The following is a 144,179-nucleotide window of genomic DNA, read 5'->3' as shown; positions in this document are numbered from 1 at the left end:
CAGTTTAAAGGGGATTCACTAATGCCTTCATTACTACCAATGAGATCGTAAGCTGATTTCGTGGTGAAAGAGACTTAGAGTTAAACCCCATATTAACCTTTATTGTTCACCACCCATAGGAATGAAAATGGCTTTAATTTTGTTCCACAAGTTAAAGAGGGACTAAACTTTGAATTTTTTCCTCAATCCAAACCCCTCTCTCTTTATCAATGTATTCACTTACTAATTCATCTTCGTTGATAGTTGTAGAGTTAGGGAAATATCCCAAAAGGGGACCACCATCAACCCAATTATCTATCCAGAGTTTAATTAAGTTACCATTGCCAATCTCCCATCTAAGACCTCTTCTTGGGAGATCTCTAGCAATTAAAACTCCTCTCCAAGCCCACAAGATCCCCTTCCTTCCTTTTCTTACTCTTCCAGAAGTTTTCTTTCCTTAAATATTTATCTTTCACCACCTTTACCGAGATGTTATCTTCTTCACAGAGGATTTTCCACCCAAGCTTAGCCAAGCTAGGTTCATTCATCCACTTGAGATTCTTCACCCCCTAATCCACCCCTACTTGTTTGAGTACACACCCTTTCCAATTAAGGAGATGTACAAGATTTTTAACATTGTCTTTGTCCCAGAGAAAATTCCTTTGCATTCTATCAACTTCCTCAATAGTATTTTGAGGAATTCTGAAAGACCTCATAATGAATAAAGACATCATGGAAGTCACAGAATTCAACAAAGTCAATCTCCCAGCCAGCAATAATGTTTTTTGAGGGGAAGGGCACTTGGGAAGCTATGCAAAACATGAATATGAATAAAGGAATTTGCTTTCCATCTTTGAGCAAAAGAGAAAGAGATCTTCCATCCACTCCGCTCTTTGGTATGGGTAATACTAATTTTACGGATAATAACAAGTAAGGTATACTTTGTGACTCTTGAGTTGATAACAGAGGCTCCCAAATAATTCTTAGATTCATAATGAACAGGAATCTTTAAAATTTGAGCAATAATTCTTTGGAACCTATTAGGGGTGTTGTTGGAGAATTGAACCAGGATTTACTAAAATTTGGACTCTGACCAAAAGCCACGGCATACTCCAATAGAAAACGACATCGATACCCAATGTCACCTGTTAAATACATTTCTCCGATATACAATTTGATGCATGACTTTTTTTAAGCCTCATAAGGCAAATTCCATTCAAACAAATGCTTATAATACAATCATGAAGTAACAAACAACAAATAAGTCATCAGTACAAAGTGATTAGTAAACAATAACTGGAGAACGCCAAATAAAAGGAGGGCATCTGCCTCCAATAAAGAAAGTTGAAATGAGAAAGTCTCCCACAAGAACGGAAAATTGCCAAAACCATCCCAACCTTGGCAATATAAAGATAATAACAGAAATGACATAGTTTTAAGAGAGGCCAAGGGTTTCTCCATGAGACAGCGTATGAAACATACAAATAAAAACCTGTACTTTTGCTATAAAACATCCATAACAAAACACCCCAACCAATCATCAAGTCATCCCATTACAAAGCTTCTACACCCAAACATAAGGCATGGTATAGGGGAGCACAAAACAAGCCAAAGTAACGATAATCCACTATAAAGAGCTTTCCTTAAAAGGCGTCCATATGCCACTTCCACAATTTGAGTCCGGATCATTTGTCTATGCCTATTCGTGAATGGGAAACATCTCCCTCTGCATAATACTATGTAGAAGATGAGATATTCTTCATGTATGACTCCGCTAAATGTGGGCAGAATTCTCATGGACAGGAGATCCGGACTCCCACAATTTGTATTGTGAGTCGCATAATGTCCATTTTGGATCAGAAAAATTCGCCCTCAACCACACTACCAACAAATGAGACAACTGAAAGCATTGGTTCGTTGGAAAAACCATGAATTCCAGCAGTAACACCCACACCATACACCATGAAGACCCACAAACATATGAATTATTAGGCGAGTACCAAGGTAAAATGAGATGACCGGAGGGCATTAAAAATCTAGCGGCACTGCCAAACCCTATGGGTATTTGGAACACATGCAACACAAAAATCAATTCAGACGAGAAAGGTATTGACACTAAGCCCTTTAATGCCCAATCTGAGTTGAAATCTCCACACTATACTCATAGCCTTCTTCATTACTATCCCCTATTGAATCCAATCTGCAAAGTAGTAGGGTCTTGGATAATAATAGCACCAACAGTCAAGCAACAATCCTATTTCACCCTCTGAACCAAAGGAAAGATACAAAGGCTCAAATAATAGTCCTACGCCATCATCTCAACCAAAGGAGAGATGCCAAAGAAGAGTCAGAATAGGAAAAACAAACAAAAAAAAAAAAACTAGGAAGGGGAGAAGATAAAACTCACACAATGGCGAGAGAGAAACACGTCCATTATAGGCAAGAGGGAGAACTCACCATTAGAGGCAAGAGGGAGAACTCACCATTAGAGGCAAGAGGGAGAGTTGTTGCATACTCATTGTATGTACTTAGTGCATGTGCTTGGGGGTGAGTTTAACATGGATGATTTTGGAAATGTTGTCAAACACCCCCTGAATGTGCCTCTTGGATCCACGTATACAGAAGATCCTACACACTCTCTACCACAAGGCATTATAAAAGCACATTAGGAACATTTTTTCATAGGGAGATATTTCCAATGTATGTCTGTATTGCCTTGGATAGGATGTGGACAGCATATCTACATATAGTTGCTTGATGAAGCATGCATGAAAATTGATCTAAATCTATATTTATATATTAAAGTGGAATATGTCAAGTAGGTTTTTTTTTGCCTTTTTTTGGTAAATCAAAATATTGCTACACAACATTGGGGCGTAGCACGGCCGCAAGAGTCAAAAAGGAAAAAAAAAAAAACAAAGAGACCCTTAGGCAAAACTAAAGAAGAAAAGCCACTTCCCTCATCAGAAATGTGCATTAAAAATCAGTAGCTTGGTTAGCCTTACGAAAGACATGACAATAGCAGATCTCGCAATCCAAAAGGCCCCCAATGCAATGGAAATCCTCAATCACACTCCTTAGGCAGTCAATGACTAGCTTCGAGTCTCTTCAATGATGATAAGATGGTTGAGAGCAAGGCATGGCTTCCCTGGCAGCCCACGCTTCAGCAAAGGAGGGGGAGTAATTTTATCATTAAAAACTTTATCAATTCTATTTTTCCAAATGAACCATAGAATGACAACACTTTTTTTCAGTTAAAAGCATGTTCTCGTCGACCCCATTCTAACATTGCAGTTTCCAAGCCTACACCACGAATCCCAAATTGAATTGTCCTTTGACCTCGGGCACACCAAATTATAATCAATAATATTCCAAACTTTCTTAGCATAGGAACAATCCTTAAACTTATGATCAACATCTTCCTCTTCACCACAAATTCCACAAGTTCTATCAATGTTTAATCCCCTATTACTAAGATTAACTTTAAAGGGGGAGCTTATTAATAAAGCATGTACATGAAATGGATAGCTTCAATTTTGGGATGCATTACATATAGACAGGGCTAAAGAGTTCTTGTTGTGGAACAAATAGAAACATCTAATCAGCTTGAGCTTGGTCGCAAAGAGAAAGGATGTAAAGATAAGGTTGTGAAATGTGAAATATGTGTTGTGGTCACAAAAGGAACACTAATTAAGGGTGAAATGATGTCAGTCAATTCCAATGCTTCTTACTTGATTGTCACGATCTAACACACTCTTAACCTTATTTATGCTTGGTGGGCTTATGTTGAGTGGTAATATTATAAATATGCCAGTATAATTTTTGGAAAAGTAGTGTATCTTACTATAGATCTCCGATAGCTTAACGTACTCTTTGAGGAGGGGTGCTCAACCTCCTTGTGTGCCTAACCTTGGCACTCCTAAACCAACATCCCTTGCAGGGTGGCCCTAGTTAATGGCTAGCATGGCTATCAATGTTCCTCATGGGCACACACATGCTCATGGGGACAATGCATGAATCGGCACTATGCAACGCATATTGAAGGAAGGCTTTCCATGCAGGTCTAGCCCAAGTATGCCCTACACCTCACTAGCCCCATGTTTAAGCTAATTGAGCTATCCCATTGCCCATAGTGCACGGGTGTGCTCAGGCCCAGTGGTTGCCTTACATCATTGGCACAACATGTGCCTCACATCATCGGCACCACAATCACCTCACATCATGGCCTTCCCCCTTTGGCATGTAAGCAGTACCTCCCTTGGACCGGCAAGAGCCACAAATAGCCCCAATCATGAGCAATGAGGTCATGATCCACTGCCACTAACCTTAGTGGAGCCATTCATTGAGCCACACATGGCCCTTATGCACACATTAGGCTTGTCTTGGGCACCCATGGCCCGGACGTCGCACGGGTTTCTTCCACTGCAAATCTACCCCCATGACATGATGGTAGCGAGCGAAAGTTGCCAGATATAAGGGAAACAAAAAGAGTATGTGATTATTGGTTTGTGTGGTTGACATTTCTATAGATAGGTAGATATGCTACTCAGGAAATCAAAAAAAGAAAAAAAAAAGAAAAAACTAAAATGTTGTGTTTGGTATGAAGGAAAAGGTAGGGAAATTTATACAAACCTTGTATAGGATTCCCTACCTTTCCCTATTTTTTTCCTTCAAATCAAACATATCTTAATGTTCCCAAATAAATGTTTATAACTGACAGAATGATCCTAAACCATAATGTAATGGCCTTTTCTTCCTAGGATGTTACTGCAAGGACCAACCTTTCAGGTTGTTTGGAACTAGTTGTTATGTATCCAGGGTTCTTGCATGTATACCATGTTAGAAGATTTGATGTTTATGATCTGTACTAATTCCTTATTCGTTCTACCTTCTCAAATGCCATTTAATCCGATACTGCACTGTTTGAGACTATAGTTGTCTAGTGCTCACTTTATTTATATAAGATTCCAATTGGAAGGAGCACAAATATTGAAATACAAATATGTAGAGTGTAAAACTTGTAATTTGTATTATTTTGTATGTATTTGTACTCCTTCCAAATTGAGCCTTAGGAAATTGTTTTTTTTTTTTTTTTGAAGCAGCCCTTAGGCTAAATTTATTGCACCAAATCTTCTTCTAGTATAGGAATAAGAAAGTCAGGAGGTAAGGACCAAGTAGTGATCCTACACACATGACAAGCAAATTTTGCAATTACATGGGCAGCCCTAGACCTGTTCATGGGCCGGGTAGCCCGACGGCCCGACCCGCACCCCGGCCGGGCTTGGTCATATAATTAGGCCCGCGGGCCTGACCTCGAGCTTAACACAATAAGCCCAATTGTGTTTCGGGCCGGGCTCGGGATTTGTCAAAAAAGCCCAGCCCAGTCTGACTCAGTATTATATATTTTATAAAATATAAAATATGTATTTTATATATTATATAAAATATATAAATAATATAATATTTATTAAAATATATATTTATAATTTAATATATATATATATATATATATTATTCTTTTCTTTATAATTCCAATCTCTCTCTCTATTCAGTTGCTTCAACATTAATAATAATAATAGTATAGGCTAAATTTCGGGCCCAGGCCCAGGCTCGGGCTTCGGGCTTTTTATGAGGGTCGGGCTCGGGCCCAAGTTGTAGGCCCGATGGTCGGGCCGGGCTCGGGTTCGGGCCTTAAAAAAATTTGTTAATACATAGTAAAAGCCCGGCCAAAGCCCAGCTCGACCCGACCCATGAACAGGTCTAGGCAGCCCTATTACTTGTATGAGGGATAAAGGAGATTAAAACATAATGAAATTCTTGCAAAAGATTCCTGCAATCAGCAATAACTGTGTGAAGTTGCCAAGGGACATCTTGAGAGGCATCCAATAGGAATATCTGTTATCTTTTGCTCATTTCCTTCAATGTGAATATGAGAGAAGTGGAGATCCTTCGCCATTTGGAGACAAGCTCTGCAAGCTCGCGCCTTAGTAATGTCAAGACCCGCCCTTTCCATACAAATGGCTCTACTAAATACAAAACTTCTTGTGTGATCTCTTAAGATAATGCCAATCCCAGAAAAATAATTTGTACTTGCACAATCACATTAATCTTTACGAATGGGTGAGAGGGAGGAGACCATCTACTAGTTCTCTCTCTTCTCTATTACTCTTACTCTATTAAACTACCTAAAATTCATTAACTTTGTCTATATCTATATCCATTTCAAATTAACTATAATTTTATATACGCCAAATATATTTGCAATGAAATTGTAATTATTAATAAAGATTAATTATATGAAAATGAAGGTATTCAATGATATATCATTAGGCTAAATAACCTACTTCCATTTAATTTTTATTTCAAAATAAAAATGAAGTAATCAAGTAGTTTACATTTCAAAATAAATATTATTTATTTCACCCAACAAATAAAGTCGATGTTTTTAAAAATTGACTTGGAGGTTGAATAAATTTTGGCTCTAGTCACAAGTCAATGGTTCACTTGTCCAGGTTGGATGCGTTAAATTGTGACACGTCATCCATCTATACATGTAGAATATAAAGTCTATTTGTTTTAAAGTTTTTATAAATATAAGAACCAAACAAATTTAAAATTTGAAGCCAACAATTGAGTTTTTTTTTTTTTTTTTTTTTTTTTTTTTGTATGGTGCGGCTCAAGATTGCAAAGATCACACAAACCTATCCAAAATAAAAGAAAAATGGTCGTCCCCAATTAGTTGAGTCAACCACACAGGTTGAGTCATTGGTTGAGTCAAAAGAGTTAATGGTTCAACCACACAGGTTGAACATGGCAGGTTTTAGAAAACCCATAAATAGAAATAGGGTTGAGTGATGTGTTGAATTATTCAACTATTGGAGTCAATGACAGGCTGAAAACATTAAATAAAGCATCATAAAAAATATAATCCATTTATCTTTCATTTGAAAATAATATAAAATTAATTAACCATAGTAGAAATAATTTAATTAATAAAAAGGAATAAGATAAATTAAAAACCCATATCAATTTAAAATTAAGAAATAACTAATACAAAACTATCTATCAATTTTTAGTTTTATAATTAATTTGTATTAATTAAAACCAAATTAAGTTCCACTAAAAAATAAAAACTTAAAGAAACAAAAAATAATAAAAAATTATTAATTTTAAATGTAGATTAATTAATTTAGAATCAATCTAATTTCCATTTAAAAACAAGGAGAATTCTAAAAACCTCGGTTTTTTATCAATCCTATGAAACACCCCAATGTTTTACTCTTAACAAAAACCTCCCCCATTGGCTATTATTTTGAAAAAAAGGTGTAAATACCTTCCTTTCATTGGCATTCCGAATAAAAAATTCTAATGTAATGCATTGATTTTTAAAATATCAAATTTACCCTTAACCAACTTCATTTACATGTAAATTTACTAAAATACCTTGAAGAAAAGATTTGTTTCCTTTTACTTCACTTTGGCCTTTTTACCTTACTTCATCCAAGAAAAGTAGGGAGAATTACTCTTTGAAAGTTGCATGAAAAAATAAATTAGTGGAAGGCAAAGTTAAAATTTTAAATTGTGCACAATAATGCCTCAATAATGATAAGGGTATTTTGGTAACTTCAATATCTTAGTTAATGAAAAGCCAAGGGAAAGGAGGTATTTGCACTTTTTTTTCAAAACTATAGGGGCAACCTTTGTTAGGGTCTAAATACAAAGGTGGTTTATAGATAGGGGTATAAACGGAATGAATTCAAATTGAATAATGAAATACCCAAATTCAAATCTAATTAGAAAAATCCAATATCTGAATTCAATTCGATATCCGATGGATATAGAAAATTAATATTCAATTTTGGATTCGATTAAATATTTGAATATTCGATTCGATTCGAATTCGACCAATTAATTATTTTAGGTAATTAATAAATATATAAAATAGGTATTTTATTTATATAAAGCATATAAATTATTTATATGATTTAATCATTTTATATTTAAATTATAACAAACATTTAAATATTTTAAATATTATATATAATAATTAAATAATTGGTCAAATTCGGATATTTATTGAATCGAATTAGATCATATCCGAATTCGAATCTGGTTAGCTATTCGATATGAATAGGATATTTGAATTCGATGGATTAGATATTCGAATGATTTGAATTTGATTCAATTATGTCGAATATCGAATTCGAAATCAAATTTTCAAATACCATTTACACCCCTATTTATAGATATAAGAGGATGTTTTTTTATAATTTTAACTAAAAAGATTAAGAAACCAATAAAATTTAATATAAAAATCGACATTAAGATACAAAAAATAATACAAATTTATCTAGAAAATAGGAAATTAATCACTCTTACTAAAACACAACTTAGATTGTAAGCGGTTGAATTATACATAATCCAAAAAATAATACTTGAATTGCACTTAGATGGACACTACTTAATTAGAAATGTCATAGAGCTTTGTCCTCGAATCTTCTTATAAATAAAGCCCGTGCATCACACAGGTCCTGACTAGTATACAAGTAAAACAAGATGACATCTCAATTCAAGCTGTGATTGGGCATGGTTAGTTCTCACTTCTCAGTTATACAGCTTGGATTGTTAATAGGGCTCTCCCCGCATGAAATGTTAGTTCAAACTCGAAGGCCAGTGTTTTATGGGTTGGGGTAGCTATCTACATCTTTTATCTTCTGGTTATAAATACCAGTGTAAGAAAACATGTGCAAATATTAATAATAATCATATATATGATAGTTCTTTTAGATTCTCCCACCTCATAGACGTTTATTTGCATGTACTAGTAAGTGCACGTGTTTTCCATGTGACAATTCTAGGTGATGATAATGATAGGAATAATATATCTAAAATTTTATATAAAATTCATGTATTTTTATTTTTCACTATTAATCGGATGCATATTGCAAAATCTGAATCTAATTACATAAGCACTTCATATTGGGCTGAAAGTTTTGGTTATCATTGATAGGCCTACTCACTTGGTTGGACTCTTCTTTTTGTAATGTTTTATCTTCTTAATATATATTTTTTTGTTCATTTATCAAAAAATGTAAGATTTAAAGAGGGAATTGAATGAGGTGAAAATTGTAGTTCAAACACATTTTAAACCTCACAATTAAATAGGAATTAAATTTAAAAAAAATGGGTAGTTTAGTCAAAAGAAAATTCCACAATCTTATTCATATTTTTAATAGTAGTGTAAATATGGGGTTATAGATGTGTTTAATTTTTTTTATAATTTTAATATTTCTATATGTGTAAAAATAATATTGTTATTTACACTTTTTTGTTTAATATGATAAATATAGGATATTATACATGTGCCCAAATATATTTTTTGTAACATTTATGTATTTCTTTTATTTTTGTGATTTTTATATTTTATTAATTTTTATTATTTAATTATGACATTAAAGGTTGATAGACTTGACCAAAAAGTTGAACTATTGGTCTCCGCTAAACAAGAAAATAATTTCATTTTGGTTAGTTTTAGTTATGTATTTTATTTTCATCATCAATAAAAATAATGGTTTTGTTTAAAAATTTTATTATGTAACTATGACTTCATGTGTTGACCAATTTGATTCAGATAGTTAAATTGTTTAGTCATCACTTGGATAAAGAATGGTTTTGTTTTGTAGTAAGTTTTAAAATATATGGGTTTATATTATTAAAAGTATTGGATATAAATTTGATTAGTAGCATTTATTCATGAAAAAAACCTTAAATATGGGATTTAATAAGAGAGAATGAGAGTTAATACCTTAAACACAAGAGTTAATGAAAGGGGATTAAATAAGGTAAAAAGCATTAATTGAATTTATATTTTCAACCTTCATAATTAAAGATGGACTAAATAACAAATGTGGGCATTTATTCAAGAAAAGTTCAACACCCTCATTTGTACTTTTTATAATATTATAGATAGTTGAAAATATTAACAAGTGGGAAAATTTGATACAATACAAGTAGGGGTATACTGTATAATAGGTGGGGGATTTGGAAAATTAAATTAAAAATTAAAAATTAAAAATTTGTGAGGTGGGTAGCAAGGGTGTCAATTGATTGGATTTGGTCTAATCTGATCCAGTCCAATCCAATGTGAGTTCATTATAAATGGACCAGGTCCAATCCAATTCAATGAATATTTTGGATCATTCCAATTCAATGTCTGGACTGTTCAATCTGTTCAAATTCATTTTGATTTAGATTGATTTCAACCAAAACCCAGTCCATCAACACCTATATTCGTATCTTATATCAATGGATCAAATATTGACTTAATCCAATATAAATTTATTACAGATGGACCAGGTCCAATCTAATCTAATAAATATTTTGGGCCGGATTAATCCATCCAATCCATCTAAATTGATTTTAGACTGGATGGGGTCCAATCCAAAACTGGTCCATTGACACCCTTAGCGGGTAAAGTGAAGATTTCTCTATATGATATCAAACCACTTTTACTACTACACTATAATAGTGTTGCGATGAAACAACAAAATCAAGGCCTTTGATTTGATGTAACCCCACCTTGAATTAGATGAAATGACGTCTTGGAGGGGCCACGACAATAAACCAAACTCCTTGATTTTTATCTTGCACTAGGACAATTTTGTAGCAACAGTAAAATCTATCATATGATATAGTAGATAAGATCGCTGCCCTTTGTTTGAGCTAAATGAGAAGTAGAATGGCGTGATCACATGAATGCAATGTTTGGTTTGGTTTGATAAAAAGTAAGAGAGGAACAGAAAATTGAGGGAGAATTCCTTAAGAACATTCCCTCAATTTTCAGCTTTCTCCTTTCTTTCTTATTTTCTGTCAAAAAACCAAACACAGCCTAAAAGTTAAGACTTCACGAGTTCCTTACTGTAATTTGTAGCTTTCCTTGATAACAATAATATAAATGGAAATGCTTGACTTCAGCTGCTTCTTTTCTTCAATTTGGATAAGTGTTAGTTCTTTTTTTCCAAATTAATGTTCAACAAAGTTGCTTTCCTTCGATTAATGGTAATACAATCAATTGCCTTAAAGTCAGTCCCAAAAATAAAAATAAAAATGTCAATTTAAGTGATAAGCTCTCAATAATTGGTAGTCCATAAAAATGATAATTAAAAAAATAAAATATGATAATTACAAATAATAAAATAAAATTGTTCTATAGTGCATTAGTGATACATATTACTGTCACATCCAAGACTACATTTGATTTGAAGGAAAATGTAGGATAAGATGGAAAAAGTTATACAAAATTTGTAAAGGTTTCCTACATTTCCCTTTTTTTCCCTACTTTATCTTTAAACCAAATGCTGCATAATGTTAGACTATCGCCTCCGTGGAGAATGGAAAGTATCATCATCCAATGTTGAAATCTAATTGACTTCTTCAATTTAAATATCAAATTCAAGCATGCATATTGAGAAGTAAATCAAACAGCTGACTGGATAACTCGTAAACCTCTGAACAGCCGAAAGTGTAATATAGAAAATGTAAGGTAATTCACCTTTTGCCATAAAAAAAAAAAAATGCAGCATAATGTTTTAAAATTCATCCTCCCTAACTTTACACGACATACATTAATGTGTGGTTTGCTTTTAAATATATATTTCTTCCATGAAAAAATGTTGTAAAGAAGGCTATCAAGAATTTCAGTTTGGCAGGAGTGACGCTTTTTCTCATCTTTTTCTTCCTGGGATTACGTCGGAAAGGAGTTTGGATGTGCTGTAGTTCACTTCACCTCCATTGAGAAAAAACAAAACAAATTAAAGACAGAAAATATATTTGCCATGTCGGTGTTGTTAGGTCGGCCATCACCTTTGACTTAAAAATAATTGAATTTTGAAAAATCAATGAAACTAAAAGCGGAAATTCCAGTAAATTTAACTTGTTGGTTCAATATTTTTGAAAAAAAAAAATTAAAGGTATGTGATCAGTTTCGATTAATCATTATGAAAGACTGGTGGTTACTTGAATTGATCGATATATATTTATATTATATATTTTAAATGTATTTTATGTTATTTATATATTATAAATAAATTTATATTTATAATATATAATATATTATATGTATTTCTAGTATTTATATTATATATTTATTTATAATATATATTATAAATGTCAAAAAAAAAAAACGAAAAAATCAAACTGATTGAAGACTGAATCAATCAGTCGGTTAATCACTTCATGACTTTCCAAAAATCGATAGTACTTTTCAAGGTGGGCGTTACATGGAGTTGTTTTTGTTGAAAAATTTAGAGAACCCAAACCATCTGCGCGTCAATTATTTAAATAACTGTCCCTTCCGCACATTCAAACGAGTTTACTAAATCTTCGGCTCAACTTAGTTGAACCAATTTAATTTGTTCAACCCTTTCAAATATAGGGATAGCTACGAGTCGAGAGTTTCACGAACTATTTGAGCTTGATTCTTGAAAAGTTTGATTTGGCTTAGTTTAAATTGAGTTTCGAGTTGAATTTAAGCCTAATATATAGGCTTATTTGTTAATTGAGTCGAGCTCAAACTTAGTGAAGCATGGTTTGTGAGGCTCGTAAGCGTAGTATTAAATAAATAATTATTATACATATATACATACATACATAATTTTATTATATATAATAATATTTTTTATTTTTATGTATAATAGTAAATAATTTTTATAATTTTTTATTTTTTGTCTGAAAAATAAAAAATAATTTTATACATATAATATTTATTTTTCAAAAAAATTGGCTTATAATCAAGCTTGAGCTGAGTTAAGCTCGAACTTATGAGCTATAAACCGAGCTGAGCTCAAGCTCAAGTCTCTAGCTCAAATCGAGCTCGAGCCTTATGCTATTCCTGCGAGCCAAGCTCGAATAACCAAGTATTCGGCTTGGCTCGACTCGAATCCACCCCTATTCAAATGGCATATTGCATAATTCAAAGAGACCATGCACTTATAAATTGAAAAAAAAAAAAAAGAAAATTGAGGTAGGACATCTTTAGGAATGGCATTACATCAAATGGCCTAAATCACAATTTTTAGGGTATGGGTGACCCTTAAATCAAATAGGATATACCCAATGCACCCTATATCATATCATTAAGTAGGTGTTTGGCATTGGTGTTGGGAATACCACACTATTTTCTCATAAAAACGTTGATGGGCATGTGTGAATTGTAAGCACCGTTTTGTTTGGAAGCGGTGCTGCCACATAGGTTGTTTTTTGGGAAAACAATACTGGTTTTGTTTGGTATCAATATCGTAAAATGTTTTCAGCATTCATCATATTATTCAATATTCAAGATGATGCCACATCATTACACCATTGGCAGCAACAACTTATTTTTGATAAAACATCTAATTTGGTGTTTCTTCAAACTATACTTTTCCGCTTTCTAAGACATAGTCTGAAGCAATATTTTTTATGAAAAAATGGTATCTGATGTAGCGCGATTCGGTCACTCCTAGCTGGCGCTCACGTGGCTCCTAGAAGATACCTAAGAAAAAGGAAATTCCCGAAGGGGGTTACTCAGCGGGAACACTCCGATGATTAAGTTAGTACTTTGTAGGAGAAGCAAGGAGGAAGATGAAGACTAAGAGTGAGATAGCGCGCGTACCATAGATCAATCCCCCCCCCCCTTGATGTTGAACTCCTTATAGCAGAAATCTGTTACCTCTCCCCGTCAGCTTCTGACATGGCAGGTATAACCGTCGCTGTCAACCTACCGCAGCCGTTATTGGCAGAGCTGAGGTGGCATGCGCGGGGCCGTCACCGCTGGGTACGTGTCTGTCAGGTGTAGGACACCTTCTAAAGGTGGCAAGCACGACGCTGCCTGACGAGGAACATGACTGCTGTCACCAGATTTGTCTGGTACGGTGGTCGGTCAGGAGATTTTCCTGCCTTCCCTCATGCGGCTCGTCGAGCTGCCACAAATTGGGGTGCTTCGAGGCAGATGGGTCCCTGCCTTGAAGCACCGAGGTGCTCCTTCCCAGGTGGGTAAAAGCATGGCGTCCCTTAGGGGAGAGCCCGGGCTCTCCGAGCTAGGCGGAGGACTGACTTGCCGAGGTATTAGCCCTTGGCGAGTTGGCTGTCTTTGACTTGGCGCTTCCTCCATGCCGAGTCTGGATCATGCTACTAGGCTGGACTGTTCATCAAGCCAGGTCATGCACACGTGTCCTGGGTTCATGGGGTTGAATCAAATCATCCTCCATCAGTATCAAATAAGAGGTTGTTTTCTAAAGTACTATTTTTTTTTCTAATATGATGCCTACATAGCACCATTTCCTTAGAAAATGACATCAATGCCAAACATCCACTAAATCTTACATAGAGGCTCTAGTAGGCCCATCTTCGTAGCACCAAGAATATAAGGTTAAGTACATGTGAATAATATAGATAAAAATTACAAGCAGATTAAGGGTAGGGACAGAGCAAGATACAAGTGAGATCTACTTAGGAATAATGCATGAAGGGATGTGGAGTGACTGTCTCAACTACTGAATCATTCACAAAGAAAAGACCAACCGGACAAAATCTGATGAAAAGTATAGTAAATGCTTGTTTTATTGTGGACCAATTGAAATTGAACAGCTATGTAGTGTTGTAGCCATGTCCGCCTATCGCTTTCCTTCTTTTACGACGACACCTGAAGAAAGTATGAAAAACAAGATCCAAACCGATCAACCCGGTCCGATCCAATCTGAATTGGTCGGTTTTTCTTCAGTATCGGTCAGTTTCGGGATATAAAAAAATATAAACCGATAGTTTGGTTCGGTTTCGGTTTTCATGAATCGACCCGAACTGACTTAGATATATATTATATATAATATATTTCAGATATATATATATATATATATATATATATATATATATATATATATATATATATATATATATATCAGTTTTACTATATGTATTTCAGTTTTAATATATATTTCAGATATATATTTGTGAAAATATATATATTTCAGCTTTATTTCAGAAATAAACATATTATATATAAAATATTAGTTTTAATCCATCAAATCATTTTTAATTTTCAGGTATCCAGCCTTTGTTTTGTTAGACTTGAATCTTTTACCGTTCACATCGAGAGAATCATTCACAAAACCGACCCAAACCGATTCAAACCGACCAAGTCGGTTTTATTTAGTATTGGGTCGGTTTCGATTTCATTTATAGGTAAACCGACCAAGTCGGGTCGGTTGGAAAAACGCCAATAAATCGACCCAACCTGACTCGTGAACAACCCTAATGAAACATTACAACAAAAGCGATGGAAATTGGAAGTAACACAAAGCAGTTATCACTTTCGCTCCTTTACCACTTATACTATTGTGCCTCCTACTGATTAAGTTTGTAGTTGCTATTTGATTTTACTTTTAAAAAGTGCTTTTTTTAATAAGTACTTTTTTTAAGAATTGGGGCCACATATTAAGTGGTTATTAAGTGTTTTATGTGTTTGGTAAAAAAGTGGGAAAGAATGATTTTTTGTTAAAAGAAATACTTTTTATAAAAGTGACCTAAAGTTGGTTTTTTTCCAGCATTTCTTGGAGAAATACTTCTTCCAATAAAATAGGACGAACTAGTACCTGGTATTTTTTTAATGCCCAAAATACCCCCACATGAGGGTTTTACCTTCCTCTCTTCTCATTCGAACTTAGCGAACCAGAAAATGACCAAAGACAATGAAGATGGATTGATCTAGAATTGAGAATACTGCTTGGTATCACCGGAGGAACTGGAACTCAAATGCCGCTACCATCTCCTCTGTCACGCCAGTGAAGAACAGAGGATTTGGCCTTGTCCTCGTCTCTGCTAATGGGGACAAGGTTATCCCCATCCCCATCCCCGTAGGGATCCCCATTCCCCGTAATTTTTTATAATGTTAATCATTTTGTTTTTATTTTTTATGTTATTTAAAAATTAAAAATGAAATAATTAAAATTTACAATCCTGTTAGAAAATATTCAAATATGTTCAACCATATTTTTAAAAATATTAATATGTAGATGTATGTGTACATATATACATATATAACATATGCATACATATATACATATATACATATGTATTAGTGGGGATCCCATGGGGCGGGGATCGAGGTCCCGCAAGGCGGGGAGTGCTCTCCTCGTCCCCACCCCGTCCTCGCTAACAGGGATGAAAATTTCCCTATCCCCATCCCCACGAGAGGAACCCATCCCCACCCCATTTAGGGCGGATCCCCACAGAGGTCGGGGATATGGGGAAAATTGCCATCCCTGTAGAGGATGAATGATGCATTCAAGGAGCCAAAAACAACAAAGGAAGTTGATGAAGCATTTCAGATCAGGATGTATTCCAGAAAACAGTAATAAACCACTGATATATGACTAATAGGGAAGAGAAGAGAGTAGGAATGAAAGGGAAGATGGACAAAAGAAAATGGGGAAGGAATTGGAAACGAGGTGGGGAACCGACATTGTGTTCTCACCTTCAAGATGAAGACGATGGACGATTCTTTAGTTTTGCAAGTTTAAATCTATATGTAAGGGAAGGGGCTGTTCCATAATTTTGTTAAAAACCATGCAAAAAAATTTATGGAAATACTATTCAATATTTGTTAAATTATTATTATTGTTATTTATCAATATTATTCATTATATGTTATTATTAGTTGTTATTATTACTATTATTATTTATATTTATTATTTGTTGACTTATCATCATCATCATCATCATTATTATTATTATTATTTGGGTCTGCATGGCGCTTTCGTGTGAGTCCACGTGGGTTCTCAGTTGTCATGATGTGGCGTTTTTCATTGAAATGTATAGTATAATATGTAAAAAGCATTGTATATATGTATGAATGAAGTAAAAGCTAAAATTGTTATTTATATCAATATAGGCATTTATGGGGAAAATAGCTTACCAAACATCCCCACCCCATTAAGTGCTTAAAAATATAATAAGTGATTTGGCAAGTGATCATCATGACCATAATTTGTTATAAGTTGATTGTGTATAATGATGTATTACCTTTGAAGTAGGCGAACCCAAATTAGCATTTTGCACGGTTTTGGATTTGGGCTTTGGGCCGGTCCATTCAAAATTTTGAATCCACCCACATTGCAACTCTATCATTGAAAGATATATATTAAAGTTTAATTTAGATGCATTGACTTCAAAAGTTTTTTCACTAGATATTGCCTCAACGTTGGTGAACTTTTTAAAATTTATTTTCCTACTTGGTTTAATAGATACATATTTGACCATCTTTGAATTAAGAAAAAATGAATGTTATTAATTAAATTAATCACTTCTAAAAAGCATAATAAGTTTCTTATCTATCTATATTTCCATCACTACTGTTGTATTCGTGTTTCATACTTTGATAAGGTGCTAGGCTTGTTCATGGGTCAGGTAGCTCAATGGGCCAGCCTAGCCTGACTTGATCTACGTTGAGCTTGGATAGGATTTTATGCCTACGGATTCGAGCTCGGGTCTAAAACATCGGGCTCGACCTTTTTTTGACCAAAAAAAGCTTGGTCCGAGCTTGACTTAATAATGTATTATACAATAAAAAAAAAATATATATATATATATATATAAATAATATTCTTTCTTTATTATTCTTCTCTTTTTAAGTAATAATGAGATCTTTCATTATTTTTTTAGGTTTTGAGGTCTTTTAATATAAATAAAATAGTTTTTAATTGAATAATAAAGAAAAAAAAATATTTTTGTTTCAAATTTCTGACCAGGCTTGGACTCAGGCCCAGGTTTTAAGCTTTATATGAGGACCGAGTTCAGGCTCAAAACATAGGCCCGATGGTCAGGCCAGGCTTAGGCTCAGGCCTAAACATATTCTGTTAATAACTTAATATAAAGGCAAAGCCCGGTCATGAACAAATCATCGTAAAGGACTCCGGATCTCCTGCCCACAAGAACTTTATCCATGCCTACCCACAATACGCTATCCCCGTGAATTGGAAACATCTCCCCTTACATAATAATATGCAGAACATGAAATATATGTGGCTCTGAAAAACTTAGGCAGGAGATCTGGACTCATCGTAAAGATGTACTATCCCCCTCAATTTACATCAGAGAAGGGAAAGAAGTAAAGCAATAGGTGGACATCGTGTAAAACTTACATTAGAGAAGGGAAAGAAGTAAAGCGATAGGCGGACATCGCTATTACACAAGTCTTGGTCTCCGCATGGCTGTTCCATTCCAATTGGTCCACAATAAAACAAGTATTTATTATACCTATTACCTTTCATCAGATTTAGTCCAGTTGGTCTTATTTTTGTGAATGATTCAGTAGTCAGTAGTTGAGAGGGTCATTCCACATCCCTTTGCCCACGTAAATCTCATGTGCATCTTGCCCCGTCCCCACCCTTAATTTGCTTGTAATTTGTATTTATATAATTCATGGCAATGTTTCAAAAACCGATCAATCATTTTGGCCACTAGTTTCTACGTTTGACCATTCGATAGGAATGGTTCGCCTGTTCTGATTTAAAAGAAATTTTAAATAAATAAAATAAAAAAAATCAAAAACTATTATATGAATTAATAGGTTAAAGGTTTGACCACTTGGGTTAACAAGTCATTGAAATAGAACTGATTGCCTAAACAATACTCAGATCAACCGGTCTGAATTTCAAAACCTTGATTCATATTAAAGCCACACTATTAGACTATCCTTATCGTCATGGTGCTACGAATGTGGGGATTACTAATTATTTAAGGCCTGTTTGTAAGATTTTAAGTATCAATAATTCAATATGATAATGAGGTGTATTGGGCATATCTCAGTCGATGTTAGGGTCACATCGACATTTGATGTAATACCCTTATTAGAGATGTCATAACTCAATTTTCATTTTGTTTTCTTCCGTAAAATGCAAAAGCCTTCTCTAAAGTTTCTGGCAATCATAAAACTTTGACAAAAACCAATTTTACAGAATTTGACAAAAAACCTTCCTCCAGTTATTGACCCAAACGAAAAACAAATGAACTTACAAAATTGCCCCTGATTAATTGTGAGGGCTTATTAAAACATTTTAAAATATCAGAATTGCCCTTACTCGGTTAATCTCTCTTTTACATTTTGTTATAGGGAATTTTCAAATAAAAAAAAAACCTTAATACCACTTGCAGCGGTGCCGGTGCTCGGAATATTCCATTCACCGGAGAATAGTTTCCACTTTCCAGCAATTGTTCTTCATCGGCAACTGTTATTGTCTGGTGAAATTTCTTTTGTTTCCGTTTTGAAGCCCATTTGTTGATCGGCGAGTGTTCTTCACTGAGATAAAGCTTCATTGGCTGAAAGGTTAGTGTTTCATAAGATTTCATTCAGTTTTAAGTGGATTTTTATTGGATCCAAATATTTTATTGTGTTGAATATGATTTATGCTCTTCATTTTCTTTCATGGTCGTTCTTCTAATATTGTATTCGACTAAATCATTCTTCTAATACGATTTATGCTCTTCGTTTCATAGGATTTTTTTGGATTCATTATTCTATTGGAGTTCATTCTTTTGTTTTAATTCACTGTCGCTTTTTAACTTTCTATTGTTTGTGTATTACAGTATTAGCTCTCACAGCCAGCATCTATATTACTCAGCATTCCAGAGTAACCCTGCTTCATAAGCTACTAACTAGCATACCTCAAGAAATGCTTTGACAAGAAAGTGAAGTCAGAAGAACTCCATCAACTGCAAAGCAAACCTGCATGTGCCCAACACCCCCAAAGAAAGAGAGAAGGGTGAGCAACAATTTAGATACAAGCTGCTTATATCCATTATGAACAATGTAAAATGTATAATGATTAATTGAAAGGATGATTTGTATTGACAAGACAAGTAACAGCTTAAATAGATAACAGCAGAAGCTTGAACCAAACGTATTCTGAATAAAAAATGCATGCCCATTGCAGAGCTGTAAGGATAAAGCTTTTAGAATCATTATGACTAACAGTTTACATGATAGAGCCGATATTTCCAGCAATATTGAGTCAAAATTATTAGTGTAATTTATTTATGAAAATGATTATTAGTGCAATTTGAACTAGAGTAAATATAATGGTTTTCCTTCACTAAAATAAGCAAAGTTTCACTTACAAATCTAGAGATCACAATTCACAACAGTTGTTTAAACATTGGGCCTGAACAACATAGGGAGTAAAGGAGTTTTTTGTATAAAATACTTTGTACAGAGGGCCATACTTGTATATTTTTCTTCTCAGTTAATATATTTCATACTTTACTTCTCTTAAAAAAAAAAAAAACAGAGGGAATGATGGCATTCTTGATGCTGTCCTAAACAATTCTAAAGGTAGCAAGGCAAGCCAGGATGGTTATCTCTGTTGCTGTTAATTTGACATTTAATACAACCATGTTTAAAAGTTTCCTGGCAGCCATCCTTTTTAATCAGAATAGGACAATGATATCCCCATCCAGCATTCCAGAGTTTCTATTGTTTGGGTATTTAACTCTCACTTCTTCTATTTAGTAGAAATGTTTCCGGTGTACAAATACTTTACCCAACAATACTGAGACGAGTTCCTATGTACACACACTTTACCGAAACACTTTACCCAACAATATTGGTCTCCCACTTGCTTGATCATGTACCTTTATTGGGGATAGCCTTATGTCAATGTTGCACCCATCCAAGACCAGAGATATGCTAGTCCACAAGTCAAACAATATATGTAAAAGACCCCAATAAGTTAAGTAGATCAACCTTTACTTGAATAAGTTGCAGAGGGTAAGGCGCCCTCGGTTGGATCAAGGGTCAATCAATAAGTTGCAGATTCCTTAGCTAGAGAAGGTGGAAACCAAGAAGAGCTATATCCAAGCCAGCCTTGAGGGGCTAACTGTAGAGGATTTTTTTTCCTTTTTTACACTTTTACAAACTCAACTATTGCAGCTCTGTCCTCAAGCAATAGAACATAGGAAGGTATAGGGGTGTCAATTGGACTGGATTTGGTCTAATCTGATCCAGTCAAATGTGATTCCATTACAAATTGACCAGGTCCAATCCAATCCAATGAATATTTTTGACCATTTTGGACAGGTCCAATTCAATGTCTGGACCATCTAATCTGTTCAAATTCATTTTAATTTAGATTAGTTTCAACACAAACCTGGTCCAGTGACACCTATATTATTATCTTATATCAATGGACTAGATATTGGCTTAATCCAACCCAATCCAATATAAATTTATTCCGGACAGACCATGTCCAATCCAATCCAATAAATATTTTGGTGTTTAGTTGCTTAAGTTTACTTGTTTTCACTTTTTTGTCATTGTCTCGCATACTCCTTTCTAAGTAAATGGAGTCACATATTGAACACCATGTTGATAATGAAGAGCTTGAAGTTATTCAAGATGTTGACTTAAATATGCCTAATGAACATGAAGATTATAATGAACACAGGGAAGCAATGTTTGATTATGAGTTTAGTGAAGATGAAGATAATGATGGGGGTGATGGTGTTATTGAGGTTGATATTAATGAATATGATACTAGGATTCAAATAGAGGATGATAATGGCCTATCAGATTATGAACCTGTATTAGAATATGAGAGACTGGTAGATTCAGATGATGATGATGATGCAAGACATGCTCTTGAGGTATCATTCAACATTGAAGTGCCTAATTTGCAGGTGGGTATGTGTTTTCCCAATATAAAAGAATTTAGGGCTGCCCTCAAAGAGCACATTATTGTAAATGGGTTTCAAATCAAGTATATAAAAAAATGAAAAGTCTCATGTCACAGCTCAATGTGCATGGGAAGACTACCCATGGCATATACATGCTTCACCACTACAAGATTGTCTCACCTATTGTATTAAGTCACTTAATCCTGAGCACAATTGCTTGCATATATATCATAATAAACAAGCAACTGACACCTGGATTGCTGAAAAGATTGGAGAAAAGTTGTGCCACTTAGAAGATAGAGTCCATAATTGTGGAATTAAGACAAAAGTATGATATAGAAGTTCCAATGAGCAAGGTATATAGAGCAATGTCAAAGGCAATGAAACAAGTTGAAGGGTGCCACAAAGCATGGATGGTTAGGTTACCTAACTACTATGAAGCAATATTGAAAGAAAACCCAGGAAGTACTGCCAGAATATGTGTGGATAGGCCTACTCCCAACTCACCTCCCATTTTTCAAAGAGTGTTTGTTTGCTATGATGCAATGAAAAGATGAGCATTGGTTGGATGTAGGAGATTGGTGGATTTGGATGGTTGTCACTTGAAGGGGCTATATGGGGGAACTTTGCTTGTTGTTGTTTGCTTGGATGGCAATAATGACATTTTTTCGGTTGAAATTGCCATTGTTGAGGTTGAAGCTAGGCTTAGCTGGACTTGGTTTTTGAAACAACTAGAAGATGCTATTGATATTACAAATGGTGACCATGGATGGTGCTTCATGTCAAACCGACAAAAGGTAAGTGGTTTAATTTGTTTTTTTTTTTTTTTTTGAGGTTGAAGATATGTTTGTGTTTATTAAAAATTACTTTTTTTATTGAATAGGGTCTTATTGATGTTGTACATGATGTAATGCCCAATGCAAATCATAGGTTCTATGTTCGACACATGTATTCTAATTTTAAAACAATACACAAAGGTATTGCACTAGAAATGTATTCTGGGAGGCTGCAAGGGCATACACAGTGCAAGATTTCACTAGTGCATTGTTAAAGATAAAGGCCCTAAGCCAATCTGCATGGGAGTGGGTAAAGGACATTCCTCCAAAAACATGGAGTCAGCAATCTTTCAACCCCAGTACAAAAAAGTGATGATTTGACAAATAATATGTCAGTCATTTAATAAATGGGTTATGGATGTCAGGTTCAAAGCTATTGTTCCTCTCCTAGAATACATTAGGCGTAAATGGATGAGTAAAATTAAATCTAGACATGATAAAGCATTAAAGGACACAAATGTTCTTTTACTAAAAGTTGTTAGGTTGGTTGAGAAGCAAAGACAACTTGCTAGGTATTTATTTAATTAGTTGCTAATTGTTATGCTCATTACATGGAAAGGACAGATCTGCCCTTAGTCTTTACATAACAAATAGAGCAAAAAATAAGACTGAAATAAATAACAACTGATACAACTAAATGACCAATAGCTAACCCTAGGCAGACTAGAACATCTTCTACCCTACGAACACAATGGGACCGTAGCTGTGGGGCCCACACCAGTGTTCTCTACACTCCCCCTCAAGTTGGGAATAAATGTTTATCATTTCCAACTTGGATAGATCTGCCTCTAACTTCTTCCGTGGTACAACTTTGGTGAGGATATCTGCTAGTTGCATATTGGAGGTGATGTATGGGAGACACACTTCTTGTGATGAGACCCTCTCTCGTACAAAGTGCCGATCAACTTCAATATGTTTAGTCCTATCATGCTGCACTGGGTTGTGTGCTATATTAATAGCCGCTTGATTATCACAATACAGCATCAGGGGCTTCTCATACTCAATACCCAACTCCTCAAGTAGTGATCTCAGCCAAAGAATTTCAGACACTCCATTAGCCATTGACCTATACTCAGCTTCAGTACTGGATCGGGAGACAACACTCTGTTTCTTACTCCTCCAAGAAACCAGGTTACCTCCCGCAAGAGCACAATATCCAGAGGTAGACCTTCTGTCATCAACACTCCCAGCCCAATCAGCATCCGTATAGACTTCCACCTTCATGTGGTCATTGTTCTTGAACAATATACCTCTACCCGGGCATCTCTTCAAGTATGCTAGTATTCTTTCTACTGCTAGAGGGTGCGTGGTTCTAGGAGAATGCATGTACTGACTGATAACACTAACGGCATAACTGATGTCTGGTCGGGTAAGACATAGATATAAGAGCTTTCCCACTAACCGCTGGAACATAACTTTGTCTTCAAGCAGCTCCCCACTCTCTGCACTAATCCCGTGGTTCTGTTCAATGGGTGTATCTGCAGGTTTGACACCTAACTTTCTAGTTTCAGCCAAGAGATCTAAAACATATTTCCTCTGAGAGACAAAGATCCCCTATTTAGATCTAACAACCTCAATCCGTAGTGTACCCAGATCTTTCACCTCAAACTCTTGATGAAGGAGTTGTTTGAGGGACTCAATCTCATGGTTGTCATTTCCTGTCACCACAATATCATCAACATAAACTGCAAGTAGTGTCAGTGACGACTCCACCCTCTTGATGAACAGTGTATGATCTAACTGGGCCTATACATAACCAAACTTCCCAAGGGCTAGTCTAAATCTGTCGAACCAAGCTCTAGGTGACTGCTTCAAACCATACAATGCCTTATTGAGCCGGTAGACCTTCTTACCTGCCTCTATATCATAGAATCCAGGAGGCAATTGCATGTAAACCTCTTCCTGCAAGTCCCCATTCAGGAAGGCATTCTTAACATCCATTTGGTACAAAGGCCAAGTGTAGCTTGCTGCAAGAGATAATAGAACCCGAATGGTGGTCATCTTGGCTACCGGGGCAAATGTCTCCAAGTAATCTATACCATAAGTCTGAGTGAACCCTTTTGCAACTAGCCGAGCTTTATACCTCTCAATGGAACCATTCGTATTGTGCTTCACAGTAAATACCCACCTGCATCCAACTGGTTTCTTTCCTTTGGGCAAGTCAACTAGCTCCCAGGCATTATTTTTCAACAGGGCATCCATTTCAACTTGCATTGCACCTCTCCACTCCGAGACTGATAGGGCTTCTTGCACTGTTCTCAAAATAGGGACATCAGCAACAGAGGTGAGATAGGACCTGTAGGAGGGAGATAGGTGATCATAGGACAAAAACTGGGAGATGCGGTGGGCTGTAGATGTGGTGCAATGCCGTTTTCCTTTACAGAGGGCAATGGGAAGGTCAAGGCCATCTGTAGAGGGTGAGGTAGCAACAATGGAAGGAGTCTCTGTGGGCCCTGGGACTGTAATATCTGGACTTGGAGCCGTAGAAGAGATTGGAGCTGGCTGGGACTACTGATGATCAGGATCAACCTGCCTGCATCGCCTGTGATAGACTCATCACCAACTGAAATAGGTAAGGGAACAGCCCCAAAGGTATTAACCCTGTCCTCACTGCACTCCCCTTGAAGAAAATGACCCAAATCTCCACGCTCACTACTCTCCCCCTGAGGAGAGACCCGAGAATAGTAGGGTGTCTCCTCAAAGAAAGTGACATCCATGGATACAAACTTCTTCCCTGAGACGGGATCATAACAACAATAACCCTTTTGAGTTTTTGCATAACCAAGAAAGATGCATTTGGAGGCCTTGGGTTCAAACTTGGAGTGATGGGGACCGAGAAGTTGAACAAAACAGGTACAACCAAATGTCTTGAGGGGAATAGTGAACAACTCCTCATTGGGGTATAGAAGGGAAAAAGGAGGTTTCATATCAAGAACCCGAGAAGGAATCCAATTAATAAGATATACCGCCGTAAGGATAGCCTCACCCCAGAAGCGAATAGGGACATTGGAGGTAAACATAATACTTCAGTCCCGACCTAGGATCCGATGAATCGATCAATTCATTTCTCCATTTTCTGTGAAGAGGGGGGACAAAGAGCAGGATCTAATTCCCAGCAGGAGGATCCTTCTTTCGTTTCGCATTTATCATCGGACAAATCAAGTCAAGGAATCCAAATGACAATAACTAGTACTGATTGATGGGGGAGAGACATATGTAGGTTGGTACAATCGGAGGTATCACCATATTCAGGATTCAAAGAGATACCGTACAGGGTTCAAAGAGACATATCTAGCCACCTCCAAGATGTGCCTATTCTTCCTCTCTACAACCCCATTCTGCTGAGGTGTATGAGGGCAAGTGCTCTGGTGGATAACCCCATGATTAAGGAGGTACGGTGCCAATGGCTTAGCAAAGTATTCCTTTGCATTATCAGATCTAAGCACTTTTATCCTGGCATCAAACTGGGTTATGATCATTTGGTGGAAGTTTTGGGTCAGGGCAGGCACTTCATCTCGTGATCACATAAGATAAACCGAAGAAAACCGGGTGTGGTCATCAACAAATAACAAAAAATACCTGTACCCACCCATAGAAGGAATGTGATATGGCCCCCAAACATCAGTATGCACAATATCAAAAGAACTATTACTCCTTTTATTACTCAATGAATAAGAGTTTCTACAATGTTTAGCAAACTCGCAACTTTCACACTTCAACTGAGATGACTCAACAGACTCAAACAAAGTAGGAAACAAACTCTTCAAGGACCGAAAGGATAAATGACCCAATCGGTTATGCCAAAGCATAACCGGACTCACAACCTGAGAAACAAGTAACTTCTTATCCACTGACTCTTTCCGACGAGAACTCTCCCTGAGCAGATAGATCCCATTCGTTTCACAGCCAGTCCCAATCACCTTCTTCGTCTCCAGGTTCTGAAAAACACATCGGTCAGGAAAGAAAGTTATTGAGCAGTTCAAATGTTTGGTAATACTACTAACGGAAAGGAGGTTAGTATCCAGTTTAGGAACATGCAAGACAGAGGACAAGGATATAGTATCCGATAGTTTGATGTCACCCTTGCCAGAAATAGGGACAAGAGAGCCATCAACTATAGATACTTTATCCCTACCAGAAGATAAGTCATAAGTAGTAAACAAAGAGGGCAAGCTAGTCATATGGTCGGATGCACCTGAATCTATTACCCAACACGGTTCAGTAGTACCTAGAGCGGAGGCATTGTAGGCTGAGGCTCGAGTACCTGAATGTGCAAAGGCCGATGTGGTCGGAGCTGATGATGACTGCGGTAACTGAGCTGAACTGCCAACTTCCTTCTCCAATTGTATTAGAGCAGCCCGAACTGCAGCTAAGGTCTCTATTGGTGTGCCTCTCGTGCCAGATGAAGATGCTGAATTAGTAGTCATAGCCACATGAGCATTACCCCTTTTATTTCTCAACTTTGTCGGGACCAAATGTGGATGAAGCTTCCAACATGTTTCTTTTGTGTGTTTAGGTTTCTTGCAATGCTCACACACCACATCCCTTTTATCTTCCTTCTTTCTGTCCCTCTCTGAATCACCCTCTGTTTTGGGTTTGACAGCTACCAAGGCAGGTGTAAGCGGCTGAGGTTGCATCATGACTTTCCTCCTGGTCTCTTCACTGTGCACTAAGGAGTATGCCTGAGAGAGGGTCACACTATCTCTGGTCAAAATCTGCTGCCTCACAATATCATATTCTGCATTCAGTCCTGCCAGGAACTCAAACACTCTGTTTGTCTCAATGTGCTTTCTATGTATCTGAGCATCTTTGGGACTCTCCCACTCAAGAGTCTCTAAGTGATCAATCCCATGCCATAGGGACTTCAAGGTAGAGAAGTAGACCGACACCGGTTTCTCTCCTTGTTTAAGGGAATTCACCTCACATTTCAACTCATATGCTCTGGCAACATTAAGGGGTTGGGAGTAAGTCTCTTTCATCACATTCCATATCTCCTTGGCTGTCTTTGCCCATAAGTAATTTCGGCTGATATGGGGCTGCATAGAATTACAGAGCCATGTCATAACCAAGTAGTTTTCTTGGACCCACTTGGTATACATAGGGTCTCTCTTAGAAGGTTCTGCCACATCTCCCAAGAGATACCCTACTTTGCCCCTTCCCCCAATAGCCATCATGGCTGATTGGGCCCATTCCAAATAGTTTGATCCATCAAACTTTACGATTGTAATCTGAAAACCTGTCTCAGAACCACCACCATAACTGCTGTTCCCAAAGTTTCCTTCTGCCTGATTCTTAAACTCCATTTCGGTCAAGAACCAGAAGTCTCAAAATTATGGTTACTACAGTCAAAACCAGCACTAGGACTCCAACCACAGTCACAAAATCAGTATAGAACCAATCTGTACTCACGGTAGATGTGCATGAAACATGTATAAGACTGATCTGAAATCAATAACCACACACAACAGCAACCGTCCGAACTGTTTTCACCCCTTTAGAAGTGTTCGAAACCCCAAAAGAAAACTGAAAAACAGTTTGAGGAGCACTCTGATATGCTGAAGCCAATTTGAGGTTTTAATCAATCCTAAGAGTCGTACACTCCAGACAGTACCGTACGGATAAGGTTTGTATTAAGGTTAATATGAAACCCTAAAATTGATCAATGTTGAGGAGAACTATTAGGGTTTGCCGCAGGGATAAGATCACAAGGTTCGGCCTAATACTAGGATTTGCCGCAGGGATAAGATCACAAGGTTTGGCCTAATACTATGATTTGCCACAGGGATAAGACAAAACCCTAGAGAATAGAGACATAAAACCCTAGAGTGGTTTGGCCACCCTTGTTGGATAGGTCCAACCTATCTTCTCTGATGTTACTTCTCTCAAAAAATAAAAGACTTACAATAGGATGCAGTTCGCTGCCTACCAAGGTTAATCGAACCCTAGCCTTCTCTGATTCTTCCTGATCACCAACTCGCTGCAACTGTGGCATTTCTTCAAACAGCTGCTAATCCTCTGGAGATCTCCAAGAACCAGTCAACAAACTCTACTTTCTCAGCTTCCAGCCTTAGATGGTTCTCATGTGGTCGGCTGGACTAGACTCACATGAGAAGCCCTAGCTCTGATACCAAGTAGAAGTTCAGGACTGTTATCAGTCTTGTACCCTAATGGATTTTAGGATTGAAGATAAGAAGAAAGGTAAGAGGAAAGAAGAGGAAGAGGGAGGAGAAGCAGTAGAACACAAGGGTTGAAAGGAGGAGCAGAAGCTTAATGTCCTGCCGCCGCCACTTTAATTAATATTTATAGGTTATGCTCGTTACATGGAAAGGACAGATCTGCCCTTAGTCTTTACATAACAAATAGAGCAAAAAATAAGACTGAAATAAATAACAACTGAAACAACTAAATGACCAATAGCTAACCCTAGGCAGACTAGAACATCTTCTACCCTACGAACACAGTGGGACCGTAGCTGTGGGGCCCACATCAGTGTTCTCTACAGTATAATCTTTTTTTTTTCTTTGTTTACCCACCTTATATTAATTGTTGAATTGAAGGGACTACCAAGTCTGAGAAGTCACCAAAGAAGTCCATCCATCTATAAACAATACCTTGGTTATAGGAACATGCACAACAAAAACAGTGTAGTTATTGGAGGTATTTCAAATGATGTCAGTATGGCTATCAGTAAATGTTCACTTAACTCTGTTGATTTCCTACAAAAACAGAATTGTTACTGGATATATTTCAAATGATATTAATAACAAAAATATTGTTTACTTTAACTCTTTTGCTTATTGCTATAGAAATAAGTTCTCTTGGTCACTCAATAACAATATTACAGTCCTGATGTCACATGGAAACAAAAGAAAATTTTATGGAGCAAACAGTTTTCTCCCAGTTATGAACAAAGTTTTCTCAAGCATTTCCAGTTTTGGTCAATTTGATGGTTATTTTACAGTTAAAGTCCTTGTTTCAGCTTCACTATGGATACCTATAGGTTTGTCTTACTTTTGAAGCAATTGGAATTTGCTTTGGGTTAATTTTTAACTCTTAATTTGAAGTAGAGTCAATTCTCCATAGGTTGGGTCTATAAATGGTCATTGCTCTGGGGTACTCAGAATTCACTTATTGATAGCCATACTTCAGCAAAAGGGTAGCACTTACTGTAATTTTCATGTTTAAGTTCCCATAAAAAATGGCTTAGTCTAACTCTTCAATCACTGATGATAGGAACATGTACAATCTCAAGCTGCACCATTGTATTTCGGATCTGTGGGGGTCCAGAATCATCAAGTTGAAAGACTTATTAGTTTACAAGGACAGGAGCAGCTGAGCAATCAAGACCTACACTTTTCCCAACCATGAATTGGGATTTTACAATATTTTCAAGTATATAAGTTTCTACAGGAAAGCATCTTGATTACTTTTTTTTTTTTAGGCTACTTGTTTTTGTTTGGACTGAAAGAAACAAAACATTGACAGCAGGTGATGGAGATATCCATTTGAGTTTATAATATGGTTTTTTATGTGATAAAAAAAGTGAAAAAGAAAAATCCTTTCGGATGTATTAGTTGTTAGTTGGTTGCTTGCTGGCCATGGCCTTAGTTTGTATTTGAATTTGGTACTTCTTATGTCTTTAATGCAACCAAATATGCACTAATTTGAATGCATGTAAGTGCAAATAATTATGGATGAATTGGACTTGATCCAAGCAAGAAGGGCAATAGGCTTTATAAAGCCCTTGCTTGAAAAGCACTCATTTTTATGTTGCACAGTTATATCCCCAACTCGCAATGTTATTTTAATGAAAAGCACCCATTGTTGTATAATAATTGTAATGCATGGCTATGGATATTCAACATAAAAACCAATTTGGATTACTTTTGACGTAATGCATAGCTATGGATTTTTAATCATAAAGCAACTGAACAATATTTTTCTACGGAATTTTTGATGCAATGATTAAAGCACCTCATATTCGAACAAGCAGTCCAAAATTCTAGAATTTTTAAATTTCCCCTCTTAAGTGCTGTGGTCCATGTTGCTAATGTCCTATCAAATGTATTAGACCAAGATTCAAATAAGATGAGATGGTGTCTTCTAATCTGTTTTGACCTGATCACAAACTATTCTGAAGAGAAACCTTCCTAAAAGAAACTTCCAATTTAAGTCAATTTTTTCTTAAACATGAATAAGTAACTATTGTTTGAACTAGAAATGGAAAATAAATCCCATGTGTAGATGATAAACCCTTTCCGCTATTTGACCAAAATCAAAAGGAAACTGAACCAGAAGATAAATAGCATTCCATTAGCACACATAGCTGCTGGTTTAATGTGTTTTGATAAGAAAAAACCCACTTATGTTTATCTATCTATACACATTCCCTTGGAACTAGAATCTGGATTGGATTGTCAAAGCCCTTAACCTGACTATACAGCCTAGGTTTAGCTCATATTAAGTTTGCTTGTTTTTCAATGGAAGATCAGATTGAGTTGTTTAGAAGCCATGTAAAAAGAAACATATTTCATAAGTCTTTCACATCAATTTGACCATAATTTCATTTGTCAAAATGAAGCAACTATTGAATATTGATAAGTTTTATGAGATCTGATTTCACCTTTTTAAACAATTTCTTCCGTGACTCCATTTTGGATGGTGAACTTGTGAACTGAGTTATAATATTACCAACCTGAAATGATTTAATTCCATGCAATGTTATAAATCATAATGCCTCTTATTATGTTCCTGAAAATTTCCCTATATAATTGTAATACTCTGTTTTCTTTTCCTTGATTTGAATTTTTTGAGCAGGTCCTCCTCTTCCATGTTTCCTACTTTCCCTTACATGTTTGGTCCATAAATAAGCTCGTTGGGGTTTTGGGGACTAAGGATTGGGAATAGGCTTGAGAAGGTAATATATATACCAAAGTATTTTCTTATTACACCTGTTCATTTGGACTACCGAGTGACAAATTTATAGCTGATTGAGAAATCACATGTTGATTCATTCAGAAATTCACCCTTAAATCAGAGAGATGAGCATGGATAAGTAAAGTATCTTGAAGATAATAAATAAGATCTATTAGACTATGAAAAATATCTTTTCCAAAGAGGATGTGTGCAGGTGCTTGTCTAACCATGTCAGATTGGGTGGATCTCTTTATTCTGATCTTAATTAATGATGAAGGGGAAAACCTTTAATCCTTATAATTTCCTTCCCAGAAGTGAAATTTATATACCAGTGACTAACAATGATGCATTTAAACAGTAGAATGTTTTGGAAACCTGTGTATAGAAAATTCTAGGACTGTTTTGGCACTAGAAATATACAACACTTTGTGCTTTATGATATTTTATCATTTATATTCTCTTTCTCATCTCTCCTAGAACTTTTATTATTGGAAAACCAAGATTTTTTTCTTGGTATGAGACAAAAATCTGACTCAGTTGAGTGGAGTGGCAAATCAACCCAAGTCTTGGTTTTCCATATATAACATATTACAAGTGTAAAAAATCAATAAAAAGAAGAAAAATCTGTATAAGTGGTAAAGTGGTAAAAGGGTTAGGTGCCCTGAAAGGCTGAAACTATTCTTATTTCTACTTGATAAAAAAAGAGAGCAAAAGATACAAGTTCAAAAATTGTTTGATCATCCTCAAGGGAAGGTGATCCCAAGAATCTCTTGAGAAAACTCTTGTTTTTCTTGTTAGAATGATTGATATGCACGGGTAATCATCCTGTGCAAGAAGTAAATTCACTGTAATAGTCAGAGAAAGGAGAATCCACTATAGATGATGAACCCTCATTCCCATTAGGCACAAACTCCTTGACTATAGATGGTGAGGATTGATCAGCATAGCTTCCTTGACTGTTTGGTTGAGACTGAGTGGCATGTTCTGGATGACCCCATCATTGTGCTGGAAACACACTTTCTCGAAAGAAAGGAGTTGATGAGCTGAAAGCACCCAGATGAGCGAAAACTGTTTACAGTAGCAAGGAATTGCTTTCCCTGAGTATTTGGTTCCCAGGTCGGATAGGTGCTTTAGAAACTGCATGGAAATAATAGAAAGAAAATGAGAAACAGGGTGAGGTAGATCAAAAATAAGTACCCTCAAAGCATTTCTTGAGGTATGCTAGTTAGTAACCTATGAAGCAGGGTAACTCTGGAATGCTGAGTAATATAGATGCTAGCTGTGAGAGTTAATACACAAACAATAGAAACTTAAAAAACGACAGTGAATTAAAACAAAAGAATAAACTCCAATAGAATATCGAATCCAATAAAATCCCATGAAACACTAACCTATGAAACAAAGAGAATAAATCGTATTAGAAGAACGATTTATTCAAATCCAATATTAGAAGAATGACCATGGAAGAAAGCGAAGAGCCAATCTAATTCGACTAGTTCAAATCCAATAAGAGGCAGCTTCCGCCGATCTAATCCGACTTTAGTTAGTGACCTGCCTAACGTGTCGGGTGACTTCCCCCTTAAGCAGACTATCATCTTCGACTTCCCTGGGATCACAATGCCATGTTGGAAGAGCCGGTTATCACCCCGCCCTCTTCAGGCATGATTGGATAAACATTACCCTCTTATGTGGAGTTCACCTCCAAGCGTGAAACCACCTCCTAACCAGAAGGGCCGGAGATCCCAGACACAGTTCGCGAGGCTCACAGCAGCTCATCTATATAAAGGCCTCACCTTCAACCACACAAGGTATGTGTGATTTAACTCTCAAGCAGACTAATTCTCTTGCATTCATGCAATCACATTCTAAGTTCGCTGACTTAAGCATCAGAGTGTCCACCCTGAGTAAAGCAACCCGAACACTTTGATCTCTCTCTTATAGCTCAACTAGGTGATTTACTCAGCACAGCATTGGAGCTGTCCACCAACAAGGAGAACCAAATCGCGTACTATCAATTGTAGCCATTTTAAACCCACATGATTGTCATAGATTAATCATTTAAGGGAATCCAATTAATAGTAATTTTAACATGTGATAACAAGAGACAAGTATATTGGGATGGTTTGATGACTTGATCATGTGCATGGAAGATCATTGTAATGTGAGAAGTGATTTGTTATAAGTTGAAGGTGTTAGAAAGGAATCCCTGTAGATTTCCTACCAACAATATATGTTCAACATTCAACATGATCCAACACCACATATCTTATAAATGGTGGCTTCTAGTTTTTGGGTGGGTCCTAATTTCATGGTGCGATGTGGCATGTGCTTTGTTCCATGGGCATCCATTATGTTATTGCCAAATCATCATTTTTCCCATCATGTTCATTTGTACATATTGATATTCACAAAAGTGGATTTTGATTTATGTACACACTAATCGTTGGGGGAAGCTTTATTTTAATACTTCTCCCCAGCGTCAGAGCTAAGGAGTGGCAGAGGGGAGCTATGGTTCCCCCCCACCCCCACCTATGCCTTCAAAATTTCCATAAAACCCATTTAAATTTCACTTATGTTTTGACCCCCTTCAAGAAAAAATTCTAACTCCATCCTTGCTTCCCCCAATAGTTGAGTGTTTATTCATTGTTCTAATGATATGGTGGGGTGCCTAGTTGTCAATAAATGGTTTATCAAATACTTTTCTCGGCTTTGAAGACAAATCAAGTAGAAAGGTTTATTTAATAAATGGAAGCTATACCAAACACATACGTGGTGTTAAATCATGTTGGGATTTGAGAAGGTGTTGAGTTGTGTTTTTTGTTGGAAGGAGATCCAATTGGTTTGAAAGGATAGAGATAGACAAAAAAGGACATGTGTGATAGTGAGAAATTATTTAAGCACCAATGATTTATCAATGGATGTCGCATTAAATAGAACTGATTGGTGATCTAAAGGTTTTTCTTGGTTGTATTTCGTTGCTTGACATTTCCTTTTTAATTTACAATATAACTAGTGGAGGGGCCCTGCTTCCCTGGGGATGGAATGGAATTATCAACCCGTTGACCTGGTTCTTGGCCAAAAACCATTGAATCGGTCAACGACCCATTAACCCGAACAGTCGAACCGTTAACCCGCTGACCCGTTCAATGGTTTTTGGCCATTTTTTTATTTTTTTTAATTGAGAACCATCTAGGAAACTGGTTCCGTTTTATCCTAATCTCAGTCCTTGGCAAAAAATCATTGAATCAATCAACGACCCATTGACTGAGGTGGTCGAACTGTTGATCCATCAATGGTTTTTTGTCCTTTTTTTTTTGTTGTTAGAACGGGCCATCCGTTCGAACCAAACAGTCGAACTATCGACCCAAAAACCGATGGTCAGAATAGTTCCATTTTCAGGTCGTATGAGTCACACGCTCAAATGACATAACACGTATAGTACTGCTTAATAGACCTCGCACACTCAGTTTTTTGCTTGTAGTTTTTTTTTGTTAGGATGGGTTGTCCATTTTTTTTTATTTTTTTAATTGGGAACCGTACAGGTAACCAGTTCCATTTTACCCCAATCCTAGTCCCTAGCCAAAAACCGTTGAATCGATCAACGACCCATTGACCCGAGTGGTCAAATCGTTAACTCGTTGACCCGTTCAATGGTTTTTGGCCATTTTTTTATTTTTTTATTTTTGTTGTTAGAATGGGTTGTCTGTTCGAATCAAACGGTCGAACCGTCAACCCAAAAACCAGTGGCCAAAACAGTTCCATTTTCGGGTTGTATGAGTACACGCTTGAATGACATAACACGTATGGTGTTGCTTAATGAACCACACATACTCAATTTTTTGCTTGTAATTTTTGTTGTCATAATGGGTTGTCCATTTGAACCGAATGATCAAATTGTCAACCCAAAAATCGATGCCAGAACGGTTCCGTAATTTTTTGCTTATAATTTTTTGTTGTTAGAACGGGCCGTCTGTTCGAACCGAACGATTGAACCATCAACCCAAAAACCAATGGCCATAATGGTTCCATAATTTTTTGTTGTTAGAATGGGTCATCCGCTCAAACTGAACAGTCAAACCAATGACCCAAAAATCAGTGTCCAGAACGGTTCTGTTTTTGGGTCATATGAGTCACATGCTTGAATGACAAAACACGTATGATACTCTTTAATGAACCTCACGAACTCAATATTTTGCCTATAATTTTTGTTGTCAGAATAGACCGTTCGTTTGAACCAGATGATCGAACCATCAACCTAAAACCCGATGGCCAGAACAATTCTGTAATTTTTTGCTTGTAATTTTTGTTGTCAAAATGGATCATCCATTCGAACCAGATGGTCGAACAGTTAGTTGTCAGAACGTTATTAATAACATTTACCAATAATAGTAAGTAATTATACTATTTAATTAAATAATCATTAATGATAGTTTTAATAATATTATTTAGTTATTTTTAATATAACAATAAATATTAAATTTATGAATAGGATTTATTAACAATATTCATTAAATTAATAAATACCAAAATTAAATTAAATTAATAGTATTTATCAGTAATAGTTAGTAATTATAATATTTTATTAAATAATCAATAACAATTCTTTTAATAACATTTTTTATTATTTTTAATATAACAATAATGACTAAATTTATTAACAATATTTATAATTTTAATTTAAAGTAAATATCTATTTATTAACAATATTTATAATAACAGTAATTATTAATTATAATCACTAATTATATATTTATTAAATTACTGTAATAATCAGTAATGTATTAACAGTATTTTTTAATAACAGTATTTACAATTTTAAAGTAAATATCTAGTTATTAACAATATTTATAATAATAGTAATTATTAATTATAATCACTAATTATATATTTATTAAATTACTGTAATAATCAGTAATTATTAAATTACAATAATTAATTACTATAATAATCAGTATATTCCATTAATTATTGTAATTACTTGGTTGCTCTCACGTGGGGATCTACTCGCACAAGTAGATTCCATTTCCTGGACGGAAATAGCACCCGTATCAAGGTTTTTAAAACCGAAGGTCTGGTTCCCGGGTCAAAAGGTTAGCCCATTCTAACAAAAAGAAATACAAATATGTAGAGAATACAAAACCTTGTATTTTGTATTATTTTGCATGTATTTATACTGTACATATTTATATTAATACTCCTAAACTGAGCTTGCGAGTATAAAAGATATAAAGTGCAAAACTTTGTATTTGCATTTGCACTTTTTTCAAACTTAACCTAAGGTTTGTGTGTGTAAGTCATGTGTTAGTTTTATGGTGGATCCTAGACTTCCAGTCTCATGATGAGATGGTAATGTCAAATCATGTTGGAACGTCATTTATTGGTAGGAATCCCAACTCGTGTCCTAATAGGTATGAAGTCTTTTGACCTTACCAAGGATAAGAGAGCTTGTAGACCTGTAGTTATGTGAGTTGGATCATGCACCTCCACATTTGAAGGGATGCCAAGCCACATCTTAGCTATTGGAACACCAATACAAACACCAGTGGGTCAATATTGACTTTTTAACCATAGCTCAATTCGAACTTCAAAATGACTAAGACACAACTCGTGCAAAAGCACCCATTCAGCCAAGCCAAGCAAAGCTTGGGTTATGCCTGTCTGACTGATATCGGTAACAATGGAGCTCCCTCGACCTCTCTATTTCTCTCTTATTTTCAGCAAATGAGATATAACCCAGTGGCTTAAGGCAGTGTTTGATGTAAATCTAAGTTAAATGTAAATTTTGCATCTGTTTGTTTGTAAGTTTGCAACTATGATTTGCATTATATCTTGTTTCATTTGCTAGCAATGCAAATTTTGCATATAGGCTCAATTTGGAAGGAGTACAAATACAAATATGTAGAGTGTAAAACCTCATATTTTATATCTGTTGTGTTATACATGTTTATAGTTGTACTCTTTCCAAACTTAGTTTAAAAAATTGATGTAAAATTTGTATCACCTTCCTCCTACTTTGATTCTCTCTCATATAAAATGGGACCATATAATCTTGTTTTCTGTCTCACACTATTTACTTCTTATTTTATTTCAAAAATAAATAAGACAAGGTCAATTTTGAAGCAAAAGTTAACAAAAACTTTTAGGGTCTGTTTGGTTCTCAGTTGGAATCAGAATCAAAATCGGAATTAAAATTGAAATCTTCCAAAATCGGAATCGGAATGATCCATTCTCATAATCTATTTGGTTCGGACAAGAATGAGAATGGGAGTTAAAATCAGCAGGAATGGATTTCATTCCTAAAGAAGGGGTAAAGAATCGGAATCGAAATGGTCAATTCTCATAATTTGTTCATGGTGTTATAAGAGCATTTTTAGTTGCCTTGACCCAGCCTAACTTTCACCTGAGCCTATCTATGCCCAGTTCAATGGGATGGACATTTAGACTTAATTACATATGCTAATGAAATTCATCTTATTGTAAATGTATATTCAAAATCACTAAAAAAAAATTGTATATAAGTACACGTATGGGAAGCTTGGATGAAAAACTTATGACCAAACCCGAAATTTCCTTTTTCTTTTTCTTTTTTTTTTCTTTTTTTTTTGACTGGATAGACAGGAGAATACAGGTCTAGACAGATTTGATGACCTCTACAAATTAGTTTTTGTGCAGAAAATAGTGGAAAATACATTTGGTAGGAGTTGAACATCATAATATTGCTCTAATAATGAAATTATGTTTGACGCTTCTGTACTGAAAATCATGCGTTTAAGGTGATCTCAGTTCTGCGGGAAAATGTCTCGAACAAAAATCTATTTGGGGCCAAATCAAGTCTAGAGACTCATCTCGACTTTGGAATAAGGGTATGATAAAATATTGGGACCTGTTTCGAAGGGGATGGCTGTAGGGATCAGTATGGGTGGATTCAGTTCGGTTTCACAGAAAAACCTGAAACCTATTCTGTGGGACCTATCTCGAAGGTCGGTTCTAGTCTTGACAGTTTCGGAGTCAGTTCTAGGGTCTATCCATGAAACTTGTTCTTTCTTTGTTCTTCATTAAAAAGAAAAAAGAAGTATGTTCTTTAAAAAATTGATTTTTAATAAATATAATATATAGTTTAAAATTTGTATTATCTTTATTGATTAAATTGAATAATTTAATATGTAGATTATCATTATATGGTTCAAAGCTTATAATTTAAATTTAAATTTTGCAAATATCACCTTTTACATTACTTATTGTACATATTTAAATATTAAATTAAAAATAAATGATCAAATAATTTAAGTAATTGATTGGTTAAGTGAGACCATGGCCTTTATAATCATGAGTGCTTGGGTTCAAATCTTCACATCCCTAAAAGTATTATTACAGGCCCATTACATTACTTATTATACGCAACTTTGTCAAGACATTCCAGGCCCATCCACAAAGAATATTTATTGCAGAAAACTTTACATGGAAGAGTTTGTGGAATTATAAACTCCTCCCACCCAGAATTATATTACTCTCTTCCTCTAAAAATTCCTAACAAACTCTCTTCCAACTAGGCTGAACCAAACAGGTTTGGTGACTGGATGCCATTGATGATAGTGCATGCCATCTCTCTCTCATCTTATGGCATTTCTCACATTCACCTTGAAGGCAATGCATAAATCATCGGAATCTGACACAAGTTGGTCAGCCGGAAAACTTGTGGCAACTCTGGAATACGGTGTCAACCTTGGGTCAGGCGAGTACTTCATGGACGTTTTTGTGGGTACTCCTCCCAAGCATTTCTCTCTGATTCTTGATACTGGTAGCGATCTCAACTGGATACAAAGTCTTCCCTGCCATGACTACTTCGAGCATAATGGCCCCCCACCGCAGGAACCATCGCCCTTCCAGAATGTCACTTGCCGTGGTCCTTGCTGTCAACTGGTCTCCTCCGCTGATCCCCCACAACCTTGCAAGGTTGATAGCCAGTCTTGCCCCTACTTTTACTGGTACAGTGATTGGTCGAACACGACCAGAGATATTGCCCTGGTGACCTTCACAGTGAACCTGACATCACCAACCGAAAAATCAGAATTCTAGAAAGTTGAGAATGTCATGTTTGGATGTGGACACTGGAACAGAGGCCTCTTCCATGGGACTGCCAGATTGTTTCTCCAACATTTCTTCTCTTCGTCGACTTCTCTATTGTTTCTCCAACCTTTCTTTGCAGGCCTCTCTATCGTTTCTCCAACCGATTTTGAAGAGAAGGGCGGAATTGAAGTGCTAGGAATGAAGAGGAAGGTTGGCTATCTTCTCCTCTTTCATTGTTCAACCCAAAACAAAGACAACAGGGGATTAGGGAAAGGGAATAAGAAGGTTTTTCGTAAAAGGGTATTTTTGGTATTTTTTAACTTGCATGTGAATTTCTAACTAACGAGAATCTAACGTTGGGTACCAATTTGTTGCAAATTGAAAGTTCGGGTACTAGATTGTCACGATTTTAAGTACGGGTACTAAATTGGCACTCAGCCTGAAGTACAAGGTACCTAACGGGAATTTTCCCTAAAATTTATTTGTCCGTTGCGTTCTTGATTACGGAGACGTTTAGGGATTCTGGTTTTGGTTCAGTTTGGAGAAAAATTAAGATAAAACCAATAAATTATGATTTGAAAAATTTTTAGATTAAGCCAAACAAGTTTATTATAGAAATCGATAACAGTTTGGTCCGGTTTTAATACATTTTGGTCCATTCTATTGGGTTCGACTCAATTAAAAAGCCTAAATAACATGCATACTTACATAAATAACAAAAATAATTTAAATATTAAATTAAAATGTTAACAAGTGTCACCTATTAGTATTGTATAAATTACATTCACACTTTCTCAAACATAAACAACTCCTTGAGCATCAAATTACAAGTTAAAATTTGAAACGAATAACAATAATATATGAAATGTTAAATGAATATATATATATAGATACACATGTTTAAACATATTATATATACATATATATACGTTACATTAATAAATATATTATTAAAAATTCGGTTTAATACAATTTGCGGTTTGATCCGGTTTCTAACATTTAGTAGACCAGACCAGACAAAAAAAAGTTAAAAAAGTTCTTAGATCGAACCAAACCGCTTTAAGACCAAATCAGACCAAATTGCTAATTTCGATTTGGTTTGATGCATTTTAACAGTCTAGACCATATAATGAACACCCATAGGGACAGCATCTAGAATGGGGTTGTCAACAGGTCAGGTCTTATTTAGGGCAAGATGTACCAGTTCCGAATTGATTATTAATCATAGACCCAGAATCATTCCGACTATTAATCAGGATAAATGGGTTTGACCCAATTAAACCCAATCATACTGATATCTATAATTATTTATTAATAATAATTATAATGCAACCTCAATAAAAATGACAGTAAAATAGTAAATTGCTTATATGTTAATAAATCAAACATTTTATCAAAAAAAAATCTTATATATTCTCTATCAAACTTAATTTTTTAACATAAAAAATTACAAGTATCAATTGTTAACTGAATAATTGATTCGGGTAATCGGTTCGGAACAAGGAAGAAGCAGAATCTATCCAAACTATTTAGCCCAAATGCCCAATGACATCCCTAAATTTATGATCTAACTCATCGAACAACGGGGACGAAACGAAGCTCGTCGAAGTCTCGAAGACTCAAAGCTCCACGGGTCGGGTGTGCTGGATCCAAAATCAAAGTCGAGCAAGATTCAAGAGAATCAAGACATAGTGAAGTAGTGAACCCAGTCAACTCGTCGAGGTTCTCGAGAAATCGTTCCCCAATCCAAACGCTTCTTCAATCTTCTGTTAGGAGAAGGCCAATCGAGGGTTCCAACTACCAAGTTTCGATTTTCGAAAACGGTTGTTCTCTCACATTAGACTCGAAGTCAGGACCTTTTGATCGATAGCCGAAAGGAACAGTCTATCTTCGGTGTGGAGATCTTTAATCGGTAGAACTCTATATTCAGGAAATAATATCCTTCTCTGTTAATCGGTAGAACTCTCACTGTTCGGATTCGTTTCTTCATTCTCCTTTCGTTCTCTTCAAATTTCAATTTAAAGTGTTTTTTGTTAATGTTGTAAATAATGCTTATATATGAATCAGGTATTAGGCAGTTGCAACCACTATGTTCATATCTAAACTCTCACAACTTGGATGGATGGCCAGGGAGCTCACAAGAGGTATGATTTTTTCTTCTTCACAAGAGGTATGAATCAGGTATGATTTCTTCTTCTTCTTCTTTTTTACATTTTCGTGAAAAAAAGGTAATTGTAAACGTATGATATTTCGTGCTCTCCAAATCCATCAGAATACTTGGCTGATTAGAACGGGCCCCATGAGCTCCTGACTTGGAGATGGAGGAGCCTTTTATTGGATTGGAACCATTTCAACAAGCATTGCAAAGACTTGATTATTGTGGATTAACATCTCCATATTTTTTGGGAGGACAGGCAGTGGTGTTATTTTTTTCAGAAAAGGATCTCTTACTTATTGAGAGGTGTAGTATACTCTCTTTACAGTCCAGTCCATTGGGTAGGGATAAGGCTTTCATCACAAAAAGGAAAAAAATGTAAAAACGAAAAAACACTCATTGTACTAAAATTTAATATGAACAAAACAGAACACATGCCTTACTGCAGTGGTGGCTAATAGATCATAACTTGGGTTAAAGTTGGTGGGTTACGTTGGATAGCAACCCACATACGTGATATGCAAATGGGGTCATTGGTGGATATGGGTTGTTAGTGGGTGGGTGGATTGATCTTAAACCCACATCCAACCTATCCCAATCTACCTAGTTTCCAGTTGCCACTGTTATTGGGTGCTAAGCTCCAAATAGCCTGTCAGTTTCTCAGGTCCAATTAGAATCTCTGTCAGGGATGAACTGTTGGTGATTATTCAAGGGTTAAAATTTCTAAGATTAAAAGGGAGGAAAGAGTGGACGTTGAAGGAGATTGACAAGCAGTTATCTCTTGGCTGAAGAATAGAGAAGAAATTCCATGGAAGATCAAGGATGAAGCCTTTGGTAAGACAGGTACTTTCCCTAGGGGGTCCCTTGAACACCTCATTCATTTGGATACCTAGAAGTGCCAATTTGATGGCTGACACATTGGCTAGAGTGGGAGTGTCAAAGGTTCATATAGAGCGGGGTTGTCCAGGGCTGGGCTGTAATTTGTTACTTGTTAGTATTTATTTCTGTTCAGCTTCAGCTTTGTACTTGGCCTCTTATTCCTTTGGGGCCTTTCTGATGTATTCTGGGATTTTTTTTTAGTTCCTTAATGAATGAATTTTACTTGTTACTTTTTTTATTCTCTGAGATTTTTGTCCATAGAAGTTCTTGCTTTTATCTCTTGTGCAGTGAGGTAATCGCTATAGTACTTTGTTAAGCGTGCAGAATGCCCTATATAAGAACTCCTTGCTTAGTATGTCCATGGAGTTATTTAGGGATAAAAAAGAATTTGTTTTATCTGAACCTTCATTTCAACTCATCCGTGTAGCATGAATGTTTTAGAAAGAAACTTCTCAATGGAATTGCTCCCTTTGTGTGTGTAATATAGGTGTTTTGATTTCTCTGCATTGCCCTTTGACACCAATACTTTTCTTTTTGTCAGGTCAATTTGCATCTGTAACTAGAAAAGCACATTTGCAAGGGCCTTACAGTCGTCATTTTCAGCCTCTGGTTAGCTATTCTTTTTCTGATTGCAAGGTCTAGTCACCTAATTGTTATGTTAGCATTGATTGAGCTCATAGTCTTTTCTAGAACATGGCCTTCTCAGGCTGTAGTTAAAGTTATTTTGTGAATGTGCTTTAGCAGCTAATAGTTAACAATGTCTCTGATTGGTCCTTCAAATTTATTTATCTATTTATTCTTGGAGTTAATATTTCCCTTGCAGATGTATGGACTGCTTTTTGGATTATCCAATGTCTGACAGATATTTTCCCATTCACTGGGTGCTTTTTTCTTATGCATGGTTCAAAAATGGCATCTTGGTATGCATGACCATTGTCATTATTATATGATGTGAAATTTAGATATACTAGCATCTTTCAAGAAGATTTAGATATACCAATATATTGAATAAGTGCTTAGGAAGTTTAAAGGAAAGTTTTGTTAGATATAATGTTACTTCTGTTAGAAAGGGATGCATTTCAGTTTTTCTATGGGCTACATTTGGAGGTGGAACTATGTGATGATTGAGTTGATGCGTCATGAATAGGTTCATTGATGTATTGTTGCTTTATCAGGGAGACCAGATCTCTGGCCTTGAGAGCTATGGCACCAGGATACTAGGGGTGTTCACGGGTTGGTTCGGTTCGATTGCAGGCTGTTTGGTCAACTCAACCGACCTAGTTGGGTTGGGGGGTCTTGGGGAGTTTGTCACCAAAACCGGCCGACCATTAATGAAAACCGGTCAGCTTGGGTTGGTTTTTGGTTTGGTCAGTCGGTTCAAAAGATTTAAACTTAAAAGTCAAATTAAAAAAAAAATGCAATGGTATTATTAAAAATTTAAAATTTACAATATAAAATATTTTAGACTAGGAAATATGGGAATTTTCCTACTTTCTCATATTAACAAAATTAAACTTAAAATATAAAATACTAATATATATAACTATGATCGGCTTGGGTCAATTTACATACAACCAAACCAAAACCGACCCGACCTGGTTGGGTTGGGGAAATTGTAAACCGAAGTCGACTGAAAATACTAGAAAACCAACCAACTTGGGTCGAGTTGGGTCGGATTGGGTTAGTTGGTTTCATTGGTGTGATGATAGGAATGGCAATGGGGTAGGGATTACATTCCCCATCCTTGACCCTGACCCCCAAATCACCCCATATATCCATCCCCGATCCCCTGCGGGGAAAGGTTTCCCCCCTCCATCCCCGACCCCAACGGGGATGAATTCCCTGTCGGAGACCCAAATCCCCGATAGGATGAGAGTGATTACCCAATTCCAAAGAGATTGAGAGAAAGACTGAGAGTGAGATCGGCGATAGAGAGAGAAAGAGAGAGAGATTGAGAGTGAGATCAGCGACAGAGAGAGAAAGAGAGAGAGATTGAGAGAAAGACTGGGAGTGAGGTCGATGACAGAGAGATAGATTGAGAGAAAGACTAAGAGTTTGAGACAGAGAGTGAGAGGACCATTGCGAGAGTTGAGGTTGGCGATGAGAGAGAGAGAGTCTGATGGGCGACGGCGACGATAGACGAAGGTTGAAGGAAGATTAAAGAACTGAAACTCTTCTTTGATTATCTCTTCTCTGTCACTCGAGTATCTCTGTCCTCTGTCCGATGTTTGACGGGTGGGTGGCGACAGCAACGGAGGTCGGCGAAACGGTGACGAAGATGAAGGCATGAAGCTAGGGTTCAGAGTGACAGAGTTCTCTCTTCTCTCTGTCAAAGACTTGAAGTCAAACATCACACCTTGTTTAGACTATAGATGCATTTGCGGATCAGCTAATTTACTACAAGTTTCTTTGACAGGAGAAACTCTGTATGTGATAATGTTCCAGAAGCATTGATACTATAAATTAAGTAATGAACGTGTATGTATTACATAATATAAAGTGTGCTTCTCTCAGCCATAGTTCTTTACTTATAAAATTTAATTGACTACATAAATCATTTACTTCAAAGCAATAGTCAAGTGTGATTGATGAAAAAAAAAAAAAGAATCAAGTGTGAATAAATTTATCAATGTTACTACTAAATGAAAAACATTTTCCATGAATCCTATGGATCTCTTGTTAATGTGTCTGTCAACATTGAGAGTCTTCACTCTTGGTAGTAGAAGAGGGAGTGAGTGCTACACAGCTGATGGATAGTGTGTGCTGCAAAGTAGGTAAGCTGCCCACAAGATACCTGGGTATGCCTTTAGGGGAGAAATGCAATGCAAAGAAGATTTGGGAGCTGATTGTGGAAAGGGTGGAGAGAAGGTTGGCATCTTGGAAAGGGAGATATTTGTCAATAGGCGGGAAGCTGGTTTTGATTAAGAGTGTTTTTTCCTCCCTTTCCACTTACTATCATTATGGAAAAGAAAGGAACTCATGAATTAAGAAAATTGGAAAATCAAAGATGGAGTTATATTGATGGGTGCAATCTATGGAACCTGGGTCCATCTGGAATTGGAGGCATATTCAGAAACTGGGAAGGCCATATTAACCATCATTCTTAGGTCCAGTTGGAGTTGATGGTTCTAATGGAGCAGAATTGTGGGCACTGCTGCGTGGATTACTTCTGGCTAAATCACTCAATCTCAATAATTTCCAAATTGAAGGAGACTTAAGACAATTAATTGTACCTTGGGTCAAAAACAGAAGGGAGTAAGACGGTTTAGCCCAGGGTCAGAATTTATAGGGTCAAAGTACTGTTGAGGTAGGTGCCAACTCGGAATTGATGTCAATTCACGGGCGGGCGTTGGTGCATAGTGTGGGTTGTTGCCATTTTGAATGTTTATAGCTCTGCAGTGGAAATCAGGAATCTGCATTGGGCCTGTCCGTACCCCAAAAACAGAATGGGGTTGTAGAAATATAGACACATGATGAGAGAGATAGCCGACCTGTCTTTGGAGATTGGGGCCTAGTTTAGGTGGATCCCTAGATCAGCCAACTACGTTGCTGATAGGCTATCAAAATATGGGTAAGTCAGAGGCAAATGTTTTGGGGAACTATATTTTTGTAAGAAGTAGGGCTGAGTTGGCCAATGCTAACTTGGAAGGGGTGCAGGGCACTAGACATTATAATCAAACATTTTTTTGAAGCAATAAAATTCTGATGTATTGATCAAAAAATAAGTTGAGTCTTTTCATTCTATTGTATACTAGTATTTGACAATATTGACGGAGAATGCTAATTATTCACTTTATAGGGACACCCAAATAAGGACTTTCAACTCTTTAAATAACTTTAACAATACTAAATCCTAATACAACTAAAAAAAACCAAAAATAGTTCCAAGAGTGATCCAAAGAAATGGAAAGACCCAGATCCCATTACTGATTAATACACTATCACTAAAAACTCTCTAATATTCCTCTATTAACGTAATTGACCATTTAAAGTGATTTACCCTATAATCTGAGATACTAACAAACAATAAAGTAACTTAAAAAAAAAATCAAAATACTTAAATCCAAAACACCCAGAAATTATGAAATTGGAATTGGACGAGAAATTAGGAGAAAAATTATTTCTTTATCAATGGGTTCTTTTCCTGCTTCCATGCCTGCATTACTTTTACACATTTGCATCAATTTCAGTGTTCGATTATTACCTTTGGGGACTCAATTTGACTTTAGTCAACTTTTTAAATGAACTATAGTATTTGCTTATGCTTTTCACCTCCCGGTTCTTTAGAATGGTCAGAACATCATGTTTGAACCAAAATGGGGAAAAACTAACATGATGTCAACATGCTTTTTTTCAGAAGCATTGTACTTTTTCAGCCACAGCTGCTGACAACACTCAAGAGGAAAAGAATGAGCAGAAAGAGAAGTAAGTTTCTGATATTTACATGACCCCGAAGACAGTTGTAAGAACCTGGCATATGTGATGTCTGTCAAGTGTTTAAATGCCATTTATCATTACTTGTATGTGTATGCTAAACTTTCTTCAAAAATTCATGTTGGATAATTCATTCTCTAAGCAAACCAACAGGTGCTGGACTGATGATGTATTTTTACACATCCTTGGTGACATTTGGTGCATCTCCATATGTCCTCTTAACATGAATATGCAGTTTTCTGTTCCTGTCAATTTCTTCATACTACCCTGTTTTATATAACTATGCAGGATATCGGTGACATTTGTTGACAATGATGGAGAGGAGAAGCATATCAAAGTCCCTATTGGAATGTCTATGTTAGAAGCTGCCCATGAAAATGACATAGAACTTGAAGGTAAGTATTGTGAGCAATTTCCAAGTGTTTTAGACCAAACTACAATCCATTTCTTCTTTTTCTTTGTTTCTTTCTCTTCCAATCTTTTATGGTATGAGATTTTGGTTTGACAAGTTCTCTGCAAAACATTGGAACATAATGGATCTTTACAGGTCTAGAATTACTACTAAATTGGTCTTCATCCTGTCAAAGTGAAACTCAATTAAACACAAGAAGCAATCTCCAACAAGTAATGGAGGGGAAGCCACATGGAATCACTAAAATAACTTCCCTAAATAAGTCTTATGTTCTAACATGTTTCTTCTCTTTGAACAATTATGTATTTTTTAAATTGTCTGGACAGTTGTTTGATTTCAGCATTATCAACTTTATGAATATTGAACATGTTGGCCTCTGCTAAAATTGAAGGGTGATTTATATGTGATTGTATTCATACCTTAATGTTGATTTAAAACTCAAAAGGGATTACCAGTATTGCTTTTAATGTGATTTCAGGAGCTTGTGAGGGCTCACTTGCATGTTCCACATGCCATGTGATTGTGATGGTAAGATATTGGTACTTGGTAGCCCCCATCCCCCATCCTATCCCTCTTTTCTCCTTGGGACGATCATTTCTGGTTATTCCAAGACATTAATAGGCTAAAGATTGATTGTGTTCTTGTGTTTAGGATATGGAGTACTATAACAAACTAGAGGATCCCACAGATGAGGAGAACGACATGTTGGATCTTGCTTTTGGTCTCACAGAAACGTATGCCCCTTATCATGGACCGGTAAGAAAGTTTTTAGGTCACCATCAAGGAGGGTTTTGAATATGCTTATCTGGATTTTGCAGGTCTCGTCTGGGTTGCCAAGTTATTGCAAAGCCCGAACTTGATGGAATTCGCTTAGCACTGCCTGCTGCAACTCGAAATTTTGCTGTTGATGGGTATGTAGCAAAACCACATTAGACAATCTCCATGGAAGGCAAGTGGATAATATTCAATCTTGTAAATCATTCAATTATCTCATTTTTGAAGTTTTCCCATTTTAGTAAAAGGTGTATGCCCTTTATTTGGTAAGTTATTTGTATAATGCTCAGCCCTCGTTGCATCCTTGGATTATTTACAATTTCCTCATAAAAAAATTACAATATGTTATTGCAAGTGGATCTTGATTGTACTCAATCTCCTTTAGCATCTAACGGTTTGATCAGAAGAACACGAATGAACATGACCATTCTGAATTTACGCCATTGCAAAAAGAATGCCTAGATAGATTTTTCAACTATCTGCTGCTCAAAGCAGATAAGTTAATTGATCATTTGGTAAAATCAATCATCTCATCAGTTTCATGGTTTTGGTCCATTCTTCTCTATGGCAATATATCTATTAAAGAATGTGTCAAATCTCATTATACAAAAAATTCCCTTAACTACGTAAGACAGTTGCTTCTTGACCTCTGTCCTTTAAAGCTGTAAGTGTATTGAAGTGCTTTTCACTTGTCTACTCATTGATCAATTTTGCATGGACCCATCTTATTCAACTTTAATTATCTTCTGTCAGTTGGGCCTTTTTTTATCAATAACAGTAACTTTCCATTAATAATTAACAGAATTAATTACAAAGAAGGGGAGATAAACTTTCTTAACTCCCCGGGTTGGGCAGGAGCCCCCATAAAAGCAAAAAGAAGAAATTACAACGTTGCCCAAAATAAAGAATCCCAAGCCACCCCTTGCTTAGCTAACCCATCTCCAAGAGAGTTAGCAGATCTCTTCACCCAGCTGTACTTCACTTCCATATCCTTTGTTAGCCACTTAATAGTTTTTCTTTTCATTGCTGAAGTTCCACAACCCTGCCTTATCCTCTTATAGCCATCCTACTACCACCTGCGAGTCACCTTCAACCACAAGTTTCCTTATATTCAACTTCTTTGCCTTTGAGCCTTTCTTATTCCCTCCAGAACCGCAAAAATCTCATCCCTGAGGGAGTCACCTATCCCTATAGGGCCTGAAAACGTAGCTGAAACAATCCCTTTCTCATCCCTGAAGACTCCCCCAATACAAGATTGTCCTGGGTTCCCCTTCCTCTACTGTTGCCATCAAAGTTCAATTTTACAGAACCATTAGGGGGGAGGGGTCCAAGAAGAACTAGTCCCTGTTCTAATCTGAGAAGCATTAGCAATCTCCTTCCATTTTCTCATCAAGTCATCCAGAGTAAAGTCAGTAAAAAGGTCTGAAGTCTTTAACCACTGTGCTGCCCTTAAGACTATGTTTGGTTTGAAGGGAAAGGTGGGGAAAGGAAGGGAAAGTTGGGAAAACCTATATAAGGTTTATAAAGGTTTCCTCATCTTTCACTTCCTTTCCCTATTTTTTCTTTCAAACCAAACACGGCCTAAGTGAATCATCTCTATTACAGTTTCAATACTCCTTATCTAAGAAAATTCTTGAATTCCTTTCTTCCCACAATGTCCAACACACAGCAGCCCTTGTGCACCTCCACATGGCCCTTCCTCTTCTCAAATGCCACCTTAAAAAGGACAAAAAAAATAGAGTTTGCACAGACATAAGGTGGTTCCATCTCCTCCCAAAAAGAGAGAAAACCCATACCCATATTGTTTAATTTATCTCTACAGTTATCACTGGTCCATCTTAACAACCATCTTTGTTACTGTCAATTGATTTATTTCTTGATTTCCCCAAGATTCTTTTCTATAATAATGGACAGCCAGTTTTACAACCTCCTATAAAATTTCCTATTGGCAATCCTTGGAGTTTGGCCGCAATATCAAAGTACAATACATCCTCCAAAACTTATCTTGGAGGCAAGCATGTCCCCAGATACATGAAGCTTGACGAGACTACAAAAATGACAACATAGAATAATCTGTTCGTAAGTATGAGCTATTTTTTAATGTTTTTTTTTTACCAAATTCATGTGATATACTTGTTTTAGTAGGCTTGAATTGAAAATTGTCTGAAAGCGTCCCTGAAAAGCAGTGTCCATTCTTGTCAGTTATGTCATCTAACAACAGTATGAATAACATCTTCCTGTTTATTTTTGGGCATCCATTATCAGTTGAAAAGGTATAGGCTTGTGGACCTAAACAAGATTGTAATTGGAAATACTATTTTTTAATGTTTTTTTTAACCAAATTCATGTGATATACTTGTTTTAGTAGGCTTGAATTGAAAATTGTCTGAAAGCGTCCCTGAAAAGCAGTGTCCATTCTTGTCAGTTATGTCATCTAACAACAGTATGAATAACATCTTCCTGTTTATTTTTGGGCATCCATTATCTGTTGAAAAGGTATAGGCTTGTGGACCTAAACAATATTGTAATTGGAAATACTTGTGTTCCTGCTAATTGTTTTCATGCTTCCTTTTCATGGTTTTGGTATTATGGTATACCAAGCAAGAAATCCACTCGAATCTATTAGCCATATTTTTGGCTGTTGGAAATGCGTTGGGCATTCCAAGTTACCATGGGTGTGGGGCAAAATAGTGATTACACAGTATTCATTTGATCCAAAAGACAAATAGGGGATTAAGTGGGTTGACGTGTCAATGGATTGGTTCTGCCAGACTACCCAAACCGAAATGGACCAGGTATGTCAGTTCTGGTTTCATGTTTTTGCCCCTATTAATAATTAAGTGTTCTTGCTTGTCTCGAACGGATTAGGATCCAAAGTTCCAAACCAATTATTTAGTATTTTACTATCAATTTTATGAAGATTATATTATAAAACTTAAGCTATTATTTAAATAAATAAATAAATATAGTTTTCAGAATAATTGAGTCCTATTTATGGTTCTGGGTTCGTTCTTTTGTCCCGATTAATAATCAGTTTGGGACTCAGTTCTACCTGAAACCAACCCAGACCTAATCCGTTGACAGGCTGTGGTGAAAACAATTTTACGTGAAACCAACTCAGTTCTACATTACAGTGTGAAAACAATTTTACTTAACGAAGTCTGTGGTGACGTCAGAAAAATGCAATGAGCCGTTTTAACTTTTTTTAATGGAATATTATGAGGTAGAGGTAGTGTTGTGATTTATATTTTGTGGCTAAAAGCAAGGTTGTAAAAATCGACTGGAACCTGGACCGTTATGGGTTGATGGTTTGACCGTCTGGTTTAAATGGATGGTCTGTTTCATAAAAATTAGAATAATTAAAATAAAAAATGGCCAAAAATTGATGAATGGGTTGATGGTTCGATCGACTGGGTCAGTGGATTGTTGACTAAATCAATGATTTTTGGCTAAGGATCGGGTTAAAGGGTGAAATGGGAGCGATTGCCTCAATTGTTCTTGAACCACTAAAACTTTTGTGGTGTTCTGTGAACTGAACAAATTTCATTGCAGAGATCTATGTACTCTGCAGTGCAAATCTGAACTGGATATAAATTTTGCATCTGTTTATTTTATAACTATAATTTGAACTAAAAAATTTGTACTTTTTATCTCATTTGATCTACTGATGGTGCAAATTTTACATCACGAAAGCAGATGTTAAATTTGCGCTATCTTTCTACTTCCCACTTCAATTCCTTTTTATATAGACTAGGGACCATTGCTTTGTAGTTTGTACCTTATTTTTAAAGAAATCAACTTCTTTCATTCTCTTTAATTTAAGGTGGGGGTTATATCATAATACTTATTTTACTTTTCACAAACAAATTAAGAAATAAAAAAGTAAGCCAGAATTTGCATTCAGCACATCGGTTCATCGGCTCATGTTTACACCGGCCTCAAATAAACTGAGCTGTAATTACAAACTTGATCGGGTCAAGAAGTTAAGATATTATGTGTCCCTTGGGTTAGAATTACTTGGAGTGAATGATGTGATCATATGGATGGTAAGCCATCAAGCTGGAGGTCACGGGTCACTGGATCCTACTCTAAAACACAAACATTAGCATATTGAATATTGGCCATGGGCCCATGGCTGATAATCAGAACATTTCTGTGAACGAATGTGATCAAGCGGTGGGTCCTGAACCATGGGATCATGGGATTATGATGGCAGAAAATGTATCGTGTAATTGCGACTGTGAAACCCCTTGTGGAAGCTCATGATTCATTGAATTGGCTAAGATCGTTGGTAGGGGTGCAACTTGGGTCGACTTGAATTGGCATTTTACACTACATAGTGGGATGAGGCTATGAGGTGCATTTCTATAGGAGGGCGCAACATTTCCTCTTTTCAAGGGACTGGTAGTGATAAACTTGTCATTTGTACAGTTATTTAGGTCTGCAAAGGAATCAAATTGCATCCCATATAAGGTAGATCCAAATTTGGTTTGAATGGAATTTGAATTGCAACAATATATTGAATCATCATCATCATCCATAACTTAAACCCACAACTATATGTGGCTGGCTACATGAATAATGTTTTGTCAGCCCGTCCTATTTAAAGCCATATCTATCATTAAATTATAAGTGATTAAGTCATTATTATTAATAAAATAAATTAAAAATAACTCATGAACAAAATATATTAAAAATAAATTTATGAAATTTACACAAATGATTTCTTAATTAAAATGCAATATTAAAACCAAAGTTACTAATGGATAATATATAAATTATAAACGCACATTTAAATTGAATCAAATTGTATTATGAAAGTATGGGTGTCAATGGACTGGTTTTGGATTAGACCCTATCCAGTCCAAAATCAATTTGGACGGACCAACAAAATATATTGGATTAGACCAATCTGGTCCAATATATTTATTAGATTGATTGGACATGGTCTGTTCGTAACAAATTTATATTGGATTGGGTTGGATTGAGCCAATATCTGGTCCATCCATTGATATAAGATAAGAATATATGTATCAATAGACCGGGTTTGGATTGAAACCAATCTAAATCAAAATGAATTTGACCAGATTGGATGGTCCAGACATTAAATTGGACTGGTCCAAATTGGTCCAAAACATTCATTGGATTGGATTGGACATGGTCCATTTATAATGTACTCACATTTGACTGGATCGGGTTGGACCAAATCCAGTCCAATTGGCACCCCTATATGTAGACCTATTCATGGGCCGGGTAGCCCAACAAGCTGGCCCGGCCCGGTCCATTATTAAGTTGGGCTTGGTCATAATTTTACGCCCGTAGGCTCAAGCACAGGCTTAAAGCACTAGGGCTGACTTTTTTCGGGCCAAGCTCGGGCTTTCTCAAAAAAGCCCGGCTCAAGCCCGAGCCTGACTTGATATAATATATTAAATAATAAAAATATATTTTATTTAATAAGAATATATGTACAATATTTTTTCTTTGTTTTTTTTCTAAGTAATAGTGAGATGTTTATTATTTTTGAATTTTGGAGGTTTTTAATATAAATAGAATTCTTTTTTATTGAATAAAAAAAGTTTCTATTTTCAAATTTCTGGTCGGCGAGCTTCGGATTTTGTATGAAGACTAGACTCAGGCTCAAGACTTAGGCCCGATAGTCGGGCCAGGCTCGGGCTTGGGCTTAGGCCTGAATGTATTCTATTGATACATATACAAAACCCAGCCCAAACCCAACCAGCCTGAACCATGAACAGGTCTACCTATATGAAAGTATCAAATTCGGATGCCATTTGCAGCCCTACAGTTTTTACTGTGGGAGTTGCAAAGTGCAAAGCATCATTTCTTAATCAATTGATCTTGTTGATGGTTTTTCATTAGAAAAACTTTGGCTGCTTAAATAAAAGAGCTTGGGCTGTTTTAGACCTTCCTATGCATGACACGTTGACATAGGTGTGGGGTAAAAGTGTATTTAAAATCAATATTTTTCTATTTAAGAAGACAAACAAAGACTTGAATGAGGAGGTAACATGTCATGCGAAAGAAAAAGGAAGCTACCAAACAGCCAAAGTTTCTCCATTTCTCACTTGTTTCGTTTCACTAAATCTCATACATTCATAGTGTTGCCAAGAAATTAGACATATGCGTCTAACACGAGGGAAGGAAAATCTTCAAGATCGATGCATAAGTCTTCCTTTAGGTTATATTTGGTTTGAAGGAAAATATAGGGAAAGGAAGGGAATGGTAGGGAAATCTATTTAAGTTTTGTAAAAGTTTCCTTACCTTTTCTTCTTTTCTCTACTTTTTCCTTCAAACCAAACACAGTCTCAATTAATTTGCATTTTAATTGTGTATACGGGATTTAATTTCCATGTCATGTGAACTTATACCATTGCTTCAACTCCCTTTCTATGAAATTGTGCTATAAAATACAATGGAAATTTACAAGAAAAAAATTCATTTTAATTTGTATTCAAACAAGCTTTAGTGCAAGGTTCAAAGTGTCGATATAGGGTGATACACCGCTATGGCGTATCGACCTATACCATCCCTTTTTTTAAGTTTTATTTATTTTTTTTCGATACTGGTTCAGAGGGGTCGGTTTAAGTGCTGGTTACCCTCTGAACCAGGCCCTGACCCGATACAACCCTTATAGGGGCGTATTGGGAAGGGGCCGATATGTAACGATTTTTTGAACCTTGCTTTAGTGCAAGGGGATAACTTTGGTTGTTGGGGGCCAACAACATAGACTGTTTAGAGCATTTTTAGGCTGGACACGTTCACCTAGTCATGCCCATGCCTTTCTTTTTTATCAAAATAAAAATAGGTGGCAATTACTAATTTAACCCTGCACTAAAGCATGCTTGAATGCAATTAAAGACAACTAGTTATCTTTTTGTTAATCAATTATTTATAATTAGTGAATGTTTTGCAAAAATATAGGAAAATAAATTTAAAAAGTATTATGAGAAAATTTCTCCTCTTTATTGCTTAGTTGTAATATTAAATCCTAGAATTAGGAAATATTGTTTAGAAATTTTACTTGAATCATATTGTGAAAACATAAATATTGAAGTTGGAAATTGATGGTGCGCAATCCACTCGGTCCTATCTGTCAACGACCTTGCCTCTGGCTGGAGCAACGGGTGCCTGAAATGGGGAAGAAGGCGAGGAGTCTCTGGGGAGGAACCCGATGAGAGTGCTCCGAAGCTCAAGTTAGTATTTCCTCCAAGATAAAAAAACCAGATGGCGCAAAGTTATCACATACCTCTCGTCTTCAGGGAAGGGGGCCATTTATGACCACTTCGCGCACTCACTCCCAAGCTCCTGTCAGGTCGGGTATCATTACCTCTGCACCTCTGCTAGTTCGGGTGTCATCACCTCTGCTGGGGCAGAACCGTCATTGCTCTCCTTGTCGGAGCCGTCTCTGTAACTGGAGGTAGTGGTGGCAGGTGGCCGTTGAAGTGCAGCTGTCAAGCATCAGATCCTAAGTCAGCCAGGTGCGCCGTGTCAGGATACAGACTCCTTTGGTGTCAGGTACGGTACGGTTGTTTAGTTCGGCGTCCTGGAGACGAAGTGCTGGAGTGGTGTGCGAGGCGAAGTCTTGAGTTCGGATAGAGGTGTGGCCTGAATTGCCCTGGGACGGGCCAGTTCGGGTCATTGCCCTTTGCGCTCCTCGTAAGGCTTGGGGTCGACGGGAGAGTTCGGGCTCCTTTTGAGGAGCTTAGGCCGCTGGTTCCTCCTTTTGGAGCTCGCGCCTTGGGCGTACTGTCGTGCCGAGCTGTTGGCTCCACATGTTGAGTGGTTACGAGGTCGGGCCAAATCTTCCTTCATCAATTGCCCCCCACTCCTCGCGCTAAGGGGCTTGCCCTGTCGCGGGGAGTTCGCGAGGTGGAGGGTGGATTTGACCCGTACTTTGAACTGGTTTGACTGATAGCACGAAGTGCACGTTCGTCAGGAGTTTTTTCGGGTTTCTCAAGCGCCAAAAAGTCAGGAAACGCGCCAATCCGTCTATAAATGCTGAAAGACGTGACAATGTGCGTTTATTTCAAAATTTAAAAAATGCGCCGCTGTCGCCTTTAACGCGAGGAGACGTGCGCCGACGCTCCTTTGGTTTCAAAAGACGTGCAGCCAGTCACGTCTCGGTCTCAGGAGACATGTGATCAGCGCGAATGTGGGCCGCTGGATTTTCCTTGATCAGAACCGTTGATTTTCGGTTACTGTGGGTATAAATAGTGGGGGACCCCAGTCGCTTTTCATTGTCATTCTCATGCATTTTGCTTCTTGAGCTCACGTCCAAGTTTTTAGCTCGCATCCAAGTTCCCGTAGTCTGTTTGCTTTTTCCGGGTGAGTCTACTTTTTTCCTGGAATCCTTTTCCTCCCGATGTCTAACTCGGACAGCTCAGATAGTTCTTCGAGGGGGTCAGATGCAGGTTCTACGAACCAAGTTGCATCCCCCGACAGCCCTAGTAAACCCGAGGTAGAGCTCGAGGAAGAGTTCGAACCCGTAGGCCGAGTCGCCTCGGGTAGTTTGGTGTCCTCCTCCCGTAGAGGTCGGACATTAGACAAGTTTGGGCCCTCGACCATGACGCCTGAGGGGCTTTACTCTCTTATTACCCAGTTCAACTTGTCGCTGGGTTGCGCTTGCCTTTCCACCCCATCATTGTCAAGGTTATGAACCACTTCGGCGTTACTGCCGGCCAGCTTCACCCGAATTCTATTCGTAACTTGGTGGGGACTATCTCCCTATTTTGTGAACAGATCTTGCCTTTAAACCTGGAGATCTTTTCTTCCATTCTAATGCTTAAGAAGCAAGTAGGTCCCCTTCCCGGGCGTAGGCGGGCGTATTACTTGTCTCCTCGCCCAGGGTTTAAACTTTTACACGATCTTCCCAACAAGGTCCTGACGTGGAAACGAGACTACTTCGGGGTGCGAAGTGCAATGGGGTGGCCGTTCCAAACCGGGTGGGGGATGGCTACCTCCGATGCCGGTGTTACGCTTGATAGGGAGACGGCAAAGGGCCTTCGGAAATGGGCACGGCTTGGGCTAAAATGCCACCATTATCTGACGGAGGCCAAATTCATCGAGGCCGGTCTGAGTTCGGGTAGGTTCCTTACTCAGAGGCTTGCCTTTTGTTTTGCATTCCGTTCTTCGTTTTTCTGATGTCGAGCTCTTTTTGCAGGTGCGATGGACACAGAGAAGACTCGTGGTGGGAACCCGTTTCATGTCATGAAGAGGAGGAAGCGAGTCACCAAACGAACTCGTGCCGAGCTGCCCTGAGATGCAGAGCCCGAGGTACCAGACTACCCGTTAGTGGATCCGCCCAGGGAGCCCGAGATGGCCCCTCCAGTACAGGAAGCGGCAGGGGCCCCTTACGCCGAGGCTGCTTATACGGGGGCTCCCGCTTAGTGAGTCTACTTATACGCGAGCTGGGCCTTCAAGCTCGGGAGGCCAAGGCGAGTTCAGGAGCGTGTTGTCGCCGAGCCACGCTCTTCAAAAAAGTAGGGAGACTATTTACCCTGAGGAGGTCACGACGTGGACCGAGCTTTCTTTGAACCATGTAGTCTGTCGTGCTGCCACTCATGCCATGGTGGTAAGTCAACAACATCTTGTCAGGCTCTTTGTCATTATCTTTCTTGCTATTGCTCTTTGAACACTTGTTATTTTTCATTTTGGTAGGTGAACTCCTCCATCCATGCCTTGGCGGCCCAAGCGGAAAAGAGCTCGAGGTGGGCACGAGCTACCGAAGAAGCTTCCCGTGCTACCGAGGTGGCTTTTCGGGCTGCTGAAGCGGCTTCTCGTGCTGCACAGGCCAAGTTGGCGACGTCTCAGAGGGACACCGAGGCCATGGGAGTGGTGGTGAAGCATATGGCGGACCTGAGGCTGGACTTGCAGCATCAGGTTGAATGCCTTCGAGAGGATATTAGGGAGAGGACAAAGATCTTTTCTCAGGGCATCGAGGATGCCAAGAAGAAGGCCGTCGATGACTATATCGCCTCATCGCGTTTTGACGACCTGATGATGGGCTCGTACAAAAGGGGCTTTAAACTGAGCTGGTGGATGATCCAGAATACGTACCCCGAGCTCGATATTAGCGCTATAACCACTTCACGCATTACTCAGGAGATGGCCAACGCTGCTAACGGTGTACCGGATTCTAAGGATGAGGTAGGACCTTCGAGTATCGTTGAAGTGCCTTCTGATGATGAAGAAGTACCTTTCGGCCTGTGAGCTTGCTTCTGTTGTTTTGTGTTTTTTTTTTTGGAAATGTAAACAAAGTATTTTGCAATGGAATGATTTTCTTTTGGCTAAATGTTGGTCTTTCTTCCGAACTGACCGTATTGCCGAACTAACCATATGCCCAATCCGTTTTTTGCCCGGGTTAATGCACTCTTTCGGCCTATTTTGCCCGGGTTACTGTACCCATGCCGAGGTCCTTGTTAGCTCAGCATTTTAGCCCTTAGGCTCTGGTAGCGACTTAGTCCACTTCGCTTGGTGATCTATAGGTATTATCGTCTCAAGTTAACGACGTTCCATGCTCGGGATACTTGTATGCCCTCTAAAGTTTCGAGCTCGTATGCCCCCCGAGTGCTCTCTTTACTCGGTAGGGCCCTTCCCAATTTGGTCCAAGTTTGCCCATGTCGGGCTCGGGTGCCATGATCTTACGGAGAACCAGGTCGCCGACGCGGAAACTTTGCTTTTTTACTCTGGCATTGTAGTACCGAGCTACTCTTTGCTGGTAAGATGCGGTTCGGATGTATACGAGGTCTCTTACCTTGTCCAGTAGGTTGAGGTTGGTATGTAACTTGTCTCTGTTTGTCTAGTCGTCATATGCTTCCAGTCGTAGTGTAGGAATTTCAATCTCCGCTAGGATTACCGCTTCAGTGTTGTAGGTGAGGTTAAAGGGGGTCTCTCTCGTGGCGGTTTTTTCCGTAGTTCGGTGAGCCCATAGAATACTTGGTAGCTCGTCCGCCCACAGCCCTTTAGCTCGGTCTAGTCGTGCTTTCAGTCCATAGAGGATAACTCGGTTCATTACTTCTGTTTTACCGTTTGCCTATGGGTGCATGACCGATGTGAAGTTCTGCTGAATCCCCATATCTTAGCACTATTCTTAAAACTTGATGTCCTCAAACTGCTTGCCATTGTCGGAGATCAGTACCCGAGGTAACCCGAAGTGACATACTATGTTCTTCCAAAAAAAGCTCTGTATGTTTCAAGCTGTAACTGTTGCAAGAGGTTCAGCTTCTATCCGCTTTGTGAAGTAATCTATCACCACCACTAGGAACTTCCTTCCACCTATTGCTGGTGAGAATGGTCCCAGGAGGTCGATGCCCCATTGCGCAAAAGGCCATGGGCTGGTGAGATACTTGAGGTCGGCAGCAGGCTGATTGTGGATATTGGCATGCTTCTGACATTTGTCACATTTTCTAACGAGCTCAACAGCTTTTGCCTTCATTATTGGCCAAAAGTACCCTTGTCGAAGTGCCTTTTGGGCTAAGGCTCTGCCCCCCAAGTGTCTGCTGCACTGACCTTCATGAGTGTTGCGGAGTACGAGCTTGGCTTCGGCAGGTCGCAAGCAACGTAGGTAGGGGAGTGTGTAGGACCGTCGGTACAGTCGTTCGTCTATTATGACATATTTGGTTGCCTGGCACTGCACCCTTCTGGCTACATTGCGGTTTGCAGGGAGGATCCCATCTAGCAAGAAGCTTGCGAGTGGGTCGATCCAGCTCGGCTCTGCTTCAAGGACGAGAGTGACCTCCTCTGCCCCACCGAGAATGCTAAGCCGAGGTAAGTCCTCTATGTACACAGTTCTCATGGCGTTGTGACTAATGCTGGCTAACCGGGACAGGGCATCAGCCTCTGTGTTCTCTGACCTCGGGATTTGCTTAATGAAGTGTGACTAGAAGTTGAGTAAAGCCTCCTTTACTTTTGCCAAGTAGGCAATCATAGTTAACTCGCGTGCTTCGTATTCGCCCGTAACCTGGTTGACCACGAGCTGGGAATCGCTACAGATAACTATGTGTTTTGCTCTTACCTTTTTCTCTAGGGCCAGCCCGACTATCAATGCCTCATACTCCGCCTCATTATTGGATGCCGTGAACTCAAAGCGTAGCGCATATTCCAATTTCATGTCACCCGAGCTGTGTAGGACTATTCCAGCCCCGTTGCCCTGTTGGTTCAAGGAGCCATCTATGTGAAGAATCCAGGGCTCCTCATCCCAGTTTGCGCTTGGCCTTACTAGGAGAGATGCCACCCTAGCTACTACTTCACGGGATTCGGACTCTATTGGCTTGGGAGCTCCAAGCTCACCCGAACTGAGGATCTTGGGCTCAACCGGCCTAGGGACTTCGAGGCTGAACGTGCACTCGGCGATAAAATCTGCCAAGGCTTGGGCCTTAATAATAGTTCGTGGTTTATACTGAAGGTCGTACTCGCTGAGATCGATGGCCCACTTTGTCAGCCAACCGGAAACCTCGGGCTTGAGTAAGACTTGCCTCAGAGGTTTGCCAGTCAAGACGATGACAGTGTGAGCCTGGAAATATGGACAGAGTTTCCGAGCTACAATTATCAGTGCGTATGCCAGCTTTTCTATTTGTGGGTATCTCATCTCTACTCCCTGCTGAATTTTACTAACATAATAGATGGGTCGTTGGACCCAATCTACTTCTTTTATTAGTACTGAACTGACCACCTCATCACTTGCCGAGAGGTACAGTTCTAAGACCTCGCCCTCCTCGGGCTTGGTTAAGATCGGCACACTAGCGAGGTAGTTTTTTAGCTCGTCAAATGCGAGTTGGCAGTCCCAGGTCCATTCAAACCCTTTGCCTTTGATTGCTTTGAAGAAAGGCAGGCAGCGGTCTGCCGACTTGGACATGAAGCAGCTCAGAGCGGCTATGCGACCATTTATCCTCTGAACCTCTTTTACTTTTCAGGGTGGTCTCATATCTAGAATGGCCTTTATCTTGTCCGGGTTGACCTCAATACCGTGCCGGTTGATGATGTACCCTAGGAACTTACCCGAGGTGACACCGAAGACACACTTGTTTGGGTTCAGTTTCATGCTAAATTGACGTAAAATTTGGAAGACAAAATCTAAGTCTTGTATTAACTCATGCGAAAATTGTGTTTTGACGACAATGTCATCTACATAACATTCTATCTTTGCACCAATTAAGGCTTGAAACAGCTTATTCACAAGTCTTTGGATGGTCGCCCCAGCATTCTTCAATCCGAAGGGCATGACCTTGTAGTAGTACAGGCCAAACTCGGTTATGAATGTGGTTTTTTCTTCATCGGACTTATCCATCCTGATTTGGTTGTAGCCCGAGTAGGCGTCCAAGAAGCTTAGCAACTCATGTCCCGAGGTCACGTCCACTAGGCGGTCAATTGTGGGGAGGGGGAAGCAATCTTTCGGGCAAGCTCGGTTCAGGTCGGTGTAGTCAACGCACATGTGCCACTTGTCGTTTGCCTTTTTTACCAGCACTGGGTTGGATACCCAGCTCGGGTAATGAACTTCCCTTATGAAATCTGTTGCGAGGAGCTTTTCGACCTCCTCGTCCACCACCCTCCAGCGTTCTAGGGCTAAGTTGTGTTTCTTCTGTCTAATGGGTCTGACTACAAGGTTAATATTAAGTTTGTGAGTTATAAGGATGGGGTCAATACTGGGCATATCGGCTGCGGACCATGCAAAAATATCTAAATTTTGAAGTAAGAAACTCACCAGTTCAGTTCACAGAGGTTCCTGGATGGAAGCACCGATCTATAGCGTCCAAGCTGGGTCCGCAGCTAAAGTTGGGATTGCGATCATTTTTTCTATGGGCGCAGCTCGTTCTTTGCCTTGCTCCGTGGGCTGTTCCACTTCGAGGTCGTCGGCCACCTTGGTTTTTCCTTTTAGGGTGGCAACATAGCACTTGCGGGACTCAAGTTGGTCGCCCCGCACTACCCCCACACCGAAGTCTGTAGGAAACTTCATTGTCAAGTAGTAGGTATAGACCACCACCCGTAGGATATGAGTGATTGGCTGTCCTATTATGGTATTGTATGGGGAGGGTGTCGTGACCACCAATAAATCGTGGTTGAGTCTGACCGCAGAGGTCCACGTGCCGACTTCCACAGGTACCGTTATTTTCCCATGGGGCCTAACTTCTTCTCCACTGAAGCCTACCAGAGGAGTGTTTGCGGGCTTCAACTCGCTTTTTTGCAACTGAAGCTGGTCAAACGCCGACTTGAAGAGAATGTTCGTCGAGCTGCCTGAATCAACAAGTATGTGCTTGACTTCGAAGTCACTGATCCTTAGTTTTATGACAAGCACATCATCGTGTGGGTGGTGGACCCCTCGCGCATCGTCTTCCGTGAAGAAAATCGGTTCCTCCATCTTCGGCCTCTTTGGAGGGTTCTGTCCTTCTTGGACAGCTTCGCGAACTGACGTCCGGGCTGCTGCCGAAGTACAACCCACTACCACCGAACCTCCCCCTATCATGTGGATGGTTCCCGAACTGGCCTACTGCTGGACTCAGAGGCATCCTTACCGTGCTCCCCTTGCCGACCTGTCTTATTATTATTATTATTATTATTATTATTATTATTATTATTATTATTATTATTATTATGCTGTACAAAATTTCTCAAGTACCCGCGATGGATGAGTCCCTCTATCTCGTCCTAGAGATTATTACAATGTTTGGTACTATGACGTGATCTCTATGGAAACTGCAGTACAAGTTTTTGTTCCTCTCGTTTGGGTTCCCTTTTAGGCGAGGTGGTTATTTTACGTACGGGGTGTCTTTGATCGTCATTAAGATCTCGGCCCACCTCATGTTTAAGGGTGTATAGTCCGTCCGAGCTGCTAAGGAAGCTCGGAATGGCTGTTTCGACTTCATCTCCCGGGCTGGATCTTTCCTTCTTCTGTCATCTGGGTTGGAGGGCTCGCCTTCCCTCTTCCTTTTCTCGATCCCGCTTTCGGCCCTTTGGTTGATCTCCTCCTCTGTTCTCATGAATTTATCCACGAGCTTGAGGAATTCAGCTACGATCGCGGGCTGGCTAGCTACCATGTGCCATTTGAACTCTTTGTGTGTCACTCCTCTCTTGGTTGTCGAGAGTTGTACTACGGGGTCCAGTTGTGGTATCTGCAAGCACGCATCATTGAACCATTTGATGTAGCCCCGGATGGACTCTCCTTCCCTCTGGACTACTCCAAAGATGCTTTCCTCGGTTCTGGGGCACCATTTGCTGTTAACGAAGTGTGCGGTGAAGACCTGCACGAACTGGGTCCAACTTCTTATTAACCTGGGGGCCAGGTTCCTGTACCAGGTGTGGGCTACCCCCTTGAAAGTGGTAGTGAAGGCCACGCACATGCATGATTCGCCCTTGCGAGGTGCATTTGGGACTGGAAGGCATCAATGTGGTCGTTGGGGTCGAAGGACCCGTCATACTTGTCTAAAGGGGGGAGTTTGAAAATTCTGGACATGGGGACTGCAAGGAGTTCTGATGAGAGGGGGGAAGGGACTGAGAGGATAGGGGCAGTTTTTACCTCGTCCGAGCTTGCCTCTTCCTTACCTCGGAGCTCAGGTAGAACATGGGTGGCAATTTGGCGACTTCGTCGGCATCTTCATTGCTGGGTGGGCCTGGTACTGGTGCTGTTGGTCTTTGTGTTGCTGAGCTTGATGGGCCCAAACTGTTGGTAGTCCGCCGCTAGGACGTTGAATCGGTTCTTTGTGGGTGGGAGCTCAGGCTTGGAGCGCCGAGGTGCTGACTTGGCGGGCGAGGTTCCCGACCCGCCGGCGAGTTGCAAGGCGGGGGTGATTTTTCTTTCCCCCCAGCCCGGGGACGAGGCATGGCTGTTAGGGGGGTTCTGAAGTTAGGAGGCTTCTCCTCGGTGATGGCGTCCGCCCTAAGGGGAGAGCTTAACCGGCTTTGGAGCAGGGTGCCGAGGTGGAAGCTGTGGTTGGTTCAGAGGCAGTTGGGGGAATTGCTACTGATAGTGATACTTGGAGATGTGGTGCAGTACTTGGTGCTACTGGAGCTGATGCTGCTGGAACTGTTGCATTTGGGCTTGCATTGCCCGCATGCATTGCATCAAGTCATCAAACTGGTTCTGGTTGGTCGCCAGGGGAACAGCAGTTGGTTTAGTAAAGGTTGTTTCGACAGGGAGAGGAAGGGGGACGTTCATGGCGGGAAGGTTCACGGGCGCCACTGTTCGTGGCGCATTTAGGCCGAGGATCCCTTCCATGGGAAGGGGGATGGTGAACTGTCCGATGCACACCATGGGGACTTGAAGTTGTTCCCTAGTGGCATTCATCTCCGTGCTACGTCCGGCATTGCTGGAAGAAGCCATGAGTGTTGGGGTTTCTTGGAAAAAAGTGGTTATGAGAGTTTTAGAGGGAGGCTTTTAGAGGCATTTCCCGTAAATGATGCCAATTAATGATGCGCAATCCAGTCGGTCCTAGCTGTCAATGACGTTGCCTCTGACTGGAGCAACGGGTGCCTAAAACGAGGAAGAAGGCGAGGAGTCTCCGGGGAGGAACCCGGTGAGAGTGTTCCAAAGCTCGAGTTAGTATTTTCTCAAAGGCAAGATAAAAAACCAGATGGCACAAAGTTATCACTTACCTCTCGTCTTGGGGGAAGGGGGCTTTTTATAACCACTTCGCGCACTCACTCCCAAGCTCATGTCAGGTCGGGTATCATTACCTCTGCACCTCTGCCAGTTCGGGTGTCATCACCTCTGTTGGGGCAGAACCACCACTGCTCTCCTTGTCGGAGCCGTCTCTGTAACTGGAGGTGGCGGTGGCAGGTGGCCGTTGAAGTGCGGTTGTCAAGCATCAGATCATAAGTCAGTCAGGTGCGCCGCCTCAGGATATGGACTCCTTTGGTGTCAGGTACGGTACGGTTGTTTAGTTCGGCATCCTGGAGACGAAGTGCTGGAGTGGTGTGCGAGGTGAAGTCTTGAGTTCGGATAGAGGTGTGGCCCAAATTGCCCTGGGACGGGCAAGTTCGGGTCGTTGCCCTTTGCGATCCTTGTAAGGCTTGGGGTTGATGGGAGAGTTCGGGCTCTTTTTGGGGAGCTCGGGCCGCTGGTTTCTCCTTTCGGAGCTCGCGCCTTGGGCATACTGTCGTGCCGAGCTGTTGGCTTTGCCACGTGTTGAGTGGTTACAAGGTTGGGCCAAATCTTCCTTCATCAAAAATGAAATAGAAGAAGTTAATAATTTATTATTTGAAATGTATAGTTTAATATGAATCTAAAGTGGGTGGGTATAAGAAATCTTATATAGGTGCAAGTTCCACTTCTAAAACAACTAGTTTCATTTCCAGTAGTGGAAACAAAATTCTATCTCTACCACATAAAAGGCAAAAATCTACTACTAGTTCATCAACAAGTTCATTTACAAAACTTAATTTTTATTTACAAGCAAGTGCTTTTATTTTAATTGGTTTTTGTGACAACAATTCAATAAGGGGTGAGATAATTTTGATATTTTAGTTTCGTGGAAAGGACATGAAAAAAACTATATAGTCCTTGCCGCCATGACACGTGATATACTGATCCCTTTTGTGTTTACAATTCCATTGGAGTCTTATTTTAGTGGAGGTATTAGGGTGCTAGATGACAAGAGAAGCTATATAAGTGATAAAAGTCCGAAGATGTGCGTTTGCCTTAAAAATTGGTTGGATGTTGAAGATAGACTACAAGATAAAGGAAGACATGACATTACACTTGATGTTTCACCTGAAGCATCTGATGACAATCAATGAGGTGATTAGATGAAGATGTAGGTGGAGGTGGAAATTGAAGACAAATGATGAAGTCAATAATTTTTATTCGTTTGTGTACTCAACGTTTTATTATTTTAGTTATTGTATTTCTTTTTCAATTTTTAAATTTATTATACTTTTTTTTCAATTTTATTTATATTAGTTCTTATTTTTTTAATAATGTAATATTTTATTTTCAAATTATAATTGTATTATATTTTATTTAATTTTCTATATTTCATTCATATATTGTCCATTGACCATTGTATTATTCAAATTCAATAAGTAAAATTCCTATTTTTTTCCAATTTGTTGTCCATTTTATATTTTGTTAAGTATTTAAGTATTTTTTTAATTTCTTTGTTAAATTTTTTAATTTTTCCTATTTGTTCCAAGCTCAAAGAAATTGTTGAATTAAGTGAATTATATTATCAAAAAATAAAAAATATCAAAATATCAGAAAACAAAAAAAAAATAATTTGGCATCTTTCAGCTTAGGCCCAAGACATAGCCCATAGTCCAGCCTGACACGGGCCAGGCCCATTACATGGCCCACAACCCACCAAGCCTGGCCCGAGTCTGCACAAGCTCAAGCCGTAGGCCATACCAGACTGACCCTTAAAATATCCCATCGGAGTAAAGCACAAATCGACCTGCATTTTGCATGCACTGCACGTATGGCATGGCCCGATTTATACCTCTATGTATTGTATGTGATAGAGGATTTGCCACGTCATGTATTTTCATAGGAGGGGGAAGCGAGCGGTAGAGAAGTGCCAAAATATGCTTAGAAGACCAGAAGGATCCCGTTACTTCCTAAATTACGATTTCATTTTTTGCAAAATATAAATGTTTAAGGAACCAGCCAAATGTATTAGGTGGGACCAGCATCACTGTGATCTCCCTACCTGATGGGCTCTAATACCCAAGCTCTGCTGCCATTGTCATGTGGTTTTGAAAAGCAGCTGCGAGAGCGAGACCCTTCCCACAGATTCATTCTACATTGGCAATCGGTATTCGGTAATCCCCGACCGGTCGGCCTTACACATAAAGACAAACATTTTTTTGGTGAAGCAGTGCAGGTGGCAACTGGAGAGGGGTGACTACTGAGTACTGACTGATCAACCTCAGAACCTGAACCTGGTACGTCAAATATCGTAGGTCTCTCTCAGTTCTCTGACTGAGAGATGCCCAAACTAAAAATCCTATAAACAACGATAAATGCCGTGATGTAATCGTCCTCCTTGGAAGGATTCGAAGTGTCCTTACTCCTTACAAGATGACAACAATGACTAGCCCCAGCCGGTTGATAGGGTTTCCTAGATGTAGATGGCCTATTTTATATCCTGCATTCTGTGCCCGCAGTTTGCAAAAGCAGCAATAGTACCATAAGAACTAACGGGGTCCCAACTCCCAAGGCACAAGGCCCACCCATCTGCCATGAATTAGCCATGTGAAGTGAGGAGGATGTGACGTGTGCTACATTTGGTGGCGACCAAAACCAAAAGAGAGTCAAGTCACGAATAGGACTAGACTAGTATTGCCAGCGTAGATCATCGGCTCACCATCATCAGCTATTACTGTTCGAGTGTTTGTACACAGTACACACCGAGTGGGGCCCACAGCTTTCATGGCCAGGACGCATTACACCTAAGCGAATATACGGACATCTTTCTTTTCGGTATCTAACATCCATCAATTAACAATAGCATAGCATAGGGATATTACCGAAGTAGGAATATCAACGGGTCGGGTTCGGCACGGGTTCGTTGATATTCCTAAATGGAATAATTAAGTTGCGTTTGTAAAGCTTTAAATAAAGATTTTTTTATCTTTTTGCTTAATAAATAAGGAAAATTCTGTCACTTTTGTCTCTAAACATTAAAATGTGACAATTTATTATTCAAACTTTCAAAATGTGTTAATCTACTGTCTATAGTTAATCAACTTGTTAATCATTTATTTAGTGGCATTTGAAAAGACACCAATATCTTTTTTGTGTCATTTAACTCTCTTTATCAACCATCCAAATGTTGCCAAAAAATACACAGTCCCATATTCTTGGATTTATTATTTTAAAAAGTTAGGGTTATGTCTTAGTGGGCATTTTGATAACCTCAATTTTCTTGAATAAAAGAGGTAAGAATTTGGGATTATTATTTTTTGTCAATGTTTAGATGGTTGATAAAGAGAATTAGATGACACTCAAAGGATATTTTGTGTTTTTTTCAAGTGCTAATTAACGACTGATTAACATACAGGTCAAGAGGAGGTAATAAATTGGCACGTTTTAAAAGTTTGGGGACATTCAAAGGATATTTTGTGTTTTTTTCAAGTGCTAATTAACGACCGATTAACATACAGGTCAAGAGGAGGTAATAAATTGGCACGTTTTAAAAGTTTGGGGAGAGAATTGTTGCATTTTAAAGTTCGAATACCCAAATAGCACTAGACACAAAGTGCAATGTACTATTGGAAAATTTCCTTATAAATAATCTATAAACATATTTTTGAAAGCCTGAAAAAACTGAATCACTTATTATATGGTCTTTTGTCTTTAATAATAAGACTCAGAAAGCTCGATATGTCTTTATATGAATTCAAATTTCTTCACAAAATGATCCTCACACCGTATTCACAACCCTTGCAAGTGTGTATTAAGAATATCTTCCTATGAAAAAACCCTACAAATATAGAGATATTCCAAATACACAATTACAAAAAAGCTTTAATGTGTGTGAGGATAAAATATATATTTGGGCAAAAATATTTGTAAAAAAAAACCTTGCCAAAATGCAAACTAATCTACAAACAACCACAATCGATAATATATATATAGAAAAATCTATGATGCAGAAAAGATATAATATAAAAAGTATTTTGACCAATCAAAATCCATCCATGAATTTTGATAAATAATACCTGATTGGCTACCACATTTATGATTCCAATTCATTGAAAAAAAGTTTTTTAGATATCATATCTTTTCCATATCATAGTTATATATATATATATATATATATATATATATATATATATATATATATTATATTTCCCATTTTGCACAAAAACCCGGGCTTTCAAAAAAAATAATAATACCTAAAACACTAAATGTTTGGCGACAATACGTAATTTGATTGTATTATTTATTATCTATTATTTGGCCGCACATAGATCTGACAGGGCATACAGTCTTATCTGAACGAGGGGGGTTTAATGGCTTATCACTGATGTCACTCTAGACGTAAGCTCCGACGTCAAGGCCTTACAATGGATTGCACATGCCACATGGCATGGTTTCACCCATTTTTCCCCACTCGAGTAATGTGAATTTGGATTTCTACTTTTACCAATTAATTTTTAATACCGAAATTACCCTTAAAAGTATGTATTTCATCTGGGCCTACAAATGGGTTCTGTTGGATCAATTATTGTCACTAATTGTCTGAGACGGAATCTGCTCCTCACCCTCGGGCGCCTCATACGGAATGTTTTCCTTAAATAATAACTTAAAAATAAGGAAGATGTTCTTAATGTATGTATAATAAGATGTGCGTGTGAGGAGCAGATCCGGTCTCTGGTATACGCAATGGGCGTGCCATGCTTTGCCGGTGATGAAGTTCAATTCAATTTCATATAGCCCACAATCAATGGTATTACAATTTGGTCCAATTCAGTCACAGTCTCAAATCAATTTGCCTTTCGCTTTTGCTAGGAACTATCTTCACAAAAAATGTCTCGGAATCAAAATTGGGTGGGCTGGGCCGTGGCCCACCTGGATCCATACAAAATTAATTAAGAAAAAAAATCTTTAATCGGGTCGTATATGGATTTTACCTACACCATCTGCCATACTTCTGCCACGTGGAGGATAGAAAGACAGGTTCTACTGTCTGCTACTTTCTTAATTGTCTTTACTAATAAAGTGGGTTTTTTCTAACCACGTACACGTAGGAGGGGTTTTTCAAATTAATTTCGACGTGGAAAATTCCTTAAGACATTCAGTTTAGCCTTGTTCGCTATACGATCCGACTACCGGATCCACACTCTCAAGGAGAAACAGAGAGAGAATCAAAGAAGAGAAGGAGAAGAAGAAATGGACGTAGCTTTCTCGAAACGTGCACGTGTAGCCGTGCAGGTAGTGTTTATCTAGCGTCTAGGATTGAGGATTCCATTCAAAATTTTCCATTCTGAAAAAATGAAGACACAAAATACCAAAAGAAAAAAAAGAAAAGAAATGAAGACAAAATACCAAAAAAAAAAAGAAAAGAAACGAAGACACCGCATGAGAGTAAGCATGGGGAGAGAGAGAGAGAAAGAGAGAGAATTGCGACCTTGCGAGCAGCGAGCTCTATAAGTAGGTAAATGAGGGGTCAAGCAAGTCACAAGTCACAAGTCACAGCAAGAGAGAGAGAGAGAAAATTGCGACTTTACGAGCAGCGAGCTCTATAAGTAGGTAAATAAGGAGGGGGTCAAGCAAGAGTCAGAGAGAGAGAGAGAGAGAGAGAGAGAGGAGGGAGGGAGGGAGGGAGAGGAGGGCGAGAGAGGAGGGCGAAAGACAATAAATTCGTCAATGGCGGGAGAAGGAGACATCGACAATCTTCCGAAGAACGATGCCAACTACACTGCCCTAACCCCACTCTGGTTTCTGGAGAGAGCAGCTGTAGTCCATCCACAGAGGAAATCGATCATTCATGGACGGTTGCAGTATACGTGGCTTCGGACTTATCAGCGTTGCAGACGCATGGCTTCGGCGCTTTCTAAGCATTCGATCGGCCTTGGAAAGACGGTGAGCTTAATTCGACTAACTTGGATTCTCTCCATCCTGTTTCTGTTAATTCTTGTGACCTGGCCTATATCTTTCCATTCTTTTCTTCTTTAACATTCTTCTTTTGTTATTTACTTGTTATGTATATTAATCTTTGAATGATGTTACGGACTTGGATTATTGCCTTCCTGTTTCTGTCTGTTAGTTCTTGTGAACTGGCCCATATCTGTCCATTCTTTTCTTCTTGAACATTCTTCTTTTGTTATTTACTTGTTATGTACATTAATTTTTGAATGATGTTACGATGTTTTGGTTTTACTAAACCAAATGGTGCCGATCTGGCATCGATAGCTGCTCTGTTTTATGCATGTATTCTTCATCTTCTTTGCGGCTTCCGATCTTTTTCCATGTATCACTTTTTCTTTGAGGATCACTTATTTGTTAATCTACCAATGGGTTGTCTTGAATTTGGAAATGTTTAGAAATACTGGTCTTGATGGCAAGTATGTTAACTGATTAAGAATCTTTAGGCATATACCCTACATGTCGAGTAAAAAGGTCTAATCAGTCATGACAATTTACGTAAATGAAGTGCATATAAGTTTATCTTTTTTCTGCAAAACCATGAGATGTGAGCAGTTAGTAAGAAGTCACTCGTTTTTTATTCATGCTATATCATTATATCTGAAACAGAATAGTACAAGAACCGATTAACTCTAAAAACCTGACTACCTGAGCACAGGCTTTGAGATGTTACAATCATACTTTACATTCTTTCAAAAAAAAAAAAAAACTGAACCTAATAACGTTATATCTCAATGAAGCTTATTTTGCCCTGTATGAGATTTTTTTTAATAATTGCCCTGTATGAGAAAATTTGATTCATTTCTGGCATTTCTAGATTTATGTATTAATTTTCTTATTTTATGGATTTGCGGACTCTTGGCCTTGAGAGCTCTCGTGATCTGACTTGAAATATGTGATCTAAATATTCTTGGTTGTACAAATCACATGCCAAGATATCATTTGCATATGGAATGGGCTTGTAAATATGAATAGATAAATAGGATGTAGCACCATCTTAGATTCCTCTTGCGAAATGCCATTATAACATTATTGAAGATTGCCCATGAAAATAATTTAACCAAAAAGTTTGGAATAAATAGGATTTAGCACTATCTTGGGTATCTGCAGATTTACCTTAAAGCTCACTTTTTCCAGGGTGTCATTAATGAAGAATGTCTGATAAATAACTTAACCAAATTCAGAATTCCTTGAGTTGTACTTACTAATATCAAAGAGCCTAATGTGTTTTGTTGTGCTTGAATAACTAGGGGATTCTGAGCTATACTAGTTTCTAACTAATCTAGCCTTCAAATTACTCATCTCCTCTTATTCTTGTAATTTAATTGATCACACAGTTGATGTGACTGAGTGCTTCTCAAATGAAAAGTAGGGCTTTAACTTTTTCTGCCAATATCAAAATTGCAGACTTGGGGAAGTTTTTGCTTCACTAGGGAAAGAAGTAAATCAAAGTTCGTGCATTTGGAAGCCAAATAAACCACTATATTCTTAGATTTTGATCAATCCTCCATTTTTCAGTTAATATCATTTTGTTCGGACTGAACAAAACACTGGATTGCCAATGACCTAGTATCTGAGATTGCCGCTCAGTGTCCTTTCAAGTTTCAAATATGGAGGCACAGGATCAAACCTGTGTAACTAAAGGCTCTTTGTGGTAAGGTTAGTGCCTAGTGGACCTCATCTAAACCAGCTCCGTCTTGGCCCCCTAATCCCCTTGTAATGTGTGATGTATAATATGTAATATGTAATACCAAATAACACATTAGCACTTAAGGTGTGAAGATAGAAAGGTGGAACCTGGATTCAATACTTTAGGGTCCACATCCAATTATTCCCTACATATAAAAAGGGGCTTTTTATTGGTGGGTATATCGTGCTGTCAATGGGTCTTGTCTGGTTTGGGTCAGGTTAGACCTGGATCCAACCTGATAAGAGGGGGAGAGGGAGAGGGAGAGGGAGAGGGAGAGAGAGAGAGGGCTGGGCTGGGCTCTGCCCCTATGAACAAGGGCTATATTTTTTAGCAAATTTTTAAGTTCTTAGATAACTTCTTACCACTTCAGCTCAGTGCAATCAGTCTTCCTTTTGTTCTTTTAAAGTCTTTCCTTCTCTAGGGGTGCTCATCAAAAACTGGAAAACTGATCTTAACTGAAAAGTCTGGTTAACATTTGGTTTTGGTTAACCTAAAAGAAAAACCTAGGGTTAACCGAACTGACTGGTGTATATATATATTTATAATACATATTATATTTGTATTATATAAATACATATTATATTTATAATATATATTATAAATATAAAAAATGAAGAGATGAACCAATCAAAAACCAAACCTATAAACCAGTTAACCAATTGATTTAGGTTTGACCTTGGTTTGGGATTTTACAGAAACTGAAGGGCTGGTTTGTTTTCAAAAAACGAAAAAGCCCATGGTTCAGTTAACTGAACCGTGAGCATCCCTATCCTTCTCTCTGGCGTCATTGGTCATGCTTTCCTCATCTTGTCACTAAGTGGGTCTACTCCTAAGTTCTCTTTAATTTTCACATTTCTAACTCTGTTCATTCATCCACTCAGGTAAACTTCTTGTTTTTTTTCAAAATTTCCAACATGTTTCTTGATTTCCCAGCATTCTTTCCCATATAACAATGCTAATCTTAAGCTTTGTAGCAGCACTGTTATACATTGTGCTTGCCGATGAATCTGTCCAAACATCTTATTCATGAGAAACAGGGTGGTGTCTTATTCTGATAAATTTAATAACTTGTAATTTATGCCAATTTTATCTGACTCTTTTTTCTGGAATTATGATGAAAGTTGTGAAACTATTATGTGTGAGCTTTCCAAGAATGCATACGATGTAAATAAAATTACAAGAGCAAAATTCCCCCAATTTTTTCCTTGTGTTTAGCCTATTGGCCATTTTCCTGATTTTCTGTATAAAATCCAAGTTGAAGGTGTAATGGAATCCTTTCTCTTTTCTCATTCTGGCAGGTAGCTGTAATTGCACCAAATGTCCCAGCCATATATGAGGCTCACTTTGGAGTTCCAATGGCTGGAGCTGTGGTAAACTGTGTCAACATTCGCTTAAATGCACAAACTGTTGCTTTTCTTCTGGGGCATTGTTCTGCTGCTGCTGTTATGGTGGACCAAGAATATTTTTCCTTAGCAGATGAAGCCTTGAAGATTTTAGCAGGGAAAAGCAAAGGCAACTTTAGACCTCCACTTATGATTGTCATAGGTGATGAAAACTGTGATCCTAGGGCACTAAAATATGCTCTAGATAAAGGGGCCATAGAATATGAGAAGTTTTTGGAAGGTGGTGACCCTGAGTTTGCTTGGAGACCACCAAAGGATGAGTGGCAGAGCATTGCTTTGGGTTATACCTCTGGAACGACATCCAGCCCAAAGGGGGTTGTGTTGAGCCACCGGGGGGCATATATCATGGCTTTGAGTGATTGCGTCATATGGGGTATAAGTGAAGGGGCTGTGTACCTCTGGACCCTTCCCATGTTTCACTGCAATGGGTGGTGCTTCACTTGGGCACTTGCAGCTCTCTGTGGGACTAACATTTGTCTTCGCCAGGTATGTGGACATACAGAATAATCATGCATAATTTAATAAGTCTAGTGCTTCTCAATTCTTATAGTAATGTAGTTAACTTCTGAAGTTAGGTCATCCGGAGGCATATGTTGCTTCAGAACATGTCTGTTTCCTCGTAGTACTTGTGATTGAGGCATCAGCTAGGATGTATACATAATTCATGATCTGTGCACCCTATTGCATGGGAATTAAACTTCTGAATCCAGTCTGTGAAGTTATTTTCAGTGATATTTGGTTTTTATGCAAGGAAAATAGCTGCTTCTACCTGCAAGATGTAGAATCATCTGAACCCAGTCCATGATTTAGCAACATAATACCAGGCTTAATTAACCCATGTCTGGCAGTTGGGACATTTTTTTATTTGAATGTTGATTAAAGCACCCTTGTTTTTGCTTTGAATAAAACATATATACATTTTTTGTTTTTGTATATAAAAATTAAAAATGAAAAGCTAGTATTTTGCCTGCTGTGAAATTTATGAACACCCACCTATGACCTATGACCAAGGAAGTTTCCTTCAATTTTCTAACAATCCTATGAATCTCCACAGTGCTTTTTTTAATACAAAACTCGTCTTTTGAACTTAACAAAACCTCCCCTATTGTTTAGATAAAAGGTGCAAAAAGCCTTACTTTTGTCATCATTCCAAATAAAAAATGTTAATATAATGCATTAATTTCACTTCTTCAGCGATTTTGCCTTACTTTGTCCAAGAAGAGTAAGGAGAATTATTCTTTGAATGTTGTCTAGCAAAATAAATTAGTGGAGGGTAAAGTTGAAACTTTAGGTTGTATATGACAATGCAATAACAATGATAAGGTTATTTTGGTAACTTTAATGTCTTTGTAATTGAAAAGCCAAGGGAAAGGAGGTATTTTCACTTTTTTTTCAAAACTATAGGGGAGGCCACTTTAGTGTCAAAACACAAAGGTGGTTTATAGAATTGTTATTTAGATGTTTTCTATAATTTTACCTAAAAATAATACAAAAATAATAACAAATTAATAAAAAATAATAAATAAATATTAAAATAAAAATAAAAATTAGCATTAAGATACAAAAAAATAATACAAATTTATCTAGAGAATAGGAAATTGGCCACTCTCACTAAAGCGCAACTTAGATTGTGATTGCATAAATTAGACATAACCCAAAAAATAATACTTGAATTGAACTTAGATGGGCACCATTTAATTGGAAATGTCATGGAGCTCCATCCTCAATTTTGCTTATAAATAAAGCCCATGCATCTCACGGGTCCTGACTATTTTGTATATCATTTTAGTTAGTCACTGTTATGCATTCCTCGTTATGTATACTTTTTGTACTGTACCATGCTTACATTACCTTATACTGAACCGAATAAATTAAGTAATTAACAACTACCACATGTAGGAGTCACATATACACCTGAGGTGCTTACAAAAAGGCATGCACCTCATGTCATAATGTCGTATTCTCTTACCTTTTAAGCCAATTATGGCCTTGCCGTCTTGGGTTGGAGGTTAACTCGAGACCAAGGTTCAAAATATTGATACGTGGTATATCGGGCATTTCGGTACTTATTTTTTTACTTATTTTTTCAAAACTGGTTCAGGGGAGCCGATTTAGGATCCCTCCATCTCCTGAACCGGTCAGATCCCTGATATATCTACTGTAGGGTCATATCGGAAGGGTCCTCATACCTAACGATACTTTGAACCTTGCTCGGGACACAAGAATCAGTAGAACATTCAAATTTCTTGATTAACTCGGGACACGAGACCAATTTCCTATTTATTTCTGGAATTTTCCTCATCAGTGGTCTGAGTTCTTTTTACTTTTGTAACAGGTTACAGCCAAATCTGTCTACTCTGCCATAGCCAACCAAGGGGTTACCCACTTCTGTGCTGCACCTGTAGTACTCAACACCATAGCAAATGCTCGTAAAGATGAAGCCATCCTCCCTCTTCCTCGCCTTGTCCGTGTGATGACAGCCGGTGCAGCACCACCTCCATCTGTTCTGTTTGCAATGACCCAGCTTGGTTTCCGTGTCACCCACACTTATGGTCTCTCTGAGACCTATGGACCTTCCACAGTATGTGCATGGAAGCCTGAATGGGACTCTCTTCCCCCTGAAACCCAAGCCCGCCTCAATGCCCGCCAGGGTGTACGCTACGTTGGTATGGAGGGCCTGGATGTTGTCGACCCAAAAACCATGGCACCCGTCCCTGCTGATGGTACTAGTCTTGGAGAAATTGTGATGCGTGGGAATAGTGTAATGAAGGGCTACTTAAACAACCCCAAGGCCAACGAAGAGGCTTTTCATGGGGGTTGGTACCATTCTGGGGACCTCGGCGTGAAGCATCCAGATGGGTACATAGAGGTTAAGGACAGGGCGAAGGACATCATTATATCTGGAGGTGAAAACATTAGCAGCTTGGAGGTGGAGAGTGCTCTGTACCACCACCCTGCAGTCTTGGAGGTGGCCGTGGTGGCAAGGCCAGACGAGAGGTGGGGAGAATCGCCTTGTGCCTTTGTGACATTAAAGCCTGGCATGGATGATGGCCGATCAGACCAACAACATATGGCTGAGGATATAATGAAGTTCTGCCGTAAGAAGCTTCCAGCTTATTGGATTCCAAAATCTATAGTCTTTGGGCCTCTGCCCAAGACATCCACAGGGAAGGTACAGAAGCATCTGCTGAGAAAGAAAGCTAAGGAGATGGGACCTGTCAAGAAGAGCAGACTGTAGCCTCCTCCATTGCGCAACATCGGGGGGGGGGGTACCTGTTACTACCACTCTTTCTAGTAGCCAAAAGGTTGCATAGTAATGAAATAGTAAGTTTTCCCATTGTTATTACTTGACTCCTTTCGGCCTTCATTGTAAATCATTATGGTAGTCGAGAGTTCTCTGGAAGCGATTGTTGGTTCAAGTTTTCAAAAGTTCTGTAAAAAAAGATGCATGTTTGTGGACTCAACCAATATATATTAGGAGTTTCTGCGAGTTGAAGTGTTGGGACCACTCCATGTGGTTGCGACTCGTGAATGCAGTAATGGGTTAACGGTTAACCCCTGAAACCTGAGCGTTATGATTTTCCAATGCAATCAGATCAAAGTAGTGAAGAAACCAGTAAATGGATTTGTCACATCCAATTAGATCTTGGTTTTAACATCATACATACTATCTTTTTTATTTCTGTTTTTTTGGGTAACCCATTCTACCCTTCCTCGATTTCATATTTTCAATCCTATCTCTTTTTAAAATGCTGATTTTATATTTTCAATCATTCCCCCTCTTAAAATGATGGAATTATATTTATTTATTTATTTATTTGTATATTTATATAATATATAATCTAATATATCTTACCCATTTATAATAAAGAGAAATGGATGAGTGTCCATCATCCCACACCCTGATTTTACATTTCTAATTCTACTCTTCCTTTATTTCATATTTTCAATCTTATCCCCTCTTAAAATGCTGATTTTATATTTCCAATTTTACCTCTTCCCTGATTTCATATTTCCAATCCTGCCCCATGGAATTATATATATATATATATATCTGTATGTGTACCATTTATAAAAATAAGGATGGTGACAATGTTTTGTCAAAAAGCCTGATTTTTTATTTTCCATTTTTACCCTTCATCATGTTTTTTATTTTAAATCTTGATTTTTGGGTTTTTTTTGGTGGAACTGCAATCCCTTGTAGTTGTTTTAGGGTTTTACACCAAAATTAGGAAGAATTAGAGAAAGGGGGAGAGTCATGTTTTAGTAGGACTTTAATTTTGACCTAGGAAGTGGCACTCTAGTTTTTTAGGGTTCATTGAGGTTTTTTGAAGGGTGGTTCAGGTCTTAGCCTTTTCGGAGGTCTCTCTTTGCTCCCACTCTCATAGAAAAAAGAATCTTTGGAGGAAGGGGCTTCTAGGGTTTCAAGAGGGTGTTGTGTAGTTGAAAACAAAATTTTAAGAGAAATGGGATCCGGGGGCGGAGATACTAGACCTCTTTGGGGCTAGAACTATCACTACAATCAAGTTGGATGGTATAAATTACTTAGAATGGTTACAATCTACAAAGATGGCCATTGTTGCTCGTGGGAAATTGGGATATGTCACTGGTGAGGAAAATAAACTTGAAATTAACCCCCGATGGGTACAAGAAAACTACATGGTGATGACTTGGTTATGTAATTTCATGTTGCCCCATATAAGTAGAAACTTTTTATGGGCTAACATAGTTAAGGATATTTAGGATAGAATAACAGGAGCCTATTAAAAGAATGAAAATGTTGCTAGAGCCTATCGATTGAGAAACCAGGTGATTGCTATTAGGCAAGGAGATAAGTCTTGCTATTTGGAAAGTAGCAAATATGCAACAACTTATCAGAAACTGGGAGAAAAAAATAGGGCTTTTGAGTTTTTAGTTGAACTTAACATTGAGTATGATATTGCACGACAACATATTCTTTTCCGAATGGCAAAAGAGTTATTTCAACCACTTAAGCCATAATCATATAGCCCCTTGGTCAATAGGTACATAGTCGATACGGGTTCATATGGAACTTGAGAGAGATACTATAAAAATTGGAAAACGAAGACCCGTTCCCTGATTGAAAATGAAATCTTAGCGAGAATAGAGATCATTTCCTGTCTACATGAACACAATGATGGTTAGCAAGGGGTATGCCCAAATTAGCCTGCAACGAGTTGTGGTGGCTATGGCCGAGAGGAACGGAAAATAGAGGAAAGCGGAAAGAAGAAAGAGGAGGAGAGAAAGGGGAAGGGGAAGAACTAAAGAAGAGAGATCGGGGGAGAGAGAGAGAGATGTGAAGGAATACGAGGTGAAGGGGATCATCGTTGTTATTTGTGTATCGTGAGGTCGGGGAAGATGAACAATGTTTTCTCATCCGAATAATTATTACAAGGGTAGTATGGAGATTAAAAAATATTGCAACGGCCTTTTTGGACCGAAGGGAGTCTTTGTCTGACGGTCATAGTATAGGGGGGTCCTTGTAATTTACCCTAAAAAGAATGATGTATTTTTTATCAAAAAAACGTTAAGGGAAATTGTTTAAAGGTAAAATTCCACTTTAGTACCTGAACTTTGGAGGTAGTGTCAAGTTATTAATCTAACTTTCAAACGTGTCATTTCAATACCCAAACTTTCAAAAAGTGTCATGTTGGTCCAAAACCGTTAATAGACTTGTTCGTGGGCCAGGCTTCGGGCCTGACTTACACTGTGTCGGGTTTGGGCTTTGGGATGGGTACCATTCAAAATTTGGCAAAAACCAAACACGAGCCCGGCCTATGAACAGGTCTAACCGTTAACGTCTCAAAAAGTGTCAAGTTGGTCCAAAACCATTAACACAGCTTAAATGTCATATAAAAGGACAAAAATGTCTTTTACCTATCATCTAATTTTCTTTTGATTGGTATCCAATCTCTAACTAGTAACCACCTCTGATGCCAAGGTAGTTAATGAGCTTCTAAAACCATATCTCTACAAATGCTCATTGAAGCTATAACATCTTACACACATAAAGCTCGAAACCAATGCATATGGAGCTTGACGATGTGATCAGAAAACTTAGGCCTTATATTCGCCATGGATCCTCCATCTAAAAAGTTGAGCATCTTCAACTGCATAGAAATCACTCAATGATACAAGATCTTGAACAAGTAGGTTCTGACACTTACTCTGACGTTTACAAGGTTCGCCTCTCCGACGGTCTCAGTGTCTCACCATCGCCTTGAAAGAGGTCCACAATGTGATGAAATCTTCATTGTCTTTATTAGCAAATACTCAAATCTTCATTGTCTTCAAAAGAAGACGATGTTCAATAACACTTGATTCAGACGTGATGAAATCTTTGGTTCGAAGTTATTGGAAAAAAATATATATATATACTGATAGCCAAAGCAATTCCAAGGATTTGTTTCAAAAAGATGAGAAAAATACAGATGTACGTAGAAGATGAAATTGCACATGCACACATCTTAGATAAAAAGGTTATGCCTGAAAACATGCTTTTGGTGGGAAAGTTGAATATAGAGAAATCTTGCCCTGAGTTAACCAATTTTGACAACAATGGAGATCAACAATCCCATAATCAGGTATATACTATCATTGGCCTTATTTACTTTTTATCTGCATCATTTACAGATGTGGCATACTTCTCAATCTGGGACTTGATCCTTTTTTTTTGGAGGGGTGGGGTGGGAGCTGGTGGGGAGGGAAAGAGGGATGTGTGTCTCCACTAGTTCAAATCTTTTGATAGGATCAAAATCAGGTCTGAGTTTGGATTTCCTGCAGCCATGCTCAGGCTGCAATGACATTCTTAAACTCATTTGACCTATCCTGGTTCTCCCTTCCATCCCGTTTTGGTTAGAAGTGGGCCTAGCATCTAAAGGTAGAAGAAAATGAATGTGTGTCTTCATTAGTTCAAAATCTCAAACATCTCAACCGGTTCAGTCTCAAGGTAGAGGACAATGAACAATGTCTTTTTTTGAAGGGTAGTTTTAACATTTTCAAAAATTTTAAGTTGCACATGTCATCACGTGATCAAATAATTGACGGTCGATTAACGGTAGGAACCAATTTGACACTTTTTGAAAGTTTGGGTATTGTAGTGACATTTGAAAGTTTGGGTACTAGCTTGACACTATCCCCAAAGTTCAAGGTGCTAAAGTGGAATTTTCCCTTGTTAAAACTCATCCTTACTTTCCACTATTTCTCTTAAAACACACTATATCATTTCAAAACATCCAAGGAACCCACGTCATTAACTTGACCTTCTAACAGGTATTAGTAGATTACCATTTCACACTTTATTATATGTGACTTCAATATTTCGAAATATCTGAATCCAGAAGGTGTATTAGAGGTTGTGTGACCAATTACAACCTTCTGCAATATCAGCTTTGCAATTACATTTCCCATGTGTAACAAAGCATCCTTTCATAATCAAGATTTACACGAGACAATATTTTTTTTAGGGAAAATTCCCGATAGGTATCCTATACTTCAGGTTGAGTGCCAATTTAGTACCTGAACTTTAAAATATGACAATCTAGTACCCAAACTTTCATTTTGCAATAATCTAGTACCCGGCGTTAACCAGCTGTCAAATGGCATGCAAAAGGACAAAAATACCCTTCAAGTATAAACTCCCAATCTTACTCTGTGTAAATGCTACCTCTCTCCACTGTCCTCACAACAACAAAATGCATTTTAATGATAGAATTTCCATGGGTTGTGGGTGAATGATGCCATGGGGAAGTAATGGGGGTAGGGTTGGCATGGTGGAATTGGTAGGGCTTGATCTCTTTTTGAACCAAGATACATGAAAAACCAGATGGAGCTTGTAGTCATTTGGTAGGACAAGTTTGTATGCCACCGGCTCAATTCTTTCTAAATTCTTTCTATTCTCTTCAAGCCGGCCATGTTCTTCATCTTGTAGTGGGCTCATACTAAATTCTCCTTGAGTTTCAGGCAGTATGCGGTCTCGTTCTATCAAAAGGTCGTCAACTATTTCTACCTTAGCAGTGCCTGGGACATAAGATAGAGGGGAGGGGGAGGCATACCATAAACGATCTAGAAGGGAGTAAACTTCGTTGCCGAATGATAGGTGGTATTATAAAACCACTGGGCCCAAGTGTGAGAGTGTGTGCTGGCAAAAGAGTTTGGATCGTTTGTTCCCTAGGGACAAAAATCCAATCCTATTCAAATATGTCATCTTTGCCTAACATATTTAAAACTAACGGAAAATTATTTTTAAAGATGGTATGAACTTCATTATTTATCAAATATGCTTAACCCACTCACCCTTCGTACCCACTTTCTCTTTTCATTCCCAAATACCACTGTGAGTTCGTCTTTTCTTCTCCCTTCCCTTTCCACCCACCGCCCTTTTGCCGCTACAGCCGCCGATAGTTCCATTCCTCGCCGATTCAAGTTTTTCTCTTGTGGTTCTCCTCTCTCTCCACCGATTGACACGCTATTGTACTCCGGCCACCGATTCAAGTTTTTCTCTCGCAGTTCTTCTCTCTCCCCACCGACACGCTGCTGTACTCTGGCCACACAGGAACCCTCCTCGCCGCTGCAACCCTCACCGGTGCTATATTCTGGCCAGTTCCGTAACCCTGCCTCTCCCTTGCAACTCTCATGGTTCTTATTTCGCTCCTGCAGCAATCTGAAGTGTAATATTATAAATATGGGATTTTAAATGGCGATTAGAAATTAGTAAACAACCACACCGATCGTTTTAATCAAACATTGCCAATGTTATTTAATTTTAGTACAATGATATGAACCTGACCAACAATAATTTAATGGATTTCAGGCTTGCAATCCAATTTGTTCCATCTTTGATGAAAATTTTGAATCCATAGAGCACAAATGGATCAAGAACAAGGATGACGAGCACAGATGATATAGCTGAATTTTACATTGATTTTGTCAAAAACATGCTTGTTCAATTCCCATATGTAACATTCATTGAAATGAAAAGGCAATATTATATACTGAGTGGAGCAAAAGAAAAGCCTCATATTATTTGTTTACTTTATTTAGGCCTAATCTCTTTTCCTTGGATAATAAGATCAGACATCAAGTGACCACCCTTCACCTACTTCCCCATCTTCTCCTATGTCGTTAAATAACTCATCCATCTCTATTTCCACCCATCCATCTTTTCCTCTAGGGTAATGTTCCACTTGTTGACCCATTAACATGGATGGCAACAATATGGGTGGTTGCAAGGTGAACCTACAGCTATGTACAATGTTGAAAATTACTCCAGTATACAATTAGTGAGGCAATTAGGGATCTAGATACAAAATATGGATATCTCCACCCTTAGTTTTGGCAAACCTTATAGACTCTGGTGAGGCAACCGTCTCCAACAGTTGGTAGCAACATCTCTGGCGGTCAGTGGCACTGGTGGAACTAGATGTGAGAGAGGAGGGAGAAAAAGAAGAGGGAGAAAGACGAGTTCGAGATAGAGGAAGGATTGAAAGGCTTGAGAGTTTGGGCGGGTTGTCAAAATTTCAAGTCCAGGCTGCCGTTAAAGGTTTAGACTGTTAATTTCAAATATAGAAAGATCTATGACGTGTTCAAAATGTATTGGACGGGATAGAATTTTTTTTGTCCCTAAGGGACAAACGATCCGAACTCAAGTGTGATAGGTGGCAAAACACATTAAATAAGTTTCTAAAATCACTCGGCCCAAGTGTGAGAGTGTGCCATTTTGAAAAAAGTTGAAGGGTAATTTTGACAATGCATCGGCTCTAAAACGCATGTGAGCGCGTTCAAATCCGGCCTGTGCATTATGATTTTCAGATTTAAAAACAAAATTCAAATCAGTTTTAAGAGGAGGCACCAAATGAGTTTGAAGTCTGAAAAGCAACGTTTTCAGACCTCAGACATCTGAAAAGTGCAATCAAATGCCACCTAAGTAACTAGATTGTAAATTATAAGGTATTTTTAGTAAAATACAAACTATAAAGTTGGTTTAATTAAATCTGTGAAACTATAGATGTAATCTAGTAAATGACCTTTTTGTTAATGGTTTTTTACTGTTTAGTCCACCCCACAAATCTTACCTCCACCGTACAGTTGAGGTAGGTGCCAATTCGGAATTGATGCCAATACACAAGCAGGCGTTGATGATGTTTAGGTGAAATTGTTTGAAATTTTGAATTGTTGTAGTTCTGCATTGAAATTCAAAGTTATAAGGTGAATTACAGTCTACTTATCTCTTTCTTAATACATACAGCTGTGGTGGTCCATCTTCTTTTATAACATTATATTCAGTTAAATTTAAACCAAAAATATCAAATCAAAGTGACGCAGTGGAAGTGTGGTGGGCCCATAACCCATAGGTCCCAGGATCGAAACCTGTCTAATGGCTTCCGGTGACAATTTATTTTCGAAAGTATGCATTGAGCACAATAAGCATTGCAAAAATCTGTAAGATAAATAAAGCACCAAATAAACTATTAAACTTAATGCATGCAGATAACCTTTTTTTTTTCATTTAATTTTGTCCTTGATTTTTTTTTTGAGGGGGGTGAGGAAAATTTACCCCGAGAGAACATTTTAAATGGAGAAAGTAATCAAATTCTGGTATTTAAGCATTTTTTTTTTATTTTGATTTGATGAATTCTCTAAGACTAAACACTCGTAAATTGCAGACCTACCTTACCTAAAACATCTATACCCAACCCTGTAGCCTGTAGGTTCCATGAATAATGAAACTAAAGCACCAAATAAACTGAAAGAATCTATCACTATCAGTTCCCTTCATTGTTTCGAAACAAGGCCAGCGCCCCATCTTCGCAATTCCCATGAACCTGGCAAAGCTTCCAACTTTGCATATTTTTATTAAATGAACTTTGTCCCACGTTGCTAATAATTATCTAGAAGTGTTCTTCAAAGCGTCCGGGCTATCATAGGGCACGACCTTACTTAAACAGGATCTGTTCTATAGGCTCATATCGTTCTCAGCCCATCTGATGGCCGTGGGATGGTCGCACGGTTGTCTGACAGTCTTTTCCCTTTTTCTTATAAATATATATTCTGCTGGGCTAAAATGCATTGATGACAGGCGGGATTAAACCGTGGAATCAAAGCCAAATTCCCACGTTTCTACTGAACTGAAAATTTTAGAGACTGGCGCAGCGGAAGCGTGGTGGGCTCATAACCCACAGGTCCCAGGATCCAAAACTGGCTCTGATAATAAGAAATCTACCTTAAAATGTTAGATTTTTGTGTACTTTTGTTCTTGTTTTTTGTAGGTCGTCCATTCGATCCTTAGAAAGGTTTATTTGCAACATTTTTTGAGATTTATTACAGGTTATTATTGTGTTAAGTACCCTATTCTATTCAATAATTTTTCTAACTAGTATTTGTGTACGTGCTTTGCACGTAACAAATTTTGTGACAATGATAGTATATAATATATTTCTTTTTTTTTTGCATTTTTTTTATATTTCTACATCTATAAAAATTATTTTTATTCATCACATTTATTATGGCTCATTAATATAAGGATATGTCCAAATTAAATTCTTGCAAAGGTAACGAGAATTAAAAAAAATTCTTTTTATTCTTATTTTTATCAGTTACCTTCGTCTGAATTTTATTTGAATTCTCATTACCTTAGCAGGAATTAACTTCTATATAACAAATCCAAATTCACCTTCTTCAACCTCTGAAAACCTTACAATGAATTGCTATAAAAAATATCACTTACTCTTTCAAATATCTTGCCGGGCTTTATGGTAACGGAAATGAAAAATTAACCCACCATATGGTGGGTGACGTAGCCGTTTTCGGCCACGTACCAATGTTGTGATGTAAAATTTTTTGGCAAAGTACCTCGTTATTCGACCCGGTGGTGGCGTACCTTAGTGACGAGCTACTTGGTGGCGAATTACTTGGTGGCGAACTGCTTTGGTGGCGAACTCCCTGGTGGCGAACTGCCTGGGGGCGAACTGCCTTGGTGGCGAACTGCCTGGTGGCGAACTCCCTGGTGGCGAACTGCCTGGGGGCGAACTGCCTTGGTGGCGAACTGCTTGGGGGCGAACTGCCTGGTGGCGAACTCCCTGGTGGCGAACTACCTGGGGGCGAACTGCCTTGGTGGCGAACTGCCTGGGGGCGAACTGCCTGGGGGCAAACTGCCTTGGTGGCGAACTGCGTGGGGGCGAACTGCCTTGGAGGCTAACTCCCTGGTGGCGAACTACCTTGGTGGCGAACTGCTTGGGGGCGAACTACCTGGTGGCGAACTCCCTACTAGGCGGTCGATGCCTTAGAGAATGTTGGAGCTCCCTGGTGCGGCGCAATCCGACTGCCCTCAGCATGAGGTGGTCTTCTTTCCTTTGTAGGCTGCGGGAGATGAGGGACCTGCGAGAACTTCATCTTTTCCTCCTCTTTGTAGGTGGCGGGAGATGAGAGACCTGTGAGAACTCCATCTTTTCCTCCTCTTTGTAGGTGGTGGGAGCTAAGGGACCTCCGAGAACTCCATCTTTTCCTCCTCCTTGTAGGTGGCAGGAGTTGAGGGACCTCCGAGAACTCCATCTCTTCCTCCTTGTAGGTGGGGGGAGCTGAGGGACTTCCGAGAACTGCATCTTATCCTCCTCTTCGTAGGCGGCGTGAGCTAAAGGACCTACGAGAACTGAATCAGAGGTCCCGGGGGTACTTTCCCGGTGGGGGCTTTCCAATGCTTAAGTTAGCACTCTTATTGTAGAGAGCTTTGAAGATAATATGAGAGAGCTAGAGAGCAGGGTTACTTCCCTTTCTTTTCCATCCCCTTCCCCTTTGGGGGGTGAGGTCTTTATATACCGGAGTCTTCGTGGGTTAGGTGGGTGAAAAGCCTCCAAACGGTAAGACTCGTCGCATCCGGTCAGAACCGGGGTACGGTGGTGAACTCCTCGAGGTCGTCAAACTGGCGCTTGTGTTAGGCGGCCAGGTCGGCGCCTGGGCCGGGTTGTCAAGAGGGGTGCCTGCGTCAGTCGGCGGGTCAGTGTTTAGGCCAGGTCGTCAGGTCGGCGCCTATGTCAGTCGGCGGGACAGTGCCTAGATCAGGTCGTCAAGCTGGCGCCTGTGTCAGTCGGCGGGTCAGTGTCTAGATCAGGTCGTCAAGCTGGCGCCTTGGCCGGATCATGCGCTAGGCTGGTCCAGGTCGGCCAGGTCGCGCAGGCCGTGCACAGTTCGCGCAGGCCGCACGCGCGCCGTGCAGTTCGTGCGCGCCGCGTAGGCGCGCGTCAGGCCGCGCGCAGGTCGCGCTAGGCCGGCCAAACAGGTGCCCGAGTGGGTCACCAACTTCGTAAGTTTGTTGGCTGGGTGTTTTCCTAGTTGTCACGAGGTGCTACGTGTCACAATTTTACTGGAGGGCCAAATCTGCCCTCATCAGTGGGAATAAAGAAGAGAAAGTCATCTATTGCCTTAATGGTCAAGAACTGAACCAATGAAAATTGGTTAAAAATATTTAAAAAAACAAGAAAATAGTTTAAAGAATAATATGTTCATCTATTTGCAATTTGGAAATCTCTTCATGGTGGTTAATGTGGCCCAACATTGGCCATTGAGAACATAAGATGTACTTTCGGTTTTTTTCTTTAATTTAAATAAATGAAAGGGTAAATTGCTAAAACCTCCCGTAAATTTTTTTATCATTATTGAATCCCCCCAAAAGTATGTTAAATGCAATCACCTCCCATGAACTTGTAGACAGTTGCAAGTAGGCACTTTGTTAGAATCTTCTAACAAAAAGCACAAAAATGTCCAAAATACCCATGTAGTTACTTTTGACTAAAATGTTTATTTTCCAATTTTTTTCCATATCGATCACTACCCCAATCCCTTCTAATTTTTTTTTTCAGAATTGATGTATTTTTCAAATTTTCCCTTCATCAATTGCTCAAAGGTAAAATTGCAACTTTAAACTCTCCTTTTTTGTTGGTCATAAAATTTATATTGTTTTTTATGTATAAACCAAACTCAATAATAATTACATGGGTATTTTAGACATTTTCATGCCTCTTGTTAGAGGATTTTATAAAGGGGGCCTACTTGCAACTCTATCAAAAAGTTTAAGGGAGGCGATTGCAATTAGCAAACTTCAAGGGAGGTTTGGGCAACGGTCAAAAACTTCAAGGGAGGTTTCAACAATTATCATGGTTTGTTTTCCAATTATTGAACAAAGTGAGGGATTTTTTGTGTATTTTCCCTAACAAGCATTAAATGGGAATGTTAATTAAATGACACTTTTGCCATTGACTTCTTTTACAATTATGAATAAAAAGAGTGGAGGTTTGTGTCTTTTTTGTAATAAGCATTACATGAGAAAGAAGTCATTTCATGATAAACATTAAATGAGAAAACAAAATTGCATATTTATCTTTGCTCCTTCTATTATTCAAACCATAGAATCAGGGCATTTTAGTCTAGTGAAAATTTCATTAGCCAACCACATTTATTCAAACGTTTATAGATAGTACAGGTATAGATGAGTAACCGGTGAATACGAGAAAAATTACCAGGCCCTATATAATATAATAGAGTTAAGGGTATCTACCATCATTTTACAAAAGTTCTTAAGACTCACTAAAAGCTAAAGAGATAAAAGAATTGTTTGAGTTATGGTTGAGTTGGCCCCCGGGTGCCATGTGTCATCTCCGCGGTCGTCTTATCTCTTCGGCCACGTTGGCACCGTGTAAGATGGATAAGTGCAACCAAGAAAGGAGAACTCCATATGGGTAAGGAGGATAGTTCCGCTGGTGATTAGGAGTTATCCCGAAAACCTCGACGGACAACCTCATCCTGACAATCCCGGAAGCCTCATCCGAACAGGACACGAATCCTCGGATATAAGTAGGTTACCCCTACTCGAACCAACACATTTTTCTCAACTGCTTGGCCCAACCACCCACTGTTGTTGATTGACTTGAGAGTCACAGTGCCTACCCAGGGAACAACTCCTCGGGCCTCCGACTACTTTCTTGTTTCAGATCTTGGTGCGCAGCTTCATACTTCCACCTCGGCTTCGCCAATTGGCAGGATTATTTAACTGCGATCTTGTTTGGAGACACCTTGGATCAGACAACATCAAATTGGTGCCGTCTGTGAGAATCGCACAAAAAGCCATTCCAAAATCTATCTCTCCGTGCAATCAAGAACCATGCCAAGAAATGCATCCGACCACTCTACAGGCTGATCCCCATCTCGGGGATCTTGCTCTCACCGCAACCCTCCACACCATGAGCCTCAACAACAGACCACGGTCGACCCCTCCCAGTTCTAGGTGATGCAGCAGAAGGTTGACCAGATCATCGTGATGTGATGTGTGGCTCATTGTGACACTAGCAAGTGCACTAGCCGCTCAAGTAATAGAGTAGTGAGTAGAGTATCGTTCCCACAATGACATATGTAGCAACTACTAGTAATAAATTAGTCTACTGTTATCTGATCTACCGAAATGTAAAACTAATGAAAAACTGAAATTAAAACTACAAAGTTATTTCTAACACATTGGACCAAACACATTGTATGCAAGTGAGGAGACAAGCTAAAGATGCATAGAGAAATAAATTCAGCAGCTAGTTTTCTAGGCAATTCAAGTAGAATAGGATTCATCCTTGGTTTGGTGAAATCCCAAAGCAATGAACAACCTCTCTCGAGCACATGTTCAATCTATGCATGAGTGACAGTTCTTCTATTTCTAGCAAGAATCTAATCCCCATGCATGCATTCAGATCTAGCAATTCTAGGGCCTCATTTCAGCTGGATGATCATCAACTCAGCTGAATGAACACCAATCGAATCGTGCAAGTTATCTCTAACCTTGCACTCAATTCGGCTCTTGATTGGCAGATCTGAATTCTTAGAGTCTTTCTCAAGCACTCTATGAATTCCAAGAAAGAGGAACAATTCGGCCAGACTGAATTAAAGCTACCTGAATTCTTTCTCAAGTAATTCAGGTATTACAAGTTCATGATCTGAAATCACAGATATGATTTTATAGAATGCCAGTTCGGATCTCACTATTTTATGATCTAAATTTACAAATCTGAGATTGGAAAATAGCAATTCAGACATTGTAAATTCATGATCTGAAATTCCAAACAAGAAACTTCAAGATTGAATCTACTTTACTCAAATGAACTTAGAAAATAAATTACAGAATTGAATTTACATAAAACATACTTTGATTACAACAAGAAAGGAAAATTTAATGGAAAAATTACATAAATCTTAGCTGAATTCAATTACCAAATTGTGCAGAAATCAAGTGAGGATGAAACCTTGATCTCCAATTGCTTTCTCCCCCTTCAAATTCAGCTTCTTCTTCTCTTGAAGCTACTTGTTCCTCCTCTCTTCTCCTCTCTTGCGCCTATCTCTCTCTCTTCTTCTCTCTTAAACAAGAGCTCAAGGAGAGTTTGAAATCAGATGCTGGACCATTTTTCCCCCTCTAGAGGCCTCCTTATATAGGCTTTCAAGGAAGATCTTGCCTCTTCTTGAAGTCTCTAGAATTGGGTGTATTACACCCCTCATGAACCTTCTAGAGTGCTCCCTCCTTCTCTTCAAGAAACTTCTAGGAGTTGCCGCCCCTAGCTCCCTTTGGGTTGCTATTTGGGCTGGAACTTAGTTTGCTTTTGAGCACATATAGGCTGCACTTTAGGCTGTTTTTTGGGGTGAAAATGGGCTAGACCAAAATTTCCTTCTTGCTAGGCTTCTTTCCTTGAGTTTTTCAAAGAGTTAGCTTGCACTACTTGGGCCAAATGAAACTCCCTTGCTCTAAAGGCTGGGCTGGGCTGAACTAGATAAATTTTGGTTTTTCTTTTCTTGCTTTTGCCTTCTTTTTCTTGAGTTGGCCGCCCCTGAAATCTTTATTGCAATTAAGCTAAAAATATGGAAAATTTTAATTAAACCGACATAAAATTTCATGCAGAGACCTCATAAAATATAGATAAATTGTAGGTTCATCATGATGATGCAAACACTGGGGCAAACAACGCAACCTCCTCAAACCGTCCCCCTTCCTGTCTAGACACTTAACACGACCGATCCTTGCCCCAAGGACCCCAAAAAGCGCCACTCGGACAAGCATAACGCGTGGTCTGACCAAGAAAGGCAGCAGTTATCAAGAAGATCAGATTCTCCAACCCGATCTCATGTACATGATGACCGCAGCAAGACACACTGCTCTGCCCGAGTTCCGAAGAAAGAAAGGCTCGTTCAACATCCGCAACAGCGGCCAGTCTCCACTACCAAATCTAGCTTGATCAAAGACCGCCCCATGATGCCAAAGAAAGAAAAGGACCATGCATGTGGCCCCAGACAATAGGGATGCGGAGATCAGGGTGCCCAGGCAGTGCCTGACCAAATTGGAATGCAACCAAACTGACAGAGGTGCGACTCCTCCTACAGTCCGACCCACGAAACTTAACAACCAGCTTGCCAAGGAGCTAGTCTTCACCCAAGACATCGTGGACGAGCTCTCCCAGCCAGCTGGCGACCTCTGCACTTTGAGAAATACGACGGAGCCATAGACCCCAACGACCACATCAAAGGTTTCAAGGCCCTGATGATGTTACACGATTCGTCTGAAGGATTGATGTGTAAAGCCTTCGTCGCTACCCTCAAGGGAGTTTCCCAGATGTGGTACTCACCCCTTCCCCCTGCGCTCTATCTTCTCTTGGGAATAGTTGGAGAGCCAATTCCTAGTGCAGTTCACGGCCAGCCAGTGACATTGGAAGACTTTGGCCATCCTCATGCAAGTGCAATAGAAGAAGGGAGAGACCCTCAAAGAATACTTGGCAAGGTTTAACGCTGAGGCCCTACAAGTTTGCACCCTGAACCAATCTGTGGTAGTTACAGCTGTCATTTAGGGTTTGCACCCCTCCGCTTTCAGCTTCTCACTATCAAAGAACCCTCCTCAGACCATAGCTAGGGGCGCTCACGGTTCGGTTAACCGAACCATGGGGTGATTTTCTGGACTGAACCGATTTGTTCAGTTTTTACATTTAACTGAACCAAAACCGAACCAATGCAACTGGTTAATCGTGGTTTGGTTTTTGATGCAGATCTGCGACCACAGCTACGTCAGGTGGCCCGAGAAGATGAAGTCTCAAAACAACAAGAAAAGTAAAGATAAGTATTGCGACTTCCATTGGGACCACGGCCACGAGACAGACAATTGTTGCGATCTGCGCCAACACCTTGAGGAACTGATCATGCGCGGATACTTGGGAGGATTCATCGACATCAAGGAAGAAAAGCCGAAGGAAGAACCACACCAAACAGATAGACCTCTCGCCCGGGCTCCCTCGGTCGGGGTCATTGCAGTGATCTCAAGAGGGATGGTCTCCAGGGGAAGCAGCTTGGGTTGCAAGGCATACATGCGACTGCTTGAGATCGATGACAGGGAGTAGAAAAGAAGACGGCAGGATGATCCAATCACCTACACAAAAGATGACCTCAGAGGGGTCCTGACCCCGCACGATGGCACCCTTGTGATAGCTGCCAAGGTGGCTAGCTTCAAAGTTCAACGCATCCTAGTGGATATGGGAAGCTCGGCCAACATCCTCTTCAAGGAAGCCTTCGAACAACTCGGCATCAGCAAGGAACGTCTCACCCCGGTCAACACTCCCTTTGTAAGCTTCTCCAGAGAGTCTCTCATGCTCCAAGGGAAGATCACCTTGCCTCTTCTAATCGGAGATGGTGACATCACCACCATGGCAATGGTCAAATTCGTCATCGTCTAGGTTCTCTCACCCTATAGTGCCATCCTCGGTCGACCAACCCTGAATGCTCTATGGGCCTCGGCTTCCACTTACCGCTTGGCAATTAAAATCTCTACCCCATATGGAGTAGGTGTGGCACATGGAGACCAGAGAACCGCACGTCAATGTTTCTTGACAGCCTAGGGGAAGGCCCCATGTTGCGGAGACACTGATAACGAAGAACATAGACCTACGAGGCAAGCTGAAGGCACAACATGACCAGTCCATCGAAGACCTCATACAGGTGCCACTCTCCAATGAAAACCCCGAGAAGATGGTCCAAGTCAAATATCTCCTAGAAGATTGTCTTCAGGAAGACCTCATACGATTGCTAAAGAACAACATCGATGTGTTCACTTGGTCGGTAGCAGACATGTCAGGGATCGACCCCAAGGTCATCACTCATCACTTGAACGCTGACTCGTGCTACCGACCCATCAAGCAGAAGAAGAGGAGCTTCACCTCAGAACAGTTGTAGGTGATCAATGAAGAAGTCTGGAAGCTACTCTACACCGGCTTCATCCGAGAAGTCAAGTATCTGGATTGGCTGGCGAACATAGTGATGGTGAAGAAGGCCAATGAAAAGTGGAGGATTTGCATCAATTTCACTGACCTGAACAAAGTCAGTCGCAAAGACAGCTTCCCCCTGTTGAGGATCGACCAGCTCATTGATGCAATGGTAGGGCACGAACTCCTGAGCTTCATGGATGAACTCTCAAGCTACAACCAAATCTAGATGCATCCGGACGACTAGGAGAAGACAACCTTCATTACTAACTGAGGACTTTATTGCTACAAAGTAGGGGTGTTCACGGGTTGGGTTGGGTCGGTTTATTGGGGTTTTCCCAACCGACCCGACCTGGTCGGGTTGCCTGAGGTGAAAACCGAAACTGACCCACTGATAGGCCAAACTGACCTGGTCAGTTTGAATCGGGTTGGGTCGGTTTGAGTCGGTTTCGGTTTTGCTCCTGTACAAAAGGACACCTAATTGAATTCTAATTGTAATTGCCTAATGGGTTGCCTATTTGGTGTAAAAGATTATAGAAAGTTAGAAACTAGGATATATTGCCTATTTTAATTGTAATTGCCTAATGGGCCTTCTAGTTCTAGTAGAAGACTAGTTATAGTTAAGTAGGAAACTACTCAAACTAGGAACTACCGAACTAGTAGAAGACTAGTTCGGTTCGGGTCGGGTTGGTTTCGGTTTTCACACAAGAAAACCGAAACCGACCCGATATATCGGTTTATATATTTGCCCAACCCGAAACCAACCGGTACTGATGAAAACCCGACCGACTCGAGTTGGATCAGTCCGGGTTGGTCGGTTTGGTCGGGTTGGGCATTCTTATGAACAGCCCTACTACAAAGTAATGCCCTTTTGTTTCAAGAATGCCGACGCTACTTATCAGCGGTTGGTGAACCTTGTTTTTAAAGATCATCTCAGCCGCAATGTGGAGTCGTACATGGACAACATGCTGGTAAAGCGCAAGAAGGCCGAGAGGCACCTAGACGACCTTAGAGAAGTCTTTGGCACCCTCAAGAAGTATCGAATGAAGTTGAACCCAACGAAATATATAGTCACCTTGGGCCTACAAAGAAGTACAACACCTAACCGGACGAGTAGCTGCCCTCAGTAGGTTCACGTCAAAATCCGCAAACCAATGCCTGCCCTTCTTTAAGGCCTTGTAAAAGGTGAAATATTTCTAGTGGACCAAACAATGCAAACGGTCCTTCCAAGAACTTAAAGATGTACCTGAGTTCGCCGCCCGAAGACGTGCTACTGCTCTACCTCTTAGCTAGAGACGAAGTGATCAGCTTAGTCCTGGTAAATGAGGAAAACCAAACACAAAGGTTGATCTACTACACCAACAAGGTCCTCAGCAGCACGGAAACTCGATACTCGAATTTGGAGAAGGTCGCCCTGGCCTTAATCACCTCAACAAGAAAACACATGCCTTACTTCCAAGCCCAAAATGTCTAGGTGCTTACCAACTAGCGTCTCAAACAAGTTCTACAGAGGCTGGAAGCATTTGGTCCCCTAGTGAAATGGAGCGTGGAACTGAGCAAGTTCGTCATTGATTACGCGCCTCGACTTGCCATCAAAGCTCAGGCCTTGGCCGACTTCCTGGCCGAATGCACCTTCATGGAACAAGACCCAGTTGCACCACCGCCGGTGTTGACTCTTCACGTGGACGGTTCATCCAACCAGCAAGGTAGCAGAGCCGGGTTCATCGTCCTCGGCTTAGAAAACATCGTATTAGAGCACGCCCTCAGACTCGAATTCAAGGCATTCAACAATAAAGTTGAGTACAAAGCTTTGATCGCTAAACTTCAGCTCTCCCTAGACCTCGTGCCCGGTGACTCGAAGCCTTCAGTGATTCCGAGCTAGTGGTCAACCAGATCCTCGACCAATTCGAGGCAAGGATACCAACCATGGCGAGCTACCTGTTAAGGGTGCAAGAACTCATCTAACGGCTCAAACATTTCACCGTCTAGTAGATACCTCAAGCCAAGAATGTATGTGTTGATGCACTTTCAAAGCTCGCTAGCTCACCACAGGCAGAGCTCGACCCAACAGTTCGGATGGATACACTAGCTTAGCCCAGCATCTCGGCAATGGCCTTCCTCATCCTCCTTATTCAACAAGGCCCATCCTAGATGGACCACATAGCACAATACATTCGGGACGACACACTACCAGAAGACTGAGCCGAAGCCAAGAGTTTTGTACATAGGTCGGCCCGATACTGCCTCATCTAGGAACAACTCTACTGCCAATTACACACTCTCCCCTACCAAAGGTGTATCCCCCCTTCCAAGGCCGACTATGTCCTTAGGGAGATACACGGAGGTATTTGCGGAGATCACCTCGGTGCTCGAACCTTGGCGCATAAGGCACTTCGACAAGGTTACTTATGGTCGACCATGAAGCAGGATGTAACCCAACTCGTTAGGAAGTGCGACCGCTATCAGAGGCACTCCAACCTTCATCACCACCTAGTAGTTCCTCTAAAGACGATCATAAGTCTATGGCCCTTCGCCCAATAGGGAATGGACATCCTTGGACCGTTCCCTACCGTGGTTGGGCAAAATAAGTTCCTCCTCGTCATAGTAGACTATTTCACCGTCGAAGCCCTGGTACGCATCACCACACAGAATGCCCATAATTTCTTTTGGCAGAGCATCATGTGCCAATTCGGTATTCCTCGGGTCCTCATCACCGAACCACAGTCATTCATCGACCTCAGAGCAATAGACAGACCGGAGTGACCAACCAAATTCTACTGCACGGCCTGAAGATCAAACTTGATAAGGCCAAGGGAAGGTGGGTCAAAGAACTACCGAGCATCCTCTAGGCATATAGGACCACACCACGAACATCTACTAGAGAAACGCCGTTCAACCTAGCATACGGGGCCGAAGCCATGATTCCTGTAGAGATAGGCTTTCCAACTCTCTAGACCAAGCTCTACAATGATGAGTAGAATAGAGAGGACCTTCGTGCAAAGCTCGACTTGGTGGAAGAAGCACGTGGCCGAGCATAACTCAAGATGGTAGTGCAGAAGAACCAGATGTGTAAGTACTACGACTCCAAAGTCCGAAGAAGAGAGTTCAAGACAGGTGACCTCATCTTTCACAAAGTCATAATACCCATGCTAGGAGAAGGGAAGGTCGAACCAAATTGGGAAGGATCGTACAAAGTTACCTAAGTCCTTGGACTTGGTACCTATAGGCTGGAAGACCTCGACCGAAAAACTCATACCGAGGAGTTGGAATACCGGATACTTGAGGATGTACTATCAATAGATCACATCTATAAATGCCTCATTTTTACATTCAACTATTCAGTTCACACCGCACAACACACACTGCACAGTGTGCGCTGCACAAGCACACATTGCCCAACCGAACTCTAACGGCTGAGGCACAGGTGCACTGCTTTCACTCATCACTACACACACGATCACACTTCGACAACACATTGTCGACCAAGTTTACCAGCTGACTTGGCCAACCCACAACGGCCAGAGCCCGAAGCGGGAACGTAGCCATCGCCTCCTAAGGCTAGAGGATGGCCATCAAACTCCCCACACACGACTGACAATTTGTTAGAGCAGAGCCAATCGAGGAACATGGATTGCCTGAAAAGAGTGTGAAGCTCCCCAAGGCTAGGTGCCACTAAGCAATCCCCAAGTGACGAGAGCCCGAAAGCACCTTGGCCAACACAAAGTCGAAGACTAGGACATCAAGATCTCGGCTACCCCAGACTTCAGCCAAAATAAGACCAAAGCATATAAAATAACTTATCAAATTCAAAATAATATTGAAATTATATAAAAAATTAATAAAAATAATTAATAACTAATAAAAATATTAAAATGATTAAAATTTAATAAAAATAAATAAATAATTATTTAATTATTAATAATATTGAAATAACATGAACAGAAATAATAAAAAAAATAATAAGTGATAATAATTACTAAAAATAATTAATAATTATAAATAACACAATAAAAATTAATAAGAATAATTAATTACTAATAAAAAATATTAAAATGATTAAAATTTAATAAAAACTAAAATAATCAATAAAAATAATAACTAATTATTTAATGATGAATAATATTTAAAGAATACGAATAAAAATAATAAAATAAATAATAATTGATAGTAATTAATAATAATAAATAACACAATAAAAAGTAATAAAAATAATTAATCACTAAATAAAAATTAATGTTTAATAAAAATATTAAGATAATTAATTAATTAATAATAATATTATTATTATTATTGTTATTATTATTGTTATTACTCAACTGTTGCCGCTCTTGCAACGACGGTGGCGGAAGAGAGGAGAGGGGAGAGAGAGAGAGAGAGAACCGCCACTGTTGAGAGTTGTTGTAGTGGTGGTATGAAGATAAGAGAGAGAGAGTGGTCGAATGGATTCACAAGAGAGCGAAAACACGAGCGACGTTCTTTCTTCCCATCCCTAAGAGCGAAAACACGAGTGGCATTCTTCCTTCCCATCCCTAAGAGCGAAAACACGAATGACTTAGGTTTTTTGGATTGGGGTTACATAGGGGTAAAGTGTGTCATTTCAAAAAAAAGTTGAAGAGTAATTTCATTCATGCGTTGATTCGAAAACACGTCTAAGCACGTTAAGAGTCAACTCGTGCACTATGGTTTTCTTCATATTTGAAAAGAAAATTCAGATCAGTTTTAAGATGAGACATCAAATGTGTCTAAGGTCTGACTAAAAGGTGCAATCAAATGCCACCTAAGTAACTAGATTGCGAACTATAAGGGTGCTTTAGTAAAATATAAACTATAAAATTGGTTTAATTAAATCTATGAAACTATAGGGGTGATCTAATAAATGGCCTTTTTCCTTCCTTAATGGTTTTTATGTTCAGTACACCTCACAAATCTTAGCTCCACCGTATAGTTGGGGTAGGTGTATTGATGTCAATACTCAGACGCGCATTGGTGTTTAGGTGGTGTTTGAAATTTTGAATTATTGTAGGTCTTCATTGAAATTCAGAATTTTGACGTGAAGTGCAGTCTACTTATCCCTTAATTAATACAGCTATGGTGGTCGTATATCACTATTTTGAATTGAATTGGAACAAATAAAATACTCGTCTGTGTATTGAATTAAATTGGAACAAATTTTGAATCAGCGGTGATAACCGTTAAACATGGACGGAAAAGGTAAAATGCTCGTTATACTCCTATGCGAAATTACATAATTACATCTGGGAGGGGGTGGAGGAAGAAGAAGAAAATAGGGAGAACGAAGAGGAGAGAGAGAGAGAGAGGCGTTGCTGGAGAGGTCCACTGCTGCTGCAAGTGATAAAACAGTGGCCAGAGGGAGAGAGAGATATAATGAATGGTGAGAGAGAGAGAATGAAAGGGATGGGGAGAGAGAGAGAGTTGCAAAGAAGTTCGGACTTTGAACGTGAACACTTGGTTGAAAAATCAGTTTTGAAAAACATGAGAAAATCCAATGGGTTTGATTAGTCAGTTACATGAGAAATTGCACCTACACACTTGGTTGAATAATCAGTTTTTCTCTTACAAAAAAAAAACCTAGTTTTGAACTTGTCCCACATTGGATAATTACAAGGTTTGTTTTCAGTATTTCAATAGGAGCTGATTTACACTCCTTAGAATTAGTAGAGGAAGTATGGGAATTCGATACTGCGCAACGCGCGCACGCATGTGTGCGCGTGTGTGTGGCGCAATGAGGCGCTTTAGAGGCGCACTTTGCTCGCGCTTTAGAGGCGCACTGGTGCAATGGGCGGCTATGGTTTTGGTGCATTGATGATCGTTGATCGCCGTTGATGAGATCAACGGTCACGATTCGATCGGCTGTGATCAAGAGGCACAATTCAAAGTTAACAGTCACCAACTGTTAACAACTTTTTAAACAGTCACAATGGTTGAAATTGTGACTGTTCAAGGTGCCTTCTCTAAACCAGCACCTACATTTTCCTCATACCTCTTCACAAATTATTTAAGGAGCATGAATCAGACTCCAAAACACACAATTTCGAAATTCACTATATCTCTCTCTCTCTCTCAGTCCGGTCTGCTACAGTCTCACAGAATGTTTCTTTGGAGACTCTTCAACTTTACTGGTTGCAGATTCTCGCCCAAGGCTCTGTTGTATCCTGGGAATGAATTTGCCTGTAACCCAACAGCAAATTCAATAAAACTGAGTGGGGGCAAATAACGTTCTAAAGACAGTGTCTTCAGACGTGCCTCAGAGCTTCTCCTCCAAAGTTACAGTGACCCCATCTTCCCCAACAATTCAAACTTTGAACGTGAATGAACTTTGAACGACTGAACGAAGTCTCAGAGAGAGAGAGAGAGAGAGAGTTTACATACAGAGGTCCGATTCCAAGAGGAATCTTTGAGTTGTAGAATCTAAACAATTTGTTGCTATTGTCGAACAATACAGAGGTCCTATTCCACCAGAAATCGGGAAGTTGTGCAATTTGAGTTTCTTAGATCTCAGTTCGAATAGTTTGCGGGGTCATACCATCGGAGATATCTGGTTGCCAGAACCTAAGTCAAGGAGTTGATAGAAGGAGAGTTGAATCCAAATCTGGAATGGGCTTTCTAGCAAGATCCCAGAGAAGCTCTTGTTAGGTTTTAATCTCTGTTAAGTGGGCTTACATATTCAGTGAAACAATTGCATTGATGGTCTATTTTGTAAGTGGGCTAAATCAAGTGATTCATTTATGCAAAGCCCATAGACTTCAACAAGAAGGTATGGGGCTTAATGAGTGGATACCACATTTTGGTTCATATAGGCTTAACGGGATTGGGATCCTATTAGGTCAAAATATAAAGGCTCCTAGGTTATGGTTCCCAATATGTTAAATCATCCAGCCGCCCTCCTTGCTCTACCCCATTAGAGTCAAAGAGTTGAGAAAACCTAAGGAAGAATGAACGATTTAACTAAGGAAAACCACACCTGTCGACCAAGCATTCGTTCATCACTCATTCCGCAAGGGTTCGACTGCTGCGATGGATACAGGTATTTACATTCAAACCTCCTTGATAACTGCAGTATGATATATTTGGGGTGCAACGTGGCTTCTTGTTCTTCGTATATTGTTTGATATTGGTATGTTTCTACAAGAGTATGATTCTACAAGTTTAGGATTTGTATGTTTTTCTTTTACAGCTCTCCTTATCAGATAAGCTCGGAATCTACCGTGCTTTGGTTCCAGTGGAGGGTCATTCGGAGAACATTTCCGGAGAGCAGAGCTGAAAGAATCAGCATGTAGCTATCGGATGCTCACCCAAATGGATGTCTTCAGTTTTTTGAGGATGCACAGCTCTAAGATGGGGAATATCTTATCACGCAGTGTTGGGGAATTGAAGGTCATTGCTGAAATGTTTTTGCTGTAACTAACCGGGCAAAAGTCATAGAAGATATTAAATGCATGAGGACTGCCTCCCTTAATGCTGTTCCAATTGTTGAAGCTTCAGATGCTACTGAAGAATATCACACCCAGCTTATCGATGCATGTCTTCTCAAGCTGCTTCTTATATTAAGTTCTGCTTCACGTTGTTCTACTTCTCCAGCACTTACTTGCCATTTGCCTGTATAACTGTATTGCAGGGAAAAGGTAGGAAACTCATAGGAACGTTCTCTGCAAGCGTCCTGAGGGGATGCCCAATTGCTTTATTGCAGTCATGGCTGTCTATTGGTGTTATAGAGTTCATAGAGCATAAATCAATAGGCCCCAGTAATCTTGCGGGTGATTTAGGCCATTCAGCAAGAGAACTGGTAACTTGCTACGCCAATTCAAGCCTTTCTGAAGTCATTAACAAGGTGGTTGGTGCACATTTGCACCGAGTGTGGGTTGTAGACCAACAGGGTTTGCTTACAGGAGTTGTATCACTGACAGATATGATTCGAGTGATAAGGGAGTCACTGTTGTCCGAATTTGGAGCGACATGAGTGTCTGTACATGTATATACCGACTCTTGAGTAGGTTGTGAGTTGTCTGGAATTTCATGTTTCTCAGGCAAGTCAAGAAGTAAGGAATGCAGCGCAGTGAAAATTTTCAGAGTTATATAATGGGACAATGTTCAGTTGTAGTATTTTGAAGTTAAAAACAAACTTTTCATCTTCCACCTACTGCACATTCTGACATGTATGGATTCCAGTTTAAACCTTCAGCTGCTACAAATAGAAAGTTGGTCTAATTGTCTAGCATAAGCTAGACCCAAATTCTAATTGGACAGTCTTGATTCCCACATGCATGGGATTTGATATTGATTTCTTATCTGGGTTCTCATGCATGGGATTTGGGCTTGATTTCTTATCTGCGTTCTCTTGATTTCAACTTCTGGACCACCCTTTGCTTGCTTGTAGTCTCAAGACAAACTACAACTGCAGAACACAAAAATAAAGAAAGAACTATAGAAAGGGAATTTGGACTTTGACATTTTCACGATTTAAAAGAAAAAAGTTGGCTGAGTGATTCCAATCAGGACAAAGACCGGAGAGCAAAGGAGAAAAAAACTCACGGACCTCCGTTGGACTTCCGCCGAACCTCTGCCATTCGGTATTTGCAGCGACCGCCGTAGGTGGCGATGACAATGGCAGCGTCGAGCCATTGATGGATGGTGCTCCTATCTTCTATTTCAACAGATGGGGCGAGTGTCCGAGAGGGATTGAGTTAAGTTAAAAATAGGGATAAAAATGTAATTTCGTATAGGGGTATAATGGGCATTTTACCTTTTTCGTCCATATTTAACTGCTAAGGGTACACTTAGTCAATTGTCAGAAACAGTAAGAGTACATTTAGCCAAACAGTAAGGTAAAGTAAGTCAATTAGCTAAACCTTAAGGGTAGTTTAAGAAACTTACCCTTATTAATAATTCAATATTTTTACAAAATTCAACATGCAATTTGTAGTAACAATATAAATCATAATTTTATGAATTATTCAATTTAAAGGCTATTCAAAGAATAAAAAATTAACATTAAAAAATAAAACAATATTTAAATATTTCAACAACTAAAAATCTTAAATAATAAACATTAAAAATAGCTAAATAATATAACAAAATATTTAATATTATGTAATAACATTAAAATAAATAAAATTCAAATAATAAAACTTTTTAAATATTTTACATTATATTTAAATATTTAAATAACAAAATATTTAAATATGATAAAATTTTAAATAGTTAAAATAACGAAATTATGTAATAATTTTAAAATAAATCTTAAAAGTAGAAAATTAATTATAATAGAATTCATAATAATAATATTTTAATATTTTACAAAATTAATAACGAATTATGTAATAATAGTACAATTATAATTTTATGAATTATTAAATTCAATAAATAATTAATATTTTAATAATTTAAATACTAATATTTTTTCGATAGCTAAATAATATTGTAAATAACTAATTTCACTTATATCAATTAATAATTATAGAAAATAAGTATCGACAAAATTATATTTATTAGTAATAATTTTACAATAATAGTGCATATTCATTATACATATATATACTATAATTATTATTTATTTTATTTTCAGTAATTATTTATTGTTTTTTATAAATATGCTTTCAATAATTATTTATAAATGTATTTTTTTGTTATTTAATAGAAAATTAGCAATAATTATTGGAAATTAAACAACTATTATTTAACTTTTGAAATTTAATTTATCGTATTTATTGTATTTTTGTTATAAATTTATTTTTAGTAATTATATATTTTTATAATTTATAGATCAATACTTATTAGAGATTAAACTATTATTTAAGATTACACTATTTATAGACTAATTTAGTATAATTTTAGTATTTATTATATTTTTTAAGTATTGGATTTTTATGATATATCTATTATATTTTCATTATAAACTTATTTTCAATGATTGTGTACGCTTGCTATAAATTTTCAATAATTATTGGAGATTAAATTATTGTTATTTATTAGAGATTAGACTATAAATTTAGATGAAATTAGGAGTTTCCAATGATTGGTTCAGTTCAGTTGTACCCTTGCAGGCTGTTTCGCCAACCAAATCAATGTGGTCAAGCCCACAGTTTGCCACTCGAAACCGATTGACCATTAGCAAAATCTCACCAACTCGGGTTGTATCGATTTGGGTCTATTTTCAGTTTAGTTTGTTTGTTCAAAAGATTTAAAGTTAAAAATTAACTTTAAATTTCATAAATTACAATGATATTATTAAAAAATAAATTACAAAAATTAAATCTATGATATAAAATATTTTAGACTAACAAATATGGAAATTTTCCTACTTTCCCGTATTAAAAAATTAAATTTAAAATATAAAATATTAATATATATTTATTAAACAAAGCACGGGTCCCCATCACCATGCCTCTCCTTGCTCCATTATTCCCACCCCGCATTCACTTTGACTTTCTCTCCTCTCCCCTTCCCACAATTCCCATTAAGCCATGTTACCCAATTACCTAAAAATATTCCTATAATCTCTCTCCCAAGGTATCTCATTTAAACCAATAGGAAAGTATCATGTTGCCCCACTCCTAAATCAATTCCGAAAATGCAACCCCCCCTAATCAATATACACTCTCCCTCATTTAAAATATGCAACCCCCCTAATAAATATAGTTAGTAAATTAACAAAAATTAAATATTCTTATTATTTTGGTTAGTAAATTACCAAAAATTAATAAATATTGTTATTAATTAACTCATTAACAACATTGATGAAGAGTGATTTGGCCCAACCTCGTAGATCAAGTACATGTAGATGTGACCTAGCTCAAATGGTGACTCAACACAACGGACAAGAGCACAGCTTGGTGGGGAACTCCCATCGAGCTCAGCGAGTAAACTACTCGCCGGAAGTCGCCTCGTCCCACCTCCACCCCGGGGTCAAGGGACTTCGGGGGTCCCGAGCTCGGGGTGCCCTGACCCCTTTTTGAGACCCGAGCTCCTCCCAATGGACTTTGGGTCACCCCCAATCCGAAATGCACTGACTCCTCTTCAAACGCCCTGAGGCACAAAGACCTCGGGTCGGCTAGCTTGGCACAGCCGGCAGCAGGCGGCCCGTCACTTAAGGGATAGCCCAACTCAGGGCAATCCGCAGGAGGGCATTTCAACGTACCATAGGATGGCTTCCTACCCGACCGTTGTACCTGACAAGCCTGCGAATTGTAGGCACGTCCCCTCGCCGCACCAGCCACCTTTAGGAAGGCGTCCCATGCTTGACAGACACGTACCCTACACAATGGCCCTGCATGTGCCACCTCAGCCCTGCCTGTTGTGGCTGTGGCAAACTGACAATGGCGGTTATACCTGCCCTGTCAGAAGTCAGAGGGCTAGGAGCAACGGAATTCTGCTATAAGGAACTCACCCTCGAGGAACAAGGTATCTTGAATTACCAGCGCAACTTGCACTCTTAGCTTTCGCTTTCTTTCAGCTTCTTACACACAATACTAACTTAAGCATCGGAGCGTTCCCGCCGGGAAACCCCCCGGGAGTTCTTCATCTCTCATTCAGTTTCAGGTACCCCTCAGGAGCCACTCGAGTGCCAACTAGGAGTGACCGGATTGTGCTACATCATTTGGCGCCTTCTGTGGGAAACGCTTCAAAAGGCCTTTATCCCTAAACTTTTTCGGTTCCTTCTTCTTCCTTGAAATAATCCAACGTTCATGGCTTCCTCTAGCAATATCGGACGAAGCACAGAGATGGATAACTCTAGGGAACAACTTCAACTCCCTACTATCTGTATTGGACAGTTTACCGTCCCCCTCTCAGCGGATGGAATCCCTAGTTTAAGTGTGCCTCTCACAATGGCACCTATCGTTGCCCCACTTCCAGCTACAGTCGGAGCAACGTTCACGGAACCCTCGGTTGTGCCCCTGGTGGCCAACCCGAACCAACTGGAAGACCTACTGCAGTGCATGAGGGCCATGCAAGCCCAAATGCAACAAGTCCAGCAGCTCCAACTCTATCAGCAGCACGTACTGCACCAGGTCTCCCAGTACCAGTATCAACAGCAGTTCCCTCAGCCTCAGCTCTCGCCGCAGTGCCTAGCTTCGCAGCAAGCCAAATCCCACCACCAGAACGAGCACTCCGGCCGAAGAGAGGTCCCCAAGACCTCCCAAAAAACCATGCCTCCCCCCACGGCAGACGGGAGAGACCGGCTACCCCAATCTTGCCGCGGGTGGACAGGTCGGGAGGACCCCGGTCGGGCAAGTCTACGTCGCCCCGGCAATCGAAGCTTAGAACCCCGATCCTAGAGAACCGGTTAGAAATCCTAGCAGCAGACTTCATGTTGGCTCCTTCTGTCTGCAGCCATCACCAGCGGATTGAGCTACCCCCGGCACAAACAATCTTGGATAGCATGGAAGTGAGCAGCACAAATGCCGAGCCTGTCAGGAAGCAGAAGCGCCGATGCCGAGCTCGCCGATCTGTCACCTGCGATTTTCCCGAGTTCATGGGCAAAGAAGAGGTACGCTCGGCCAAAGCCAAAGCTCCCCTTCTTTCAGTTCCGTCCCCCTGTCTTCCGAACTTTTGGCAGTCCCGATGCCCAAGGATTTCAAGCTCCCTCCTCTTGATAAGTACGACAGGTCGTTCGACCCGAATGATCATGTAGACGTCTTTCAGTCACAGATGCACCTAGCACGAGCCAGCGAGTCATGCATGTGTGTGGCCTTCTCCACTACTTTTAGAGGAGTAGCCCGCACGTGGTACCGGAACTTGGAGCCCGGATCAATAAAAATTTGGGCGCAGTTTGCGCAAGCTTCACATCCCACTTCCTCACCAACAAACACTGACCGCGAACTGAAGAAAGCATCTTCAACATAGCGCAAAGGGAAGGAGAGTCCATTAGGAGTTATATCAAGTGGTTCAATGACACTTGTATGCAGATATCGCGCCTGGATCCCGTCGTGTGCCTTGCAGCAGCCAAGAAGGGTGTAAGTCACAAAGAGTTCAAGTGACATATGGTCGTCAACCAACCCACGACCATAACCTTGTTTCTAAAACTTGCAGATAATTTCATAGCCACTGAAGAGGAGATCAACCAGAAGGGTGAGGGCGCGTCCGAAAAAAGAAAAAGAGAAGAGCCTTCCAGTCAAGGGGACACCCGAAGAAAAAAGGAAACACCTCGGGGTCCAAAGCTGGGTCAATTGTTCCGAGCTCCTACACTGGACCGAGCTGATTATACCCCACTGAACGCGAAGCGGGCTGAAATCCTGATGGCAATCAAGGACGCCCCATACGTGAAGTGGCCACCCCGTCTGAAGGGGAATCCCAATGAGAGAAATAAGAGTTTGTATTGTAGTTTTCACAAAGACCACAGTCACAACACCGAGAACTGTAAAAACCTTTGCGACAAGATAGAAGAGCCCATCTGTCGCGGATATTTGAGAAATTTTGTACACAACAACAATAATAATAATGATAATGGTAATAGAACAGGTCGGCATGGGGAGCTTGGTAGAGACGCTCTGGAGTCCAGCAGCAGGCCAACCGAACAACCGCAGAGGTAGCCTCTGGAGGAGAGGCCAGTTCGTGGGACCATCCACATGACAGTGGGAGGTTCGATCGTTGCGGGTTGCACCTCAACAGTAGCTCGGGCGTCAGCTCGTGAGGCCGCCCGAGAAGAGCAGAACCCCCCAATGCGGCCGAAGACGAGAGATCCAATTTTCTTTACGGAAGACGATGTGCGAGGAGTTCACTACCCCCATGATGACACGCTTGTGATAAAGCTGATGATCAACGACTTCGAGGTCAGGTGCGTACTCATGGACTCAGGCAGCTCAACTGACATCCTCTTCAAGGCTGCGTTTGACCAGCTTCAGTTGCAAAGAAGTGATCTAAGGCCTACGGACACCCCTTTAGCGGGCTTCAGCGGAGAGGAAGTCCACCCCCTTGGGAAAATATCAGTACCTGTAGAGATCGGCACATGGCCTTGTGTTGTCAGACTCGAACACAGCTTCTTGGTGGTAGCGACCCCCTCTTCCTATAGTGCCATAATAAGTCGACCGATCACCCACGTCCTACGGGCGGTGGTCTCCACATACCACCTGGCTATGAAATTCCCAACGGATTTCGGTGTGGGAGTAGTGCGGGACGACCAGCTTGAATCCCGCAAGTGTTACGTTGTCGCCCTAAAGGGGAAAACTAAGGTGGTCGACGACCTCGAACTGGAACGACCCACGGAGCAAGGTGAAGAGCGAGCCGTGCCCAAAGAAGAAACGGTCGCAGTTCCGACCTCGACAGCAGACCCAGCTTGGATGCTCCAGATCGGCGCTTCCGTACAAGAGCCCCTACGATCTGAATTGGTAAGTTTTTTACTTCAAAATTTAGATGTTTTTGCATGGTCCGCGGCAGAAATGCCCGGTATAAACCCTGGACTCATAACTCACAAGCTGAACACTGATCCTGTAGTTAGGCCCGTTAAATAGAAGAAGTGCAACCTTGCCCCAGAACGGTGGAAAGTGGTCAACGAGGAATTCGAGAAGCTCCTCGCAGCGGACTTTATAAGAGAAGTCCAATACCCGAGCTGGGTAGCCAACCCTGTCCTGCTAAAGAAGGCCAACGGCAAGTGGCACATGTGCGTCAACTACACCGAGCTTGCCCGAAAGACTGCTTCCCGCTCCCCCGAATTGACCGCCTGGTGGACTCGACCTCAGGGCATGAGTTGCTCAGTTTCTTGCATGCCTATTCAGGCTATAACCAGATCAAGATGGACCAGGCAGACGAAGAAAAGACTGCCTTCATCACAGAGTTCGGCCTCTACTGTTACAAGGTTATGCCCTTTGGGTTCAAAAACGCAGGGGCAACCTTTCAGAGACTTGTAAATAAATTGTTTGCGTCGTTAATCGGCAGAAAAGTAGAATGCTATGTAAACGACATGGTCGTCAAAACTCAATTCTCGCATGAATTAATACAAGACTTGCATTATGTTTTTGAAATTTTGCGTAAGTTTTACATGAGACTAAATTTGAACAAGTGCGTGTTCGGTGTGACCTCAGGTAGATTCCTAGGATACATCATTAACCAGCGTGGAATTGAAGCCAACCCGGATAAGGTTAAGGCCATCTTAGACATGAGACCACCCCGTAAGTTGAAGGAGGTTCAGAGGTTGAATGGCCGCATAGCCGCTCTGATCCGCTTCAGGTCCAAATCGGCGGACCGCTATCTACCGTTCTTTAAGGCGATCAAGAGCAAAGGGTTAGAATGGACCCGAGACTGTCAGCTCGCGTTTGACAATCTCAAGAATTACCTCGCTAGTGTGTCGATCTTAACCCGGCCCGAGGAGGGCGATGTTTTAGAACTGTACCTCTCGGCAAGCGACGAAGTGGTCTGTTCGGTACTAATAAAGAAAGTAGATCGGGTCAAACGACCCATCTATTATGTTAGTAAAGTATTACAAGAAGCAGAAACGAGATACCCCAAGATGGAGAAGCTAGCATACGCGTTGACATTTGCAGCTCGGAAGCTCTGCCTGTACTTCCAAGCCCATGCTGTTATCATCCTTACCGACAAACCTCTGAGGCAAGTATTGCTTAAGCCCGAGGTCTCTGGTCAGTTGACGAAGTGGGCCATTGAGCTTAGCGAGTACGACCTCTAGTACAAGCCGCGAACTGCCATTAAGGCTCAAGCCTTAGCAGATTTCATAGCCGAATGCACATTCAGCTCCGAAGTTCCCAGTCCGGTTGAGCGCGAGGCTCCCACCTCAGGTGAGCCCGAAGCTCCCGGATCGGTCGAGTCCGAACCCCATGATGTAGTAGCCAGTGTGGCATCTCTCCTAGCTCGGCCAACCGCGAACTGGGATGAGGAGCCCTGGATCCTTCACGAAGGTGGCTCCTCGAACCAATAGGGCAGCGGTGCCGAAATAGTTCTACACGGCCCAAGCGGCATAAAACTGGAGTACGTGCTAAAATTGGCAATTGAGAATCATTTTCCCATTGACGAAATTTTCCCTCCTATTTCCCAAAAAAAAAAGGGTAAATTACAAAGACCCCCGTACTATGGGGTCTATGACAAAGACCCCCTATACTATGTTTTACGATAAAGACCCCCTACGAACGTGAGACAAAACCCCCTTCCGTTGGCTTTTCGTTTCAATCCACCGTTACAATATTTTTTAATCCCCATATTACCCTTTTTAATAAGAAAAACACTATTCATCTTCCCCGACCTCACGATACACAAACAGGAGAAGATAAGGGGAGAGAAAGGGAGATCGGGGATTACCACCGCTGCTGTTCTCTACCTCTGCAATATTTTTCCCTCACTTTGTTCACCGCATCTTTGTATTTTTCCTCAGCATCAGATCCGGTTTTGTCCTTGACATGTTTTCATGAGTGAATCGCTTCGTCCCGCGCAGACAATGCCGTTCATACTTCTCCTCCTTCTCTGTCTATTTCAACTTCTGAATCTCCTCTGCGTTACCTAAACAGGTATATATTCCGTCATACTCTCCGGACACAGCTCAAATCTCTCAATCTTAAGCTTAACCTTATCTTCTCTGCTGCCGCCACCATTTCCGTCATCCCCCCTCCCATCCTGTCGACTCAAATTGCCCAAACTCTTAATCAACTCCGGATCAAATTCACCTACCTCAAATTCCTCCAACATCGTCCTAGTCTCATCCAAAATCCCCGTTTTATCCACCGCCTGCAACGTCAAAGTCAGTAGCAGTGGTGGTGGCAGAGGAGGATTCGTCATCTCTAAAGTTTGATTGGGTGTGATAGAAGCAAGACCGAACGTTTTGTTGGCGTTGGGAGAAAGAGCCACAGATGGGGTTTGAGCAATAACCGGGTTTTGCTGGCGGGAGCTGAAGAAAATGAGTTGTTGGTACCCATCTGAGTAGTGCCATGCGAGGTAAGATAGAGCAAAGAAAATGAGAGCGAAAGCTGAGACCTTCGTGAAAAACGAATCTCTCAGGAATTCCGGGATGTTAAAGCCTTTCATGGCTTCATGAACCCTTCTTCCAGAGAAGAAGAAGAAGAATTAGAGAATGCTTGCTCAGAAGAAAGTTCAGAATATTTTCTGATCTCTTTCGATCCAAAGTTTTGTTTGTGTGAGAAGAAAACTAGAGAAGAGAAATCTACGTTTTTTTTCCTCGTTAATATGGCTGTCGAAACTCGAAAGGTTTGTCGCAGGGACCAGAGAGTACTTTGCGCAAGCTCTGTGCGGTGGACTGTGGATGAAACGGGAAATTCCAATAGTGACAACGATAAAGTGTAACTGCATCATAATTGAATGATAGTTACGCTGGAAGGCTTTCCACATGTAGACCCAACCAATAGGGCCCACTTAATACCGCGTCCAATTTTAAGCATATCTGACTGTGAAGAGATTTTATATACATAGATTTATTTCATCGCTGCCTCCATGCAAGCGACACACACATACTCTCTCTCCTCTCATCTTCGCTCATTGTTCTATCAGTTAGACAATAGAACAGGACTCTTTAAAATCTGCTGCATTTGGGTTTTGGGGCATTCCCTATGGATGAAGAAGAGAGATCCGAAGAAAATGTGGATCTGTTGTTCGTGAATAGTGAATCGGAGAAGATGAACAGTATTTTTTTTAAATATTTATAAGAGTAATATAGCAATTATAGCAGATTTTAAGGAAAAGCTAACAGAAGGGGGTTTTTGTCTCACAGTCGTAATACAAGGGGGTCTTTGTTGTAAAACAAAGTATAGAAGTGTCTTTATCACAGAAACTATAATATAAGGGAGTTTTTGTAATTTGCCCAAAAAACGAGGCCTAAGAATCCAAAAGGGAAGAATTTGTGGTATTAGGGGAAGGGCAAAAGTGATCATAAATTGAAGTGAACGATAAAAGATTGTAGTTGGTTTAAGAAGATATGGTTTAGAGATAGGAATTCTTCATAAATCGTGAATAGCTTGGGGAGGGAAGAATGAGGCGGATTATGAAAATGATGGATATCTAACAAAGAGGATGTATCTTTCATTTAACACTAACAATGGAAAATTAATACCTCTGAACAGGATGGTATTCTAGTGATGGGAGTAACTAGAGTCAACAGGTTTCAACATCACTAATTGTTGAGCATAAGACTTATCTTTTTGGCAAAATGGTGCTTATCGGCTAGTAGGGGTGGCAACGAGCCGAGCTTTTCACGAGTTGTTTGAGCTTGGCTTGACTTGGCTCGTGAAGCTCGCGATCTGGCTCAAATATTACATATATATATAATAAAAATATTATAATTATTAAATTTTTAAATATAAAATAAAAAATATATTTTTATAATAAACTATTTATAAAATATAAAATGAGCTGAGCCGAGCCGAGCTCGATCTTATGAACTCTTGACTTGAGCCAAGCTTGATCAAGGTTTTGGCTCGAATCGAGCTTGAGCCTTGTAGAATAGTCTCGAGTCAAGCTCGAGCCTAGTATTATTGGGCTCGGCTCGGCCGAATCCACTCGTACCAGCCAACCTCCTCTATGTAGTAAGGAGGTGCAATTACACAACTTGAGGTTTTGCCAAACAAACAAAAAATGCAGAGTTTTGAGTACCGGCGGCCTAGTGCCATGGATTGCCTAATCCAAGACCCAACCTAAATGGGGTAAAGCTGGAGCAGGTCAGTTCCATTCCAATGCAACTTAGGTGATGTATGGCATTGATGATGATTTCCCAAAATTCGGCATCAAGTAGGATTTACATTAGAATTTGAAGAATCAGTGATTTTTTTTTTTTCTTATTTGGTTGGCCGATTATGTCAATTTCTAGAAAATCAGCCAAAAAGAACAACCCTTTTTAGGGGTCACCTTTTGTGGTGATCCCTTGATTTTTAACTGATTCCGATTTTTTGAGGATGATATGGCGTCTAAAATGGCACTGAGTAATAACTCTAATACAAAAATAATCGGCCCATGAAAATCAATACCAAACATACTCAAAGCCGATTTGTCAAAAATCAGCTTACATGACATAAATGATACCAAACAATTTTTGATGAATTTTCAATAATCACTGATTCCAGATTCTGGATAATCGGCAAGGAAAAATCATCATTGATGCCAAACATCACCTTAGTGCCTTTACGATTATGTCAAATTCAGAATGCTTCAAAGCAGCAGAACGAGTTTAGCTGAATCTTAAGCTCATCCCTCTCAAGCGGGCCCTTAGGTCATAAAGAGAACCCTAATATAACTAAGGGCGGCAGGAATTTGACATGTTTGGGAGGACTGGACCAATCTTTGGCATGACACAATTGTTCCTTTGGCCGCCCTCCATTCAACCATTCATGGTGCAAACTTCAACTTAGGACAGCTCCATTTCATTGCTAGGCTAGGCATATAGAGTTGTCCATTTTGTTTCTTATCCATAGGACTTAAAAAAGGCCTGAATCACAAAATAGGTTGGGCCCATAGTTGTTTTCTGGAATGGACTCAGATTGAGAATACGTGGTATGTTCTTCATTGTAGATTTGTAGTTGTGTACACGCAATAAGGTCGTATAACCTCTTTTTGCTTAAAAAGAGGCATTAATTTACAATTACCTCATTCTCTCTCTCAGATCTACTGACTGAGTGATATTATAAAAAGAAAAGGTTTTCAAAAGATGAATCCACATTGTTCACAAACAATGAGTAGTTGTACAATCACATTGTTTACAACTACTTGGGTTTCAGGGTTTGTATCATTTAATATTATTGGAAACTGATAGTTTAAATTGTAAATGTATAAAGAAAGTGCTCCTTACTACCATTTTCTCTACCTTTTTGACTCTTTTTTTACACCACTAAACAAACACATGCACACCATTCACCCAATTTCTAATATGGGCCTTTGCATGTGAATCCCAACATGGCCTTTTTTTTCTTTTTCTTTTCAAGTAGAAAGAGGCGTGCTATAATGAGGACACCCCTTATCATGACAGGGATGAGGTGCCCTCTGAAACTGACATCTGTAACTAAAGAAGATTGGCAATTGGGACCCACCTTCAAATTGGCTCCCCATAAAATTATTCGTTTATCATGAACTTGTGGATGGATAGAAGTTATTTATTGATGTTTTTTAGATTTTTTGCTTAGATAAATGGTGCCTATTCTCGTGGGTCCAGATCATCTGTACATGGGACACGTGGCAATTGAAGATAGGAAGCTTCATTGCAGCTAGGATTAGACCTGGCAAAAACTTGACCCAACCTGCAAATCTGACCCAACCCAACCCAAAAAAACAAGGTTAGGGTCTCATATTTAGCTATCCGAATGTGAAAATGACCCGACCCGAAAAAAACTGGATTAGGTTGGGTCATGGGTCAATCCACTGACCCGATTGTCAAGTCTAATTGGGATTATTTATGCATTGTTAGAAGTTTCCACTCTTTAATTTTTTTCTATTTAGTCTTTACTTTTTATTGTTTACTCTTTAAATTGTTAAATGTTCAAGTTTTTTATTTTATATTTGAATTCTAAGTTTTTTTTTTTTTTTTAATTTTGACATTTTTTCATGTAATTTTTCTTTATTTTTTTTAAATTTAATTATTTTTTGGGATGACCCAAATTGACCCATGGGTCAACCCTAACCTGAACATTTAGGGTAAGGGTCTAGCAATTAACAACCCAACACAAAATTCAACCCGACCAAAAAGCAACCTGAAATACCTTAACCCGACCCATCCAACCCAATTACCAGGTCTAGCTAGGAATGTATACCGGCTCCAAGTAGCAATGTTAGAAGGGATTTCCAAAGTAGTAGGAAACCCAGCAGAGGATAAGGAGAAACAAATGATGCTTAGTTGGCAATTCTATCTGCAAATAACATTTGCCTCGTCACACTCGTCAGGAGAGGGTTGGGTTCATGTCCTATCATTTATATTTATTGTTGTAGCATAACTTCAATGCCAACACAACTCTACGTATTATCCATAGATTTTGGGCCCATTCTTAGTTGTATTATTGTTAATCTCTTCCCCCCTTGTCACAGCTCACAACTGGTAGTCTGGTGGGCTCTCATCCTTCCATCCAACCAGCCATTTTCGTGGAAGACATCACGAACCCATCTCTCTCTCTCTCTCTCTCTCTCCATATTCTTGCATGGGTCATTGGGTCTTGAATGAAGAAATCTCACTTGTTCAGTCAGAGCAAAACTTCAGTGCTTCAGTACATACACTGATGACGATGATGACTGGCTCCTAATTAACCTATGGGTGGGGTCGGGAAGATAACAAGATAGTAATAGATCTCCACCGTCCGTTACCAACGTATATGTGGTTGTTTATCCGGAATGGATTAATGTCCATAGATTTCTTTGTATGATGGGTGGCCCAATTAAATAGGTCATGTGGGCAGCTTAACACGCCACGGCTGGTATCAACGTTAACATCAGGAAAACAAAAAGAATCTTGTCTCTCTACCAGCATAATTATGCATTGATTTGGTAGTGAAGTAAAAGAGGGGAAACCATGCATGGAGCCCCTTATCGTATCCAAGGAGCGGTCCCCACTTCCAACTCTTGCCCACGTCAGAGTATTCAAACACTTCTCTGTCAAGGGCCAGTTTGTAAAGACAGCTTCTTTGATCGTTAACTTTGTATGGTGGTTAAAGAGAGGTGATCATATGGGTGCAACATACGTGAGTAACTACCTCCAATATATAAGCTCACCAAATTAAAAATTAAAATCCTGGGTCCCGCATAAGGTGAAAGCGGTCCTCTTCTATATATCTCAACTCATGAGGGTATATGTGAGCCATCATCTCTATATTTGGTGTCTTTATTATGAGAAGACAAAACTACACCAGAAAAAGCCCACGTTCCACTCACTATATGTTGGGTCAATAAAGGTACACAAATGCATAAAAGGCTGTATTTGGTTTGAAAGAAAAGATAGGGAAAAGGTTTTATTTTATAGATAAAAAGGGGAAGAATGAAGGGAATTGATCAATATTTATACAACAAGCCAATGTACTGTAGAGCTGGAGATGAGATGGGTTGGATATATATGGGTATGTGTTGATTTAATGTGAAATTTTTCTTCATGGGACTGATGATTTCCCTTGTTAATGCATGTAGACGGATGATGTGGGCATGTGGGTCAATATTCCAGAGAATCAATCAAAACCAGAGAGAGAGAGAGAGAGAAATGCATTGGAGCTTTTCAGTCTTCTCAAATGGCTTTTTCTAATTTAGGGAAAGAATTTGGATGGAAGCTAGGTTGTATATGAGAGCTATCTGATAAGAGCATGTAGGACCCCTTTCTCCCTTCCATCCAAGCTGCCATGTGAAGGGATAATATTCTCAGATAGTTTTAGACTTCGTTTCATCAACAACTCCACCAGCTGGCAAACCCATTCCCTAATTAATAGTGTAGCGCGAACCATTGTTTTGAAAATAGAAATATCTTTGATGAAAAGTGTAGAATTATTGCTTATATATATATATATATCTACATTGGAACTAGAAGGCAAGAAAATTACTTAATTAAATAACAAGCAAGAAAGGTACGCATGTCTGTGTGGAAACTTGAAGATTACTCCTTCATGGTGAAGTAGTCATGTATCAAGCATAGCCATTCAGCAACTAACGTGGTGTTTTGTTCTGTTTTGACAACATTTGGGCCCTGTACTCCCTGGCATTGCACCATTATGGATGCCTTATCTGCATTTTAGGAGACAATTAGACCAAGTTTTTGGAAGTTATATATATTTCTCATCCTTGCAAATTCAGAATTTTTATGAAGCAAATTAAATGGGTAAAAAAAATAAGTGCTGCAGCCAAAATTTGTAATAAGGGTGAAAATGAAAGGTTGTTTGATTGAGACCTCGGTATGGTATCACTTATGCCTCAGAGTGTCACCTCTAATCACAGGAGAACATTAGAGGCTTCAGGTTGATATTCTAAAAGAATGGACTTTAACGATTAAATCAATAATGTCAAAAGTAGAGAAACTGAACTGAAAGAGATCGGTGAGATATGATAAGCTGTGAGGTGAGATCAAGTGAAGTGTGTCTAGGTGTCTAATGTGTAGTATCAAGTGTAATGTATGTCCACGTGTTGATTCCTTGGTTGAGTCAGCTTGATTAGGTCAATTAGGCTAATGTGAACTCAATCAAATTAGATTAGCCATGCTAGCTACTCTTAAAATGAGGTCAATTAACAACTTTACCTCCAGCTTACCACCCGTTGGCAAATTTGTGGTCAATTTTGACCGTATTAATAAGAAATCACAAAACATTGGTAAATATGTGTTTTTTAAGAAACCATAGCAAGGCTTCATTACAGAAGATATTACACCTAAGGTGTTTGGAAATTATGCAAATATGTAGTGTAAAACAGTTCATATAAATTGTAAATTTGGGTTAATTTTGTATTGACAAGTTTATCTTCTTACCAAACAGACTTTTAGTTGTAATAGATGCAAAAACGAATTCCAATCAAACATATGTTTTTCTTTTTATCAAAAGCCCGCTTGGATGCAAATATACATCTGTTTTATTGATATACTTTTGGTTCAGTTTGGAAGGAGTACAAATGCAAATATGTAGAGTGCAAAACCTCATATTTTGTATTATTTTGTATATATTTTCACTGTACATATTTGTATTTATACTCTTTCCAAACTAAGAATTTACATCTTATTATCAATGTAAATATGTATTGCTCTATCACTTGTCAATACAAATATATAATGTTGCCAAATACAAGCAAAATTAAAGTGAAGTACAAATTTACCCTGAACCAGTTATGGATAAATTGCATTTAATAAACTAACTAATTTTCCAACGATTCCGGCTCCATATTAATGCAGGATGGTTTACGTTTGAAATAATTAATTTGAAGAAGCAAGGCAAGGAGTTCATTATTTCTAATTAAATGGTATATAGAAATGGTAGAAAATGAATATAGCTGCAGCTACAAATTAAATTTGAGACTTGAATTGAATAAATGGTAGATAACGCGTAGGTATAACAGGGCCCCATTGTGAGCGGCCAAGCACGTGGATGGCTTTTTAGTGGGTGTATATCTCTTTACCACTCTATTCACCTCATAAATGTTAACAATGCTGCAATTATTGAAAATAAAAGCAATTAGAGACTCTTGAGGCAACTGGAGCCTGCACTATCACTACACTGCCTAACAACTAGCTAGCATTGATAAATCATACATCCAAATTCATCAATTCAATAGAGGTCCATTCCAAGTTGAATTATTTTATATTTATCATGGTTTTCAAATTATCATTGACTTGGATAATCGGACCATTCATCCAGAGAATGGTTTAAGGCTATGTTTTATCTTAAATCTAGCTTTTGACTAAAAATCGTTGAATCAATCAATGATCTGTTAATTTGGATGGTCGAATTATTAATCTGTTCAACGATTTTTAGCTGTTTTTTATTTTTAATTATTTTTGTTAAAATGGAACATCCATTTGAATTATACAATTGAACCGTCAACCCAAAAACAACCGGTTCTATTTCCGGGTCATTTTTTAAAACATGATATTTATACTAAGAAAAAAAAATCCTTGTATAAACTATATCATTGAAAGAATGGATTAAACATTTTAACCCTTGGCATAACGAGTTTAACAATAAGACAAAGTTTGTAATATGTTATGTCGAATCTAGAGATATCACGACTAACGAGTTACTAGACAGAGAGAATGAAGAAAACTCAGGGCATCCCAACACACTTGACCGGTCACCGGATAAGAGATTCGATCGAGTTCCCCCCCCCAATTTTTACTACCCAAACTTTTGCAGGTACTGAGTTAAATGTTAAGAGTAGAGGAGAAATATCGCTTCATTTCCAAGCTACTTTTTCTTTTGTAGTTTGTTAATTTGTTACTCTCTAAGTCTAAGGTGTGTAAATTGTGTGCAAGATTTTTGGTGCCAAACAAACTGCTCTCTCTCTCTCTCTTAATATATATTCAACAAAGAAAAACACGAAAAAGAAAAAGAAGTCTGTCTTAACATTTAAGTCAAAGTTGCGTACAAGTATATGTGTGATTTCATGGGATTGTAAGAGGTTCCATTTTTTATTTGAGAGGGACTGCAAGTAGAAAACCCATGTTACAGTGAGATTTATGGGGCGTGTGCGACTGCGACCACTCGATCTCTTTGGCCCCGGGCCCCACCCAGCCCAGATCGATCGAGCCTCATCCCCCCAGCTCCAGCTCGACGAGGGGGTGCGTGTTTATTATACCAACCTAGCATTTCTTATCGGTTTATCACTCACGCAACGCAATCAACAAATGTCTCTCTCTCTCTCTCTCTCTCTAAAAACAGTTCATGGACGACGTGGAGATCCAATCATCAAACCCATTTCTCTTTCTCTTCATCACTATTGACTACCCTTCCCTCCCGGCACTATCATCCTCTATATAAAGCAAGTACCCTCCCCCCTCACCATCCTCAGCAGCTTCCACACACAACCCCAAAACAATAATAAAGAAAAGAAGTGTGTGTGTGTGTGTGAGGCTGTAAGCGAGCGAGACAGAGAGAGAAGCTCTTTTAATTTGTTAGTAGTGATAAACAAAGATGGCCTTCAAGTTCAAACCACCCATCTCCCTCTGCCTTGTGATATTCGTTGCTTGTTTGTTTGTTTCTCCCCGAACCGGAGATGCCCGTCCGGCATTTGCCTGTGACCCTAGAAATGGGCTGACGAGAAACTTACCCTTCTGTCGACCATCTCTCCCCATACCCAATAGGGTGAGAGACCTCATTGGACGACTGACGTTGCAAGAGAAGATTAGGCTACTGGTGAACAACGCTGCTCCCGTGCCGAGGCTAGGCATCAGGGGCTACGAGTGGTGGTCGGAGGCTCTTCATGGCGTCTCCAACGTCGGCCCTGGAACCAAATTCGGCGGAGCATTCCCCGGAGCTACCAGTTTCCCTCAGGTCATCACCACCGCTGCTTCCTTCAATGCTTCCTTGTGGGAACAAATTGGACGGGTAAACCCTTTTCATTTCCTAAATTCCTTCCTTTTGTTCTCGTTTTTAATTTGTGATTCTCCGTTCCGCATTTCATTATCCCTTGTTGTCTCTTTCTTTATATTTTTTTATTGATAACCGGAGAACGTTGACACTCATTTCTGCGGCTGCTCGCTAAAAGTGTAGTGTGAGAGAGTGAGCAAAAGCATCACAAGGATAACCGATGATTCTTGGTTTATATATTAGGGGTGAGATTGAAAGAGACATGCGATATATTCCATTATACTTTATTTGATAATAGTGTATGATCGTAAAAATATTATAGTTAGGCTTTTGAGGACCACCATTGCTGTCTCATCTATATTAATTAATAAATACTATTCACTCATTGGAAGAACAATCACGGGTGGTTAATAAGGACAAATATGTCATGATATTTGCTCTTTCTATTCTATCTCTTGGTGGTGACTGGTTGACTGGTGAGGGCAGTGGGGAATCTTTTTCAGTTTTTCTTCTTCCCCGGTTATGAACTGATCGGGTACGGGTTGGGTCAAGGATTTGTACGTTTGTGGTGTCGGTTACGGAGCAATAAAATTCGGTCCACAATTTTCATTAAAATTTTTCTTTCATTAATTAGAAAATAATTATCGATCCACCCAATTGGGAGAATGGGCTATATCCCCTATTTCAGTGGACCAATTGAACCACACACACACAAGAAAAAAAAGGGATAGACCATAATTGGCTCATTGGCTCAGTTGGTAGCCCCTGTTTTATAGACGACCCATTGAACAAAAAAGAAAAAAGGGGATGATGGACCATAATTTTTACATCAATTCTGTCAATGACCATGTAATCCGAGCCCAGCCCATGAACAGCTACATAAATCCCTATTATAACTGCTAATCATGGATGGAGGGGATGTGAAATCCATTAATTACCAGCAGAATTTGCCCATTCATTATTGAAGAAATTATCTTAAATAACCTGTACAAATGTAGAACCAACCATAAATTGTTTGATTTAGGGGGCGGTCCCATAACCTGTCATATTAATTAGGGTCATCCGCCTTTGATATTCCATATCCATGCTGGCCTACTAATCAGCTTAATTGATGCGCGAAAAAGCAGCTTTTTAGTGTTTCTGCTTTTCATTGTTCACCTTTGCCGAAAAACAGAAAAAAAGGTTTTTATATATACACCCTTAAAAGTATCAACCTGCAACAAGTGGCCCATAGACAAAACACTACAGTACCAGACTATCATCATCTTACTTGGGTATCCGGGTGACCCGGATACACCTCATAGGATAAAGTCTACAGTTATTTTACATAATAAAAGTACAGCTTTGGACTGGTGACTGGTGACCGGTGAGTCATGACTGATGAGAAAGAAGAGAATCTCGTGGATAAAGCACGTAAATCAAATTTACCACGTTGATTGAAAAAAAAAAAAAGAAAAAAAAAATTGGGCCCAGAAGGCAGTTTGGCATAAGTGAAAATTGAAAAATTGTTGTTGGTGGTGGTGGCGCAGGTGGTGTCAGACGAAGCGAGGGCCATGTACAACGGAGGGATGTCGGGTTTGACGTATTGGAGCCCAAATGTGAACATATTCCGAGATCCAAGGTGGGGCCGAGGGCAGGAGACTCCCGGCGAGGATCCTCTTCTAGCCGGGAAGTACGCGGCCAGCTACGTAAGGGGACTCCAGGGAAACGAGGGTAACCGGTTAAAGGTTGCCGCCTGCTGCAAACACTACACCGCCTACGACCTCGATAACTGGAACGGCGTTGATCGCTTCCACTTCAACGCCAAGGTTAGCAAGCAAGACTTGGAGGATACGTACGATGTGCCGTTCAAGGCTTGTGTGGTGGAAGGCAATGTGGCCAGTGTCATGTGCTCTTACAATCAGGTCAATGGCGTTCCCACCTGTGCCGACCCCAATCTCCTCCGCAATACTATCCGGGGTGAATGGCGTCTCAATGGGTCCGTCTCTCTCTCTCTCTCTCTCTCTCTCTCTGGTAGTAATCTATCTGGTATACTTACCTGTAAAGGGTTGTGGGTTGCCCACAGATATATCGTTTCAGATTGCGACTCGGTTGGTGTCTTCTACGACGACCAACACTACACCTCCACGCCCGAAGAAGCAGCTGCCCTCGCCATTAAAGCAGGCTAGTTTTCTTCAACAATTCCTGAATTTCTGCCCTCATTGACGTATTAGTACAAAGCAGCTATCAATGGTGTTGGTCATTTTGCAGGTTTGGATTTGGACTGTGGGCCTTTCCTCGCCGTCCACACGGAGGCGGCCATAAGGAGAGGCAAGTTGAGCGAGTGGGACGTTAACGCTGCTCTAACCAACACATTAACGGTCCAGATGAGGTTAGGGATGTTTGACGGTGACCCGTCGACCCAGCCGTCTGGGAATCTCGGCCCAAGGGATGTCTGCACTCCGGCCCACCAAGAGCTCGCACTAGAGGCAGCTCGACAGGGCATTGTCTTGCTCAAGAATCATGGGCCTTCGCTGCCCTTATCCACTTTTCGTCATCGCACCGTAGCCGTTATTGGCCCCAACTCAGACGTCACAGCCACCATGATAGGAAACTATGCAGGTTAGACAAGCTGAAGCAAGAGAAGAGAGAATCCTCAGACGAAATTACCCTTGAAAAATGAGAAATTGACTTTTTTTTTTTAATGAACGAAGGTGTTCCATGTGGATATACTACTCCCTTGCAAGGTATTGGGAGATACGCTAAGACCATTCACCAACCGGGTTGTAGTGGCGTGGCCTGCAATGGCAACCAGCTAATTGGCGCGGCGGTGGCCGCAGCCCGACAAGCGGATGCAACAGTGCTGGTGATGGGATTGGACCAATCTATGGAGGCGGAGTTCAAGGACAGGGTAGGGCTGCTTCTACCGGGACACCAACAGGAGCTCGTATCAAGGATCGCTATGGCCTCCAGAGGTCCTACCGTGTTGGTCTTGATGTCTGGTGGGCCGATTGATGTGTCTTTCGCTAGGGATGACCCACGTATCTCCGCCGTCCTATGGGCAGGGTACCCTGGACAAGCTGGAGGAGCTGCAATTGCCGATATCTTATTTGGAAGAAGCAATCCAGGTATGCAAACGCTGCTACAAGTACAAGCCTGCACTACACTTTGTAGCAGGTGAATACTATTACATGTGGCAAGCTGTCGATGACATGACCTTAATTTTCTTTTCATGGGTATGTATTACAGGTGGCAAGCTGCCAATGACATGGTACCCACAGGACTACGTGGCAAAGGTACCAATGACGAGTATGGGCATGCGGCCATCGGGTGGGTACCCCGGCAGGACCTACAGGTTCTACAGAGGCCCAGTCGTGTACCCCTTCGGCCACGGTATGAGTTACACCAACTTTGCACACACGGTGGCCCAAGCACCAACCTTGGTTTCGGTTCCTCTCGACGGCCGACGTGCGGTTGGCAACTCTGCTACCGTCTCATTCTCAGGTAAGGCAGTCAGGGTCACACATGCCAAGTGTGATGGGCTGTCCGTAGTTGTACATGTAGATGTGAAGAACACGGGGCCCATGGATGGAGCCCACTCGCTGCTTGTGTTCTCAGAGCCCCCAACCGGGCAATGGGCCCCCAGTAAGCAACTAGTAGCCTTTGAGAAGGTGCATGTGCCAGCGGGGACCGAGCAGAGAGTTGAGGTGAAGATACATGTGTGCAAGCACCTCAGCGTGGTAGACCGGTTTGGAATTCGGAGGATTCCAATGGGCGAGCATAGCCTTCACATAGGTGATGTCAAGCATTCCGTCTCTCTACAAGCAGCACTGCAGGAGATCAAATACTAGTATTTGAAGCACAGATTCAGATTGGTATGCCCAGGTGGCTTCTTCTATAGTAATAGGAAGAGAAAGATTACTTGTCACTGGGAGAAAAGGATCGATTCAGGCAGGGCACTGTGGTCCTTATAAATAATGTTTAGAATAATAGGTTAGCTGAATGAACCGGTACAAGTAAGTCGGTGGTACATGATTGTGGATTCCTGATCCTGGCACGACCGATGAAAAAGCAAGAGTCGGTGCCATTTATATTTGAGACGAACACTGGTGTAAATTTTGTGCTCCAAAAAAACAAAAAACAAAAAGATGAAGAGCACTTTATATTGGTCATAGAGATGCAGCGAATCAATTGTACAAATAATTAAGACGATATTTGTCATGATATGTTAGTCGTTTTTCTCGGTGAAACAATGCTCAGATCACATTGGCGCCCCACAGAAAGACCCCCACATCCACATCTCACGGTGCATTTGGGAAAATTTCCTTGTACTTGTCATGGGAGATATTCCCAATACACGGGTGGAAGGTGCAGTGGGACGCTTGTAGGGCTGACCTGATTTCAATACACGTCAGTACATATTTGAATGTAAGGTAGGTACATCTTCATCGTGTATGGAACATCTCCGGCTGAAGATGTACTGTGAAACGTTGTGGTGGCAGTCTGGTGGGGGCTGATTTGAACTCAAATCAAACGGACCCTAGGGAGTGGAATCGACAGAAAAATAGTTAATAAATAAATGGTCCATATGAAGTTATCTGTCCAAACCTTAAAGTGGCGTCAGATTGAGAGTCAAGAAGTGTGACCTGGCCCCCTACTTTATCAGATCATCACTCCTTTTCGGAGACCCGAAATGAAGCACCACCACTACTCCAGCCACTAGGATGTGATTGTTACAAAATTGAAAACCATTTAGATGACAAGCTGGAGAAAAACAAAGTTTAGATAAATATAACAAAATTGAACACCGTTTTGACACGTGGAGCTGGCCAATTCCCTTGGGTTTCTTAGTAAAGAGGACGAAACTACTAGTAAGAATCATGGGACAGGGACTGCTCTAGCTTCTGAGAAGTGGAATTGATGGATTAATACGATGAGGCTCCACTTACTGCGCTCGTCCCGCCGCGAACCAAGGTAAAAAGATTCTAATACAACTAGAGCCGTCAATTGGACCGGATTAATTTAATCCAATCTCCAATCCAATATGAGTCTATTACAGATGTACCAGGTCCAATCCAATTTAAGTTGAACTCTAGACCATTTTGTATCGATCCAATTCAATCTATGGATTGTTCAATCTGTTTAAATTAGTTCCAACTAAAACCCGGTCTATTGATACATGTATCTTTATCTTTTATCAATGTACTGTATGTTGGTTCAATTCAATCCAATCCAATATAATTCCATTACAACAGGTCAAGCCCAATCTAATTTAACAAATACCTTGGACCTTTAAATCTAGACTGGTCCAATTCACTATATCTTATTAGTTCATTCAATATGTACAAATTGATTTTGATTTGGTCGGATCCAACCCAAATCTGGTACATTGACACCCATAATACCGGTTCGCAACAGGGTAATCTGCTGCTGCTACAATACATCCAAGCTTCAATCATGGGAGTGTCAATGCAATAACTTGTCTTTAATTTTTACTCACCGTCGGTAAGAATATAGGAGGATCAAAGAGATAAAGGACGCAGAGCTGTATTATAATCAAACGACGAACCACCATGCTTTGCAAACCCCTACCTCTACGTCTCCAGTATATAATACAGTAAATTATATGAAATGGGTGGGCCGAATCAGAAGCCTGAACCCACCGTAACTCGACCCATGAGCCCATAGAAACCCACTCGCAATATCCCTAGTCTGAGGACCCCATCTTCCCTTTTGAGTTTTGACTCATTTGAGCTGGGTAAGGACGTAAGGTAAGGTTGCTCCTTTTTCATCCATTATCCATTTGCTTTTCTCTCTCTCTCTCCTAAAAATATGAACAAAAAGATCCACCTTTGTTATATTCTTGTTTGTGGTTGCTTAATGGAGTCTGTCATTCTATTCATTCCTTTATTTTTCTGCAGCGTATCTCAATTTGTGTACTATCCCATCTCATCCTTTTCCTCAACCCTACGTCCCACCCCCGAAGCTTTTCTTCCTTCACCACATATCCTCTTATCCCCTATACACCCCCCCCCCCCCCGACTCCTTTTTAACTTCTCCCCACTCCTCATTCCTATCCCCACTCTCTCTGCAACAGGAGAGCTTGAAATGGCGAACTGCAACAGAGGTGAAGGTGAGAAGTATTTAGCTTATCAACAAGAGGAGGTAACCTCTCTCTCTCTCTCTCTCTCTCTCTCTCTCTCTCTCTCTCTCTCTCTCTCTCTCTCTCTAGTTCTGATATAATCTAGCTATCAGAGCAGGACAGTCAAGGGTTGTCCTCATCAGATAGTAGCAGAACTGGATTGGGATTATTTTCTCTTTCAAAAACATGTGTATGCATGCTTATAGTCAGCCATGGCCAACTGTTTATGTCATCGAACGGACAACGCAGCAAGGGCTAAATCCGGGATGTGCACTGTTTTCTAAAGACTCCATCAACCCCCTCTATTTAGAAGGTTCTTAGCAATTAGCATACGCTTTTGCCACCTGTCAAGTTTAGCGAGCTAATTGAAAAAAAAAATGTCAACATTCCTTCAAAAATTTTGGTGAAATATTCATGCTTAATACATACTTGAAAAAAAATATGTAATATCACATTTATCTCTTGTTTTATGACTTCATTGTTCAATTCTCTTGCCCGATGGTTTAAGACTTTTGTAAGTAGGGGAAAACAATACAACGGAACCAGGTATTTGTCGGCGAGGGCCTTACTTAGCCCAACAACACTTGCCACGTGGACAAATTAATCATCTTTTCCGAAACGATTTTTAAATAGAATAATTGGTCAGGCTTCAACAGAAATAAGCTGAGAAAAAAGTGTAAATAATGGTGGGATAATGGGATCTGCTATGGGATACGTGACCCAATCAAGGGTGAACACGTCAGTAAACCAGAAGACCATCTGAACTGGGCATCTATTATTTGCCCTACCCATGGTCCACAAAACCCTTTATTCTACCATTTATTCACATTTTTCTGAAAGGCATATTCCTATGAAAACTTCCTCCACGATAGAGTTGGAGATGGAAACAAACTATTCGAATCCATTTGGGCTTGGGCCTCCAATTATGCTGCCACTTGTAAGATTCTTAGGTCACTTGGACCTCTTCTCTTTGAGTCATGGAGCATGACTCGTCTGTCAAAACCCGTGCCCACTGCCCACCTTACGGAGATTCTGACTTGTAATTACAATATTGGGCTCTTACTGGGCTGGACCATTTCTCAAGTCCAGAGTGAACTTTTGTGTGTATGTGTGTGGATAGAGTTTATTCTACCGTTACTGATAACAGTTCAACACAACAGGCATCGCAAGGAAAGAAATATGGACTTCTGTCCAGAAAGAAACCCTTAATCTCAAAGGTAAATGTACGAAGAAATATGTTATTAGTTATTATTTTTGGCTCAATTGGTTTAGTTTTTTTCTTTTTTCTTTTTTACTTTTACTTTTTATAATGAAAGAAGTCATAATTCCATATCTTCAGGACCATGAACGGGCATTTTTCGATTCAGCTGATTGGGCTTTAGGCAAGGTAAAAGACTACAGTGATGACTCACCCCAATACATGTAATGCATGCTTTTGAGTTCTTAATGGAGACTGCAATTGATTCTTGTGAGTTGGAGAAAAGGTCTGGTGACCAACTGACCACAAACTTCCAAATGGATTCAAAATTGTCCAACCCATTAAACACCAATCCAAGTAGTTAAAGCCAAATGGATCAGGCTGGGCTAAGATTCCTACTTGCTTCTTGCACTAGGCCTAAAGCTTGAAGCTAACAGGAATTCCAGGACAATATTAAGCTGTTGGGACTTGGGGATGGATACCCTATCACCCTTGTTGCTCCCTAGTCCAATTTGGTATTTAGAAATGTGGATGAGACCCGAGTGAGGCCCACTCTGTGTTTTATTGGACCTTCATCAATGCCCCAACCCAGACAATATGTAAAAGCCTAAGTACCAGCCCAAGCCCAGACCGAGCTGAACCATCCCACAATTCAGGGCAGTTTCTGATCTGGTGAGGTTTTCAGAAAGGAGCCAAATGAAATAAGATCCTTAGGGATAAATGGATAATCTTCAATGACTAATTATGTTGTATTGTTGTTCATTGATGGTGTACACACAGCAAACAACAGGCTTCAACGAAAGGTCCAAAGCAGCAGTAGAGATGCTACGCCCTAAATTACAGGTATTTTCTATTGATAATGTATTGAGAATTTGAGATTGTATCCCAAGGGACAGACTTAGGGCCCCTTTGGTTTGTGGAAATAGGGGTCTATAATTGGAATCGGAATGTCCAACTTTTTGGTTGAGTGGAATCAGATTCCCATTCCCATTCCTGGTGGAATGGCTATTCCCTCCCCCTTCCCTTGAGAATAAAATCCCATTTGATTTCAATTTCCATTCCAATTTCTGTCTAATCAAAACAGTCTATCGGAATGGGGTGTTCCAATTCGGATTCGGACTGTAAATCAAATGGACCCTTACTTTATTTCCTAAAAAAATGGGCAGAAAAGATCAATATCAACTAGTCTACTCCTTTTTTTACCACCAAATCATTGATCTTGGCACCGTAATCCCTAGCGGACACCTCGTCAACAGCTACCCCCTCGGAGGCCTACTTGCACAACCTGTGGAGAAGACCAAGTGAGTGTTTTCATCCTATTCATATTTTTCTCCCCCTAATTTTCTAACAAGTTCGACTTCAGTCAATGCACGCCCATGCTCACACTTCGAATAGCCTATTGCAACCTTGCATTAGAAATATCTCCCTATAAAATAAAGTACACAAGTGAGAAAATATTCTCAATGCAAGACTATAAAGGCTGTTCAAATAGACGTTGCACTGACGGAAGCTAAACTCTTTTCTAACATCCCTTCATTAAAACTTATTTTAATGACATTTTGGTGCAGGCAAAGTAGATCCTTTTTGGGCAGGAGAAAGAAATTCCCTGTTCTGCCAAGAATTACATATCCTGTGTTCATGAGATGAGACATAATGGAGCTCAGAATATTTTCTCCAACCAATCAAACTCTCAAATAATCTTTCTTGGTAGAAATATAATACTTCTCTAATAGAATTGTAGTTATTGCTTGATAGCTTGTTTGACACCATTAATTCCTCGGATACAAACAGTCATACGGGCATCACATGAGTGGATCAACTTTAGGCTGTCTTTGATTTTATAGAAATTAATAGATGAATAGAAAGAATCCCATAAACATCTGTCTCAACTTTCTATTTCTATCTTATATTTTAGGCCAATTTTTTTAAACTATGCTTATGGTTTAGCTATTGTTTATGGCTACCTCTACTGTTTCAAAAGTTATTAGGAAAAAATTTCGATCAATACCCTATACTTTAGCTCAAGTGACAATTTGATCCCCAAACTTTAAAATGCGATAATCTAATACCCAAACTTTTAATTTGCGACAATCCAATGTCTGATGCTAATCTACTGTCAATCAAAGCCATCCCTTAATTCAGATGCATTTTAAATAATTTCATAATACAAAAACTGGCATTTATGATAATATTTGGACCATTTTACCCTTTTTCTTTCTTTTCACCCTATTCCCCTTTCTCTTCAATCCAGGTTGAAGGAACAGTAGAGGTGGCGTTAACGGACTGTTCTTCATTCTTCAGATTTAAAATAAACCTAAAAGAGAGATTCTCTTGCCTTCTCTCTCACTTTTGTTGCATCTACAGGGCATGAATCTGCTGTAATTGAAAAAACACAAAAATGAACAGAATATAATAACCCCACATATTCCTGTGATTGCAAGAAACCACTTGAATGCTTCTGGTTAGTTAAACAATGATATTGAGAAGTTCATGCCAAAGACCACCAATGTTGTATTACTAAGCAGGTCAATCTTTCAGTAAGTTATTAAGTTAAGAATTTAACTATAATCCTTCGTCGCTGGGACAGGGCTTAATTGATCACTTTCAGGTCAATCTTTAAATCTCTAAACCCCAACTGTATGAGAGGAACAGGTGGTAGGTGGGGATCAAGCATCAAATATAGGCCCATCAAAACGCGAACAACAAAAGAGAGAGAAGCAAGCAGAAGAAAGCTAGAATCCAAAAACCATGTCTTCCGGATTCTCCACCGATGAGTGAGTCCCAACCGAAGAAGGTTGATCTAAACCATGTGAAATCTATTCAAACCTCTTCTGTCTCTCTATATGTGGGGCTCTGTTCTTCTGTTCTATCTATATCGATGGGGTCAATCAAACCAGACACTTAGTCAACACTTCGACGAAGGAACTCGATAGCTTCTTGCCTGCTCCACACAAAGCTCGATCTCCCCCCAGTGTTGAGCTCAAGCTTTCCCAACGGCGAAAAGTCGTTGTGTTACCCAATGATTTTGAGCTTGTCTCTTTACAATCACGAACTTATACTTCCTTTAGGGACTTGATGCCTTCATCCCCTGGCGCAGTAGTCCAATCTCCGGCCGGCCCCGGTTCTCAGTCCGGCCATGAAATTTCCATCAAGAACCGCCTCATCAAGCAGGATGCCTAGGCTTACCTCTAACCCATGTCTTCGCTCGTGGGCTCCTCCGGCCGGCATTTCTTCCGGCGGATGTGGACCAGGTTTTTCGGCGAGTACTTGAGGAATGCGGTCAGTGCATGTATTGGGTTTATTAATCGGAAACGCGAGTCTTTGATCGATTGCTCGACAACATTTGGGTAGGATGGAGACATGAAGGTCGACTTTAGTAATGGTAGCTACCTACCTCGCTGACGGTGATCGGTGATGGTAACGGTGACTATTACGAACCTCTGTGTAATTGACAAAATAGATTTTGTTTTCAATGTGAATTTAATACCTATACTTTCGTTCAAACTTCCGTTTCTTATAGAAAGAGGTGGAGAGAGATGCAAACTAAAGAGAAAAAAAATGAAAAATTAACTGTAATTAATTGGAAAAAAAAAAAAAAAAAGAAGAAAAGAACAATCTTTGGATTACAATTTGTGTTTTTCTTTCTACATTTTCTTTCGCTTTTCCTTCTAGGTTAGCGTGGCCGTCTACGAAGAGTTTCATCCATAGTTGTTTGATGAATGGTGGTGGCTTTGTCTATGACCAGACTCTGAGCTGGTGTTGGGCGCGGTTTAGCGAGTTGGGTGAAAAATTGCCACCCCTAATGTTCCACAGCACCTCCCATAAGAGTGTAAATGTAAATATAAGTTCACATTCTCTGCCCCACAACGTTTCACAGTACATCCCTATTAGAATCGATGATGTCATCATCAAGAAATGTTCTCAATATACGGCAAGGATGTGCTATTAGACATTGTGAGGCGGGACTTTGTGGGGCTGAGATGTGAACTCTAGAAATACTATATTGAAGGTTTATACTGAAACATATTTGATTTTGTATTTTTTTTTCAGGGAAAAACGTATATAGTAGGGCAGGTTCAAATTGATACAGAAACACCACATCATGTGTTTCACACATAAGGTGTGTTGAGACATCGAAGTCTTGTGCCAACTATTGTTATGTCACATTTAGGATTCCTACAACTTACTTGTATGTTACTATGTACCTATTTGTTTTTGGGAAATTGTTTGAAATTTATTATGATTTTTTAGCATTTTTCTTAAATTCATCACAACTTTTCAAAACGTCTAAAATTCACCATGTCAGTAAGTTTTTATTTTCCAAAAACTCAACTTCCATTAGTGCACCATTAATGTTTCTTAACAGAGGTGTCCATGTCAGCATAAATAACAATTTTTATGACCATATCACCCTTGAATGACGAGTTAGAGGAAAATGGACTTTTTTCATTTTTCAATTTTCATTTTTTTTTACATTTTTAGTGTTTGTTATAATTTCTAATGTTTTTATAATTTATGTTTTTTTTTTTACATTTTTCTATTTTATACCATCTATAAAATTTCCTGATTTTTTTTGTTATTTATTTGCAATTTCTGTGTTTTTTCTATAATTTTTGGTGTTTTTCTACAATTTTTATTTTCTAGTTTTGTTTTTCAATTTCTATAGTTTCTACAATTTGAAAATAACTTTTTATTTTGTGTGCAAATTCTATAATTTTTTTATATTTTTTTAATTTCTGTGTTTTTATATTTATTTTATATTTGAAAATATTTTTTAAACTTTTTCCTTTTTTTCATGTCTAAATATTAAATATATATATATATATATATATATTATATTTTTCTATGAAAGTTAAAATTGTAATATATTAACTTTTTCCTTTTTTTCATGTCTTTTTAACGTCAAGTTAGTGACATGGTGAGTTTTAGACATTTTGAAAAGTTGTGAGTTTAAGAGAAATGCTGAAAACTCATGATGAGTTTTTGACAATTTCCCGTTTTTTTAGGTATCTAATGGGACAAATTAGTTGATCACGTAATTGACCAATTTTTCCGTCGCATTGTTATAATGGCTCATGTAAAGCAATTTTTCAAAGAATATTAATTCGCTGCGTAACTTATACTTTCTTAAAGAGTGGGTAAGTTGTTTATTCACTTGTCAAAAAATGTAAATTCTCTACCGCCTTTACCTAGATAAATAAAAGCACTTAAAAACACTGAAATCAAAGTTACTTAACAACTTTTGCTCGAGAATCACTTGTCTGGATTAACACGTTACCAGGGTACCGAAAAGCGAACAGGGCAAGATTATTCCTGTGACACCCTCCATTTCATTTGAAACTAACCCTTGATCAAGAGTCCAGGATCATAGATCTCACTGTGGGTCAGTTTATTGACCTGCGCCAGGGGATAAACACAGAGGTCTCTCTTTGTTGGAAGTGATCAATGGATTGGGTTTTACTTGTTTGTGGCTTTGTGCGATACAAATCATATTTGTGATCGTTTGTGCTCCACGTCGGTAATTATTCTTTGGAGTCATCTCAAACCCAAGTACATGTGGGTAGAAGGGGAGGCTTGACTAGTCTTGCCACGTTAAAGATATAATGGTAGAATCTGAGCTTTTCTCATGGATTCTTATTTCTTAGGGTTGCAAATGTTATAGGTTTGAACTTAATATTTGATAATTTGATCATTTTTAAATTGGATGGAATATATCTGGCTCAATCACTCATTATGATCCCATCCCATGTGATATTCTTTTAAGTATATGTACTTGTATCTACTAGTCTCAATTATGTTCCCATTGGATTGAATCCAGATCGAGTTCGATATGTGATATTCAAGTAAATCAATTACAGAGTCCGAGACTTGATTTATTTGTATATCTAATGACCTGCATGCACTGTAAAGTGTATTGGGTTATTGATGGGGTGGGTTCTCAGTTCTCACATCCCTGTGGCATGTCAATTCAATCTAATAAACATTTTGGACCATTTTAGATTGGTCCAATTTAATGTCTGAATCGTCTAATCTGTTCAAATTCATTTTAATTTAGATTGATTTCAATTCAAATCTGGTCAATTGACACTTAAATTCTTACCTTCTATCAATAGATCAGATATTGGTTTAATTCAATCCAATCTAAAATTATAAATTTATTACGGATGGATCTGATTTAGTCCAATCCAATAAATACTTTAGACTATTAAGTCTGGATTGGTTCAATTCAATATCGTCATAGCTGGAGCTACCAAGTACCAACTGCTTAATTTGATGGTTGCTCAATGAAGAGAGGACCCACGAAACTGAACATATTGTCTCAGCAGTAACAACATTTGAAGCCCAGATTCAATTATTTGGCTTGTAAAAATGGCCCAAATCTAAAGAATGTCAAATGGAACAACATTTGAAGCCCATATTTTGCAATAACTTTTTTTCTCTTTGCCTTTTAGGGGTTCTCTTTCCTTTTATTTTTATATTTTGAGATGGGAATCGGCTCACCTAGGAAAAGTGTTGGTGAAGGAAGTGATTTGTACTTGTAGATAATAGTTTTTAGGCTATTTGGTTTGTGGGATGAGAAGAGATAAAAAGAAGAATATTTTCATATATTGCTTGGTTTGTTGTCAGTCACGAGGTGGGATGGGAAGAAAAGGGGTTATTGTTCCCAATTCTTATTCTTGAGATGTGAAATCCCACCATTTTGGTGTGAAACAAGTGGGAAGGGAGGGGGAAAATTTGTCTAATAAGAAAAACACCTTCCTTAAGAGTCAATATTAGACCTAAGACCCATTAATAAATTATTAATTATTTTATTATATTAATTAAATTAATTAATCAGAAATATAGTTAATAATTAAGTAATTAATGAATAATTGAATAATTATTCTTTATTAATTTACTTAATAATTAAATAAAATAAATTAATTAAAAATAACTAATAATACAAGAATGATTAATTAATTCATGATAGATATTAATAAAATAAAGCATTAACTAAAATTTAAACTATTATTTTTTAATGAATAAGAAGTTAACTAATTGTTAATGTTAATTAATTAATCTTTAATAATAAATTAATAATAGAATACAAAAATAATAAAAATTACTAATTAACTAATTATTGTTATTGGTGTTGATTTTCCCACTACTTTTCCTTTTGCAACTGAATGTGAAGAATTTCCACCCATTTTCTCTTTTTCATCTCATCCCATCCTATCCCACCAAAATCTTCCCTTGAACGAAACACAGCCTTAAGTTTTCCTAATTGAAGGAAACAAGGTGGCAATGTTTTTAACCAATTGTACCGATCCGGTTGCCCATATTAGTGCTATAATCACCACTTTGATTTTGGGTTGATTTTTTCACCTACCATATTATAAAAGTTGTTGGCTTGGTCAACGACCAATGGACCTGGATGACCCATTTTAATGGATCAGCTTTTGTATTATCAGGTGACCCAAGTGAGGTGAGTCTGATGGTTTGTCTACCTAAAATAGGCATTTGATTTGGGTATATAAGATTAATGAAAAATAATTGCTCACCACCATTCAAAATTTTGGCCAAAATAAATTATAAATCCACCATCCACCCAATATTTTTCATATATGGTTTCTATTAGTGAAGCAAAATTTTCTGTGAAATGTCTTTTTATTTTATTTTATTTTGATATACAAAGTTTAACATATATACATACATACATACATATATATATACATACATACATACATACATATCGATATGTTTGGATGATGGAAGTTTTGTCTTTAATCTACTATTTAATTCCTAATATAATATGATATTTAAATTGATACCGGCCGCACCAAGACTAGGAGAGAGGAGAGAGTGGAGAGTGGAGAGTGGAGAGATCTCATTTTGTTGAAGCTCTTTGTAATATTTGTATATTGTGGCTTTCCATTTTCAAAAGAGAATGCTTGGGGCCAACCATTAGGCTCAGTTTAGGAGTACAATTACAAATATGTAGAGTGTAAAATCTTATATTTTATATTATTTTAATGTATTTGTATCGCATATATTTACATTTGTATTCTTTCTAAACTGAGTCTTAGGTTGTGTTTGATTGTAATGTAAATAAATTTGCACTGATGCAAAATTATAGCGGTGCAAATGATTTGAATGTAAATTTTGATCTAATTTTGTTCAAAATTTTAACTTATTTTGTTTGATTTAAGTACAAATGAAGCAAATTAAGACATAAAGCATAATAAAGTAAAACCCAAAATGAAATTAAATGAAAATTTGCATTTCTTTTTCATTTGCACTCCCATGCCTTTTAGTGCAAATAAAATTGGACTGCAACCAAATATGGCCTTAGGCTCAGTTTGGAAGTAATACAAATACAAATATGTAGAGTACAAAACCTTGTATTTTGTATTATTTATATGTATTTGCACTCTTTCCAAACTGAGTCTTAGATTCTGTTTGAGAAGAATGTAAATACAATAATGTTTAATACAAATGCAAATTTGTCTCCTTCGAAAACATGTAAATTTAGTTTCACTTTGTGTTAATAATTTTGTACTCTTGTCAAATGATTTTAATTTATAGTAGATAGAAATATGAACTCAATCCACCTTTTTTATATATTGACCAATTTTGAATGCAAAAATTTGCATCTATTTTGAATACATAAATATACTCTTACCAAAACCAGCAAAGTTGAATCAGAATCTACATACTTTAATTTAACAGTTTGGGTCCTAAAATATGAACCAAAACAAGGTCCCTTGTAGTAGCTGGAGCACCTCCAAACTGGTTTGACAGTTGGAGTTGAGTTGAGCGATCATAGAGGATTTGGGCCAACGAGGGCCTACGAAAATGGTGGCTCAGCCTCAGCAAATGGGCCAAATTGGCCAATGACTTTTGAATGAAAACTCAGAGTGTCAGATTGTCCAGCATATGATTCATCTTAACCTTATCTATTTAATTCTCAATTCTCAATTATTTGATTTCGAACAACTTGGTCCAAGTAAGCCATGAACGTGCAGTGGTGCAGAATTTTTTGCTCGCCTTTGAATCTGTTCTTCTTGTGTTGTGTGCGTGTATGTGGCTTTCTTTTTACACAATTGTGCTTTCAACTTCTTATTTTTATAGATAAGGCCTCTTCCTTCCATTTCGGATCTGTTACCCACAAAATATTCCTATATGTAAACCCATAAAAAATCACGGCCGTGTATTGAAAACATCTTTATGAATGAAAATGGGAGATATTCCTAATAGGCAACTTGTGGGTAGCAGATTCAAGCTCTCTTGATTCTACATGTGGGAATAAAAACCGAGGCAATTCATTGTAATTTGGTAGTTCATTCTTCTTTTGTATTACCAAAACAAATAGGGAGAATAACTGATCAACCCAGAGTCAGAATTTATAGGCTCAAAGTACTGTTGGATAGATGCCAACTCGGAATTAATGCCAATTTACAGACAAAAGTTGATGCATAAAGTGTGAGTTGTGATCCTTTTGAATGTTTATAACTCTGTAGTGTAAATCAAAAATCCGCATTGGACAAATCCGTACTTCTCCGAAACAAATATGGCCCAGGACTCCATGTCCATTCATTGGAATTGTTAAATGAAGTTTTTTTGAAAATGGAGCTAATTAGGACAAATATCTTGCAACCCAGACCCAGATTACAGATTGGACTGGGCCCAATGATGAATCATCCAAAATCAGAATGCCCACACCAATGGGTCGCAGTCTGATTCTTTAAGTGGGCACGCAGCTTGATTGGACTAACCCATAGAAAATGAACATTTAGGAGTGGCCAAGCTGGACAGCTTAACCGCTGAAAGGACTCCAAGGCGGAGACCCTTTTGATTTAACTTCAAAGCTAAGAGCAAACCATGTTACCTTGACATCCAAGTCAGCTTGCTGAGTAATGGCCCGACCGAATTGGACCGACCTGTCACTCTTTATCAGCCCCCCCCCCCCCCCCCCCCCCCCTCTAGGTCGGATTTTCAGATGCATTGTAAGACAGCATAAAAATGGATGGAGAGAGAGAGAGAGAGCGCCTTGTTGTTGTGACTAGGACTAGAGCCTTGGTGTCTTGCCTGTGCGTGGCTAGCCTTCTCTAATAAGTCTAACCCCGGCTCCAGTAACATTTAAATGGGGACATCACGTATATGGACAGCTACTCAATATTTATATCTGCCCATATCTATGGCATGTTAATATGGCCCCATCACGACAGCAATTTTCCATTGCTTGCTATATATATATATTAAATATTTAAGTTGATTGTTAATATTTAAGTTGATTTAAATAAAGATTTAAAATGTTACAACGTATTGGGGTGTATAGGGTGTATTGTATCGTTATGATCATTCCTTAATATATTAAATATTTAGTATTTTTGGTTTCTGTAATTTTCATGGGAGTAGGCCTTTCTAAGACTAACCCCCTTATAAAATTTTGGAAAAATAAAATAAAAGGAAAAATTTTTCCATTAAATTGGCTTATATTACTAAAGCAACAGAAAAGATATAGGGGGTGATTCTTCTGATTCTTTTAATTGGTACTCCAAAGTAGAATCTCAAATGCCCCCCAAAGATTCTTTTCTTCTTCTAAGAGACAGAATTCGCACTAGGGATCGTTTGAAAAAAAAAAAAAAAAGGGAGGGGCGGGGGGTTAATATTGATGACATTTGTGCTCGATGTGCACGTATTCAAATCAGATTTGGATGATGGTTTACCCAAATGTTCATTATCCTAGAAAAGATGATGGAAATATGAAAGGGTGGTGGGAGAGAATTTCATCTCATACCAAAGAAAATAATTTAGAAAAAAAAAAACTGTTTTTATTGTGTGGTTCATTTGGAAAAGTAGAAAAAGATGGTATTGCTTTTTCAGAGTATGTGAATGCTCATCAAAATGAAACAGATGGGGAAAACTATAAAGAATGGAACTCGATCATTTGTAAATTGGAAATGCCCAAAAAACAATGCTATCAAAATAAATTTTGATCATGATTTACCAAATAAATAAATAAATAAATAAATTTTGATGCATTAATGGAAATAAATGTGCTGTGGCTGCCATTGCTAAGAAACTGTAGTGATAAAGTTCTGGATATAAAGGCTTATTTTCTGGGTGAGGCCACTATCAGCCTGGGCAGCTTGGGAAGCCCATAATTTATCCTTAAATTTCAAAGACTCTCCCATAATTATATAGAGGGGGACTTTAAGCTTGTCATCTCTTGCTTGCTTGCGCAATGAATCTCAATCGCCTCGGAGCATAAGGAGGCGAATTTGGCTGCTGACTGGATAACCGCCCTTCAAGCCCAATCTTTTCCTCCAGGTTTCTTAAACTTTAATTTGCAAGATCTCCCTTTTTCCTTTGGGTTTTATTTGTAATTGTGACTTGGAGGGCATGCTACCCCTGTTTGTGTAGCATCCTTTTGGATCTATAAAAAATAAATAAAATTGGGAATTATGCTACCCCTGTCATCATTCTGTTAAATCGCCAATCACGCAATATACAAATCTCCCAATTTTGAATATTCTGTTAAGATCATGTTTGGGAGTGTTTATGTTAAAAATAAGTACTTATTAAAATAAATACTTATTTTATATTGGGTGTTTGATTGTATTTTTCTCTAATAAGCACTTAAATGAGCAATTGCGACTCGTGTCCTTTATTTTCTTTCAAATTTTGAAAACATCCAATCCAAGGTGAATGAATAAAAGTACTTTGATGGAAATGCTTTTATAAAAGTACTTTCATAAAAAGTATTTTGATAAAAGCACTCCTATAAAATACTTTTACAAAAGTGCTTTTATAAAAGCATTTTCGTAAAACTGTTTTTTTATAAAAATACTTATGTAAAAGGGTGGGGATGGATTGGTAAGTCATGTTTTACATGGGTGCATATATACATACGAATTTCTGCAGAAAGATGTAAACATGTCTACCTGTAAAACATTTGACAAGTTTAGCCTTTGTGTAAGCAGGGTGGCAATTGTTGACTTCCCAACACAAGCAGTTCCACATACAGGAATTACCAATGGCACTCTTTGGTGATGAAATCTAAAAGAAGAGTAACACTAAAAACAACATTAAAATAAAGGATAGTCCCATAGACCTCTTATCCAAAACAATTACTGATCTACTCAATTCAAGGATTAAAGTATCAGTATGGGTATCGTATTGGACAATTTGGATACAGATACACTTTGAAAACACATGGATATGAACAAAAATATGGAAACACTTGGATACGCTAGAGAAATGCATACAAATTTCATAAATACATTAATAATACTAAATTTAAGGTCAAATAGCCATCAATCGAGAGTCCAAACCACAAAACATATGCATCTATTATATTTTAATTAATTATTTTCTATTTTATTATTTTTAATTTCATAAAATTGATTTTATAAAAGTGTTTTTTGTAAAAGTACTTCTGCAAAAGTACTTTTATAAAAGTGCTTTTAAAATGCTCTTGTAAATATATTTTCATAAAAGTGCTTTAATGTAAAAGTATTTTCATAAAAGTACTTTTGTAAAAGTATTTTTGTAAAAATACTTTTCATAACATTACTTTTATAAAAGTACCTTTGTAAAATTGTTTCTGTAAAAGGGTATAATTAGTATTCTAAAAATTCACCGGAGACAACTACGGGAGAAAAGAAATTGAGTAAGTGCTTATTGTATAAACACTTAAAAAAGCTGGAAATTTGGACTTAAAAATTAAATCCTTATTTTTAAAATAAACACTTATTTTATACTTATTTCCCAAACACCAATAAGTACTTAATGGTTTAAATCCCCTCCCAAATAAACATTTATTTTCAATAAACACTTATTTTTAAGCACTCTCAAACATTGCAAAAGAAAAAAAAAGCAAAAAATAGAAAAAAAAAATTGAAAGATGCATACTATATAATGGAGCCTTCAATGTACAGCTTGACTTGACTATCATGAGGAACACCCAATAATTGGTACACTTAATGCCCAAAAAAAATGGTACACTTTATAGAGTCCATACCCAGCTCCTATATCTATATAAAATTAGAAGAAAAAAAAAGAACTTAAGAAGGAAGCATGTTACAAAGTTTAAGCTGAGCTGGACATTGAACAATTCCGAGCTAATGTGGGACCCAACGTATTGAAGTAACACGTGGATACAGGCTAGATGCATTAATGACGTGGCACGGGAGATTTGACCTACACGAGGTTGTAAGGACTTAGAAGGAGGTGTGGGGAAGATAAGAACTTGGGAATTGGGATGCTTAAAAGAGCTCTTCAACTCCATCCAACCCATGTAACTACATGGGTAAGTATGTGACTCGTTATTTAATTTATGACAAGTTGCTTATCACGAGTTGAAATCAGTCTTATAGTTTCCACAACATTCCACAGTACATCCTCATCGTGTATTGAAAATATCTTTGGATGATGTCTTATTATTTCTGATATTATCATACACGGCATGATATGCTGATTTGAGATGGCTTATCACCATGAATTTATTTATGTTAATGTAGTAAAAAAAATAAATAAATAAGCAATGCCCTCCCAAGGAAAAAATATGATTCTTATGCCTTATAATAAACATATGCGTATCAAACACTAGCGTAAACATCATAATTGATTATATAACTTAGTGGTAAGTAGCATATCCTCATCGGTTAGAGGGCTTCATTCGGGTGGGTCATCATATGTGAGATGTGAGATCATGTTGGTAGACTGTTAGAATGTATTTTGTTGGTAGGATCTGGTTTAAGACCAAGCTCCCCTCTGTACCAGTGGCTAACCCGATACAACCCATATAGAGACATATTGGAAAGCTATCGACACACTATGTATCGACCCATACGTGTGATACTTCTAACCTTATATCCCAACTCCTCTTATGGATGTAATGATACTTTTAATTACAAGATTGTCCCTATGATTTCTATCAAATGACCATAAACTCCTTCACCATTGTTACTCTATTTTGTATTAAATACAATTTGACAAAGCCAACATGGCTTTGCAAGTGTTTAAACTGTGATGACACTAGATGGAATCAGAATTGATTAATTAATTTAAGCCACTTTGTGTCAAATTTTAATTTGAATGTTCGCGAAAGGATGGCGGGACATTTAATTTAATTTTAATTATTTAAAAAGCAGAGATCAAACCAGCTAAGGGTATAATGGTAAATGGATAGATTACCAACACAGATGAATTTATGACATATCAGTATATCAGGGTGGTGACTGGAGACTGGTGACTGGTGACTGGTGAGATTTCTTGCACTTTCTGGGCGTCAAGTCTTTTTTCCCGGTAGTTGAACTCCAGTGTACCCGTGATGAGTTACCGACTGGAGTGACGCTTTTACAAGGTAAAGGCGGTCATTGGGTGGGGAGGGGACAGGGGTTCCTTTGTTCTCTTTTAATTCGGGGTTTGAGTGGTAGAGTAGTGTGAAAGCGAGAGAAGTATCTGGCCGACTGGCTCTGCGGAGCCAGCGAAGAATTTGAAGGATCAAAGCTTTCCCTTTAGTCAAATCTGGTTGTTGTTTTTAGGGTTTGTTTTCTCTCATTTCCCCCCTATTTACCCTTCCTAGGTTTAAAATAATCATTCCCTTCCCCTTTTCTCCCTTACTCTCTTTCTTTCTTTCTCCATTCTCTTCTCTGACTTTCTCCCCTTGATGGGAGTAAAATGAAGAGGTTTTGAGAGAAAATCGGTGGTTGATGCATCTGCAACCATGTCGACTTCTCCGTCTTTGGCTGGTGTGGAGAAGAAAAATTGGTGGGTTAGCAACAGAAAGGTGCGTTCCTCATTTCCTCCCCTGTTTTATTGAGCTTTCTTCTGTATTTCTCCTTTTTTTTTTGGGTTGTTTGGGGTAATTTTGCGGTCGACTTGTCGATTGTATGTTTTAATCCAAATGGATTTTGGGTTGCTTTTTGATTTTCTAGCATCGACCAAAAGATGGGTTTATCTTGCTTTTGGTTTTTTCTTTGATGAATTTCAGATGGGCTTACTGGATTTGTTTGTTTTCACTAAATCTTCAAATTCGATGACATAGGTTTTACATCTTAATTCTTAAAAGAAAAAAAATCCATATTGAATTAGCGGCATTTGCTTCCTGTTACTTGATCAGATTGCAGACAAATATGTGAAAGACGCTCGGGCCCTCCTCGCAACTCAGGAGCAATCGGAGATAGCTTCCGCCCTCAATCTCCTGGATGCCGCCCTTGTTCTCTCTCCGCGGCTGGAGTTGGCTCTCGAGCTCAAAGCTCGATCCCTCCTCTACCTCCGCCGCTTCAAGGAGGTCGCTGATATGCTCCAGGAACACATTCCCAGCTACAAAATGGTCACCGAGGAATCGGACCTCTCCTCCGATAGTTGTTCCCAGCAGCTCTCAAGAGAACAAGTTAAGCTTCTCCCGTCCGATAACTCCTCGTCGGATTCTGGAGAGCGTGACCTTTCGTTCAAATGCTTCTCTGCTTCGGACCTGAAAAAGAAGGTGATGTCCAGTCTATGCAAAAACTGCGAAAAGAAAGGGCAATGGAGGTAATTTTCTCAATGATTTCTCCATTATTTTTCTGCTGGCTTGACATTGAAGCTTCTTCTGTTTCCCGTTTTTCAATGGGTCAATTCAAAGTGAGACTATTTGATTAAGAAACTGATTAATAGGATAAAAATTCCTATATCATGTGCGGATCCGGCGCCAACCAAATAAAGCTGATGGTCATACCGGAGTTCCTCTGAATTCTACCTTTGAGTTTGACCCAAGCATGCCCTTCACATTTACAACGATGAGAAGGGAGAGAATGAATCTAGCTCGAATCTTTTCGAGGGTAGTGTCGTCAATTAGTAGATAGTCGTCGATCGGGGAAGAAGACAAATTTCTGTGAGCCGGCTGGTCTGCAAATCAGCCTGTTTGAATTAGTGAACCGGCTCTGACCTTCAGTTCACGAATGCATGATGTATGTAGGTACTTGGTTCTGGGTCGAGCCTGCTGCCATCTTGGGTTAATGGAAGACGCCATGGTTCTCCTTCAAACCGGGAAGCGCCTAGCCTCTGCGGCATTCCGGCGGCAGAGCGTGAGCTGGTCTGACGATAGCTTCACCATTTCTAACGTCGCAAGTTGCGGCAGTTGCAACGCTCCGGCAACACTGCCGCCAACCGAGTCCGAGAGTGTGACACAACTTGTTAGCCACATCAAGCTCCTCCTCCGACGCCGCACAGCCGCTCTTGCAGCCCTTGATGCTGGCCTTTACTCGGAGGCCATCCGCCACTTCTCCAAGATCCTTGACGGGCGCCGTGGCACCCCACAGGGCTTCCTTGCTGAGTGCTACAAGCACCGGGCGGCAGCCTATCGAGCTGCGGGTCGAATTGCTGAGGCCATCGCCGATTGCAATCGCACTTTGGCACTTGATCCCACTTGCATTCCCGCCCTTACCACACGGGCCGCCCTATTCGAGACCATCAGATGCTTCCCCGATTGCGTTCGTGACTTGGAACACTTGAAGATCCTCTATGACTCGATCCTGCGAGACCGGAAGCTGCCGGGGCCTGCCTGGAAGAGGCAAAATGTTCGGTACCGTGATGTCCCCAGCAACCTCCGCGCACTCACTGTGAAGATGCAGGAGTTGAAGCAGAGGATTGCTTCAGGGGAGACGGGCAATGTCGATTACTATGGATTGATTGGATTGAGGAGGGGATGCTCACGATCTGAATTGGAGAAGGCATATTTGCTGCTCACCTTGCGCCACAGGCCGGATAGGGCGATGAATTTTGTGGAAAGGTGTGAGTTTGTAGAAGATCGCGATCTTGATTCAGTTAAAGATCAGGCGAGAATGACAGCGCTTTTGCTGTATCGGATGCTGCAGAAGGGTTATTCGAGCATAATGGCTACAATCATGGAGGAAGAGGCAGCAGATATGCAGAGGCAGAAGGCTGCGGCTGCACTACAAGCAGCAGTAGCAGCAGCTGCTGCACTTCAAGTTACAGCTCCGGTACCAAAGTTAGAAGGGAAAGTGAGCAAGACAAGTGTAGAGATTGAAGATAGGAAACAACAGGTAGTTTTGTCAGATTACAATAAAGGCAGCAGCTTGGAGCAGCTGCCGGTGTCGGAGAAGAAGGGTGCAAAGACAGTATCAGTTTACCAAGGGGTATTCTGTCGGGATCTAGCCATAGTAGGGAATTTGCTGTCGCAGGTCGGGTTTAACCGTCCAATTCCGGTGAAGTATGAGGCACTCAGCTGCTGATGATGGTGTTCGACAAAATAAAAATTGTAGGAGGCATCGAAGGAGGATGCATGCATGTCGTCGCCGGAAGAGTGGAGATAATTGATCCTTTGATCCATCTGGTTCTGGTTCTTCATTTGTTACTTGTACAAACGAAAGAGAGAAAAAGATTAAGAAAACAAAAATTCAGCCGGGAAATTTTGTCGCCTTTACTCGTTATAGTTAGCTGTTGCTGGCTGCTGCTGCTCCTGATAATGTTCTAAAATTTTGCATTTTGCTTTGTTTTTGAATTCTTTTTCTGTAGATGTACAGACAGTGTAGTACAGTACCCAACTACCTATTTTCAACTTTTACATGTTTGGATCACAAGTCTACAACTTATCTCGATTTTTCTCTACATGAATGAATAATGAATGAATTGGAGGGGTTGGAAAGTGGATATGATTTGCAGAAAGAGGGAAGTAAGAGAATATCCACTTTGCTATAATTTAAAGGACACATGTGAGGTGGCAATTCTGGAATAATAGGACCTGCCTGATTTGCAAGGGCACCCTCACCCTGTGGAGTGTGGACTGTGGCCTTTTTTATATCTAATTTGTGCTCTGAT

General features: G+C 39.2%; 5 protein-coding genes and 1 pseudogene across 10 annotated transcripts; all 6 read left to right on the top strand.

Moving 5' to 3' along the window:
• Window positions 1-41,055: 41,055 nt before the first annotated feature.
• On the top strand, window positions 41,056-48,508 carry LOC148867688 (uncharacterized). Of its 4 annotated transcripts, none has more exons than XM_088978461.1 (8): window positions 41,056-41,412; window positions 41,568-41,644; window positions 43,076-43,143; window positions 46,892-46,959; window positions 47,257-47,363; window positions 47,859-47,908; window positions 48,032-48,114; window positions 48,199-48,508. In XM_088978461.1, exons 2-8 carry the CDS (start codon window positions 41,590-41,592, stop codon window positions 48,311-48,313), a joined length of 546 nt encoding a protein of 181 aa, XP_088834587.1. In that variant the 5' UTR covers window positions 41,056-41,412; window positions 41,568-41,589; the 3' UTR covers window positions 48,314-48,508. The 4 variants fall into 4 exon arrangements, with proteins under 4 accessions (XP_088834587.1, XP_088834585.1, XP_088834584.1 ...); XM_088978459.1 differs by having other exon boundaries at window positions 41,063-41,456; XM_088978458.1 differs by having other exon boundaries at window positions 41,063-41,456; window positions 43,076-43,170.
• Window positions 48,509-70,283: 21,775 nt separating this feature from the next.
• LOC148867687 (acetate--CoA ligase CCL3-like) lies at window positions 70,284-77,334 on the top strand. The gene is made up of 3 exons (XM_088979045.1): window positions 70,284-70,688; window positions 73,740-74,330; window positions 76,180-77,334. The coding sequence occupies exons 1-3, from the start codon at window positions 70,473-70,475 to the stop codon at window positions 77,080-77,082; spliced, it is 1,710 nt and encodes a 569-aa protein (XP_088835171.1). The 5' UTR covers window positions 70,284-70,472; the 3' UTR covers window positions 77,083-77,334.
• Window positions 77,335-80,296: 2,962 nt separating this feature from the next.
• LOC148867686 (SNF1-related protein kinase regulatory subunit gamma-like PV42b) lies at window positions 80,297-101,105 on the top strand (annotated as a pseudogene).
• Window positions 101,106-118,121: 17,016 nt separating this feature from the next.
• Window positions 118,122-123,281, top strand: LOC148867685 (putative beta-D-xylosidase). The gene is made up of 6 exons (XM_088981480.1): window positions 118,122-119,070; window positions 120,582-121,030; window positions 121,118-121,215; window positions 121,303-121,653; window positions 121,746-122,159; window positions 122,281-123,281. The coding sequence occupies exons 1-6, from the start codon at window positions 118,657-118,659 to the stop codon at window positions 122,880-122,882; spliced, it is 2,328 nt and encodes a 775-aa protein (XP_088837606.1). The 5' UTR covers window positions 118,122-118,656; the 3' UTR covers window positions 122,883-123,281.
• Window positions 123,282-124,846: 1,565 nt separating this feature from the next.
• Window positions 124,847-128,248, top strand: LOC148867684 (uncharacterized). 3 transcript variants are annotated; one of them, XM_088975377.1, is made up of 6 exons: window positions 124,847-125,196; window positions 126,334-126,390; window positions 126,513-126,560; window positions 127,152-127,214; window positions 127,610-127,672; window positions 127,940-128,248. In XM_088975377.1, exons 1-6 carry the CDS (start codon window positions 124,864-124,866, stop codon window positions 127,946-127,948), a joined length of 573 nt encoding a protein of 190 aa, XP_088831503.1. In that variant the 5' UTR covers window positions 124,847-124,863; the 3' UTR covers window positions 127,949-128,248. The 3 variants fall into 3 exon arrangements, 2 of the variants coding, with proteins under 2 accessions (XP_088831503.1, XP_088831504.1); XR_016109273.1 differs by having other exon boundaries at window positions 124,850-125,196; window positions 127,538-127,672; XM_088975378.1 differs by lacking the exon at window positions 127,610-127,672 and having other exon boundaries at window positions 124,850-125,196; window positions 127,940-128,176.
• Window positions 128,249-140,687: 12,439 nt separating this feature from the next.
• Window positions 140,688-143,941, top strand: LOC148867683 (uncharacterized). Its single transcript, XM_088974418.1, has 3 exons — window positions 140,688-141,147; window positions 141,481-141,893; window positions 142,318-143,941. Exons 1-3 carry the CDS (start codon window positions 141,085-141,087, stop codon window positions 143,591-143,593), a joined length of 1,752 nt encoding a protein of 583 aa, XP_088830544.1. The 5' UTR covers window positions 140,688-141,084; the 3' UTR covers window positions 143,594-143,941.
• The last annotated feature ends 238 nt before the right edge of the window (window positions 143,942-144,179 follow it).

Source organism: Nelumbo lutea, chromosome 3 (genome assembly GCF_056320005.1).
Source record: "Nelumbo lutea isolate HS-2025 chromosome 3, American lotus-T2T, whole genome shotgun sequence".
NCBI classification, from domain to species: domain Eukaryota; kingdom Viridiplantae; phylum Streptophyta; class Magnoliopsida; order Proteales; family Nelumbonaceae; genus Nelumbo; species Nelumbo lutea.
This window is presented reverse-complemented; position numbering and strand designations above follow the sequence as displayed.

What these genes read in the sequence shown, in the direction of transcription:
- LOC148867688 (XM_088978458.1), top strand. Translation starts at nt 41,590, where the DNA reads ATGTTCATATCTAAACTCTCACAACTTGGATGGATGGCCAGGGAGCTC. An exon ending in GGCCAGGGAGCTCACAAGAG is followed by an intron (nt 41,645 to 43,075) that starts GTATGATTTTTT and finishes TCTTTTTGTCAG; the next exon opens with GTCAATTTGCATCTGTAACT. An exon ending in ATTCTTTTTCTGATTGCAAG is followed by an intron (nt 43,171 to 46,891) that starts GTCTAGTCACCT and finishes GCTTTTTTTCAG; the next exon opens with AAGCATTGTACTTTTTCAGC.
- LOC148867687 (XM_088979045.1), top strand. Translation starts at nt 70,473, where the DNA reads ATGGCGGGAGAAGGAGACATCGACAATCTTCCGAAGAACGATGCCAAC. An exon ending in CGATCGGCCTTGGAAAGACG is followed by an intron (nt 70,689 to 73,739) that starts GTGAGCTTAATT and finishes TCATTCTGGCAG; the next exon opens with GTAGCTGTAATTGCACCAAA. An exon ending in CTAACATTTGTCTTCGCCAG is followed by an intron (nt 74,331 to 76,179) that starts GTATGTGGACAT and finishes CTTTTGTAACAG; the next exon opens with GTTACAGCCAAATCTGTCTA.
- LOC148867685 (XM_088981480.1), top strand. Translation starts at nt 118,657, where the DNA reads ATGGCCTTCAAGTTCAAACCACCCATCTCCCTCTGCCTTGTGATATTC. An exon ending in CATGATAGGAAACTATGCAG is followed by an intron (nt 121,654 to 121,745) that starts GTTAGACAAGCT and finishes TAATGAACGAAG; the next exon opens with GTGTTCCATGTGGATATACT. An exon ending in ATTTGGAAGAAGCAATCCAG is followed by an intron (nt 122,160 to 122,280) that starts GTATGCAAACGC and finishes TATGTATTACAG; the next exon opens with GTGGCAAGCTGCCAATGACA.
- LOC148867684 (XM_088975377.1), top strand. Translation starts at nt 124,864, where the DNA reads ATGAACAAAAAGATCCACCTTTGTTATATTCTTGTTTGTGGTTGCTTA. An exon ending in AGAAACCCTTAATCTCAAAG is followed by an intron (nt 126,391 to 126,512) that starts GTAAATGTACGA and finishes CCATATCTTCAG; the next exon opens with GACCATGAACGGGCATTTTT. An exon ending in TGCTACGCCCTAAATTACAG is followed by an intron (nt 127,215 to 127,609) that starts GTATTTTCTATT and finishes CGTAATCCCTAG; the next exon opens with CGGACACCTCGTCAACAGCT.
- LOC148867683 (XM_088974418.1), top strand. Translation starts at nt 141,085, where the DNA reads ATGTCGACTTCTCCGTCTTTGGCTGGTGTGGAGAAGAAAAATTGGTGG. An exon ending in GGTGGGTTAGCAACAGAAAG is followed by an intron (nt 141,148 to 141,480) that starts GTGCGTTCCTCA and finishes TTACTTGATCAG; the next exon opens with ATTGCAGACAAATATGTGAA. An exon ending in GAAAAGAAAGGGCAATGGAG is followed by an intron (nt 141,894 to 142,317) that starts GTAATTTTCTCA and finishes TGATGTATGTAG; the next exon opens with GTACTTGGTTCTGGGTCGAG.